This window comes from Salvia miltiorrhiza, chromosome 7 (assembly GCF_028751815.1).
Source record: "Salvia miltiorrhiza cultivar Shanhuang (shh) chromosome 7, IMPLAD_Smil_shh, whole genome shotgun sequence".
Classification (NCBI taxonomy): domain Eukaryota; kingdom Viridiplantae; phylum Streptophyta; class Magnoliopsida; order Lamiales; family Lamiaceae; genus Salvia; species Salvia miltiorrhiza.
In genome coordinates, this window is record NC_080393.1 from 13,181,009 (window position 1) to 13,325,187 (window position 144,179).

Consider the following 144,179-nt stretch of genomic DNA (forward strand, 5'->3'; position numbering starts at 1 on the left):
CGAAATAAGAAGGCTAGAGGTCGCTCTGATATTTGGCGTCAGGTTCCCAAAACCGTTGAGGTGATGGATCCTATCGGCACTAGGGGCCAAAGTCCTCGTGTCCCGACACCGGCGACCGACGACTCGACGTCCAAGCGCTCTTCTTCACCCAGTGGGGGTCCAAGAATTCCTCCAGAATTATCTGGTCCAACTGCCATTGCCCAGATTCCTAAGCCGAAATCTAGTTCCACGGAAGTGGGTATAGTTACTCACAATTCTTTATCTGCCTTGGTTACTCTCGATCAAATTGATGTTGGTGAGGAAATGAGTTTTGGTGATGGAGAGGATATGGAGATTATACATGATTCTCGTGATTTGGTGGTCTCCTCTGGCAAGGCCATGGCTTCTATGGCAGCCCGACCAGCCCAACCTCTGTTCTTGCCGTCTCTGACAAGCCTGAGGTTGACCGGGGCACCTCCTATTTCGGAGATTGATCAGGCTCGCCCAGCTTTGGACTCGGTTGTCACCCAAATGCACTGTAGCAATCCAGATCTGGCTTTGATAACTCGTGGCTGAGGGCGTCCGAATGGGGCTTCCAAGAATGGGAAGGTTCCTGATTCCTCTATCAAGCACCGACTCCGGCGTATAATCAAGAATTGTATGTCTTCGGATTTCCAAAAAGTAGCAGGCCGTGCTGCTGGTGTCGTTTTGCAGGGCACCGTTCTTGACACTCCGTCGCCGATGGAATTCTTGAATAAAGTGCAGCATGCTCAGTCTGGAGGAGCGATTCTGTAAAACTTTGTAATTCACTCATCTTCCGACACAGCCCGAACTATGTCGGCAGTGGTCTCTACAAAAAAGAAAAAATGGGGAGATATGTTGGACGACGAAGATGCTGGGGACGAGGATGCCTTTCTAAATTTTTTCTCATAGTCTTCGTTTTCTTTGTTTTCGACTACCCGTCGTCGTTTGTGGGTGTTTTTACGTGGTTTTCTGTTTTGCTTTTAGACGGATTTTTTGAGACTCGGCCCTTTGTTAGCGTCTGTGCTCTCAAAAGTTTTTAGATCCTTTTTCTCTCTTTTTTTAATAAAATTTCTATTTTAACATATGGTATTTTGGTCAATTTACTGGGGATGCGTTTTCATATCAATACCGGGACGTCGGAATACAAGTCTGATATTTTTTACAATTTGTTAAACTAATGAGAGAGAGAGAGTGATCATTATCACGGCTTTTCACGTGAAACAAATATGCATATATTTATGAGTTTTGAGTCAAGAGTGTTCTATAATATAACTCCCTTCGTCCGCCAAGATTATGTAAAATTGCTTGGGCACAAGATTTAATAAAATTAGTGATGATTTTGATTTAGTGGAGAAATGGTCCCAACACTTTATAAGATGTGAGGTTGAGATTGAATTTGGGGTAAGTTTTTTTGTAAATAAAGATTATTAGTAAGGATAAAATATTAAAAAGGATGGTGGGACCATTGCCTTAAAAGGAAAGTGACATAATCTTGACAGACGCCCAATATAATAATTTTTACATAATCTTGACGGATGGAGGGAGTATGTCATAGCGAGCACCAGGAGTATGTAAAAATAATGAAACATTAGGAATTCATAAACTAAAACAAACAATCCATTGCACGGGTATTTAAAAAAATTCAACATAAAACATAAATTATAAGTCTGATTGTGAAGAATTTTTTGAAATTGAAGTTTTAATTTTATGAGTCAACTACAAAGTATTTTAAATTCAAACTCACAATTTATAATATATTAAAAATCCAGCTTTCAATTTGAAATCAAATTTAAAATTGAGTGGTGCATTTGTGATTATACTAAAATTGAAGGTTTATTTATAAATTATATTTTTCTTTTATTTCTTTGTTAAAATTGTGAAATTCGACTAATTATAAACTATTTGATATACATATCAAATTAAATATCACTATAAGAGCTTTAATTTTTACGTAAATATTGGATTCAAAATGCAAAAACTATTTATTTAAAGGTTAAAACTTAAGAAAATTAGATCTCCCCTCTCATCTCTTTTTTTTTTAATAATTTATTTGTCAATTTCTTTTTGTTTTTATTTTCATGTTTTTTAACTTATTTTATTTTCTGATTACACGAGTTTAAAAAAAATATTGAAAATATATATAAAGTAGAGAAAGGATCCCATTAAAATTGATTTATAAGGTAATTAATAAACGGTTTATGAGATGAGTTTTTTGTAAGTATTATGTATTAAAAGAACCGATCACCTATCCACTGTGGGCAGACATAATGTGCTCACCACTGATGTGATAATTTTAATTTGGAAAGAGAATCAACATGTCTTACTCTAAAGTATAAATGTATATTCCTAAAATAAAAATACCACATTTATTACGAACAGATGAAAATAATAAAAAGACCACACTTATTAATTGAGAAGGTAGGGGTATATAATTTCAAGGGCCCAATGCCCTGTTTAGGTCCACTTCCATTCATCACTAGTGTGAGTGCTTTTTTGAAGCAAAATACTAGTATACTATTGTAAATTTTGCTAATATTTAGTTTAAATACATGTAATAGATTCAAGGTTCCAACAATATATAGCAAGAATTTGGGTAGTTTGTTTTAGAATACATAAAAAAGATTAAAGAATGTAAAGTTGACTTGTTAGGTCGTTCTCAATCAATGAGTAGTTTGGTGCATGGTTTTGTTTTATACATGTGAATAGATTACTTGACATGTTACCAAACTCTCCTATCTATTTTCTCTTTAATTTTACTCACTATATTCGTATGTTAATAGTCTTTTATGTTACCCTTTATAAATCACATCAGTCATCAGGTACGCATTTACTCCCGTGCACGGAAAATATATATATACCGGATCTAGCTAAGTTAGATCAATTTTGTTTTAACACATAATTTAAGAAGTTAGTGTTTTAAATTTATTTGATAATAAATTAAATAAATGATTAAATGTTTTCATGCTTATATTCATTTCATATAAGAAAATTGATCAAATTAATTACGATGACCCAAAAGAAAATATTAATCAAATTGGTTGGGACAAATGAAGTATTTTTATTGACCCTATTATTTACTATATGTTTAATCTATATACATGTTTACAAAACTATTTTTAATTTAATCAGTTATACACAATTAAAAAAAACAACTAACGTCATGAAGATAAGTTGAGCATCTCAAACTTACAGTATTTTTCACATTTATAAATTGCAACAAAATAATTTGTAAATTAATGAAAAAAATAAAGCTAAAAAATTATTTATAAAAAATAATACTTCTTTCGTCCCATTTGAAACTTCTCATTTCTTATGGGTATGAGTATTAAAGTGTAAAATGAGTTGTTTATAATAAAATTAGAAATATTAAATAGCTTTTTGAGGGCATTTTTTTATCAAATTAATCAAGTAAGAGAAAGAGTAATTTTTTATTTTTATTTTTGTATGTGACGTATTATGTAATTAATAAGTTATGATAGAAATTTCTTTTGTATTGAGTGTCTTAAAATGAAATGAGTCTGCATCTTGTGCTTTCAAGCTTTTTGCCCTTAGTCTGCATCTTGTGCTTTCAAGTGATGTTTTTTCCTTTTCACTTTATAATAAACCTCAATTTAATGAAATGAGACATTTCAAGTGGAGTAATTCAAATTCAAAAGTATGGCGCTTCAAATGGAATGAATATAGGCGCATTCGTTTTCAAAAAGTTTGCCCCAATTTACTTATTTTTATTTTTTTTGTATATAATCCTACCATTAACTTTATAATTAAAATCCTTTAAACATTAATTTTTGTACATGACCCTACCATCAAATACTTCCTCCGTTCTGCTGAATGTGAGGCGTTTCTTTTGAGCACGAGATTATGAAGCTACTAGTATTTAGTTGTTTAAGTATATTTGTAGATTTATGATTAAATGGATATGTAAATAATATATTAGTAATTTTGAATTAAATTTAGATTAATTAACCCTTAAATTTAAGTCCAAAATTTAAATTAATTAATCAATTTTTTTTAATTTAGATTTATTAATTATAATAATTATTTTTTACATTATTAATTTTGCCTATCTTAAACAATTCTTGATTTTGAGTTTCTTTGATGTGTTAATATGCAAAAATGCCTGATCCTTGAGTTATATGCGAAAAATATTTTACTTTAACTTGCTTTAACCTACTTCTTTTCTCCAATTAACAAACCATTTGCTTTAACCATTATATATTTAAGCGAATTACTTAATTTGGCGTCTCAAGCTTTAATTAGCAATTTTTTATACCGTTCCCGTGGCCAGAAAATCAACCGTGACTCAGAGATCCAAGAAGTGAGCTTTTGAATGAGATCAATAGAGCTGTTCTTGTGAACCCATGATTCATCATTATTCCTAGGGCTGGCAAATCGTGCGGATCGGATCGCTATCGGGTCGACCTGATATCAACCCGACCTGATAAGGTCAAACCCGAATTCGACCTGATAAGGGAATGCTCGAACCCAACCCGAATCCAACCTGATACACCTAAACCCGAACCCAACCCGAACCCGACAGGAACCCGATAACAACCCGATTTGAATCGGGTTGACACGACCCGATAGCGACATGATCTGATTACGACCTGATAACAACCTGATTTGAATCGGGTTGACACAACACGATAGCGACACGATCTGATTATGATCTGATAACAATGCGAATTTGATTTGATTCATTCACATGAATAATAATATAAAAAAAATACAAAATTCATCACATATGCTCAACAATCAACATATCCAATAAATCAACAATTCAACATATATATGCCAAACTAAAATTAAACCCTAAGGCCTAAACTAAGAAATCGAAAATTTAAAAATTAAAATAAATATTTAATAAAAATAATAATATCACTATCGGGTTACCTGAATCCGACCCGAACTCAACCCGAACCCGACCCAAAATTATCAGGTCCTTATCAGGTCGACCCGATAAGGACCCGAACCTTATCGTGCGTGTTACTAACTCATTAATTTCGTGCGGTTTCGTGTCGTGTCGAAAATTGTCAGCCCTATTATTCCTTTTGAGTTCATTTAAAGAAGAAACATATTTAATCCTAAATTAATCTTATTCCTTTTAAAATCAATTAAAAGAATAATCTTCTAAATTTTTTCGAAGTATTAATGTAAATGAAATATTGCAAACAATAGGAAAAAAAAAACAAAAGAGTTCATTTTTGCTTTTGTTATTTGAGCGCTTAAAAGAGTTGACATAGAACACTACAAAAAAAGCGCTGATTACCGACGGCTAAATGCCGTCGGTAAAAAAAGACGGCCGCCGGTAAATAGTGTTACCGGCGGCGATAACGGCGGCAATCTCCCGCCGCTAAACGGTTCGTCGGCAACGACAATAACGGCGGCGCACATCCGCCGTCGGCAGTTAACGGCGGCGCTGCCGCCGGAATTGTCGCCGTTAAACGGCGGAGCCTAGCCGGAGAAATAGCGGCGGCAGACACCGCCGCTAGTTACCGAGGGCTATCTTGCCGTCGGTAGAGAGCCACCGGAGTCCGGCTGACCTTGCCGGAAAACTACCGACGGCGATTACCGCCGCTAAATAGCGGCGGCGAAACGCCGTCGGTAACAAGCTACCGCCGGCCGGTGGATCACGCCGGAGGCTTGCCGGGTATTTACCGAGGGTAAATTGCCGTCGGTAACTACCGACGGCGTTTTGCCCACGGTAATATTTTTTATTTTATTTTTTATTTTATTTTATTTTATTTATTTATTTATTTATTTATTTATTTTATTGTATATTGTATATCCACAATTTATTTCCGTATTTATACGGTATTGCATACTTTAGACGAACTTCCCAGTCGGCGACCCGACTTCCCAGTGGGTCACCCATCTTGCTTGTGCTATGTGTCAAGCACGCTTAACTTTGAAATTCTTTTCGAGTGATCACCAGTACAGAACACTCGTATTATTGATATATCTACATCTATTAATTCATTTAAATGCTATATACTCACTCATATAATTATAATTTTTGAATATGTGGAGATAATACCTTAAATATGTTGTTAATTAGTGAGCGAGTTCGTTTCGGTCCTTATTTTTATCGTCGGTAAAATATTTAATTAATATTTAATAATTAATTAATTAATTAATTAATTAATTTTTTTTTTTTTTTTTTTTAACATTAATACACCAAAAGTGTTTTAATTTGGTTATTATAATGTGATTTGAATTTATTTGTTTATGTTAAATGCAATCATCATCATCATTGCCATAAAATTAATTAATTAATTAATTAATTTTTTTTTTTTTTTTAACATTAATACACCAAAAGTGTTTTAATTTGGTTATTATAATGTGATTTGAATTTATTTGTTTATGTTAAATGCAATCATCATCATCATTGCCATAAATATATAAAACATTTATAGTTTTAATAATTAAAGCACTTGAAATATATAGTTCAATAAAACATAAATTTGAAAAGAAAGTGCAAATGTAATTTTGTTTGAAAACATAAACATAAGTCTAAGCATCATCATCATCATCATCATCGGCATCAGGGTGTGGAGGTGGCGGAGCATTATACATCCTCATAAACGCCTCCAATTGAGCCACGCGGTCCTGCATCTGTTGGCGTTCTGCTTGCTCTGCCGCCATGCGCTCCTCTATCTGTTGGCGTTGTGCTTGCTCTGCCGCCAATCGCTCCTCCAGCGTGGAGATCCGTGTCTCATAAAGCTGCTGAGACACCGCAGAAGTGCCCGTGCTGCGGATAGACCCCCTACTAGCCTGACTCTGCCCGGCACTCCCGACGCCGTAGATCCGTGACCTATCAATTTGCACCACCTCCAAATACACCTCGTCTAGCCGCTCCTGTCGTCCTGTGGCAGCGGCCAGTCGATGAACCTCGGCCTAATACATACATAACAATGCATAATTGTTAGAAAATAAATACATTCACTAAATATTTGAATAAACTTAAACACTTACGTCAATTCTAGCATCTCTCTCCGACGTATAACTTCCGTCGGCGTACGTGTGGAGGCGGAGGAAGGTGGCATAGTTCGGTGCATCCTGGGGAGTACCAGGATCCAAGCTCTGTATATGCATTTATATAAGATAAATAAGTTATATTAGTCAATATATTAATTTAATTTATATACTTAATTATTTGTTAATTACATACCATATACTGCTGCAGGATACGAGTCGACTGGGACCCGCCCACGTGCCTACTGATCCCTGTACCCTCCCCATCGGGCTCGGACATCCGGTTGGCACGAGCTCGAGTTGAAACAGCCTCAACCTCGGGCTGATGCCAGTAATCCCGGAGTCCAGTCCAGAAATCGGGAGTCATCCAGGCGGGCCTAGACATCTCTCTCCCTTGGCTGATACACTGCTTGAGAGTTGTCTTGTAGTCGCTCATCATGTCGGAGTACCTTTTGCGGGCTTTTGTCTCCCACATGATCCTCACGTCATGCTCATCATCGGGCTGCCACGTAAACTCTTTCTGTTGAAAGAAAGAGAATTAATTTAATATCAAACATTTTAACAATTTAATATGATATATTTATATGTATTATAAATTTAATTGTACCTGTAATTCATCAAAAAATTTATCCTTCATCGCCGGGGGCGTCAACTTCCATGTGTACCCGCCTGGGTTTTCAAACATCTTAAATGTGCACGTGCAAGCTTTGGACAGGCCAGTGGGCTCCAACAAAACACTGTGTACAAGTAATTGATTAACTTAATCATGGTGTACGAGAAACAATAATTTTAACTAATGTACTTACCCAGTCTCAGGATGCCTCTGAAATACCGTCCTCCCATCAGGTGCCTTAACCTCTCTCTCTCTGATAGCGGCAGCTGTAGGGCCCCTAGGCCTTCTAGCCCGTGAACTACTAGAAGCCTGGGGAGTCTCGGGAGTCCCAGAAATATGCGTCCCAGACCCATCAGATGTATCTGCTGTAGCTTCTGGCGCATTAACGCCATATCGCCTCCCAAATCCCAACAAACCTCGAGAGGTAGACATGATGCCTGTTGCATACAATTAAATTAACAAATATATAGCGACACATAACATTAACAGTAACAAACAAACATAACAAATTTGCAATCAAATTCAACCAAAATGTGCATTTACATTTATTCATAAGCATCACTACTATCATCATCACTATCGTTAGATGTCAACGGGGAATCATCGTCTTCTGCTTCATCGTCATCTTCAATCTCAACGACTCCACCGAGGGGATGAAGGAGAAGTGGTTGTTCAATGCCTACACTTGTGTGAGTAGGCATAATAGTAACCACTTCTTCTTGAAATGGTTGATCTAATGTTGATGTAGATGCTGCAGTAGACACTTCAACCTTAGATCTTGCGTTGACTTTGCATGCTGACCACCAATTTTTCTTTGATTGGTTCGTACTGAGATAGGGACAGTAAAACACTTGAACTACTTGACTCGCCAAAACAAAGGGATCATACTTCTTATATCTTCGTGTGTGGTTCAGTGAAACTAACTTGAAGTCTGTATCAATAGAAGTTCCCTGAGCCGACAAGTCAAACCATTCACAGTTGAACAAGACTGTCTGCTTAATTGGATACCCCGGATACTCCAGCACGCAAACCTCTTGCAGACGCCCATAAAAGTCTAGCACATCTCTATCACTACCATAGACCGAACCTTTTATGCAAACGCCACTGTTCACAGTCGCACTCTCTCTATCATGATCAGTTGTGTGAAACCTGTAGCCATTCACGAAATAGCCGGAGTATGTTTCAATCTCCCTTAATGGTCCAGCTGCAAGCGATCTAATATAAGGGTTCAACTCGTCGTTACAAGGACGACAAACCTGTTTCACACAAATATCATTTAAGTTTGCTAGCCAATTTTAGAGTAAGTAAATGTATATTTAACATAAATTTATCGTCTCTTACGTAATGGTTAAACCACAGAATAAACTCGTTGTGAAACGCGACTTCAAACTCTGCATCAGTCATGTAAGGATTTGCATATCGTTTTTCCTCCTTGAAGATCCTTGGATACAAAGAATCAAATAAATATGTTAACACCTATATATGATGAACACTTCTTATACGTAAATTGAACGAGAATACTCACTTGCTATATGTCTCTGCAACCTCTGCACAATTGCTCAAAATATACATGTGTGCAGCATGCCATTCGCGCTCATCCATGTATCTCTTCGTCCCTCGGCCAAGTGAACGCCCAATAGGTTTGAATATGGCGAGACAAAGAGGATCATCATTTTCAGCAACGGGCATCTCAATATTGCGAGGCAAAGTTGTCCACTTTGTAGATATTTGATCTTCAAAGTAAAACGAAGAGAAGGTTGACATTTCTGCATGTAAGTATGCATTGGCGATGGACGCCTCAACCTTGGCTTTGTTCTTTATATGATTTTTTAATGTCCTCAAATATCTTTCAAAAGGATACATCCACCGATATTGCACTGGACCAGCCAATCGTGCCTCATCTGCCAAATGAACTGGTAGGTGCTCCATTGAATCAAATAAACTAGGCGGGAAGATACGCTCAAGTTTGCAAAGAGTAACAGCTATCTTCTCACTCAGTATTCTCATGTCATATATGGCCACGTTGCGGGATGTTAATTCTCTGAAGAAGAAACTTAACTCTGTAATTGCCTCCCAAACATTCTTAGGAAGAAGTTCTTTAAATGCAACAGGCAGAAGGATTTGCATGAACACGTGACAGTCGTGACTTTTCATGTTGTGCATCTTCAGGGCGTTCATGTCAACGCATCTACTAATATTTGACACGTACCCATCGGGAAACTTCAGACTCTTGATCCATTGGAGTAAGATCTTCTTCTCTTCCCTGTCAAGCGTATAACATGCTTTCGGATACCCTCGAGTTCCAGCCACTTTCTTCAACTCTTTCCGCTTGCAGAAGGTGTTCAATTCTTCTCTAGATTTTTCTGTATCTTTTGTCTTCCCCTTCACATTCAGGACAGTATTAAACACGTTATCAAACACATTTTTCTCAATGTGCATAACATCCAGATTATGTCGAATCAAAAGATATCTCCAATAGGGTAGATCCCAAAATATGCTTTTCTTTTTCCACCCTACATCTTGATATTTGGCGAGTTGAGCGTTCCTGCCATCGAAGTCTTCGGTAACCTTCACGAAGCCTAACCCCTCGATTTGATTCAAGATTTGTATTCCTGATCTTTGTTCTGGTGGACCAACATTGCATGTCTTATTCCTCAAGAATGAAGTTTTGTTTCTCCTAAACACATGGTTAGGAGGTAAGAACTTCCGATGATTATCAAACCACGATTGTTTTCCACTCATCGGCAAAGTGAATGCTTCTGTATTCTCCATGCAATGTGGACATGCCAATTTCCCAGCTGTACCCCACCCAGACAACATAGCGTACGCTGGAAAATCACTGATAGTCCATATCAGAGCTGCTCGCATCTGGAAATTTTGCTTCAACGATATGTCGTAAGTGTTCACACCAACCTCCCACAGAGATTTTAACTCGTGTATCAATGGCTGTAAGAATACGTCCAACTTCATCTTTGGGTTTGATGGGCCAGGCACGAGGACTGTGAGGAACATGAATTGTTCTTTCATGCACAACCACGGAGGCAGGTTATACGGCGTGACAATAACTGGCCAAGAAGAATATTGACGCCCTGATTGTGCAAATGGGGCAAAACCATCTGTAGAGAGGCCCAATCTCACATTTCTGATCTCATCGGCGAATCCAGGAAAGACTGAATTCAAATGTTTCCATGCCGGAGAGTCGGCCGGGTGGCGCATTATCCCATCGTCTGTGGAGGTCGCATGCCACCGCATATGTTCAGCAGTTGCAGGAGATGCAAACAATCTCTGCAATCGGGGCGTCAAGGGAAAATAGTGCATCTGTTTAGCGGGCACTTGTTTCTTTCTGCGACTCCCAGATGCACGCAAGCTGTCCTTATATCGTGATTGGTCACAGAACATACAACTATGTAGCTCACTAGTTTCCCCCCAATACAACATGCAGTTATTAACACAGCAATCGATCTTCTCTACTGGCAAACCCAAACCACGTAGATTTCTTTTCGTACTATAGAAGTCTTCTGGACAGTTGTTACCCTCTGGTAAAGCAGCTTTCATCATCGAAGACATCTGATTGTAAGTCCTCTCTGACATGTGGCTTTCAGTCTTTATGCTCATGAATTGAGTCATCCAACTTAATTGTGAGTACGTGTCACATCCTGCGTACAATGGAGTATCCGCTGCATCCAACATGTTATAAATCTGTTGAGCGTCATTATTGGGCGGCTGCTCCAGATTTGGAGGATCTTGATAATTACTAGGTCCAGCATGGTCATGCACCATCCTTTCGTAGTTATTGTATAATCCATCATCCTCATTCATTATAGCATGTTCTCTCGGCAAAGACAGCGGTGCTTCCCCGTGACAAACCCAAACTTTGTAATTCAGGACAAATCCACGCCTACTAACATGTTCTCTGACCGTAGGTACATCTAAATACGCTTGATTCTTGCACTTCTTACACGGGCACCTAATGTTACCTTGTCCATCTGTGTACGCCGTTTGATTGAACGCCCACTCAAGGAAAAACTCAAGCCCCGTTTCAAATGCGGTACGATCATTGTATCTCGCGTACATCCACGTACGATTATCACTCATTCTTGCAAATTCTAATTGAAAAAAACAAATAAAACATAATAAATTACTTGAAATCTAACAAAATTTCGACAGCATAACCCCACTATCCTAACTACCAAGTGCTCGACTCTACCAGCAACTATAGTGACCATAGTGGTCCTAATTTACTAAGCCTATACTAGGTCTACCCGACCCCCCAATGTCGAAGCAATAATACAATACAAATAAAAGCAATAAAAATCATGGTAATTAAATTAAAAACAATCATTTGTAGGGAGAAGATCCTTAAGATTATATCAATTTCTATCCCAAAGGGAGAAGATCCTTAAGAAATTGATTAAATCTATCCCACAATATATATATATATATAATAATATAACATTTCATAAACACATAGCACATAACATTTAATTTAACAAAATTATCCAACATATATAAATTATTCTAACAAATTAACAACTTAAAATATAATTTAAAATTAATCATGCTTCATAATTTAAAATTAAACTAACAACATATACAAATTGATTAATATATATAATTTAAAATTAATCATGCTTGATATAATTTAAAATTATTCATGCTTCATATAATTTATTTATAAACAAAGCTAATTATAAATTAATTATTAACTATATATAACAAATAAATCTATTTAATTAACATATAAATACATAAAAAAATTCATAAATAAATAATTAAACAAGAGAAGCGTACGTACGGTGGTGGTTTCCGGCGGGTGTCGTGAAGAAAGCGGCGAAACGAAATCGTCGAACTAAAATAAAGAATATAAGTCAAATTAAATTTAAAAATTATATATATATATATATATATATATATATATATAATTAAAATAAAATGATATCTAGAGAGAGAGAGAGAGAAAGAGAGTTACCGGGCGGCTGGGCACGGCGGCGGTCGGCGGCGGGGTTCGGCGGCGGCGGTCGGCTGGTGGCAGCAGCAGGCAGCAGCAGAAGCGGCGGGGGGTGGGGGGGATCTGTTTTGCGCAGAACTGAAAAAAGGAGGTTACGCGTGCCCTAATATTAGACATTACCGAGGGCAAGTGCCGCCGCTATCTAGCGACGGCAACAACGCCGTCGGTAATTGTGTTAAAATAATGTTTTATTGAATATTCAAAACTTAACGGCGGCGTCGCCGTCGCTAGTTAACGTCGGCGGGTTTGCCGTCGGTAACTGGCCGGTAATTTCGAAGGTTCGGGTCGCCTGAAATGCCGCCGCCGTGCCGCCGTTGTGTACCGACGGCAATAGCGCCGCCGGTAGTTTACGCCGGTAAACACGCGTTTTTTTGTAGTGGAAATAGTACGTACATGCAATTCAAAAGGAAATTGTAATTCCCTGATGAATATTTTTTGTTTCAACAGTTCATAAGGAAATTGCAATTTATAATTAATCTTTTTATATATATAAATTAACAATTAAATTTGAAGATCGTGTCACGATGAATTCAAATTCGAAAACTTTGATATCAAATACGTATTAACCATTATGGCCAACACATGCACACAAAATAATCTACTATTTATTACTCTCGGCTAGGGACGGAGCCAGTACCCGGGCTAGACTCGGCGGTCAGCTAAACAATTTTTTCAATTATTATATTTAAGTCATACTCCATCCGTCCTACCTATTTTGAGACATTTTTCTTTTTGAGTGTTCCACCAATTTTGAGACATTTTTTTTATTTGGCAAAAGTTTTACCATTTATTCACATTTTTAATTTTTCACCTACATACAAAACACTACTTTCTTAATTTCCGTGCAAAAAAAAATGTTTCAAAATAGTCGGGATGGAGGGAGTATTATGTATTTTTTCAACTTTTTATGAATAAAATTATGATTTCATCCGTCTAAATTTATTCCTAAAAACAAAAATATATTGTTGCCATCCCATTTTTAAAACACAAAAACTTGGATGCATCTCGGTTGCACCCGCACGGCTACACCCAAACCCTGATCCACATGATCCGAACTCGCACTCAAATTCAAATCGTGTAAATGACATTATTCAGTTATATAATTGGCACTGCCTATAATTGACATTATTCGATTATACAAATGATACTGCCTATAATTGACACTATTCGATTATACAAATGATATTATAACATTTTAAAATTCGAATTCGATTATAAAAATAACACTGTCTTTATGATTCAATGAAATAAAATTCCGTTTTTAACATTAATAATTGTAAATCGAAAGTCCATAGTACTAAAAATGATTTCTAATATTTGGAGACATCCAAACAGTATATGTCTCCAAGTCTAATAAAAAAGACATGGCCGCTAATTTCGGCAACTTAAATAAAAATTCTATAAAATGGTTTCGATATTTGTTTAAATTCCCATGAGAGAGAGAGTGGGGTTGGGGGGGTGGGGGTCCAGTAGAGGTGAATACGCCCGGAAATTTCGCGCTACAAAAGAGTGGGGTTGGGTGCACTGCAGCCGAGTCAGTGAATGCATGTAGACAGCAGCGACGAGACGAAAAGACATTGCCTATCTGTTCATAACCCTTTCCTCACTTTTTCTGCACTGCACCCACAGATTAATTGGACATTTCCAATGCTCACTCACCCCAACTGTTCCCGCCCCCCAAAACAAAAAAATTGTAGGGGTTGTTGTTGCATTTATAAGAGATTAGTCCAATGATATCCTGTTTGATTGACTGAATATAACTCCATAATTAATTAATCTCGAAATAGTATGAAAAATTAGTCATGACTTAATTTTAAGGGTTAATTGCATGTAATATCATGAACTTAACGCGAAATCCAAATTTAGCACGAATTTAAAAAGTTCCAATTAATATCACTACCTATGCCCCGTGTCCAATTTTAGCACCGTTTTGTTTTCCGACAGAACCACGTGGCAATGACGTGTCTTCCGGTAGACACGTCATTGCCACGTACTCCGAAGAGAGAGAGAGAGAGAGGGGGCTAAAATCGGCGGGTTTGCAGAGGGCGGCGCGACGACCCCGACCCCCCCTCCCCCCACCTCAGCCTACCAGAATGATGAGGGTGGCGGCGTCGCGAGGAGGGGAGTCGCCGAGAAGGGGAATCGCGCAGAGGGCGGCGGCGGCGCGACTGAAAATTCTGGAATTGGGGGTAGGGTTTGAAAATTCTGAAAATTCTGGAATTGGCGGCACACGTCGCCGGAATCGCGAGGAGGAGGTGAGAGGTGGAGGCGGCGGCACTCGTCGCCGGAATCGCGAGGAGGAGGTGAGAGGCATGGGCGGTGGAAGAGGAGGAGGTGAGGGTGGAGGCGGCGGCACTCGTTGCCGGAATCGCAAGGAGGAGGTGAGAGGCATGGGCGGTGGAAGAGGAGGAGGTGAGGGTGGAGGCGGCGGCACTCGTCGCCGGAATCGCGAGGAGGAGGTGAGAGGCGTGGGCTGTGGAAGAGGAGGAGGTGAGGGTGAAGGCGACGGAAGAGAGAGAGAGAGAGAGAAAGAGAGAGAGAGAGAGAGCTTGGCTCGCCGGTCGGAAGCTTGTACCGGCAAGCCACATAGGATCGAAGCATGTGCCGACAAGCCACATCAAAAAACGGTGCTAAAATTGAACACGGGGCATAGGTAGTGATATTAATTGAAACTTTTTAAATTCGTGCTAAATTTGGATTTCGCGTTAAATTCATGATATTACATGCAATTAACCCTAATTTTAATTGATTCGTTGTCAGTTTTGGGTTGAACTCTTCTCCAGATTGATTCCTTGTATATGCTCTTCTATTGGATCTTCAAGTGTCTCCTTCAATCTTTAGATGCGCCTAAACTTAGTTGCAATCGATCATATTGAACTATTCACTCGAACTGATTAGCTTAAAACAGTCAATTCGATAATATACTATTTGATAGGTCGACATTGGCTTCTTATTGTTGTTTCCTTCGAGCTTAGCTTATAGGTCATATTGCTCGTCCTCCTTAGCTTTCTAATCCGACTCATCTTATAAAACTTTTTGATCATCATCTTAGCTAAGAAATTTGGATATTTTGAGTGATTTTTTTTCCACCAAATTTCCTGTATACCCGGATTGAATCGTACCCAGATTCTAACCCGCATGCTAATCCAAACCCGCATTCTGATCTAAATCGTGTAAATGATAATATTATTCAGTTATACAAAGGACACTGCTTATAATTGATACTATTCAATTATATAAATGACATTGTAACATTTTAAGATGTTATAATGTCATTCTCAATCTTACAGTGTTATTTAAAATATTATAGTGTCATTTACAATCTTATAGTGTCAATTATAAGAAGCGTCATTTATATTTCTGAGTAGTGTCAATTATACACAGTGTCATTTACAATATTATAGTGTCATTTATACGCAGTATCATTTGTATAACGAAATAGTATCAATTACAGGCGGTGTCATTTGTATAACCGAATAGTGTCATTTACACGATTTGAATCAGGATGTGGGTTTGGATCAGAATGCTGGTCAAGATCTGGGTACGCTTCAACCCAGGTATACGGTACACCCGGGTGTACCCAAAACCACCTCATTATTTTTTGTTTGGCTTTTTAATTACATCGCCAACTCTGCAAAATTTAAATACCTTGTGATTATTCACTTTATTACGAGTTTATCCATCATTTTCCTTTTACTTCATCGCAATGAAAAAAATGAAGTGGTCTAAGTTGATGCCTCAATCCTCTCCCCAGAAAAGAGGATTGACGGAAGGCCAATATGTACAAGTTATTTCATGTTGCAAACCAAATTTAGGCCTAAGTTGATGCCTCAATATATATATATATAAAAAAAAGCAAACATTAAATTTGAGTTACTGATGCCTCAACTAGTGGAAATTAGTTATTTTTACTAATATAATGTTTAGTTTGTATATGCTATATCTTCTTAAATTAATGTAACGTAATTTAAATAATATTTTCTATTACTATGAAAGTAATTTGATATCATTTTATTAAAGTCAAATTTTACAAAAGTAAATTAAATATACAAATTAATATTATACATAAAAATAATATATGAAATATATAAGTATATGATAACAATATTGCGTATATATATATTAATGAAAACCACTTGAGTTCATCGATATAGAGATATGTTCATAGAATTTGATAAGCGGTAATTTTTTATAGAGGTGGTCTCCTGTACACTCGAGTGTACATCCGGGTTGTACTCAACTCGGATCCCAATCCAATTGGACTATCTTGACCCTTTTTTTTTGAAATAACATTAACACTAACACGAAATGACACTAACACTAACACGATCTTCGAAGACATAAACACTATTTTGTTTTACAAATGATACTATTTCGAGAATAACAATAACACTAACACTATTTTATTTTACAAATGACACTATTTCGAAAATGACACTAACACTATATCGAAATGACACTACACTTGACATTCGGATAGGATAGTCCAATTAAATTAGATTCGAATCAAGATTTGAGTCGTGTATGATCCGAGCGTACCGTATACCCGGGTATATAGAAGATTTTGTGTTTGTGATATAGCAGCGAAATTGATTTTTAGGACGCCACACGAAAATCACCCATAATGAAAAGTTATTTTTTTTTAAATCAAAAAGCAAACTTTTTCTCTTGTTCTTCTTTTGTTTTTTATTGAAATTGATTATTCTCCACAACTTGACTTTCTGAACTTGCAAAATTTAACGTTACGCTGGCGAAGTAAATTATTAGTTATCTGACGTCAACGAGCCATCCATCTGTTGACAAAACTCACAGTTTCTTTAGTTAGCTAAACATTATCATAAAACCTTCAATTAAAACTTAGTTTAGTTAAGTGAACTAAAAGAAAAAAATATGGAGTATATTGTAGGTGAGTAAATGTAGTACCTATTTTATTAAGAAATAATAAAGTTGATAAATCTAAAGCAAAGACCTAATCAGAGATCATATACCCTTGATACATGTATAATGATGACATAAGTAAAAAAGGTTTAACCAAACAAATCTTCACTAAATAATGGAACTGACCAAGACAGACACTACAAAAAAGCGCGTATTTACCGGCGAAAACTACCGGCGGCGATTTTGCCGTCGGTAGATAACGGCGGCAAGGCGGCGGCATTGCAGGCGACCCGAAATTTCGAAATTACCGGCCAGTTACCGACGGCAAACTCGCCGCCGGTATGTAACGGCGGCGTCGCCGCCGTTAATGTTAAAATACGCATTATTTAATTAAATTTATAGACTTAGCGGCGGCAAAATCCCCGCCGCTAGATAGCGGCGGCATTTGCCGTCGGTAACCTTTAAAATATAGGGCAGCGGGTTTGCCCATTTTTTCAGTATCTGCGCCGCAACCAACCCCCCCACGCGAACAGAAACTACCCCCCCAGCCCCTCCCCTGCTGCTGCTGCTCTTCCTTCGCCGCCGCCGACCGCCGCCGACCGGCCAGCAGGTATCTCTCTCTCTCTCTCTCTCTCTCTCTCTCTCTAGATCTATATATATATATATATATATATATATATCTAATTAATTTTAATTATATATATATAATTATATAATTTCACTTATATTATTTATTGTAGTTCGACGACCTCGTTTCACCGCCTTCTTCACGACACCCACCGGAAACCACCACCGTACGCTCTCTAATTTATTTATTTAATTATTTAATTATGAATTTATTTATGTATTTAATTATATATTAATTAAATAGATTTAATTATTTGTTATATATAGTTAATTAATTTATAATAGATTTTGTTTATAATTAAATTATATGAAGCATGATTAATTTTAAATTATATTAATCCATTTAATATATGATGTTGTTAGTTTAATTTTAAATTATGAAGCATGATTAATTTTAAATTATATTAATTTTAATCAATTAGTTTAAGTTGTTTGTTAGAATAATTTATATATGTTGGATAATTTTGTTAAATTCAATGTTATGTGCTATGTGTTTATGAAATGTTATATTATTATATATATATATATATATTGTGGGATAGATTTAATCAATTTCTTAAGGATCTTCTCCCTTTGGGATAGAAATTGATTATTTCTTAAGGATCTTCTCCCTACAAATGATTGTTTTTAATTTAATTACCATGATTTTTATTGCTTTTATTTGTATTGTATTATTGCTTCGACATTGGGGGGTCGGGTAGACCTAGTATAGGCTTAGTAAATTAGGACCACTATGGTCACTATAGTTGCTGGTAGAGTCGAGCACTTGGTAGTTAGGATAGTGGGGTTATGCTGTCGAAATTTTGTTAGATTTCAAGTAATTTATTATGTTTTATTTGTTTTTTTCAATTAGAATTTGCAAGAATGAGTGATAATCGTACGTGGATGTACGCGAGATACAATGATCGTACCGCATTTGAAACGGGGCTTGAGTTTTTCCTTGAGTGGGCGTTCAATCAAACGGCGTACACAGATGGACAAGGTAACATTAGGTGCCCGTGTAAGAAGTGCAAGAATCAAGCGTATTTAGATGTACCTACGGTCAGAGAACATGTTAGTAGGCGTGGATTTGTCCTGAATTACAAAGTTTGGGTTTGTCACGGGGAAGCACCGCTGTCTATGCCGAGAGAACATGCTATAATGAATGAGGATGATGGATTATACAATAACTACGAAAGGATGGTGCATGACCATGCTGGACCTAGTAATTATCAAGATCCTCCAAATCTGGAGCAGCCGCCCAATAATGACGCTCAACAGATTTATAACATGTTGGATGCAGCGGATACTCCATTGTACGCAGGATGTGACACGTACTCACAATTAAGTTGGATGACTCAATTCATGAGCATAAAGACTGAAAGCCACATGTCAGAGAGGACTTACAATCAGATGTCTTTGATGATGAAAGCTGCTTTACCAGAGGGTAACAACTGTCCAGAAGACTTCTATAGTACGAAAAGAAATCTACGTGGTTTGGGTTTGCCAGTAGAGAAGATCGATTGCTGTGTTAATAACTGCATGTTGTATTGGGGGGAAACTAGTGAGCTACATAGTTGTATGTTCTGTGACCAATCACGATATAAGGACAGCTTGCGTGCATCTGGGAGTCGCAGAAAGAAACAAGTGCCCGCTAAACAGATGCACTATTTTCCCTTGACGCCCCGATTGCAGAGATTGTTTGCATCTCCTGCAACTGCTGAACATATGCGGTGGCATGCGACCTCCACAGACGATGGGATAATGCGCCACCCGGCCGACTCTCCGGCATGGAAACATTTGAATTCAGTCTTTCCTGGATTCGCCGATGAGATCAGAAATGTGAGATTGGGCCTCTCTACAGATGGTTTTGCCCCATTTGCACAATCAGGGCGTCAATATTCTTCTTGGCCAGTTATTGTCACGCCGTATAACCTGCCTCCGTGGTTGTGCATGAAAGAACAATTCATGTTCCTCACAGTCCTCGTGCCTGGCCCATCAAACCCAAAGATGAAGTTAATCAATTACTTGTACACAGTGTTTTGTTGGAGCCCACTGGCCTGTCCAAAGCTTGCACGTGCACATTTAAGATGTTTGAAAACCCAGGCGGGTACACATGGAAGTTGACGCCCCCGGCGATGAAGGATAAATTTTTTGATGAATTACAGGTACAATTAAATTTATAATACATATAAATATATCATATTAAATTGTTAAAATGTTTGATATTAAATTAATTCTCTTTCTTTCAACAGAAAGAGTTTACGTGGCAGCCCGATGATGAGCATGACGTGAGGATCATGTGGGAGACAAAAGCCCGCAAAAGGTACTCCGACATGATGAGCGACTACAAGACAACTCTCAAGCAGTGTATCAGCCAAGGGAGAGAGATGTCTAGGCCCGCCTGGATGACTCCCGATTTCTGGACTGGACTCCGGGATTACTGGCATCAGCCCGAGGTTGAGGCTGTTTCAACTCGAGCTCGTGCCAACCGGATGTCCGAGCCCGATGGGGAGGGTACAGGGATCAGTAGGCACGTGGGCGGGTCCCAGTCGACTCGTATCCTGCAGCAGTATATGTTATGTAATTAACAAATAATTAAGTATATAAATTAAATTAATATATTGACTAATATAACTTATTTATCTTATATAAATGCATATACAGAGCTTGGATCCTGGTACTCCCCAGGATGCACCGAACTATGCCACCTTCCTCCGCCTCCACACGTACGCCGACGGAAGTTATACGTCGGAGAGAGATGCTAGAATTGACGTAAGTGTTTAAGTTTATTCAAATATTTAGTGAATGTATTTATTTTCTAACAATTATGCATTGTTATGTATGTATTAGGCCGAGGTTCATCGACTGGCCGCTGCCACAGGACGACAGGAGCGGCTAGACGAGGTGTATTTGGAGGTGGTGCAAATTGATAGGTCACGGATCTACGGCGTCGGGAGTGCCGGGCAGAGTCAGGCTAGTAGGGGGTCTATCCGCAGCACGGGCACTTCTGCGGTGTCTCAGCAGCTTTATGAGACACGGATCTCCACGCTGGAGGAGCGATTGGCGGCAGAGCAAGCACAACGCCAACAGATAGAGGAGCGCATGGCGGCAGAGCAAGCAGAACGCCAACAGATGCAGGACCGCGTGGCTCAATTGGAGGCGTTTATGAGGATGTATAATGCTCCGCCACCTCCACACCCTGATGCCGATGATGATGATGATGATGATGATGATGCTTAGACTTATGTTTATGTTTTCAAACAAAATTACATTTGCACTTTCTTTTCAAATTTATGTTTTATTGAACTATATATTTCAAGTGCTTTAATTATTAAAACTATAAATGTTTTATATATTTATGGCAATGATGATGATGATTGCATTTAACATAAACAAATAAATTCAAATCACATTATAATAACCAAATTAAAACACTTTTGGTGTATTAATGTTAAAAAAAAAAAAAATTAATTAATTAATTAATTAATTAATTATTAAATATTAATTAAATATTTTACCGACGATAAAAATAAGGACCGAAACGAACTCGCTCACTAATTAACAACATATTTAAGGTATTATCTCCACATATTCAAAGATTATAATTATATGAGTGAGTATATAGCATTTAAATGAATTAATAGATGTAGATATATCAATAATACGAGTGTTCTGTACTGGTGATCACTCGAAAAGAATTTCAAAGTTAAGCGTGCTTGACACATAGCACAAGCAAGATGGGTGACCCACTGGGAAGTCGGGTCGCCGACTGGGAAGTTCGTCTAAAGTATGCAATACCGTATAAATACGGAAATAAATTGTGGATATACAATATACAATAAAATAAATAAATAAATAAATAAATAAATAAATAAATAAAATAAAAAAATAAAATAAAAAATATTACCGTGGGCAAAACGCCGTCGGTAGTTACCGACGGCAATTTCCCCTCGGTAAATACCCGGCCATCCTCCGGCGTGAACCACCGGCCGGCGGTAGATTTTTACCGACGGCGATTCGCCGCCGCTAGTTAGCGGCGGTAATCGCCGTCGGTAGTTTTCCGGCAAGGTCAGCCGGACTCCGGTGGCTCTCTACCGACGGCAAGATAGCCCTCGGTAACTAGCGGCGGTGTCTGCCGCCGCTATTTCTCCGGCTAGGCTCCGCCGTTTAACGGCGACAATTCCGGCGGCAGCGCCGCCGTTAACTGCCGACGGCGGATGTTCGCCGCCGTTATTGTCGTTGCCGACGAACCGTTTAGCGGCGGGAGATTGCCGCCGTTATCGCCGCCGGTAACACTATTTACCGGCGGCCGTCTTTTTTTACCGACGGCATTTAGCCGTCGGTAATCAGCGCTTTTTTTGTAGTGAGAGTCCTATTAGGGTCTGACCAAAATCAAAGACCTAATGGAACAAAGCATACCTGAAGAGAACAGAACAGAGCATATCCAAACAAGACATAACTTGCCCACAAATATCGTGTAACTTAGGTTGATTTTGAAATTAGGATAATAACTTGCGGACTTGTAAAAATAGGATACTAATTAATAAATATTGCACTCGCAGGACATTTCTCGGTCAATTATCAAATTTTCGGACTTTCCCGCATGGACCAAGCACATGACATTCTATCTAGAGCTGTAAAAAAGACATGTTTGCCACACAATCAACCCCTCCGTGCGGGTTGCCATGTGCTTGGTCCGTGCAAAAAAGTCTTAAAATTCAATAATTGGCTCATAAATGTCCTGCTGGTGTAACGCTTATTAATTAATGTCCTATTTTTACAAGTCTGAAAGTTATTGTCCTAATTTCCAAATCAGCCTAAATTATTGTCCTAAAAAATCCTCTGACTCCACAAATATCCATTAAATTACTAATAAACTCCTAATTAATTTCACTCAACTTTCTTAATATTACTCAAGGACTAATTATAATTAAAAATGGGGGCCAAAAACACGTGACATTTTTAATAACATTGTAACACTTATAAGACCTATGTAAAGGAGAAGACAAAATGAATTAAAGGAGATTTTTTACATAATTAGGAAAACACACATGCACAAGGGCTGCAGAAAGCACAATGGCTAAGAAAAGGCACATGACTGTCAAAAGCATATCATCTTCTTCGTTTATCCGGCGCTCCTTTGCCGGAACTATTTCTCACGAGATTTATTGTAGGGGTTTGACCCACCCCAATATATATATAGGGAAGAACATTTCTTAAGATATAAAATAAGAATCATTTTCAACCCTTATATCATCAAGATCTACGATTGATTCGTAGGATTTATGGTCCTGAGTTCGAATCCCTAAGGTAGCAGAAATTTATTTTTTACAATTCATACCTTTATACAACTAATTCATACTTATTCTACATAAAATTCATACATTAAAAATTATTTTTTCGATATTCATACCTTTATACAGTTTATTCATGCGTGTTATACATAAAATTCATGCATTTTTGCTGGTTCGTAATTCTTAAAATAAGGGTGGTTTATTGAATAACCGCCCCCTATATATATATATATATATATATATATATATATATATATAGGGGCGGATTAAAATAAATATAAAATATGAACCATTTTTAAGCCTTTAAATTATCAAGATCTACGGTTGATTCATCAGCTTGTTGGAAGCCATTAAATTATCAAGATCTACGGTTGATTTATCACCTTGTTGGATTAATTCATGGTCATGCATTCGATCTCATAGGTAGCGAAAATTTTATTTTTCACAATTCATATATTTACACAATTAATGAATTCATACCTGTTTTACATAAAATTCATACATTTTAGCGGATTGTATTTATATTTTAAAAGCTATTTTTATACTAGTCTCTCCTTATATATATACATATATATATATATAGGGGATCTCATTAAACACTCCCCTATATATATTATCTTTGGATAACATTATTCGTCAGTAGTCGTCTCTATGTCTATTTAAATAACATAAAGATAATGCATACTACTCCATTAATATAAGTGTTAATAGGGAAAAATGCCCCATTCTTATAAAAACTTGTAAAATTGCCCACTTTTGTTTATGAAAGTGGGCAATTTTACAAGTTTTTATAAGGATGTGGGCATTTTTGCAAATGTCCCTTAATATAATATAGCTAGCATCAGTTATGATGATATTAGAAACGAAAAAAAACATATATAACTTCATTTTTCCGAAAACAAAATATGCAAATTCCTATAAGCCAAAACAATAGAAAGTAAAGTCTATGTGTTACTATAAAAATGCAAACACTTATGCGAATTGCACATCTGATCATTTTCCCCTTAAAGTTGTCAATTTATAAAGCCTAATCAACATAGGCAATTTGCGAATTTGGTTATAATATGCGACTTATCAACTTTTAAATATACAGATAACATGTCTTAATTGACTAGAATTTCTCAAATTAACTAAACTTCAAATGTGACCTTACAAAATAAACCTTATCATATATTATCATGATAACTTTTTTAAGACAATAACTAAAAGCTAGAGCAAATTTCTAAAGAAATTAAGAGATTCCAATGATCACATAAAACAACTAATTAGCAACATATTTCTCACAAGCCACAAAGATCACCATCAGTCAAGAAAAAAATGAGACCAAATAATTATGTGAGGGTAGTAGGGCATAGTATATATGCATACACATATTAGTGCCTGCATTTCAAATAATCACAAAGCCGGTTTTAAGGGATATGCTCTAAATGGACCCGGTTGTGTTATTAAGGATTGGACAATTTATCTGTTTGGGATGATAAGTGGTGGAACTAGTATTCTTGAAGTCAAATTTCTCAAATTCGAATCTCATTAGTGTCTTTTAAGTCGAACTTGTCACATAATGTTTCGAATATAATTTATCTCTCATGTATAATTTACTGTACAAGTTATTATGCATAAACGAAAGTTTACTCGAACTTTGAATTACCTACGTCATAAAAAAAAGGAGAAAGATAGGATAGCGCGAGGCAAAGTTTAGTGAACATATTTCAATTCAGTAGAACGTTCTCTTTCGGTAGTTCCAGATTGGTTATGGACACATATGCATGGGTGGTAACAAATTATAACAAATACCAATATCGAAACATGGCATTAAGTAAGAACATAAATTTGTACCCCCTTCGTCCCACGAATCTTGACATGTTTTCCTTTTTGGGCCGTCCCACGAATCTTGACACGTTTCATTTTTTGATAATAATTATTACATTCTCTCTCCTACTTTATCACCTTTATTATATTCTCTCTCCTACTTTATCACTTTTATTATCTTCTCTCTCCTACTTTATCAATTTTATACTTTATTAATTACACACTTAAAACACTAATCTACAATTCCTTAATTCCCGTGTCGAACCCAAACGTGTCAAGACTCGCGGGACGGAGGGAGTACTATTATAAGTTTTGAAACACTTCTTTTATATACTAGATTGATTGAGGAATCCATTGCTTATCAGCATAATTATAAATTAAACACTTCTTTTACATACAACATAAGATGCATCAACTTTGTCATACATAGTAACATTTTTGGTAGCACGAATTTTAATAATTATTAGGTGAGTGTGTTGTGAGTGAAGAGATAGTCTCACTTTGTTGTGAGTTGAGTGGTGGGCCATGAGTGATTTAATTTTTCGTGAACAAGTTGAGAATTAAAATAGAAACAAAAAAAATAAGTGATTTATGATGGGGTAGTATCCAAAGTGAAAAGTAAATGGTTTTATAAGAGGTACCAAAATAACAAATAATTGGCTATGATATAAAACAAATATTTTTATATACAGTCAGCTGGGCATAACTACAAAATCTATTATTATGAGAAGCGGCTTTCTAATTTCATTTTTATGAAAAGGTAATTTGCAAAATGAACCTTATATAGGCTAGTAAACTCTTATGGGACAAGCTAGATCTATAACATTATGGTAGGATTCATATTTAAGTTTTTCAGGAAATGAACTTATGTCACCCTGTGAATTATTATCACTTTTTTCCTTTACCGTCGTCGAAGGAAATTGTGATGGGCAATTAGTCAAATGCTTTCTTGTACATACATTTCTTCAACTATGAAACTCTTCTATCATTATATATACTTTTTTAGGGGGGGATATTTTATCAGCTATTGGGCCTAAGAGAATTAATAAAGCAAACAAGAACATAGAAATTAAATTAAATTAAATTAAATTAAATTAAATAGCCTCGTGAAAGTTAGTGGGGGAAGAAAATAAAAGGAAAAGAATAACATAAAACACTACAACAAAAAACATATATTGAGACACTTATTTAGAAGCATTTTTTATTAAGTGTCTCTAAATTATTTTTTGAGGCAATTGTTAAATAGTAATTATATATAGGGACATATAATATTTCAATTTCCCTAATTAATTAAAATCTTTTTGGAGGACGTGCCTATTTTGATGGATTTTCTTCCTCCCTTAACCCAATTTTACTCAAACACTTCCAATTTTCCTATCATTCATTCTTCTCTTTCGTGAATTCACTCAAACTCTTCTCAATTTCGATACTCCCAGTTCCGGCAAGGGATCGTTTCCCCGTCCTTCTCCCTGTATCAGCCGTCTCACTCTCTCTCTCTCTCTCTCGTTCTCACTTTATCTTCCAAATTTTCCTTTTAATTTTCTGATTTGGGTTGAATGCTCACGCACAAGGTCGAGACCTAGCTCTTACTCTCAGAGAGTCGCGCCGCCGCTGCCGAGACAAGTTCCGGTGAACGGTTGCTACTCCCTTCTCCTCCGGCGACTTTGGGCCCACGCTCTTGCCTCTCTGTTTTCTCTCGTTTCAGTATGTGCCGCCTACTGGTAGTCCCCTCTCTGATTCACTTTTCTCCAACAACTAATTCAAGCCCTAGCTTTTTTTTCATCAGAAAATTCCACCGCCTTCACTGGGGATTCCGACGAGCCCTAGTCTCTCCCAAAAGAAAGATGCTGGCTGCATATCTCTTCGCCTGGATTCGCGATTTCCATCCCTAGCCTCCACCCGCCGTCGACTTCTCCCACTGCTGGACGGAGCGGAGCAGCCCGCTATTGCCAGCGCCGTCTCCTGAAGTTGCGTCGCTATTTGCCACACACCGGCTCCGACATCGCAGTCGCTCCACCGCCTCACTTCCAAGGGAGTCACCACCGTTGCCATGGGCGACATCCTCCGGTTAAACGCCGTTCCTCTTCCTCCGGTCATCTGTGGCTGGACGTTGGAGCAGGACAGCGTCACCCATTTGCGGTTCTCACAAGCTCAAGGGGAGTCTCTCACAAACAGGTAAGCTCTCTAAGTAGAATGTTAATCTACAGCCCTTAGCTAAACTCTTCTCGCCCTAATCGAAGAATCCTAGATTTTTATTGAAGTAGGTGAACAAGGGAATCAAAATTCTAAACAAGATTCATCTCATTGCTATGCAATTCTAGGTATATATCCATATAAATTATTTCTTAATTTTCGATTTTCAGTAGCTTATTATGTTTTTGGTATTTTAAATTACTTATGGCAGTGTTTTCTTGTTTGTATTATTGTTTAGCAGCTCCTTGATTTGATATCTTTATTTGTTGAATACTTTTCAGGGGAGATCGGGTCAATTTGGTTAGAGCTGGTAAACACCAGGTTAATGTCTCCCTTAGAAGAGGACTTCATGAAGTTGCATTGATTTATTTATTGTGTCTTCCAAGAAACATTTTAGAAACGCAGTTTGATAGCTTATCTGAACTAGAGGAATAAGCTGGTAATGTAGATTGAATCTCTTCTTTCATAAATTCATATCAACTGATGGGAGATTTTATATATCAGGTTGTTTTTCTTGTGAAATGACCAAATTTACTTGGTCTGCATAAGTTGCACAGAAGAACCTTATGAATCATTGAAGGGTCAGCTGGAGTTACTGTATGGTCAGGTACCTTGCCCCATATACACAGAAACTCTTGATGTTTCTTGAACGAAATGAATTTCCAATGTTAGTCAATTACTTCTATGAGGGTCCCTTTCTCATATATTAATTTGTGCATGCAGATGATACTAATTCTGCCACTTTTCATGCCTACTCGTGTCTTTCCCTTGCTTATGCTACTTGTCAAGCTGTGGCTTCCATCTTACAAAATGTTGTTGGCTCAGGAGTCTTATTTGCACTATTGAATCATTGATGTGCAAACACAAGGTAACTGTTATATCTTTGCCTTTCTTTAGGGTGGTCTTGTTGCACAAAATAGGGCAACTGCATATGGGATATTTTAGATGATGGTGTTGATGATTTGTTTCCCTGAACCTCACTTGCATATTACCTAACAGATATCAGGCTTCAGTATGTTGTCTCTATTTGTTCAATTACTTGTCCTAAGACAAGACCTGTGGCATAACTTCGTAGTCTTTTATAAGTAGTGTTTTTTTTCCCTAGGCAGTGAAGACGTGCAATATAAGTTGTGTATTCTTTTGGCTGTAACGTTACAGAAATACTGCCATCATAGATTGAAATGCAATGCAGGTCATTAGTCTTGTTAACGCCCAAAAAGCATCTCTTCATCCTGATGATATACTGTTGCTCTCAACTTTATCATGTCCTCTGAATCTTTCAGGTATGTTTGCTTCTGTAATCCATGAATCTAGATGTAGAAATGTGATTGATTAGGTTTATTTAATTATATCACAAGTACACACATGTGCACTTGGGAAACTGTTTATTGAGTCTACATGAAAGGCATGGGCTTTAATGGTTGAAAGTCTGCTTGTGTTTACAGACTCAACGTGATGAGTTGGAGGCAAAAAAATTTGAGGAGAGAGCAGCACTTGAAGACAAATACCAGAAGGCAAATTTTTTTGAGGAGAAAGCAGCACTTGAAGCCAAATACCAGAAATTGTATCAGCCTCTCGTAGAGTGACATTATTTCTCTTATGTACACGTTGGTTGGTTGATTTATTCACTTGTTGGAATAGAGGAGTGGTTTTGTATGCGACATATTCTTCGTTTCTGGATGCTTTGTTTTCTCGTTACATCAACTGTGTACTTGTTTCAGTATTTTCATTGTAACCTTTAATTTATTTTGAATGTTAGAATAAGTGTTCCATATGTTCATTTTAAGACACACATAAGTGTCCCATAATATTAATCTCGAGACATAAAATGAATTTTGAGCGTACATGTTTTATGTCCCGATATTTAAGCAAAAGACACAAATAAGTGCCCCATAATATTAATTTGGGGACATAAAATAAATTTTGAAGGCACAAATAAGTGCCCCATAACATTAATTTGGGGACATAAAACGAACTTTAAGATACATATTTTTTGTCCCAATATTTAAGTAAAGGACACAAATAAGTGCCCCAATATACAAATAAGTGCCCCAATATTTCTTTTGAAGGCACAAATAAATATCCCTATAAACTTAACAATAGGATTCGAAATATTTTATAGGGCACTTTTATGTGCCTCTAGATATCAATTTCGGGGCATAAAAAATTGTCTTGTAATCTATTGATATCGAGGCACATAAAAAGTGTCCCCAACCCTATTGGGACACGATACCTGGAGGCACATGTACTAAGTGCCCCGAAAATAAAAAGTGCCCCAATAAAGCATATATTGGGGCACTTTTTGGTGTCTGGAAATCCATTTTTTGTTGTAGTGAAAGGATAGAGGTGAAAAAAAGCAGCAAAAACTAGTAACTGGTTTACTTGTCAACTAGTGGTCTACTTTGCTTTCCAACAATATTTTTCGAGTTTTATATATAATTCTATATTTATTCTTTAAGAAAGAACGTCTCGTCACCCACCCAACCAGCCACACACCGCCGTTGCTGATAATCCCGCCGCCGCTGCGACGTCGTCATAACCCGCCTTTTATCCCTATTCCGACTTCTTTTCTTATCATCACTTGTTTAAACATGCTCATAATCCACACTTCCAGCTTCGATCTAACTTAAACCCAAAAAAAAAAAAAACCCAATAATACCTCCGATTAATCTTGATTTTTCGAAGTGAAAAAAAGAGAGATCGTCGCTTGTTTTGGGGGTACGGAATTTTCCTACAGCTGTAGATAACCTTATTTCTTGCTAACTCTCTAGGGTTTCATTTTCCTGCGGCGGTGTCTTGAATAATTCCCAAGAAGAAGAAGAAGAAGAAGAAGAAGAAAAGAGGGTTTTGAATTTGGCTTAATTTAGTAATCAAGATATGGAAGAATACAATCTCCAGCTGAGCGAGGATGCGAATTCGAGAGGCGGCGCGTTCGTGTACCGCGGCGGTCCGGTTCTGGCGGGCAGCTCCTCCATATACGCACGCGGCGGCAGCTTCCATCTCCAGTCGGGCGATTGCTACGAGCACGGCGCGGTGGTGAAGACCGAGGCCGGAACTTCGCAGAACCACGCTCCCAGGTTTCAGTATCCCTCCCATGAAAATCTCCATGATCACCACCACCATCAAACTCAGACTAATCCCATCCAAGTCGACGCAATCAAAGCTAAGATTATTGCCCACCCGCAATACTCCATCCTTTTGGAAGCTTACATGGATTGTCAAAAGGTTGCCCCCCTTTTTTTCATTTGAACAATATATATATATATATATATCATTCAATTTTCATTGTATACAATAGAATACGTGACGAACGGCACTACTACAATTCTTGTCTCTAAAAGGTAGGGGCGCCGGCGGAGGTGGTGGCGCGGCTGACGGCGGTGCGGGAGGAGTTTGAGGCACGGCAGGTAGCGACGGGGGCCAGCAGAGATGAGTATTCCAAGGATCCAGAACTCGACCAGTTCATGGTAGTATTAATTTGTGTGGTGTGATTTGGATGTGAAGTTTATGATGATGTGAAAAAAATGCAGGAAGCTTACTACGATATGTTGGTCAAGTATCGAGAAGAGCTAACACGCCCCTTACAAGAAGCCATGGATTTCATGCGACGGATCGAATCGCAACTCAACCTCCTTACCAACGCTCCCCTCCGGATCTTCAACTCCGGTATATATATGCTACCTCTCTCTTTCTCTTACACAGATATATAGATCTTTCCATTAATGGACATTGGCGATGGTGAGCTAGAAGAATAGTTGTTGATTTGAGTCTAAATTCGTAGTGGGATTTGGGTGTGCAGTGCAAACTGGTAGTTGAAACTGTCGACCCCCATTTTGGGTGGTTTGACTGTTTAAGCAGTAGCTAGGCTTGTTGAATTCTTGATTGCCTGCAACTTCTTCTTCTTCTTCTTCTTCTTCTTGGATGAAGTTGAATAGTGGTGGTGCTATTTCCGAGTGAACAGAAGTTTGACTGATACTAACATTTTCCAACTCTCTGTCATGACCACCCCCATTAAAATAAACCCTAATCACGAGAGAATAGTAAAAGATATGATTTGGTTCCATTATAGATATACTTAATATAATATCAACTCAACAAATTAAATCTCCCTTAAACAATCATCAAATCACACGTTTCTCGCTCTAATCACACTATTTTATTACCTTTTTCCTTTTTTATGGCTTCTTGCTCACCCATATCATAAGTACTTAATTCTCCAACACATTCCCTTCTCCATAAGCTCTCTCTCTCTCTCTCTCTAGAATATTTATGTATATATAACAGTACGTTCATGGGGGTGGGGGGCATGGATGACACCCAACCATTAAATTTGTCATATCTTTAGTTTTGCGTGGAGAGAACAGTTTGCAATTTAGCTTTTAGGCTTTGGAAAAATGAGAAACATAGGATGCTGTTCAAATCTGTGAGCTGCCCCATGTAGCCTGTACCTGCACCATATTTTCAGGTTTCCGCTTATAATCATTTTTTATTTCTTTCTTTAATTCTACTACCATGCTGCCTTTTTTTTTCCTTTTCTTTTCTCGGAAATATATTTTTCCTGTGTGGTAATTTTCTTCGTTGATTTGGAGATTATTAGGTATGTTTTATTTTCGTATTTGAGCTCGGTGCATGAATGTATTTTCTATACTTTTCCTTGACCTATTATGGGGCTTTCATATATTTGGTGGTATTGTTATTTTCTAATATTTCCGAGCTGAAATAATATATGCCATTTCTATCTTATTGTTTTGAGTGGTGTCATCATTTTCTTGTCTTTTCTGAATCTCTTTCATCAGATGCATTAATATATAGAAAGACTGGCCACAACTGTAGATTGAACTAACACTTCGATATTCTATAACTAGAGTTACCTCTTTCTTTGGTACTAACCCACATTGTTTTATGACATACCAGTCACATTAATTTCTATCTTTCTATCTCAAAATATCATACTTTCTTTTACGAGTCACCTTTCTCCCTTTCTATCTCATACCTATGATACGTTATTTCCTTTTTATGTGTGCACTAGTAAATCCCCATATATGTTATATATAAAGACATTGGTGAAATTCAAACCTGAAATATTTTATCAAAAAAATAAAAATAAAAAAAATACACGACACTCCACCACTAGCCTATTCCCATGAAAACTGTGATACTTAAAATCTATAATTTTATAAGTTTCGATGTGGGAGTGTAATGTTATATAAAAAATAAGGAGTAATGTTGGAAATTTTTGTAGTTTAAAAACCATGTTCTTGGATGCAATTAATTATTTACATTGAGTTTAAATTTTGATTCGATGTTCTTCATTCTAGGCTTTGTTACAGTACTCCAGTGAAGATTCTTGCTTAGATATTTTAGATAGCAATGGAGTTGCTATAGAATTGCATGTTAAGGTGTACGTGCAATTCTTACTAGGTACGTGGATGAATATCATGGATATTCATCCACCTAGTAAGAATTGCACGTACACCTTAACATGCAATTCTATAGCAACTCCATTGCTATATATCAAACTAATTCGAAATATATTTGGACGTCTAGATTAGGATTTCAATCTTAAAATATATTTTTATGTTGTATATGATATATGGCTCCGGGTCCTTGAATGTGAAATTTTTGATAAATCTAAAATTATTTGGATGATTGATAATTAAATACTACATAAAGGGTTTATGCATGTTTAAATTTACATGTGGATGGATATTCTGTGTTGGAAGTTGCGGCTAGCCACCATGCTGCAGAAGTTCTCCTTGACAAATATGAAGTGTTGCTTAGGGTCTACAAATTCATAGCCCTCATATATTTCTATTAATGAAGAGCAAATTAAAAGGATAGAATTAGAGAATTGAATGATTTAATTACACATCATAGCCTTTGTAGCTTCCATCATTTTCTCATTTGTGCCATCAACTATTCTTCTTTGACCTTTCTTATCAGTTTCTTTTTTCTTCTTAGGGCTCTTTTGTCTTTTCTTAATAGTTGGTACTTGGCTTTGTAAAATTCCTTGAATTTATCGCCTATTTTATGCAATACAAACTTTTAGATACAAATATTGTATTATCATCAAGTTATTTGTTAAACACATTGTTCGATTTAGTCTTCATTTACCAAAGTAAAAATAGTCGAATATTCAAAATAATTAAGTAAACTAATCTATTCTTCTGTTTTTGATAACCGAATCAACAAGTTTGTTTTTCATTGCATTTGACATGTAATAAAATATCATCATTTTTTTGTGTGGAAGGGAAACTGAAGTGTAAGGGGAGGGAGCTAGGGATTCGAACTCTTTAACTATATATATATATATATGCTAGGATCTCCACGTAGTACACCACAAATGGGTCTTTCATCTAGTGATTTAGAATAGATATGCATATGAACTTGCAACTTTTTCTCCAAATATACTACTTTGTTGCAATTTTCTCCTGATTTAATCATCCTGTCAAATTAAAACTTATGTGGCATTGACGTGGCTATTTAGAACGTCCGTGTGTAGTCTAAGACTATGTAATTTAGAAATTAAGAGTTAAATGATGTCGTTCTTATCTTTAAACGTAACCATCGATCAGTCAGTAAGTTAGCACGTAATTTGCTTTGAGTTCTAAAGATAAGAAAGATATCGTTTATCACTTAGTTCTTAAATTGCACGTCATTCGGGACTATACATTTGTACTCTATGTGGTGTCAACTCTGATTTAACAGGATGATTAAATTGCAAGAGATGTAAATTTGGAAAAGAAATAATTGAAAGTTTGTGCATTAGTTGAACTTAAAATTGAGTTACTCTGTTTGAAAGAGGAGAAGAGCGAGGGCATTGGTTCGTCGGAAGAGGAGCAAGATAACAGCGGGGGAGAGACGGGAGTGGCGGAGATCGATCCACGAGCAGAAGACCGAGAGCTGAAAAACCACCTACTGAAAAAGTATAGCGGATACCTGAGTAGTCTGAAGCAAGAACTCTCCAAGAAAAAGAAGAAAGGGAAACTACCTAAAGAGGCCCGCCAAAAACTACTCAGCTGGTGGGAGCTACATTACAAGTGGCCATATCCATCGGTACGTCACGTCGTCTATATATGCAATCAAATTAAGGCTAGCTATATATTATACATCAAATATTCCATGTTTGTTGCAGGAATCGGAGAAGGTGGCGTTGGCAGATTCCACCGGTTTGGACCAAAAACAGATAAACAATTGGTTCATAAACCAACGAAAACGGCATTGGAAGCCTTCGGAAGATATGCAGTTTATGGTGATGGATGGGCTTCATCCACAAAACGCAGCCCTCTACATGGACGGCCATTATATGCCCGACGCTCCCTACAGGCTCGGCCCCTGATGCATATACGACCTCGTTTTGGGTTAGCTTCATACCCTCCCGGCCCTCGCTAATACTTTCGTAGCTCAAGCTTATATATATATATATATAGCATGACTTATATGTGTTGATTCCGTAAGCTATTGATTGTGAGCAACAACGCACTTGGTTTTGCTCCTGCATATGATTAAGTTAATTTGCTTTTCATCTTCAAAAATGTATTGTTACTTGTCTGTCTTCATTTCGAATTTTTAGTAATACTATTATATATATATATATATATATATATATATATATATGATGTTGTAAGCGATCATGAATCAGTGCATGGAATATGAATTGAAGTTCAAAATTTTTGTAGTCTACTAACTTAGAGCGCTTTGCAAAATTAGGCCATATTTTTTCGGGCTTGTAAATTTGGGCAATTTATTATTAATTTTGGCGTAAATGAGCCACACTTGGGCTCGATCGAGCTATTTTGCACGTGAGACGTGAGTGACTTCACAGTTGGAGTCCGAACGTTGATGTGGAATTTTATTTCATTCTTTTATTTGGTATATTTATACACATGTAAAAATAAATCATAAAATAATCATAATTAAAAAATCACAAATAAAAAATGAATTAAAAAACATTTTAAAAATGCATTAAAATATACAAATAATTGCCTTTGCTCGACGACACATGGGAGGGTCGAAATTAAATTGTAGAAATATATATGTTCCTCAAGATAACAATAATTATTTATATATATATTTATAAAAAGACATCTTATACTATAATAGTAAAATATTAATTTTCTCTTCTACATGACAATCTAAAATCTCACTATTTGAATTTTTTTCAATTTTTTTTTATTTACACTTATTCTCATTATATACATTCTCAAATGTGTTAATGGTGCGAAATATATGAAATTGATAGTGAAAATCAAATGTTAGCCACTAATTTAATTGAGTTCAAATTTTTTTGTAGGCCCTAAGTTAGGGCACTTTGCAAAATTAGGCCATATTTTTTCGGGCTTTCAAATTTAGCCATTTATTATTAATTTCGGCATAAATGAGTCACATTTGGGCTTGAAATTTGCAAGCCCGAAAAAAATATGTTACCTAATTTTGCAAAACGCCCTAAATTAGTGGCCTACAAAAATTTTGAACTCATATGAATTGTTGAATTGAAATTGTTATTGTCAATTGTAGAGCAGACAACTGATTTTGTTCTGATTTCTCGTTATTCAACTGGAAACAATTAATTCATATTCCTTAGCAAAGTTATGGCCTTGTAGTATTTAATTAATTTGATTCAGTCATCATCACCGGACGTCTCAACTGTCTCTTTGGGTCTCGTTTACTTTTTGTGATGAAGATATAAAGGACAGATATAAAACATAACATCTTCAGATATGAAATATAAATCATGCAAATAATATCGAATGTTATAACGAGGCCTTGGAATATTTTTTATACCAGAATAATTTAAGATTTCATATAACAATAGTACTAGCATAAAAAGTATTAATGATAAATATATACATATGTAAAAATAGATAAATTTAATCACAAATTTGAAGAATTTTAATTAGATACAAAATTATTAAATAATCTCACTTCTTTTGCAATTTAAGAAATGATAAATGTTATTAATAGCGGAATTCTGAAACTCTAACAATGATAAAACTCTCTACCTATCTCTCTTTCCCCCCCTCTTTTGAGGCCCATATATATAATACAACTTGAAAAGCTAAGTACACGAAAAGTGTTGCATATGATAATAACAACATTATTATCAATGGATTCTATTTAGTTGCAAATTTATCATAAGAAAACGTGAGATAAACAAAGATAAAAAAAATTATCATATTTTAATGGTACTCACTTTTTTTCTTTTCTTTTCATGCATGTTCTTTAAGATGAAAAGGCATAAAAAAGTATTATCACATTAATATGTCATGATAATATATATTATTTTGAATTAGAGTGAAATTAAGGAGAAATAAACTGCCCCAAAAGTAATTTCATCATGCTTGAAAAAATAATCCACTTTACATAACATATGAAAAGAGTGAAAAAAATGATAAAGAGTATATGTTTTATGCAATTCTACCATTTTTCATCAAAGAGAAGAGCCCCTTAAAAAAATGGTTCATCAAACGGAAGCATTGATCCGAACATAATTCCAAGAGTAAACTAGCTAGGACATTTTCTTTTAATTTGTTTCCAAAATAGTGCAACATTTAAAAACAATTAAAGATTTGAAAGCATGCATTCTAAGTGGAGTGGGGCCTTCGAGCATACGTTAGGGTCAAGACAAAGTCTCGTGCGGAGGAACCAAGGAATGCCGTTTTCTTTTGTAATGGCGGTGTTGTGTTTGTGTGCAACCACAAATCTATCAATTTCCTCATTTCCAATGTCGGAAGCAAAAGCCGTCCTTGCAAACTAATCTCTACCTGAAAATTCTTGCTGTTACTAATTTTGGGATAATTTAAGTTAAGAACTAATTAAAAAGTATATGTTTAAGATTGGAAATGGGATGTTAAACCTCATTTTCACTACGTAAGTTAAGCTTCTGCATGAGGTACTTCTTGATACACGAAACTGTAATGTTTCCATCCCTGTAAGATAGTGAAATATATCGATCAGATTATGGTATTATGTCCACAATTATATGAAAAATGTCGTTACGTTATAATTAAATTAAATTCATTAATTATTCTAGCAATTTTTTTAAGAAACTTATTTTAACTATAATAACAAAACAACTATTTTATATATATAGCAAGTCCCAATAAGAGCTTACATATAAATGAGAAGATATCAGAAGATGTATATGTATTAAAAAAGAAAGAAAGAAAGAAAAAGAGAGTAATTTTCTTGATCAACTTACTTCACCCTTAAGTACCTACATGGTATTTGCTTCAACGGCGCCTTGCATTTCCTAGAACAATAAAACAATGAATTAGCTAAAAGATTATAACTTTCCCCCCCAAAATAAATGTGATATATATAGCTAGAAATATAGTATGTATATCTCACTGGTTATGAGAAGCAATAAGAGAAAACCAAAATGTTTTCACATTTTCATCAATTACAAATTTGGTTGGATTTGTTGATCTTTTAGGGGCAGCAATGATTGAATTTTGTTCTCCTCGTCTTGCCCTTAACTCTCTACATTGATTTAATGTTGAGCTGATATTTGGAACATGATTATTCGCCTCTTTTCCTTCATCATGCTCTGATATAGGCCTCCATCTACTCCATGTCAATGCATCCATACAATATTTCTGCAATGAAGTGAAAATCAACTTAATTAATTAATAGCAAAACACACATGAGTTGAATTAATGCTAGATGAACTACTCAAAATATGGATCCTACTCACAAACACACACATTGGATAGAAATAGGTACCTGCTTTTCGTTCCTCAATGAAGCACGAGTTCGCAAAGATGCTTCAGTTGCTATGTTTGCTTTCACATCATGCTTTCTTCCAAATTCACATTCCCTATTTTCTCTCTTTCTTTCATTCGACTTGTCCAATATCCTTTGCCAATGATGATCCACCCTATTGAATGCATGAGTTACAGGTTTATAATTTTTACATAAGTTGATAAACATTTCCAAAATCTTCTTCAACTGCATTTACATTCTTAATACTCCCCCCGTCTCCAAAATATGGCTCTTTTTTGTCATTTTTGTACGTTCATAAAAATAGTTTTCTTTGTTTATTTATAGACACAAAACCACACTATATTACTCCCGATTCGTTCCTTTTAAGATTATTTTTTTAGAGATGAAGAGATTGTTTTTATACTTAAATTAAAATAAGTACCTTGTAGAGAGATGTACTAGTAGACTATTTGTATTTATAAATAATGCACTACATTAGTATAGTATAAATGAAGCGTGATATATATATATATATATAGGGAGAGGTTCAAATAAGAACCACTAAATAAAATTAGAACGGAGAACCATTTTAAGCCATTCGATCATCAAGATCTACGGTGGATGCATCATCTTGGTGGATGAATGCAGATCCTGGGTTCGAATCCTGAAGGGAGCAAAATTTTTATTATTTTCGGATGCATTAAATTTAATAGCGAATGCATTAATTTATATAGCAGATGCATTGATTTTAATGGTTCTTATGTTCTCACGATAAGTGTGGTTCTCATTATAACCACACCCTATATATATATATCGCGGGTACACCCGGTCGCATAGTATGCGATCGGTTTGAAAGTTTACATTTCTTCACAATAATGTTTACTTTTATTCATAAGAACTTTTACCTTTAGTTATTTTCACTCATTAATACTTATATTCTTAACTATTTGGTCAAATAATCATTGTCGTACAAAAAGTAATTATTGTTACGAAATGTAATATTTATAAAATATTACATTTATTCACGACAAGTGTTACTTTTATTCATGAGAACTTGTAATATTACATAATTAAGTATATATTTATGCGAACAAATGTACATATCTTATGCTTATTAAAAGTAACCGACCGTCGCGTATTATGCGACCAGGTGCATGCAAGACTAACCCTATATATATAAGCAATCACTTGAAAAATCTTCTCTAGAAAAAAATCACTTAAAAAATAATTTTAGAAAAAGAAGTGAAATTGGAGTTCGTACCTAAGTCTTTGAAGTGGCGCATCAACTTTACATATTGGACAATTGTGCGACCCCTCTGCATTCTCTTTCCTTATGCACTCATGACAAACTATTTTTTCAAATTGACCATTTCAGTGCCATGTGGTATTAATTATAACAAAATACATATTCTCGATAATTGTAGACTTTGTAGTGCCAAAAATTAAAGACTGTAATATTCCTCTTTCCGCTTTCAAAACATATTTATTTATTTTATTTTCATTTGGAATATTTTTCTTTATTTCACTTTTCCTCTATCCCTAAAACATCTTCTTAATTTATTTTTGAAAATTAATTCATTAACCACGGACCCTTACAATTAATTTTTATATATTTATACATATTATCATTAATAAATCCACCTCTTTCTATTTTAATTGGTCCATTATTCAGTATTATCACCTTTTCTATCATCATTTTTTCTAATTTATATTCTCTACTCATAAAATACACAACTAAAGTACAATTACTCTAGGGCTCACAGAAAATTACTAAAGTATTATTCTTGTATATAAGTACAATTCTATAGGGCCCGTTTGGTAGATATATTAGGATACAACAAGATAATTTAAGTTAAAATATGTATGGTATGTTCAATATTTTATTATATAAAAAAAAGTGTGCCGAAATTTCAAATATATATATATATATATATATATATATATTAAATAAAAATTGTCGTTATTCAATTAACTAGAAATTAACATAGTACATAATTCGATCGATGAGTGGTCACAATTAATTTTCAAATAAAGTATATACATACTTTTTAACTAGAACCTAAATAAAATGGATTTTTAACTAGAACCTACCTCTCCCTATTTTGATATTGTATGTAATTGACAAAATGATTGGCTGGATCACATTTGTACGTACATACAAGACCAACAAATGTTTGATATTGGCTAATACACTGTATTAGCTAATTTAGTACAGATCAGTCTAGTGTTTGGTATTATTTAGTAATAATGCGGATGACCCGGTTTAATCCCAAGATCCAGTATTATTAATCTAGATTTCTTAGGATTAATAATACCACCTCCCCCTAGGATTAACTTAAACCAGAATATTCTGTATTTAGCCATGATAGCAAACACCAACTCAGTATTAATAATCTGTCATTATTCACGCTAAATATTTTGGTTATAAATTATCCTACATAATCCTTTACTGAAAACCAAACGAGCCTTAGTATATAAAGCAGAGGCTAACGAAATTAGTATATCAACAAAACTGGGATTAGGAAACAAATGACGATCGAATTCTCAAGAAAAAGAGGGTAAACAAAAACTCACATAGAGGAGAACATTCTTCAAGAGTTGTTAGTTGTCTGAAAAGTTTTTGGCAGATCGAGCAAGTCAAAGATCTCCTCATATTGCTTTGCCTCAATGCCAAATCCATCTCACAGAATGTGTTTGAGAGACAGAGACATAAAATTGATTGTATGGTGACAATTTTCTGTGGAAATAAATAAATCTGAAAAGTATTATGGGGGCTAGGTAAAATCAAAGATTAATATATACACATTTGTATGATCATAGCTGTCAATTGTCATCATGAATTATCTTGGTAATAAATCGCCAACACTTATTACATACTCATTTTAAGTAGGTGTGGTATAAAGCCAAGTTTTTGGTTGCATTGGCTTGATTTTGAACAATAAATGCAGTTTTTGTAAATAGGTAATTTTATGTGACAATAGACACTTGTAGCCAAAAGCATATAGTTTATGACTTTGGTAGCCACCACTTTTAAAGAATGACTTTGGGGGTCAAAATTGAATGAAAAGACAATCTCACCCTTACTAATTGCTAAATAAAAATAAAGAAAAATTGAATTTACTCCTCACCCACCTCCAACTGCCAACTCAGCAAAAGTTACTCCTCACCCACCCCTCTTCATCTTCTCTCTCTCTCTTTACATGGCTTCCATTACTCTTTCCATGGCTTCCATTAATGAAACTGCCGATCTTATTCTTCATCGTATCTTTGATTTTCGTAGGTTAAGATGGTTCGTACAACTAAATTAATGTGATAATAAATGCTAATATAAGGTAGGTTGGTGAAGAAATGGATGAAAAGTGGATTTGTGTTCTTCTTACTCATTCTTTTCTTTTTTGGTGGAAACCCACGAAAATTTTCCCCAAAAAAATAGCGATTTTGTTATTTGAAAACACTTGGGTCGGACGAAATTCTTTGGGCATTCTGATTGTATTTAGGTATGTATGTTAAATTCATGGCAAATGTATCAATTGTATGTCTTATTTTTCGATTTTAGTGAGCGGTGAACAGTAATTTTGCAGAACACAGTTGTATTTGTAAATGACACAGTTTAAAATATATTGATATCAAATTCATGATTTGTTGTTTTGTAATGAAAAAATTTAGTTTATTCACGTCTAAGACCACATTGAGTGTGAAAAATATAAAATAAATGGTTGATTTTGAGGACACAGTTTGGGAGCTATAAATGTGTTCTTAGCTACACAGTTGGGAGCTCAACTGTTCTTAACTACACAGTTAGAAACACAGTTGCATCCACAATAAAAAAATGTTGTGCATTGTTATTAATTATTTGAATTTGTTATTAATTATTTGAATTTGTTAATTAATTATTATTAGATTTTGTTAATATATTCATTAACAAATTATTTGAATTACAAGCTCGTAAAAATCTTAATAATTTATTATTAAAAATTAATAAATATTTAATTTTGTTAAATTAGCTAGTTAATTAAGTGACTAATCAAGTATATTATTTATTTTTTTATTAATTAAGTTAAATTGTATAATTTAAGTGATTAATTAAGCTCATTTTTATTGAATATAATACCTATTAATTAAAATTGCATACTTAATTTCACTTAATTGCATAGGAATTACTAAAACATGCCCCGTTTGTGGCCGACTGTGTACGTAGTTGTGCACTGTCATCGTGCACCGTAGAACTCTTGCTATTTTCCCGATTTGAAGGACATGGGGCATCGGAAATTTGGATTTTTAATCTCCTATGTCAAATTCAAGGGTTAACACATCAAATGAAATACTTGTTTTTTATCAAACACGTATCAATTACTACGATGCTATCATATGTACTCTAACACGTATTCTTAGTATACTTAACTCTCATGCGATATATGTCCAATATGTTTGAGGGGGTAATGGAATTGAACACTATTGACTCATTTTTATTGAATATAATGCCTATTAATTGAAATTGCATACTTAATTTCACTTAATTGCATAGGAATTACTAAAACATGCCCCGTTTGTGGCCGACTGAGTACGTAGTTGTTAAACTGTGTACGTAGTTGTGCACTGTCATCGTGCACCGTAGAACTCTTGCTATTTTCCCGATTTGAAGGACATGGGGCATCGAAAATTTGGATTTTTAATCTCCTATGTCAAATTCAAGGGTTAACACATCAAATGGAATACTTGTTTTTTATCAAACACGTATCAATTACTACGATGCTATCATATGTACTCTAACACGTAGTCTTAGTATACTTAACTCTCATGCGATATATGTCCAATATGTTTGAGGGGGTAATGGAATTGAACACTATTGACTCATTTTTATTGAATATAATGCCTATTAATTGAAATTGCATACTTAATTTCACTTAATTGCATAGGAATTACTAAAACATGCCCCGTTTGTGGCCGACTGTGTACGTAGTTGTTAAACTGTGTACGTAGTTGTGCACTGTCATCGTGCACCGTAGAACTCTTGCTATTTTCCCGATTTGAAGGACATGGGGCATCGAAAATTTGGATTTTTAATCTCCTATGTCAAATTCAAGGGTTAACACATCAAATGGAATACTTGTTTTTTATCAAACACGTATCAATTACTACGATGTTATTATATGCACTCTAACACGTACTCTTAGTATACTTAACTCTCATGCGATATATGTCCAATATGTTTGAGGGGGTAATGGAATTGAACATTATTGACTCATTTTTATTGAATGTAATGCCTATTAATTGAAATTGCATACTTAATTTCACTTAATTGCATATGAATTACTAAAACATGCCCCGTTTGTGGCCGACTGTGTACGTAGTTGTTAAACTGTGTACGTAGTTGTGCACTGTCATCGTGCACCGTAGAACTCCTATTATTTTCCCGATTTGAAGGACTTCGGGCATCAGAAATTTAGATTTTTAATCTCCTATGTTAAATTCAAGGGTTAACACATCAAATCGAATATTTATTTTTAATCAAACACGTCTCAATTACTACGATGCTATTATATGCACTCTAACACGTACTCTTAGTATACTTAACTCTCATGCGATATATGTCCAATGTGTTTGAGGGGGTAATAGAATTGAACACTATTGACTCATTTTTATTGAATATAATGTCTATTAATTGAAATTGCATACTTAATTTCACTTAATTGCATATGAATTACTAAAACATGCCCCGTTTGTGGTTGACTGTGTATTCCCCGATTCACTGTGTACGTAGTTGTGCACTATCATTGTGCACCGTAGAACTCTTACTATTTTCCCGATTTGAATGACTTCGGGCATCAGAAATTTGGATTTTTAATCTCATATGTTAAATTCTAGGGTTAGCACATCAAATTGAATACTTGTTTTTAATCAAACACGTCTCAATTACTACGATGCTATTATATGTACTCTAACACGTACTCTTAGTATATTTAACTCTCATGCGATATATGCCCAATATGTGTAACCATTAACCAATAAAGTTGGCCTGAATCTACGCCCTCTCCTCTCTCTCCATCTCATCTTCCCCCATCCATTCTTGCTTTCTCCGCCACTATACATACACAAATGCATGTATAAATGTGCCTCTCTCTCTCTCTCTCTCTCTCTAGAATGCATGAGCTGAATGTGTTTATGCGTGCACAAGAGAGAAACAAATGCTGGTTGAAGGCCTTTTTGACATGAGAAGCAACATGCATTAATTATGTGAGCTGATGCCCTTCATTATTTATCTCTCCACCACTCTTCTAGAGAGAGAGAGTAGAGAGAGAATGGGGGGGCAGCATGAAGGGTGCTCATGGGAACATGCACAGCAGCAACAACAGAAGGAAATGGAGCAACTCCTACGCAGTGGTGGAGGCGAAGAGGAAGGCGGAGGAGATGAAGACGAAGATAGCGAGCCTCGGGTCTCGGAAGGCGGAGCTCAGCGCCAAGATGTCGGAGATGCAGTCGACGATCTCTTCTCTCCGAGAAGAGCAGAGGGCGGTCGAGTCCGCCTTCCAAGAGAAGCAGAGCGAGGCGAATTTGATGCGAGAGAAGTATGCTGCGGATCTCCGACAGAGGGAAGACGAGATCGAGGGTTTGAAGCTTCGTCTGCAGCTGCGCAGCGCTGAGGTTGGACCAAACGCAACAATGGCGGAGGCGAAAGCAACAAAAGTCACAACTTGGTTGGTGGGACTAAGCGCCGCCGCCGCTGAAGCTCTATCGCCGTCGCCGCTGGAGCTCTGTCTCGGCCCTAAGCGCCGCCCGCTGGAGTCGTCGTGGAAAAGAGGCGCTGGAGGTTGCGCCGTGAAGAATCGCCGAGAACGGAAGTCGACGGTCGCCGTGAAGAATCGTGGAGCAGAGATGGCGAGAGTGGAAGGTGACGGACGACAATTTTGAAGAAAATGGGGAAGAAGTTGGATGGTTTTGAAATGGGGAAGAAGAAAGGTTTTGGAAGAACAACCGTCAGTTTTTTTCTTAAAATTGTAAGTCAAACTTTCATTTTTTATTTTGTTTTATTACAATTATTTTAAGACAAATGTTATTTCAATTTTCCTTTATTTTTATTAACTAATTAGTAAGGGTAGCTTTGTCTTTTAATAGCATTTTGACCCCTAAAGTCATAGTTTAAAAGTGGTGGCTATCAAAGTCTCAAACTATATGCTTTTGGTTAGTTGTGTCTTTCTCCCTAATTTTATTATATTAAGGAGAAACAGGAAAAACAATAAACTTTTGCACATATACATTTCAATTTACAAATTGTACATGCGCCGGCCATATACTTTTTACTAAATACTATTTTTATTAAGTTGGCGTGTGACCGAATAAAATCCGTAATGGAGGAGACGGTAATAAATTAAAATATACACCTATTAATCAATGTTGTATGATGTTGTTAGACCAACAAGTCATGATATATTCTTTTCTTTCGAAAAACAATCTTCTTTAATTCCTCTTTGATTTCAAGGTAGATCATATAATTGCAAATATAGTGAAATAGTTAACTGTTAACTAATGAAAATCCCACTGCTCTCCCTCTCCTAAAAGTTGCAGCAATGTCAATAATTTTTTTATTTATTGCAAAATTAGTTCCCTTATTTTTTTTCCATTCAAAAGTTGATTTGTGGCTTGCCTCCGCGAGGCATCGCCAAAATGCGATTGCACAATTTCGATGTTTTCCGATATTTTTCAATTTCTAATGGCTCAAAAAATTGAAAAATGTTAATTTGTAACAAATTAATTTAAATATTTGTTAGATTATTATAGTATTTTAAAAATTGTGTTAAAATTTACACAATAATATTGCTACAAAATGAGTGACAATTAACCCTGTAATATTTATTTGACGTCAGTGCATCACACGTACCATAATCACATGTGTCAAATAATGAATGTTAAACCTATCCAAAGAAAAAGTGAATTAAATATTACCGTGCTCCAACTACTACAAGAAATTTTGTTTAACAAAAAAATACTACAAGAAATTTGCGTTAAACGTTATACTACATTTTAACGAGCTATTGGTCTATATATAAGTTTGAGTTGATCGAGTTTGTTACATTTAATCTTTTAAATAGGATTAGTATTTGTATCCGTGTGTAATGTACGAGAAATATTTTTGTATTCCTTTATATATATAAAATTGATAGTTAATTATCATATAAATAATCATAAATATAATAAAAAATATAATTTTAACTGAATATATAAAATAAAAAAATAAAGAATACTTTACAATAATAAAAAACGATAGTATGAAAAAGCTAAAAAAATAAGAACATAAAATAAGTTTTTTTTTTTTTTTTGATAACAAGCGAGGATAATTTTATTGATCACAAGTACATGGTACATGGAGATGACCCACCACAGATAACGGAGGTTCATTCCAACTTTAGCTAAACAATGAGCTAATCCGATCCCTCTTAATATGACGGAGCTTGACACCCGGCAACTCAACCAAAATCCGACGACAACAACCCGCAATAATGCACATCTCCAAAATGTTATTATCGCCAGAGTTGACCAAGTCGCAAGCTCTCCTGCAATCGGACTCTACAAACCCACAATCAAAACCCAAATTCTTAATCCAAGACAAGGCTTCCTTGATCCCTATCAACTCACCCTCTTCAACACGACAACTTCCCGGTAACTTAATGGAAAGACCAATAATGAAATTCCAAACATGATCACGAACTGCCATACCAATGCCCCAAGCGTGAATATCATTGAAAAAAGCAGCGTCCACACAGCAAACAATCGACCCATATGGAACATCATGCCATCCCAAACATTCAGCAGCAGCAGCTACATTAGACGCACTGAACTGCAGTGGACGTTCCCTAACATCCATCCACTCTTTCCTGCTATCCACAGCTCTAACCACCGTGAGCGACGGCATCGGGGAAGAGTTTTTCCAGACCACCACGTTCCTCTCTTTCCAAAGTTGCCATAATAACATGCAAATATTTGTAGCAATCTCCCCATTCGGCAAGTCTACTATCGAGAAAAAAGCTTGTTGAAGAGAATCGCTATTAGCGATAATAGGTTCAAGAACCACCCTCAAACGACTCACTCGCCAGCAATCCTCCGGAAAACGACATTGAAAAAAATTATGCCAGAGAGTTTCATAGCCTTCATTACATATAGGACATTCACCACCGACCGAGATACCCCGAGAGAGAAGATTAGCCTTCGTAGAGAGGTTATTTCGAACAGCTCGCCAAAGGAAATGACGCACTTTGGGAGGAACATTCACTTTCCATAACTTACTCCAGTGACTTTCCATGCCATGGGTCGAATCAAGAGTTAGTGAGCTCGCCAGTTTGTACGCAGATTTAACAGAATATTTGCCGTTTTCTGAAAAATGCCATATGAGCGTATCATCACCTCCATGAAGCAGAATAGGGATGCTACGGATCTCACGAATGTCATCTTCACCAAGAATAGTCTCCATAAAAGCAAGATCCCATTGCCGAGAAACAAACGAATATAGTTCAGCCACTTTAAGCCCAGCAAACCCCGGCGGACAAGGTGAAACAATATGAAAGGAGTCATCTATTCTCAACCAAGGATCAGCAAAAACCCGGATTTGAGAACCATCACCAACCTGCCATCGAACACCACGTCTAACCAAATCTTGGGCCGAGATAATACTCCTCCAAGAAAAGCTCGGACTATGCCCAATTTTAGCATGAAGAAAATCAGAATTTGGGAAATACTTAGCTTTTAACACCTTGCAAACAAGAGCATCTGGTTCATGTAGCAATCTCCAACCTGTTTTCCCCAACAACGCAATGTTTAGCAGCTGCATGCTACGAAACCCCATACCTCCAAGCTTCTTATCGACGCACAAATGCTCCCATATCATCCAATTAATTCCACGACCAGCACCGCCTTTATTCCCCCACCAAAACGTGTTCATTAGACGCTCAATCTCATTAGTGAGACTAGTGGGGAGGGAAAACACACCCATGCAAAAAGTAGGGATAGATTGAGCGACACCCTTGATAAGGATCTCCTTACTAGCTTTAGAAAGTTTTTTCCCGTTCCAACCTTGGATCCGATTCAAGATTCTATCCCGGAGATATTTGAAAATCTCCCTCTTATTTCGGCCAATAAGTGAAGGAAGGCCTAGATAACGGCCTGTGTTGAGGGGGGAGGAAACGCCCAGCACAGAAACAATATCCTCTCGGTCCCGTACAGTAACATTGGAACTGAAAAATATCCCAGATTTTTGGTAATTGATCGCTTGTCCAGAAGCGAACTCATAATTCGCCAAAACACCCTTAACCTTAAGAATAGCACATTCCGTAGTCGTGGCCCTGCAAAAGAAAATGCAATCATCTGCAAACATAAGATGCAAAATAGCAGGACCACCCCTACCAATTTGAATACCATGAAGAGATCCATGGTCCATCTCATGCCGAATCATCGCTGAAAGACCCTCAGCACACAAGATAAAAAGATAGGGAGAAAGATGATCCCCCTGTCTAAGACCACGACCAGGAATGATCGGGCCAAAACCACTACCATTGATGAGAACATCATAAGAAACTGATTGGACACAAAGCTTCATCCAAGCTCGCCATTTATCACAAAAGCCAAGCCGGCGGAGAACCGCATCCAAATAATGTCAATCCACTCTATCATAAGCCTTACTGATATCAATCTTAAGAGCACAAACGCCATACTTTCCTTTGGTTTTCTTCTTCATGGAGTGAATGGCTTCAAACGCAATATGGATATTATCATGAATCAAACGTCCTTCAACAAACGCGGATTGAGCCCTATCCACAAGAGTAGGAAGAACTGTCTTCAATCTATTGCAAAGAACTTTGGAGATGATTTTGTAGATGACATTACAGAGGGCTATCGGGCGTAACTCCTTCATGGTGGCAGGAGAAGAGATCTTCGAGATAAGGGAGATCAACGTATGATTGAGCTTAGGAGGGAAAGCCACACGATCCAACCATTGAGAGTAGCTGCTGAAAACTTCATCGCCTATAATTCCCCAAAATTTTTGAAAAAACTTGGGATTGAAACCATCGGGGCCCGGCGACTTGTCAGGATGCATTTGAGATATTGCAACTTCAAACTCATTCTTATCAAAAGGCCTAGTTAAATCATCATTCATAGCATCACTAATGCAAGGTTGAAGCTTATCCAGCGCTTGATGGAAGTTCACCGTGCTATTACAATCCTCAAACAACTGAGTGAAATAGGAGACTGCCACCTCACGAACCTCACCAATATTAGAAGTCCAACTTCCATCATCACGTTTCAACTTAGCAATAGAGTTAATTTTTCGGCGAGCCGAAGCCATCGCGTGAAAAAATTTAGTATTGCAGTCTCCATCCTTAAGCCAATGTTGCTTAGCACGTTGACGCCAATGCGCATCCTCTCGAAGAATGGCAGCAACAAGATCCTTTCTAGCTTGGTTCAAAAAATAAGTTTAAAAAAATGAAAAATGAAAAATGAAAAATGAAAAATGAAAAATGAAAAATGAAAAATGAAAAATGAAAAGTAGATTTATTAAAAAAAAGAGAAGAGAGATGCGAGAGAATTTTCTTAAGTTTTAAGTATAACTTTTATATATTAAATTTAATATTTACATAGTATCAAATTAAAGTTATTATCGCGATTTTTGATTTAATATGCATATAAAATATTTTACAATTAACCGAATTTCACAATAATTTTAGAAAAAAAATAAAATAGAAAAATAAGAAGAAGAAAAAACATCAAAAGAAAAAATACAGTTCGCTAATAAACCTCTCAAATTTCCTAAAAAAAAATAAAAAATAAACCTCTCAAATTGAATTTGATATGTATAAGTTATTGTTGAACGTGGAATTAATCTCAACAGAAAAATAAAAAATTGATTTGTCTATTACTGAATATTTATAGTAGAATTCGATGTTCGCTGGCTTCTGCACCCATAGTTGATGCTTTAACCCCTTTCAAAAATAAGGTCAATGAAATAACTAATGTACTTTTTCAGGGAAACCTTTTTCTCTATATATATATTTTCGGTTATCGAATATTTGATAAAAAAAATTATAATTAATCCATTATAGAAATATTAAAGTTTAATTGAATTAACCAAATTAATCAAACAAAATTTAGAAATTTGATTTGATTTGATTCAATTTAATTTTTCAGTTTTGGAGAATTATAGTCGGTACTCACCCCTAAATCGAGGTCCGGGTATTCGATTATGAAATCTTTTCATTCGAATGCAAACGGGTCAGGAGGTTTGGACCTACCAAACGGGTCCGGGTATTGTCATTTTCCACAAATTCGAAGCACCAAATTCAATTTCCCATCGTACCCTCACCGCCGCAACCACCTTCCACGATAGCAAACTATGGTGTCAACGGCAGTATCCGCACTCACTCCTTTGTATCCAGCTGTAAGTTCCTACATAATTTTTTTTCTTACATATTTTCTTCAGTGTGTGTATCAGTCGCATTACAATTCGTACAAGGGAAAATAAATGTCTTGGTTGTAAACTCAATTGTGATGGGAAGTATGTAAAGAAATGAAAAAAAAATCGATGGTTTTACGCCTTGGTTTTAAGGTGCTTATTAGTGGCGTTGCTTGGTGGTTATTTGTGAAAATTGGACATAATGTCGTTACATGATTTCTATTCAAGCATAGAGAAATTTGGCATTTTAGATTAGATGGTAATTGCACGCGTGCATGTGTGTGTCTATGTGAGAATTTTGAAATAGAGGGAGATGTATTGTTGATTTATAACGAGAAACTAACTGGAAATGTTGTTTGATGTGGTAAATTATAACTTCAACGATACTGTATGTTGGGTCCCGGAGGGTTGCTGAACAGGTGTATGAGGGGGGAGGGAGGAATACACATGTAGACTATTTTTCGAAAACTTTTGATGTTAACTGAAATAGTATCAACTGATACTGAAAGAGTTTGAAGAGAAGAGCAGTTAAACAACAGAACCTTGACTGATAACCAAAAGGGGACTTCAGTCAGAATTTGAAACAGATGAGTGTTATGAATCTTACTGATTATCCGAAGATTTATCAGTTAGACTAATAACACTGGCATCGGAAAACTTAACTTTTGAAATAGCCTTTGATTAACACATTGTCAGGTTATAGTTTCACTTTGCATGCAATTAATCAGTTTCAGTTATAAACAAGTTTGTGCACAGATAAGAAAGTAAAACTGAAAGCGACAAACAACAAAGGATTTTTACGTGGTTCGGAACAAGTTCCTACGTCCACGATCAGTTAAACACACTGACAATCACTCTGGCTTGTGCTTACGGATGCACAGCAAACCTTAGACTGAAAATACAATTTCCAGTACCAACACTCTGGGTTGGATTTCTCGCTCACTCTTAGCACGCTAAGACACAAGTGCCTTTTCCAGCGGGTGGCTAAGATCTCTTGAAGTCAGAACACTGGTCTGAACTCCTCTCTACTCAAACACTCTTTTCTCTCGAGTGAAAAAGGGTTTGAAGTACCAACTAGATTATAGAGAACGTGCTCTCTGTAATTGGAAACTTAGACTTTGGATAAAGCAAAGAATTTGCCTAAGGAACTAGGAGAATGTATGAAATCAGAGAACTGATTTTGGCTTTGGGAATTCTCTTCATCGATTCAAAACTTTGAAGGCGGCGAATGGCTGAGTTGCGATTTTGGCAGAGTTTCAGCTTGTGCGTTTGAATCGATGAAGATTGTAGTGTTCCTCGAGCTCTATTTATAGGAGAAGTCTTGAATAGATCCGTTGGCTGAGATGGTCTTCAAGAATTTATCCGTTGTGAGAGTAATTTGAACTTGGCTGAGACTTCAATCTTCGAGGTTCCTTAATTTGGTGAAGAACGATGTCTCAGGTACAAGAGGTAAGGCGCCTCTGAAAAGTTATCACCAAAAATGAATACTTTGCAAAGAAATGACGATCTTCAATATCTCTGCATTTAATGCGGCTAAACTTGAAGGTGCGTGGCTTCCTTTATACTCAGGAGTTTCAGTCCGAGGAAGAAAGTCAACTAATACTTGACTTGAGTATCAGTCTGCTAAATCCACGTGGCCTGCATTGTTACTTAAGCCATAACTGATTCTTGAGTAAGCAACTCTTTCAGTCAAAACGTCAGTATTTGACTTGGCCTTTTCATAGCTAACTTCAGTTGAGGTCTTCAGTCTTCAGTCTTCAGTCTTCAGAACACTAGATAAACTAGAAAGTGAACTTCAACACTTGAGTTCGAAAAGTTCTAGTCTATTACAAAGAAAACCTAAGGATTTTGGTATCATCAAAACTAGGGCTAAGATATTTCATTAAGTTCCCAACAATTTTCCTCTTTTTGATGATGCCAAAATCATACAATCAGTTCTAAAACAAGAAGAGACTGAAAATAAAAGAGCAAGATACTAAACAGGGTGAATACAATTCCCCCTTAACAAGATAACCTAAAATCTTGCAAACAGAAACAGAACAGGACGAAAACATAACTAAAATAAGTAATCAGAGCCTGGACAAAAAGATATTATCTTCAGGTTGAGATCAAAAGGAGTAACATTCTCATTTTAAAATAACTGATGAGATATATCAGTTTTTGGTACAGATCAAAACAAAGCCAGAGAAGAAAAGAAAAGAAAAGTACAAGGAAAGAACATTCTAGCAATTGCTGATACAAACCAAAAACGGTCCTCCTGATGTGTTTGAAATCTTGAGGGTGACTGCTCTCAGTAACACCCCAGATCATGCACAGAGCATTTGCTTCCCTCTTGATAACCTCTCGGTTGTCATTATTCTTGACCTTTGGAGTGCTCACGAAATTCTTCAGAGGGTAGGGAATCATTTGCGTCCTTGCTTTTTGTTGTGCTTCTCGCAGCCTCTGGATCAATCCCTTCTCATACCAGTTGGAGAGGAAATATCTCCAAGCATGTCTTTGAAATTCAAGATCATGCTTTAGATCAACAAAGACTATCCATTTGGTATAGATTTCTTTTATTCTTTCCCACCAAGCATTCATGTCTTTAGTACCCACTTATCAATCCAATCACATTTCTCCACATGGGATGCAAGAAGACCTTCTTGAATGTAGTGCTTCATCATTTGTTTTTCTTTCAGCCTGAAATTGGGAGGAGGGGGAGGAGCTGGATCACCAAGATTCAGTGCATAAGTTTATCCCATATAACAATTAAAATACAACATAATCTTCTCCATTAAAATCAACTCCTAGCTCCCATCTTCCCGGTCATGTGTTAGCCTGATTTTCAGCTACAATCACAGTTGGAATAAACCAAAATTTTAATTGCTATATTGTAAGCTACTATCAGTGCATAACTCTGTTGACATTTCTTGATACGAACATCCATCTTCAGCAAGAGAGCAACAACACATCTGAGCCTCAGTTTCTTCCGTCCACGTTCGCATCAACTGTTGTTGCCCGATGGCTCGGTTTTTGCTCCATGCGAGCTCTATTGTTTTGGCGGTTCTCGATCTGAATAGCCATGATGACTAGGTTGGAGCTCGATTTGATGGAGATCCCGGTCTCTGTGATCAATCATGTGGCTACAGCTGTCGGTGAGGAGAACGATGGTGATGAACCAGAAATCAGTTTTGTCGAGGGTGATGGCGAAGTCGCCGGAAACAACCACGGTGACCCAACTAAAGCTCAGTTGCTTTTCCGGCGCCTAAACTGAGGGGTGGGAGACAGTGCTGCCGGCTTGGGATTCGAAGCTGGTTGGAGTGGCGGTCAAGCTGCTTGCGTCGCCTTTGCGCCGTTGAGCTCGAAATCTGGAGATGAACGCTGCCTTCGCTCTCTCTCTATGTAACTCGAAAGCCTATTTTATTGGAAGATTATATGGTATTTTAATTGTTTTATGGAATAAAATTATTATATAAATGTAGTTATATAAAATTTTAAATGATACAAAATATAAGTTTAGTAATCATTTTGAAACAAATTAAAGTTTAGTATCCAATTTGATACAAGTACCATAGTCTAGTAATATTTCATGAAATTAACCCAAAATTAAGTGCTAGAAAAAAGATTGAGAAGATGTGCGCATGCTAGCAAGAACGAGAAGTGCACATTATATCATCCTTGAATCGCCATATATAAATGCCACTTTGATGCTCAATTAAACAAACACACAACTTATAGATATTTATGATAGAAGTGAGCTAATTAGTCAACAATTATTAATAGAGAGTTGTACTCTCTATTAATATATCTAGGTGTATTGTCAGGTCCTTCAATATTGGTTCAAGCTATTTTCCAGTCAGAATAGATTTTGTATAATAGAGAGTTGTACTCTAATCGGGCCACATTGTGTTTTAAAGACTCTATTTTCAGTTGTAAACTCAAAAATAAGCTTTTGTATTGTGATAACAGGGCGTAATTCAATTGATAAGACGATTCTCCTCTAGTTATTTGATTGACGGTACAAGGTATCACGGAGGAAAATCAGAGAATTATTATTGATGATCTCTTTTTTTTATTTTTATTTCTCTTTTTGTGTTGTGAATTCTCTTCTATATAATGGATAATTCGAGACCACGAAGCATAGATCAATTGCTAAGATGTTTTCTTCTAACTAGGAGGTCGGTTGGATACTTTGCCTTGTACTAACCACCACACATGATTTACACCAGTGGTTAATTTTTTTCGTGCGATTACTTTCATTTCAGTATATAACAATTAATTTATCAATAATTATTAAGTTGTTACTTTAAGGGCGCGCGTGTGACATAGAACTATTTGTTTAATGACGATGATAAAGTTTTGGATGATACTTTGTTTGAATTCTTGTTTTTGTTGTATGACTAGCAAATCACGTATAGATAGGTAACATAATATATGCACCAAATAAGTCCTCAAGTGACGTATACATTTGAAGTGATTATGTTGAATTTAGTTTACGTCACTTACAATTGATTTTTTTCAAATCAAGCCGAAGGATGCACATTGATTGTCATGGAGCCTTATCTTCATTTATGCACCACTTTCACTAAAAAGGTTAATCGAGATGTACCATGTCTCAAAAATGCAATCAATAGTTATGTGCCTAAACAAGTAATATAATATATAGTAGTATTTCAATATTTTGTTGCGTACTTATAATCCCATCTAAAAATAATGCAGCGACAAAGGTACCGAGCAATTGATTCCTAATTTCCTTTTTCTTTTTTGGAGAATAATTGATTCCTAATTAAGAACATATATTGGCTTCTTTTTAAAATACTAACAGAAAAAGCTTACGTTGTACACATATTCATTGTTAGTATTTTATTTGATAAAATTAAAAATATAGATATAATATCTATATATTTAATTTCTCAATTGATAATCCGGTCTATTTGATTCTACAACTACAATAAACTCGTTTTAAAATAATACTCAATAAATTAATAAACTCTATAAATTAATAAATTTCTTATGTCCCAAATTGGGTCAATTCAAAAACTTATAAATTTGAATAAAATAATATTTTTTTAGCTAGAGCCTTTATAAATATATAGGTTCAGTTAATATTATAAATTAATACTAATTATTAAAGTATTACGATTATGGATACTATGATAACTTGCTAAAATATGAACCCATTGTTGAATCATCTTTAACTTGATCATCAGTAGGATCTCCAGTAGTATATCAATGCATTTATTTAATTTAAACATTATCTCTCATTTGTCTTTACACATTATAAATTAATAAATTAAAAAGTTATTAATTTATCCAAAAAAAAATTTAGGTCCCAAAGTTATTAAATTTATAATTTTCAAATACATGCATTTCAATGTATGCTATTGCTAACATTTATATACAATTTAGTTAATATATGATATGTACTGCACTATTTATTCATATAATAGTGAGTTATATTGTTATTTTCATTAATCTAGTTAAGTTTTTTTTTATAAGGAAAAATTTATTGAAAGATCGAAAGGTACCAGAGGTACTAGAAGAAGAACAACAGAACGAGGGGAAAGAAGAGCAATCGTCACAAGACGAAGGAGAAAAACAACAAAAGAAAAGGAACGAGGTCAGTCCACTAAGCTAACTGCTTCAAACCAAGATCTGAAATCAGAAGGAAGTGGACCCATTTGGAAAGTCTTCTGCCATCCCCACAGGCGAGATTTAATTTCTGCAACAATTTTTTCTTTGATCCAACACCCCTGGTCAAAAGTGCATCTATTCCTTTGTTTCCAAATACACCAAACCACACAGATCCAAACATTAATCTAGTTAAGTACATAGATCTTATAGGATATTTATGTTTCTCAAGATTCTAAAAAGACATCTAGATATAGATCAAAAAGATTTTGGATAAGGTTATGTAATTAATAAATTTTTTTGTAGTATTTTAATATTTAATAAATTAGTATGTTCTACTAAATATATAATATATAATTTACACAATTACCCTTAAAATTAAATATATAATAGGAATATAATAAGCAATCTATATTTTGTGTCCAAGATACTTTTTATATTAGTATAGATTTTGTGAGAAATTACAAATAAAATTAATTTACAAATAATATAATGATAGTTAAATTGAAATTGCTAAATAAGTTGGACAAAGCTAGCTCTTACATGAAATGGGACTCCCACCCATATCACTTTACGGGGAAAAAAAGAAGAAGCTACTTTTACACACTTGGCGGAAATGAAAACTAATAATTACAAATTACTTCTTTGTATCGCACGATGAATCATTAATTTTTTGAACTTTTTAGAATTGAAGCATAACTTCTCAAAGTCAAGAATATTAGCAGATAGTCAGTTGAGTTTGTGGGTGTTTATTTTGTATGATTGGGTGGAACTGATTGGATAATGAATGACGAGAAATATTTCAAAGCTTGGTAATATTGTTCTATAAATTTCAGACTTTTGGTTGATACGAATGTGACTAACAATATTTATGGACCATTGCATAGAATCGAAGTTTACTTGCACCCTCGTCATCAAATTGTTGTCTTCTTAAATTAGTATATATCTAGAAAAGTAAATAAGCTTAATTTAAAGTAATTCACTAGTTTTGGAGGGTGAGAAGAAGACATGCAATGCAAGATTGTTAGATGGTGAAAAGCATGCATGCAATATTTGGTTAAATGCGATGAATATTTTACATAGGAATTGGAGAATTAATGGGCGACGAGGGCCCTGAGGCGCTGCAAGGCGACACGCAGCGTGTGGTGAGGCAGATTCGCGAAGCAGACGCGGAACCAGCCGGGCTCGGTGCAATGGCAGGAGGAGCCCGGAGACACGTTGATGCCGAAATGCAGCAGCATCTTCTTCCATAGCTCCTCCTCCGCCTCGAAGCTCTGGGACCCCAGAAGGGCCCGCATGTCCACCCAGCAGTAGAGCCCCGCGTTGCTCCTGAGGCACGGGATGCCCGACTTCTTCAGCCCCGCCACCACCATCCTCTGCCTGCGCCTCAGCCGCTTCTTGTTCTCCTCCGTGTATCTGCGTATGAAGCTCTTGTCGGCCAGGATCTTGGAGAGCAGGAACTGGGACTGCGACGAGATGAGGCCGAAGCTCGGACATCTTGGTGGCGGCGGCGATGAGGGCGTCGTTGTAGGAGTAGATGGCGCCGATGCGGAAGCCCGGCAGGCCGAAGTCCTTGGAGAGGCTGGAGACGAGGTGGACGCGGGTCCAGACGGGGTGGCGGGGGTCGGGGACGCGGTTGGCTGAGGGCTTGGATGATGCTGATGAAGGGCGGGGAGGAGGTAGAAGACGGTGCCGGAGTAGATCTCGTCGCTGACGATGTGGGTGTTGGTGGAGATGGAGAAGGCGATGAGGAGGTTGAGCTCGTGGTTGGAGAGGGAAGTGCCGAGGGGATTGGAGGGGTTGGTGAGGAAGAGGCCCTTCACTTTGAGGTGCTGTTGGCGTGCGGCTGCATAGGCGGCTTCAAGGGCGTCTTGAGTGATTGCGAAATTGTTTTTGCTGGAGCAGTGGATTGGCACGATTTCCACTCCGGTTCTCCACTTGAGGTCCCTATCAAACCCAGGATAATACGGAGTCGGGATCAGAAATGCTTCTCCCGGTTCGGCCAGGCAGAACATCAGAGTTTCATTTGCCGATGTTGAACCGGCCGTCAGCACAAGCTTCTTCGTATCGAATTTCACCTTATTTCCTCTGATTTCAGACATGTAATCTGCTAGCTCCTGAGATATATTGCCATGCCATGCAATGCATGTTAATTATATAATTCATGTATGTACTTAAACATAAACATAAACATAAACATAACATACTTTCTTGAATTCGGGCAGGCCGTGATAGTCTTGGAAAAGAGCCAACTCCCTAAACACGGATCCACCCCGTTTTCTGAACCAGTTGGTCTCTTGATTCTGCGCTATCCACGACTCCAGAAGATCGAAAGAAAGCTAGCACGTACAAAATGAAAATGTTAATTAATTTGTAATTTGTGCATGCCTATTATTATGATTATGATTATGATTATGATTATACCTGATTCTCGGCTAGGCCCATCTGGATAATTCCGGATGGGTTATGAATAGGGTGGAAAGGGTTTTTATCGTATTCTTGCCATCCTAAGAAGTAGGAGGAGTCTTGCCCATCTGACTTGCATGTAACTTTCCTAGACAACATTTTCTTGCTATCCTTAAACACAACACTACACAAAAGTTGTTGTCACAATGTATTTCCGAATTCAACCCTCTATTTATACAACAACTCCACTCACACCACAATTAATACTAGCTAGTATTGTTTGTTCAACGCTACCTGATTTGCTCATTTAATTTTTTGAATCAGACGCAGTTGCCTTCTTGGACTTTTGCCAAACTATGGTCTTGTCTTGTGGAATTAATTAAAGCCCCATTTCTTGAAAAATTAATGGATATTATTGTATATGACATGTGATATTTTGGCTATATGAAAATGCTGCCCCATTTGGAAACCATAAATTATACTTTGAAATTTGGTTGTGTCTTAGGAAGGTAATTTATCAGCAAACAAGATAATATATATTGGCTGATCTAATCATATATAGAAACACCAACACGCCAAGATAAGATTATGCTCATTTATCAACAAACTCAATTACGATTTATTAAGTTAATCAAGGACTTGAAAGCTTTGACGTAATTATTATATATTAATATTTTATTTTGGGCAAACAATTGGCGAGTTGATGAAAATAGGGTATGCACTTATGTGTGAGTTTGGGAAATTAAAGGGAGGAAAATGGCAACTTCTTGTGCACTAATTATTCATTTATGTACAATATATGGTGTTCGTTCTTAATTTTCACTTAAAGGGCTAGATCTCATATATAACTATATATAGTAGGGTTGGGATAGAATGATAGTATTATTTTTCGTGTGAAATGAGAATAAAGAATAAGTAATGTGGTGAATTTTTCGTTTTAGTTTTCATTTTTTTCAAGAAGTTTCCTGTACCAGACAGATTTTAATTAGTATAGTTAGGAAATTTAATTAACTTAACTTAAATTATGCATCCCTTATTTTTTTTGCCTAATTTTTACTATAAATAGAAATGACTCAAGATTCGTGGGATGAAGGGAATATCAATTATAGAATTTGAATATCTCACTATTCAAAATTCATTCTTATTTTTTACTACATTTGGCTATTCTCATTGAATCTTTTCTCTATCTATATAACTGCAATATTATGATCACAAAATCAGTTTCCTAGAAAATTAAAAGCTCAATTTCCTAGCTTGATAATGGGATTGTGATTGATTCACGAGTCTTAAAACAAAGAGGATACATTAATGTTGTCGTGTCTCAAAGTCATGTCGTAATGGAGACATCAAAACTGGTATAAGTCAAGCTGATTGACTTGTTCTTCTTCCCTACTTTATTTAACTGAATAATATCTCTACTTAATTTGTTTTACATCATTATCTTCAATCTATGTGACTACTATCACAATCATTAATTCTTCTGATCTTGAGGCCATATCTCATCTCAGTTTCCAAAATGCATTATTTTCCACTAATCTCTCAAATCGCGTGGGCTTGATAGAGGCGAGACGCTTGGATCCTTAGCTAGCTACATCATATTAACTCGAACTCGTTGATGCATTTAGGATAAATAATTGTTATTTCATTATATATGAATTCGAAAATTTTAATTTAATTCCACTACTGTGTATTCTTGGCCGATCCTAACCAGATGGGATCCTCTGTCCTAGAATATAGTGTGTACCACGTGTACCATTCTTCATTTTTTTATTTTTTATAAAAATAAAAATTATTATTATATTATAAACTCTAATTAATATTTATCATTGAAAAATTAAAATTTAAAAAATTATATAACTTAACTTTGAATTAATGAACCCAAATAATATATTATTAATTCAAATAAATATAAAAAAATAATTATAAACCCTAAAATGGATGAGTGAACCCTTGTTAATTATCTTTATATTATATAAAAGCATAATAAATTAAAATTGAATAAAAAATAATTAAAAATTATAACATAATAAGAGTGGTACACGGTGGTACACAGTATATTTTGGGACGGAGGATCTCATTTGGATCCTAACAGTACATAGATTGTATGCACAATCTAATATATTATGGGGTTAATCATATATATTTTATTTTCCAAACTTTTAATATTTTTTAAAAGTATCCTCAACTTACGTTTTCATTTCAAAATTTCTCTAACAATATAAAAAGTTTATTGTCCCACATTACAGAATCTTGTGACGGAATAATGAATCGTCTAGCCAGAATCTGTATTATTCGATATAAAATTGCATAAAAAAGAAGAAGTTAAACCTTAATAATTCACATGTGTCTCATCATTCTACTGTCAGATTATATAAGGCTGGACATAAATCAAACTTTTTTTAAAGTTAAGAGCTTTCGAAGGGAAAATGCAAGTTGAAGATGTTTTCTAAATGTTGGAAATACAAATTATGATTAACCCTATATTATAGATATGGACTCAAGACAAAACCATGAGTAGCTCCATTGGAAGCTAATCTAAAAAAGTCATTCGTACGCCTACGCAACACCTTATCCTCCAGAAAGAAGAACACGATAGAGAGTAGACAACTTCATCAACTTTGCATAATGAGATTTTAGTGAAATATAAGCATGCATAAACATAAGCCAATAATGCACCACTTTCCTCTAATGGAAAAACTGAGAGTCGGTCCAGCAAGCCCCCCCCCATTCCGATCCCAAACTACTATATATCGTGCCATTAATTTGTTTCCATACCATCTCAAAAAAGGTAGTCAAATAAATTGATGATTGCACATTCTAATAATTGTAAGACCAAACTGCAGTAAGTAACTACACCCCAATTATATATGAAATTAATTATATGTGTTTTGTACATGTAGCAAAATTTAAAGATAAGTGGGTCTTACTCTGCATTTTTAGACTTTGGAATTTGGAAAGAATTGAAATTATGATGTTTATTTGCAATGCCCTTCAGCGTCAGCTACAGTTAACTATACTGCCTTTTTTTAACTTATGATCATAAAATACCAACTGATATATATTTAGGTTATTGTACGTCTCTTTCATGCCGACTAAATTTCTAAGTGTCGGTTTTATCTGTGATGATACTTCATCATTTGTACTCGTTGAAAACCATTACTTGTTTGCATCATCATATTAGAATAGATACTATAATTAAGAGAAATAAAAGCATGAGTTTATATCATACTTAAATAAGGGAGTCGTACATATATCCAAGTACAGGACAATTATTATCAATTAATTATACACCTAGTATATTCTAAATATGGATAATCTTATGTGAGACGCATGAGAGATAATCTATTCGTGAATTTTAGGAGTTAGGTGTTATAAATATATAAATTGTTTGAATAAAAATAGTAATATAGTAACTATATACTATGACCAACCATGCATGTGTGAAATGTGATTGAAATTGAGTTGAATTGTATCGCGAGGCATCTTATCCAACTAAGTTTGTGTTTTTTTAGTGCATGGTGTTTATGATGGATTCCACTCAATAGTTGTACGTACTCACTCAAGTAATATATAATTTTCGAAAACAATAATTTTAAACATTTAGAGATGGACAAGTTCTAAAATAAGCAATTATGAGACATGACTACATATATGCATATCTCACTTTTATGGAACAAGGGAACAGTACTATATTTCGGTCGTGATTGACAGTCTGCCTTTTCTGCTATTATTTTCTCTTCCAAAACAAAATTAACTTGAGATAAACATTAGGAAGTAGGAATAACAGTCGGGACCAAAATAATCCCGCTCCCTTCAAAATTGTTTAATTAGGATTCAGGATTAATTTAACTATATCAAATTAATATATGCTAATTTATTGTAAATTAAAATGGATCACAACTTTTGAGATATATCTTATGCATGCCCTAAATAATTTCTACAATTTGAAAGAATTTTTTTTTGATTCAAATCCAATTAAAAATGTAAGATATGTTGGAGATTTATAAGTCTCTAAGTGCTCGATTAAATGTGTTGATTTTGTTATTTGAACGTATATATTCATTGGGCTAATATTAACCCATAATAATCATTATCAAACTTTTGTGGTAGAATACCACTAAGTTTGATAACGATTATTTACCTCAAAAAAAAAAAAAAACTTTTAAATATGTTTCGTCCCTTACTTTAAAATATCTAAGACCACAGTCAATTTTTTTAGCATTCACTTTCTGCTGAAATAAAAATTTATTGACAAAAAAAGAACCTAAAAACCCATCGAAATAGTCAAAATATTGTATTCACTTTCGCTTAACTGATGTATGGTATTGTATTTTTTTCTCTCACGTATGTTATTATTAAAATCTATTCTATTCATATATGTATTGATGTGATTGAGCTTTGATGACATAGAATCTAACCATAATAACATGACTTGAAAATTTATTAAACGGTAAAGAAACGAGTAATTTATCGGGATATTTGAACATGAAGTTAAATGATAGTACTCGCTCTCTTCCATTTCAATAGGCCTCAAGGTCTGAGCACAAAATGTTAAGAAGCAAGTAAATAATAAAACAAGATATATATAGTAAATACTACTTTTTAAGGGTATATTTATCAAAATAAGTGGGAGAGATGAAGATTAATTCAACTAATACAATAAGAGAGAGAAATTGGGGGGCTCGTGTGTGATAGTTGGACTATAATTAATGAATTAATGGTAGGTGCCGAGGATGCATAGCCCAAATGATAAAGCTGATGCACCAAAGACGCTCTCCACCTTACCTTATTGGATATTTGTGGATACCTGATTTATTTCGTATCTTCCACGCGGATTTATTTCTATTTCTTTGTGGAGAGAAAGTGAATTTTGTGTTCACCTTCGAATTATAACAAATATTGTGAAAGGATATAGTATTATAATTTATACTTAGCCGAGTAGATGAAATTGGTAATGAGCAAGGCAAAAAATTCTTTTGATGACGCGCGACCATCCATTTAAATTGGAGTGGAAGGAATGAGAAGAGGTGATTTGATGTAGATGAAGTAGTTTGGGTGGCAGTCAAGTCTTGGAGTTGCACAGACCATCAAATTGTATAAACGTATAGAAGGTAAAAGCTTTTAATATTTTACCCCAATTGGATTCATAGAAAGTTGTTGTTGAGTTGAATTAAACAAGTGTTGGGCTATATCAGGATGTAAAACAAAGAAGTTTAATCGTAGAAAATGAAATGATGCAAAAATGGAGTAAGTGGCAACTACAAATTTCAAAGTTCGATAGTTGTGCAATGTGCACTAGAGTCACTTCCTTGTAAGCTTTACAGTAATGAGTAGAAAATGAAGTTGCAAGTGAAGTCGGTGGTTGTGGATTCAGCAGCTGGCCTGCCAGGGGGCCTCTTTTTCAAGTTATGTAAGTGTGTTCACCGAATGCCAAGTGTAAAGCAACACACCATATTCCATTTTATATTCTTTTAATACACTTTAATTCACCTCGAAACTCGTGGACAATTTGAAATGATTAAGATTGAAAAATTTTAACCCGATAAAATTAAAATCTAAATAACCCGTAATTGACACCCGATAGAGTTAATCAAAAATAGCCCGAACCCTATATGATTGACCCGAAATAATGAATTCGTCTTATTATATGAATTTTTTCTTATTACATGATTTTTAATGTCATTAATTTGCTTTCGAAAATTAGTATAATAAATAAGATTTTTTTTTTCAAAATTTCGTGAAATGTATTTTGATTTAATATTATATAAAGTTATACTCATCATTTCACTTCTATGTATTCTTAATCCAATACTTAACATAAAAAGTTTAGATGTAAATATTAGAAAATGATAATCATTTAACAAAAATGTGTGCATCTTTATATCTCTAAGAGTTGCATATTAATTACTATATATATCCATGTTGAAATGTCACTTATTTAATTATTCGTGTATTTGTTTGTTACAAATATAATATTATCAAGAGAAATTTATTAGTTAAACTTTTTTAAATAAATTTTCGAGGTTGGAAATTTTTAATTCAAAAAGTTTTCATTTCGATTAGCCCACACTCACCCGAATAACCCTACAATCCAATAAGATTAACTCAAAATTGGATGAATTGACTCGATTGACATCCCTACACTACAACAAAATATTTCAGTAGTGACATGATTTTTGACAAATAGTGATACTTATAAATGCCACTAAATAAAATTATGACATGATTGTTGCTAAATTTAATGACATTTGAAGGTGTAACTAATTTTGTGACATATGAAAGTGTAATTGTTTTTTATGACTATATAATTAGTTCTTTGAAAAATATAATTTTATTAATAATATAGTAATATAATTATGTTTATATGTGTGTGTATTAATTTGTGTGACACACCCTTTCTCTCTAGAGAGAGAGAGCAAAAATATATCGTGACATATACATATAACAAAAATATTTTATGATATCTTTAGATGTCACAAAATTTGTTACATGGATAGAGAGCTAATTGTTAAAATAGGACCGTAACTTTCAGTACTTTCAGAAAGAAGACTATATGTTACTACGAAATTTGAAAATGATCGAGGACTATATATATCTTTCATTTATTACATTTACACTCTTATTTTGGACCGCGAAGGAAGCTAGCTATTGTCCTCATTTTGATGTGTTAAATAGGAGTGTAAATGTAAAAATGAAAACTATAGTTCTCAATTTCAAATTTCGTATCATATAATCTTTTTTTAAAAAAATACTGAAAGTTACGATCCTATTTTAACAATTAGCTCCATGAATGGATATCACAAAATTTTGTTACACTTTTATAATGTAACATAATTTACTTATATTTTAATTTATAACTTTAGTGAAGATAGAATTAACACAATAAATAAAACGATAAGGAACACAAATATTTACGTGGTTCAATCATAAGATCTACATCCACGAAAGATTTTTTGGGGTTTTTCACTATGTTTTGTGCGGGAGATTACAATTTACATGGTGAGAAGTGAAAGAAGAATCCCCTAATTTATTAATGAAAGTTCTATTTATAAACATCAAAATAAATCTAGCACTTGAGCCCCTTAACCCTTGTTACACTGATTCGCGTCTTGGAGCAGAATTGTCCGAGCTGACGCTTGGCACAGCCAGAATGTTGGTGCCCAGGCAGAGCTGAGATGTCAAGGCGGGAGCAGGATTGACCTGCCAAGACTTGGGCAAAGTTGTCGAGATAATCCATTTTTCGTCTTCTAAGAAATGTCATCAACCCTGTCAAGTCAGCGCCGCACAAAGTATCGAGAACAACAACAACAACAACAACAACAACAACAATAATAATAATAATAATAATAATAATAATAATAATAATATAAAGAGATATTTCAGCCCTATTAATTGCACCGGCGCGGTTGAGGAGTACAATATGCACCAACGCTGTGCAATTAACAGGGCGAAAAATACCATGCATATATTGTATCAATGAACCATACATATTGCAAAAATGATAAATGCATATTATAAAACTAAACCATACATCTGGTGTCAATGAAGCATGCAAAAAAATAATTTTTTGACAAAAAAAATTAAAAAAAAAATTGGAGGGGGGTGGGGATGGGGTGGAGGTGGCGAAAAATACCATGCATATTATATCAATGAACCCTGCATATTACAAAACAATGCATATTATAAAACTGAACCATGCATCTCATGTCAATTAAGCCTGCAAAAAAATAAATTTTCGACAAAAATAAAATAAAATAAAAAATAAAAAATAAAAAATAAATGGAGGGGTCGGGGTGGGGGTGAGGTGGATGGTGGGCAAAAAAAATCAAATTTAATGCATTTTTGTGTGTAAAGTTATGCATGTTTTTGTGTAATATTATGCATGAAAAAAAATATGTCAATTCTGAAATCTTAAAAAAGAAAATAAAAATAAAAAATATATTTTTTTTAATTCTTAAAAATTATATTCCTATTTTATCCCTAGGCAGATTTTGCCTTGAAAGCTCCTTGCCACACAGAGACGAACGCACGTTGTCAGCTGTGGGGACACGTGCCCCCATAATTTATTTTTTTATTTTTTTACCAATTATACATATATATATATATATATATATATATGTATGTATATATATTTATTAAAATATATAATAAATAGGAAAACCTTTAACCCCCAATTTTCAATAGACTTGGATTATTATATGTAACAATTTTTTTAGTAATAGATTTGGATTAATAATAACATATTTTATATTTATAATTTTTTTGTGTCCCCGTAATATAAAAAATTATGGATTCGTCCTTGTTGCCACGTGTCACTCTCCTAGCCCACCACATGAAAAAAATGTATAATCTAGATTTGGATCTATATACTATCTAAGGGGAGGATTCTACATGATCTCAACCCTATATATATAAGGGAGAGCTAAAATAAAAATACTTTTTAAAATATAAGATAGAAATCATTTTTAGCCCTTAGATCATCAAGATTTACGGTTGATTCATCATCTTGTTGGATGAATTCATGGTCATGAGTTCGAATCTCATAGATAGCGAAAAATTTATTTTTCACAATTCACACATTTACACAGAGAATTCATTGGTGTTCTCACTACAAGAAAAAGGCTAATAGATGACAGGCGAAACGTTTCATCTATTTAAAAATCGTTTGTCATAAATGTGCGTGTAGTCTATTAGGGGGCGCTAATAGACAACAGACGCATGCGCGTCGTCTATTAGCTAATAGACAACGGACGCATGCGCGTCGTCTATTAGCTAATAGACGACGCGCTTGCGTCCGTCGTCTATCATCAACTATCGCTGAATTGTTCAATTTTTTATTTTAATTTTGTAATTATATTTAAATTTTCTATTTTTTCAAATAAATATATTATTAAATCTGAAAATTCATAATAAATAATTTAAAATATATACATGAATAATAATTATAAAAAAAGTCATTCATTAAATTCAAACATTTTTTTATCATCCTACATTACATTCAAATATCGTTCATTCTACATTACATACAAACATCATTCATCGAACACAATAACCTTTCATTTTTTTTTCTCGGAGTATCCTCCTCTATGTCGCAGCGCTGCCTCTCTTCTGAGAATATCAAGAAGCTAAGCAACTTCAAAATTCAGAACCAACCTCCAGTTCTTCCAACTTCTTATGGGCTCCATGATCAAGTTTTTTCCTAAAATAGAATTAAAAAAAAAATCAAGAAACAAAAAATAGGAAGTATTCTCAAATCTGGAGGTAAGCCTTGGATTGAAGTTCAATATGTGTTACTCTACCTCTCCTAGTGTGATAAGCCCTTTTTCTTTCTCCTTTTTTATGAAAATAGGAAGCATTCTCAAATCTGGAGGTAAGCCTTAGATTGAAGTTCTTTATCTCCTTTCTAGTTTATATGTTAAGAAGTATTTTTACCGTAGCCTATTGGGGCTTACCCCCTGCACCCTCTCCCCACCCAAAAAAATTCATAGATCAGCTTTTTATTGCGCATTGAATAAATTTATGTTCTTGTGTAATAACTTGCAAACTACGCATACATGGAGAAAATAAGGAGTGAGAGGCTCACACACTTATGTAAGATTTAGTTGAATGTGAACATGTGACATTTGGCCTCAATAAACACACTCAACTACTAGATCGGTCATTCCAATGGACTCGTTGCTCTTGTTTTATTCTAATTCACATTTCATTTTGTTGACATATATATACTACTGATAACATATTTTATATACGATGCGTGCCTATTTTCAGATGGAACTATAATAATTCAACATAAAGACTTTGGTCGCCTCGTGCCCTAAACAGTGAAACATATATGAGGGGAAAATTAATGTTGTTCCTGTGGTCTTAAGAGAATGCCAATGTTTCAAACGATACAGACATGGTAAAACAATTCCATCTCAACTTAATTCAAAATTGACTATTATATAGTGGGAATTAGAAGTAGATATATGCTAATGCTAGTAGTGGTGACAATGTAACATGTTTGTCATGATTTGGTTTTCAACGTGGGCAAGACAACGATAGGGGAAAGCTAAATCTCCAACGAATTTTGGATGTGCCTATTGCCAAAACTTAAAATGTGGAATCCTAAATAAAATGAATTTCTTATTATTTTATGATCTAATTAAATTTAATTTATACTAATGAGTTCATAATCGTAACTACCTAATATTACACATTATCATAATATATATATATATATATATATATATATATATATATATAACCAATATACTTGCGTGATCATTTTGAAAAAGGAAACATAAAATTTGGCTATTTTTTATGTTTTAGAATTATTTTGCCCTTAATTAAGGCGGACCGGATTTGGATTTGTGCGCGGGTTAGGCACACATGACATTATTAGTGCCAAAAGTACCAACAGAAAAAATAAAATAAAAATAAAATCAAGTAAATTGGTACACTTGACACTATTAGTGTCAATAGTGTCATGCACGAATGATACAAGTGACCATATTAGTGTTAATAGTGTCATATACTTATGCTGATACATTATCTTGTCTTATATAGATGTATACAATTATATGATCATTTTGAACACTTCCCCGTGGGATTTAGATTATCCATTTAGGGTGTGTTTGCTTTGAGGTATATAAGGGAGGGATAATCTACATGCATTTACCACCTTATACTTCGTTTGTTTTGATGTATAAAAAAATTCGGGCAGGTTGTATAATTTTCGGGCAGCCCCTTATCCCTTGGGAAATGGATAATTTTATACCTAATAGAGGGCGGTATAATTTTATATCATCTTATAAGGAGTGGATAAATGGTCCCCACTTTAAGTGAATTTTATACCTCATTATGTTATCCTTCCATTTAGTGGGATGAAAAACAAACACACACTTAGGGTTTAGATTATCATTTAGGGTTTAGATTCCCCATTTAGGGTTTAAATTATTTATTTAGGGTTTAAATTCTCCATTTAGGGTGCTGCACGAATGGTACTTATGACCATATTAATGTCATTAGTGTCATATACTTTGTCTTATGGTCACTAGTACCATTTGTGCATGGCACTATTAGCACTAATAGTGCTAAAAGTACCAATTTACTTAGATTTTTTTTTTCGGTTGGTACTTTTGGCACTAATAGTGTCATATGTGCCTAAACCGAGAGCAAACCCGAATCTAGTCTGCCTTAATTAAGGGCAAAACAGTTTTATAACGTAAAAAATGGCCAAATTTTGTATTTTTTCAATTAGTGGCCAAATATTGTGTTTCCTTCTTCAAAATGGCTATTTCAAAAGCACTAAGGAAGGGCTAAGATAAGAACGTTTCTTAAGATATAAAATAAGAATCATTTTTAACCCTTAGATCATTAAGATCTACAGTTGATTCATCATCCTGTTGGATGAATTCATGGTCATGAGTTCGAATCCCCAAGATAACAAAAATTTATTTTTCACAATTACGGTGAATTTATATGTGTTCTACATAAAATTTATACATTGAAAATTGTTCTTATTTCTTATTTTAAGATGTGCTCTCACGGTATCCATTCCATATATGTGTGATACATAAAATTTAGACATTGAAAATTAATCTTATTTCTTATTTTAATAGGTGAATTTATATATGTGTGTGTGTGTGTGTGTGTGTAAAGGTGGGATCCTGTAGTATACACTCCTCTCATAGTATATAGGTCCAAATTTGGACCACACAATGGGGGCACGTGGTGCACTAGGAGCGCGCCACATTATAGCAGCCTTCCAAGGCAAAAAACACGGAGGGGTAAAATAGTTATTTTGAAAATAAAAAACAAAATTAAAATTATTTATTTATTTATTTTTATTTTTTTTACAGAAAATTCATTTTTTTCCTGTGGCCGTCGTCAAAATTATGCATATAATTGAACACCAATATGCATAAAAGTAAACACAAATATGCATGACGCTGGATAGAAAGTATCAATATGCAAACCATCTAGTGTCTCTCGCTGTCGAATAATGATATGCATATTTGTGTATAACGTTATGCATATTTATGTTTTTTCTTTATGCATATTCATGTTGAACTATATGCATAGTACTATCCGACACCGTCAGGTAGCTCTCTCCGCTGGTCACTTGACGGGTCACATACTGATACTTTCTCGTGCATATCTCTATCCAGCATCATGCATATTTATGTTTACCTTTATGCATATTGGTGTTTAATTATATGCATAATTTTGACAACGGACGCTGGAAGAAAATAGATTTTCGATAAAAAATTAAAAAAATAAAATAAAAATAAAATTATAATTTTCAAAATGACTATTTTACCCCTCCGTGTTTTTGGCCTTTGAAGGCTCTGGAAGACATTGAGAGGCTGCTGCCATGTGGTGTGCTTCTAATGCGCTACGTGACCCTCATTTGTGGAAAATCGCTAAATACTACTCCCTCCGTCCACCAAAGATATGCCACAATTTCCTTTTTCGTCCGTCCACAAAAAATATGTCACATCCGTTTTTAGTAGTAGGGTCCACACCATTCCACTCACATTTAAAGTGGGATCCTTACTCCACTACCAACTTCACTCACATTTTATTAAAACCCGTGCCGAAAGTAAAGTGACATATCTTTGATGGATGGAGGGAGTATATACTATTATAAGGGAGTGAATCTACATGATCCACTCCCTGTGTGTGTGTGAAGTGGAACACTTAAAAAATTTTCAGAATTAAGAATTTATCTTAATTATTGATTCTTGCATGATTTAAAATTGCCATAAAAATAAGCATCATTGTAATATGCACATAAACATTATCATAAAAAAGCATAGTATTACTTTAAATATAGGATTAATAGTGTTTTATGTATCGAACTTTCAGCGTTTTTCATAAAATGTTCCGAATTTTCATTTTCTCCTAAAAAATTCTAAACTTTCAGTTTTTTCCATAAAATGTCTCGCTATACAAAATTTGATGACGAAAAAATAATAAAAAAAATCTCGAACTTTCAGCGTTTTCCAACAATAGTGATTTTTAATATGGTTTTCCAACAATGGCAGTCCCCAAAATATTTCTTTCGGCGAGATAAATCATCTTTTTGTTACCGAATTTTGTATAGTGGGACATTTTATAGAAAAAACTGAAAGTTTAGGGTTTTTTAGGAGAAAATGAAAGTTCGGAACATTTAGTGGAAAACGCTGAAAGCTCGGGACATAAAACTAAATTAACCCTTAAATATATATAAAAAAATGTTGTTGTAAATATAAAAAGATACTCCCTCCGTCCCTGAAATAAATTCCTCTTTTTCCTTTTTGGGACGTCCCCCAAATAAGTTTCTCTTTCTTTCTTTTCATTTTTGGACTGCTGAAATAGAAATTTTATTAAAATGAAGAAAAAAGAAAACCTACACCCAAGAGAGCACAGACGTCTTTTCATTTTTGGACAACTACCCCACAACTAATAATAGGTTATATATTCTTACTTTTCACTTTTTCACAACTCTCAATACTAATTATACTCCCTCCGTCCGCCAAGATTATGACAATTTGCTTGGGCACGAGATTTAATAAAATTGGTGATGATTTTGATGTAGTGGAGAATGGGTCCCACCACTTTATGAGATGAGTGGTTGAGATTGAATTTTGAGTGGTTTTTTTGTAAATAAAGAGTGTTAGTAAGGATAAAATATTAAAGAGGATGGTGGGACCATTGTCATAAAAGGAAAGTGACATAATCTTGGCGGACGCCCGATATAGTAATTGTGACATAATCTTGGCGGGCGGAGGGAGTAACACTTTTTCACATTTTCACCACTCCCAATACTAATTATAACATATTTTTCTCCACTATCAATACACTTTACCACTTTTCCTTAAAACCCGTGCCGTCCCCAAAGAGGAACTTATTTTGGGGACGGAGGGAGTATATTTCTACGTTTTCACACAAGGGATGGATCCTACTAGGTGTCAAACATATGTAATTATTGGGATAAGTATAGTTTTTATCCCGAATTTTAGCATTTTTTTATAAATATATTGGAATAAGTATAGTTTTTATCCCGAATTTTAGCATTTTTTTTTATTTAAGAAAAATGCCATCAGTTTACATTTATTTTTTGAAATCTAAAATTTTGGAAAAATGTTGTAATTGTAGGTCGAGATTGAGAATTCAACAACGAAAAGACGAATTACCTCACAAGATTCTCACATGAATTTTATGTGAATTATTTTTTGAGTTATTATCGTGTAAATACACGAACTTTCAACATTTTATAATTTTTTGCACGAATTTTATTTTTTGAATCTAAATACACGAACTTAGTGTTTTTTTTCCCATGACAAACAATTCCGATCAAATTAAAACTAATTTGCGTCTATGTGGCCTATTATTATTTAAGTGTCATATACATATCAATATTTTAATTTCTATAAATTTTTTTGACAAAAGATGAAATAAAATTAAAAGTAGTACCCTTCCCCACCCACTGCGTAAAACAACAAAAACCCTTAAAAAAAATAAAGCCATGAAATTCATCCCATTCTCTGCGTAACACAAATTCTTCACAAAAAAAGGGTAAACTCATTATTCTATCAATTCTCGCTGACATTCTTTGCTAATCTCTGTCAATTCTCTCCACTCTCTAATTTATGTCTCTAATTGGGGGTAGGAATAGTCTTCAATAAATTCAGCCCGACAATGTTGTTCGTGGTCCGAGGACGTTAAAGTTGGCTGGAGTAATGGCAAACAGGTAGGTCATTAATCACCAGTTATAACTATGACGGTCATTCCACGTCAGTAGCTTCGATGACCACGCTAGCATCAATTTGAGGAAAAATAAAAATCATGCAAAAAAAAAAATACTAAATTCGTATATTTAGATTAAAAAATTAAAATTTATGGAAAAAATTGGAAAATGGTGAGAGTTCGTGTATTTAATTACACGCAAATAACCCTTATTCTTTTTCTACCTCAGCAATCAGCATATCAAAGAAAGTCTCTTGTCCAGTTGTCCGAAACTTTCTTTTCTCTAAAATTAAAATGTCCTTAATTTTAGGTGAAAAAAAGTCCACGTAAAACATACGAGAATTCAGTAAGATGGTTCATCTTTTCGTTGTCGAATTCTCTCGATGAAATATTAAATACAAAAAGTTTTCAAGTACATAATGTGATGGAATTTCGAAAGAAATATAAAATGTAATGGATAATTTTGAAGAAGCGTGGGCACTCTTATTCTTATATTCGTTAAAAAAGGCAAAGCAGAAACCACAAAAGTGAAATATCAGGATTCCATATCTGTATATTCATCATCCATATTTCAATCTGCATTTAAAAATGGAACCAATAATTGATTTTGCAGCTCCATATATATCCACTTATGCGTTCACCATTTTCCATTCACGTGGTGGTGAAATTAGAACACGCACCGCCCAATTCAATAAGTAATTGGGGTTGTAAGCTGAATTAATTTGCTGAAATAATGTGGTTGTGTTTGCCCCAAAAAAAATACAAATCGTACTTTTATATACACAAAGAACGTACGTTGTACATGTAATTAATGTTATTTTATTTGATAATCTATTATTTTTGAAAATTTATTAATTCATTACTTTTATTAAATAATTTATTGAATGAAGATACTATTTATCCATAAGCCTTATCAATAGCTATAGATATATATCACATACATTAAGTGTAATATCTAATGAATTAATATATTTTTATAAATATATAATATGTAAAATAACCTTCAAATAAAATATGTAATAGGGGTAAAATAGACAATCCACAAGTTGTGCCTTAGGATGCCTTAGACTCTTTTTTCTATTAGTATAGGTGTATAGAAGGGTATTTCAAACTTTACAAACTAACTATAAAACTCATATACTTTTATCCTTGTATGTTGTATCTATCAAACTCTCATGTTATCAAATTAAAAGTTGGCCAGTTTATTTATTAATTTATTTTGATATAATGGGAACCCGCAGCTACTACTATGCCTTCCGTGATGTTATTCTGCTTGTACAAAAAACAAGTCGATTCACTTTGAATTGGAATCAATCAGCTGCAAGAAATAATAATTCTCCCAATCGTACCTTCATATTCCATAATGAACTTATGATTTAATATAGCAAGTGTAGAACTCACCAATGAATCAATATGAAGGAAGAACTGTTTGGGAATACATCAACTCTTTCGAAATGTAAACTGCACTCCAATAAAAGCCAAAGAAATTAATGGAGTTTCAGTGGTGCAGAATGGAATAGGGACAGTAATTTTATCGGTTTAGCTATCAAAGTTATATATACAAAAGTAGAGCACCTCTAATGTTCAATGTTCTACTTTCCCATATATTTGCAATAAAAGAATATGACCCTATTTTGGGATGAAAAAGATAAAGATAAAAAAAAATAAAAATTGAGGATTCCTTTCTCTTGCCAGTTTTCATGAGGATCTGAACAAATTCAACATTTACTTGATATATGCAGACATTCTACGGCTAAAAGGACATCATTGGTAAGACTTGAGATGAAATATTTGACAGTTTGAGGTGAACGATCTCTTTGCTGCAGCTTGCTCAAACTTCTTCGAGACGGCCTCGTTCTCCTCTAAGCTCATCTGAAGAAAAAATCTTATCCACCACGTTGAACTCCTCAACTTAGCCTATCAGCGAAAAATAAGGAAAGGCCTTAATATTTATCTACTGATTGCATGCAAAATAATGTGAACTTTATGAGCAACAGCAGAGAAAAGCTGCTGCTGCTGCTGCTACTGTTGCATATGGCATCTTAGGAAATATATTTGCCAGAATAATAAGTTTGAAGACAACAAGATGTTTGCTAAGCACTTCAAACAATTTGCGCTATGGGAGCTAATATTTGAAAAGGCGAGCATCCAATTATGGAGCAGGATAAATCTTTCTTAATTAATCCGGTTGGCCATATTTAAAACTTATTATATTGTTCTCAGCTGCCCACTTCTGCAGCATCCTTGAACAAAAAAGGGCAAAGTTTAACGTAAGAAAAGAAGCGTGAGATAAAGATAACTTACGGCACGTCCATATTTGGCTTTATCAACAGATTTAGCTCTTTGGTTGCGCGGATACCCTGCAAATTTACAGTAAGGCAGTTAATATACAAGTCATGAAGCAGTACCAACCAAAAAGAATTTTAAGATTGCTAAGTATATCACTTTGGAATTGAATTTAAATTAAGGGCCCTTTTGATAGTTTGAATTTAAACATTAGAGAAGGCACGTTGTTCCTGGGATCCAGTCAAAGGAAGATAAAAAGGATGGCTAAATAGACGCTTGGCCAAGGAGCACCATGAAGAAAATATACAAGTATAGTGAAGTGCAAAAATGCAAGTCGAACAGTATATGTCAATACACCTTAGCCAAGGTGATTGAGGGCATGTCTCCTCTGCTACCTTTAGTGATTCATTTAAAATGTTAATATCAAGATAGCCAAATATGTTTTTGTCATATATCCTGTGCTCAACGAGGATTTTTGGCTTTATATTTTGAGTTAAAATGAAATAGACCTAAATCCGATAAATTCAGCTAAGAAAAAAATTCCAATAATACTACAATGTTGTAAAGAAGCGTGGCTTTAAATATTTACCTGTGAAAATGACCAGACCCTCAGATGATAACCTTGTTAGTGCAGGCAGGCTCCTGTTGAGATATCTCGGAGACAAGTAATCCAAAGCATCCGACACAATCACAAGGGGAAATGATTTCGCCCTGTAGGGAAGAGGAAATTTGATATCAGCCACACGAACAAGACCTTTGTGCACCAGTCTCTTGCATGCCTCATCAGCATCTTCGACATCATATGGTTCCACACCAAAAGCTTCAGTACCGTCCTCCTTTATCAGTCTTGAAACAACCGAACAAGTCTCCGGACCAACATGCAACACCTTGAGCATACTGTCACCATATGCTTTTTTTAGAATTGGAATGGCACGTTCAACTTCTACAGTGCATGAAACATCACCTGCATGTGAACATGTGAATGAACCTCTAGATAAATGTCAGCATGCCTGCCAACCTTCTATTCTCGTTGTTGGGCATGTAAGTGAAAGCTGTCAACCAAACCCCTGAATATATGCATCCATGCTCTGAGGGAAGCTACGGTGTTCCAAAGGTTCTACCTCTTGTTTTATTTACGACCCTCAAAGTAGAGCCCATAGATGTGTTATTTCAGGAAAGAAATATATGCAGATGAGTCAAAAGGCAATGAGACTACTTTAGATCAGATAGGGAAGACTCAAAGAAAGTTTAACAAAAGCTGAATAGCCATTGTCTGTTCTGGAAATGCTTCTAGGAGCTCTATATGATGCAATATATTCACCTAAAGCAGCAGGTCAATCTCATGAGGAAACTAACAAGCATAGCATGCCAATCAAATATAACGAGTAAAAACAATAACTGAACATTGTCAGACGAGATTTAGCAAGATGCATCTGAATATTCAATTAACCTTGAAAAATTTTCAACTAGCTTAAGGTACTTAGTTGAATGTGTTAAATCATGTAAACTGCTAAATAGAAGTCTCTATTCATATATAAGCACATATGAACACTGACATATAAAAATCAGTTTCCTTTCTCAACAAGAAACAGAACAAAGCAACCTTGACCATATTCCATTTTTTTCCCAAATACTTCTCCATCAAAGTGAACTATGGATCCACCATCATGAAACAGGCCATGGATCAGTTGTACACCACAACTACAAAAGAATAACAACTTATGCCCCATTTATATGGACAAAATTTCAAGATTCTAGAAAATAAAGAGCTCGCAATATGATTACCTTCCACACGATTCAGAGCTTTAGGATTTCCAAAAGCACCTATCAGGAAAATCATTTCCTTTCAGTCAAAGCATAATAAGTAAAACACACATTGGTCAACATCATAAAATTTATAGCCTAACAACCCAACATAATAGCACAAAAAGCTCAATACCAAAGTATCTCAAATTGTACAGATATAACACAGTAAACCTATAGGTCAGACAGCCAAAAGTGAGAGAATTCCTGTGATGTTTGTCATTTAATATGTGAAAATCTTGGTTCTCTTACATTCAACGATATCAGATAGAAGCCTAAATGCCAATACAAGCACTTCACGTCCTCACATCAGATCCAATATATAAGAGCAAACTGAGACACACTGCTACTCAAGATTGCACACAATTTAAGGCAATTAAAAGATCAGAGAAATTTCAAAGCATATCATAGAAAATCTTCTACATTTTTGCAGCACTATGCATTGGTTATGAACTATATATGTCGGTTGTAAGAGAACTTGGGCAAACATCACGTAACCTACACGGAATTAATTTCATTTAAAAGCATTCTAATCAGTAATCTAATGCCAAACAACTTCTAGCTAAATACAGGCAATCAATTTATTAAGAAAACAATTCGAACCTTGGCCGCGATAGAGATAACCAATCACAAAGAGTGCCCCCTGCAAAAATGAGATCAAGTCGAACATGTCAAGAAAGAAGCCTTAATTCAGATTTATTTTTCACGAATCAGAATCCGTTTCATTTAAAAAATAATGAATCGCAACACACACACACAAAGACATACCACAATGAGCGCAATAGACAAATAAGAGGGGGAGCGGGATCTTGACTGCAACGAAGACGAAGACAAAACTGCACCAGTTTCTGATATGCGCCTAGAAGGATTTATTGGCCTTCTTGATGCCATTTATTTGCCAAGTTAGAGCTGATGGTATGTGTAGATTTATAGAAAATGTATTGAGAGATGGGAATTGAATCGCGGCACAGTGAGAAGTAGAGGGGGAAATGAGGAAAAGGAAAGGGATGAAAATGCAGGTGCAGAATCTTGAGTAACTGTTTGTTGGTTAAAATGGATAAAGGAGAAAACACAGTTTGTCGTTGTGGTTTGGATGTTGAATTTAGCAGTGATGTTTGAAATTGGGAATCTTATGCGTAAAAGCGTGCATGTCTTCACTCAGCTGGATCAACATACACTTTTTACAAGTTTAATTTTCAAAATTACAACATGTGAGCTAATTTGATTTCATTCATATTTTATTGAAATACTGAAATTGAAGAAATCTTTAGTAAAAAATATTAAAATACTTAATGTATATTTTATCAATAATAAAAAATAAACATCCTAATGTTTACTCTATAGATCAAGTAGTCCCATAGTATTTGTATGTATAAATAAGCCATTATAATTTGGTTACATTACATGCATCCTCCTCCTTGCTATACCACTTCTAATTTGGTATAGTGTCAAATTTTCCTCTATCTGTTTTATATTAAGAATGCTCTTATTTTTCTTTTGTGAAAATCAATACATGATGTTTTGGAATGGTTGTCCTCAATCATTTAATACAGATGGTAAGGAAATTTCCAAAAGAAAAAGGAAACTCTAATTCGAAATGAAGAAAATAAAAGGAAACTTAAATTATTTCAAACAAATCGGTTAACACAAATTGGTAAAGAAAAATTCAAAACCAACTTCAATGTATAAAACTATAAATGATAATAACTCTCATTTAATTAAAGTTATTGTCATCACCTTCAATTTGATTGACATATTAAATATTTTATTTATTCAATTATTGGGCAATTTGAAAGAAAAAAAAATAAATTTCAGCACTCTTGTTTTGAAAATTGGAGAGCCAATTTCTTTTGTTGCGGATCTAGAATTTTACTCAAATTTCAAAATTACCACTAAAATTAATTTGTAATTGATTGTAAATTGAGAACTCCCTGTTTTAGTTCATGAGAACTCACATCAATCCACACACAAACTTTTTTAGTTCACGAGAATTCATAGCAAGCTACTTGAAAACCAAATGTACAACTTAGATTTGACACTTAGACATTAGTAAGATTCAAACTTGGGACCTTTTAACTAAAAAGTGTCAAATTTGCCACCAGGGGACTCCCTTTTCAATAGTGTGAAAATTTAGCTCCCTTTGTCCCAATTTTTACTCCCTTCATCCCGCGAAGCTTGAGCAGTATTCTTTTTAGAGTTGTTTCGCGAAGCTTGAACATTTTCCTTATATAGCAAAAAAAATTCTCTTTATTCATCTTTTCACCTACCCCACTTTAACACATAAAATATTAACTCGTTAAAACTCATGCCGAAAAGAAATTGCTCAAGCTTCGCGAGACAAAGGGAGTAGTATCCAATTTTTCTTTTTTGGTCATCCCATATTTTAACATTCATTTCTATTTTTAACAAAAGTATATGAACCCGTGCTCCACTTTATTTATTTTAAAACTCTCATAAAGACCCTAATTCCATTCATAACAATACCAACTACTTTATTAAAACTTGTGTCACTCAATGGAAGTGAGAAAGTAATAGATTATTTGTGGGCTTTGAACCCAATAGAAATTTGATGTAGTAAGAATAGAATGTATGTGAAGTAGAGAGGGCTTGCAGTGAAAGAGAATTTGAGTCCCTCTGAATTACGAAAAATGAGCAACAGACAAAATAACGTATAGCTTCCACCACCACTACAACTCATACTACTCATATGTGAACAAATTCATTCTGTGCTCGGTGCCTTCAACACCGATCCTTCTTACAAAAAGAATATACCCAAAAAACAAAAGAATCGAAACCCAAGAAATTAACAGCTTACAAAACCAAAAAAATAGGCCGTCTCTTTACAAGTGACGCAATACGAAGTGCCGGCCCGCGTCTTTCTTTACAACGGCCGCTTCATCCTCCTCCATGAGCAAGGACGTATTGCGCGCGCCATCCTCTGTCGAGTCGAGCTTCTTACATTTAACTCACTTCACCAGCATATGTTCACAATCTACACATTTTTAGTACGAGCAACGAGCCGTTACTGCACCTGCTCGCCAATCAAGTCGAGGCCCACGAGCAAGAAGGACATTCCCTGAAAGAGCAGGAAGTAGAAGTGGATTCCCTGAGCAGACAAGAGGCTTCTTGCTGCAGCTGTCAACAGAAGGAAAGCTAGAGCCAGCTCTTTCGTGTATATCCTATTGTGTTTCTTTTTCTGAGAATCCTTCATCTGTCGATTGATTTCCTCCCGCAGTTCCTCTAAGTTAGGCTCTGAGCTACCTCTTTGGTGTGTCGGGGGTTTCTCAATCAACGACAGTAGATCACCCTCAGAGGAGCGCCCGGATTTCTTGGTGACGACCCACTCGTAGGCACTTCCGAGTTGGAAGAGACCAGATATCATGGCATTGAACTTGGTGACTGACATAGTGTTCTCAAACAGCAAGTAAGGAACGATAAATGGGAATGACTTCGGAGCAGGCATTATATTGAGAAACGACATTGTGGCCGGGATGTAACAGACGACCCACGCAGGGAGTGTAGCCTCGGGAACAAACATTGTCATCGGTAGAATGATGCAGAAAAGGGTGAATGAGTAGAATGGAAGAATAAGTTTCCTCAGCAGGAAGAAGAGAAAAATCATGTTGGCTTTCTTCCACACACTTATCTGCAATTGACCAAATATTGATAGCAATCAGCATTACAATTTTCAAATTTTATACATGTATAACTCATGGATTCGTTAGGTGTTACTTTGAGTGATGGACTAAACTAACCAAGCTAGAAACTATTCAATCATTAAACTATGATGCAGATTAGCCCTATATTACTTTTATCTATCTAAACTATCACCTAAAATAAACATCATTAAATACCTTACCTTGGATTTTATAATAGCTGGCAAACAGAGACGGAACAACTGCATCGGGCCAGAATGCCATCTATGCTGTTGCTTGCGGTAAGCTTCATAAGACTCTGGCAATTCACATTGGCACTGAAAGTTACACAAATACAATCTAATTAGTCAGCAACCAAATTAACAGATGATCACCAGTAATCAGCAAGATGACCGTGGAATAGCATTAGTACCTCGACATCATTCAGAAAGACGAACTTCCATCCATGAAGATGAGCGCGGACTGCAATGTCCATGTCCTCAACAGTGGTCCTCTCCATCCAACCACCAGATTCCTCCAACGCCTTAATCCTCCAAACTCCGGCAGTCCCATTAAACCCGAAGAAATTGAGGAAATGTCCATTAACCTGCTGCTCCACTTCAAAATGAAATGCCAAATTGATGAGCTGCAACCTTGTTAGTAGATTCTCATCCTTGTTCACAAATGACCACCTTGCCTGGACCAACCCTACTTCATCATTATCCTACAATCCAAACCCAAAACAAGATATTCATTAGATATGGCCCCACGCCACGCATAAATAATACGAGCCACATTCTGGTGCATCCCCCCTAAATTTGACTACTCAACTCTAATTGGGGATTGGTGATTAGTGGTGGTACAAACAATTTTTTGCCATTAAATACCAAGTTAAAAACTTCCAAACTAACAAGAGAATCATAATCAAGATTGTAAACCTCAAAAAATGCAGATACCTAATCACACTTGGGATGCAAAGATATACCTGAAAGTGAGGAACAGTCCTCTTCAGGAAATCCGGATTAGGCTGGAAGTCAGCGTCGAAAATAGCAACAAATTCATAATCTTTAACATAGCTGCAACTCATGGCGGATTTAAGATTGCCAGCTTTGTAACCCTCTCTAATCACTCTGTGTCTGTACACAATGTTGGCACCATTCTGCTGCCATTTTCGGACCTCTTCCTTGATCAGCAACTGCGCTGTGGGATCATCTGAATCATCCAGAACTTGGATCAACATTCTCCCCTTAGGCCACTCCATCTCACACACAGCCGCAATCGACTGTTGGTAAACCTATTGCAATCAATAGCAAAAAAACGCCACTCAAAACGGATTGTTTTTACAATCTCAAAGATGAAGTAGATCGTGGATAGTATTTGGGGAGTGTAACTCTAATAATACCTCTTTCTCGTTGCACATAGGGATCTGAACCAAAACCATAGGGAAATAGCCATCTCCATCTCCAGATTCGGCATCAACAAGGTCTTGTTTGGCCACGGGTTTAATGTTTTTCAGTTTAATCCAGAAGCAGCCCAAACACAGGATTAGCCTATCCACGCTCTGGATTATGAACAGCACGATGCAAGCACTGGTCAAGAACTGGAGCGGCGGGGCGATATACCCGACCCGGATCCGGACCCATGAGGAATACAGCAAACCAAACACATCCCTCGCCGTAAAACCGGCGTAAAACCGACCCAGCTGAAGATCCGGAGCTCCGAAATGCCAGCCTTTCAAATACGCGGCCAGCTCGAAGGCAAGCAGCAGCAGGGAAAACCCGAGCACGGCCTTGATGGTGGTGTAGAATCTCGACTTGATCTTGGGGTTCTCGGCCGGCGCGGCGTCGGCGGAGTCGGTGCGGCCGGAGGCGATGCGGCGGCGGACGATGGCGGCGAGGGAGACGTATGCGGCGGCGATGGAGGCGAGGCAGCCGGCGGCCTTGTGGGCCCTGAGCAGGATGACCCACGTGAGCTGCTTGGCGTTCTTGTTGCGCCCGCCCTTCGACACGGCGCCGTTTAAAAAGTCTTCTTCGGACGGCGACTCTATCTCCACCATTGACCAGTTGTTAGGGTTCTCCATTTTCACCACCACCGGCGTGCCTCTGTGAGATTCCTTCCCCCACCACGGTGCCATTGTTGCCAGATTAGGTTTTCGTGTGGAGCAATGTAGCCCAAAATCGAATCTTGGGAGTGGGTTCCGAATTACAATGCAATTCAGTTAGAGAGAGAGAGAACTAGAAGAGAAGAAACTCCATTTTTGGATGAGAGTGAAGAGGAGAGAGGGGGAGATGAAGAAACTAGTGTCAATTCATGGAGAAATTTGAATGGGGTTATAAGGATAACAGAAATGCTGCTCAACATCAACAATTATTTACTTTGTTTATTCAAATGGAAAGAATAGGAGAAGGCTGTTACAGAGAGGAACAGTACAAAAAAAGGTCCTATACATTCATACGCTACATGCATTTACAGCTTGCACCTATACATATTTTTTCAAATTTAGTGAGAAAGAGAGAGAGAACAGCTCAACACGTCTTTGATTTTGAGATTCCACAGTATAAAGAGAAATTGGAAATTCTCTTGAATCATTTACACTAAAATATTTTTAACACTCTGCTTCTGCTATCAGCCAAGAATCACCACCCTTTTATTTTCAAAGAAAATAAATAAATTTACTGACTTTTAGCAGCCCATTTATTTATAGCGCATGGGAAATAAATTAAATGTTTGGGGTCAAGGTGCTTGGAAAAGCAAACAAAAAATAAATACGGACAAAGACCAATCAAATGGGTGTGGAATACATAAAGGAGTGGTGGGAAATAAAATAAAGTTGAAAACAAAATGGAGATCATAAAAGAATAAAACTAAGATGAACTGACAATAAGTTGTGGGTTATTTTTTATTTCTATTTTATTTATGGGATAATATTTAAATTTCCAGCTGTTCCTGCCTTTCAGATAATTTTGTATTAACTCTAATTTTTTTTTTTTTTTGAAGAGAATTTTGTATTAACACTATTAGTTTCTCGCATCTATTTCCGTTAAAAATATTTAACGAAAAATGATCAAATCCCTAAACCCGAAATTAAGGGAAACGGGTATCTAGAAAGATAAAAAAGAAGAAAAAGAGAATTTTAAGAGAATAGTTAGTAGTAATTGACTGTAATGGTAAACAATGGAGTGTTAATAAGAAACTTCGATCCTCCTTCTTGGAATTCAATTTCCTCTTAGCGTGTTGATTAAATCTTGTGGAGAATAATTATACGTATTAAGGCATGCACAGAATTGACAGCTGCTTTAATTTGTGCATGCACGGCAGGAATCGAGATGTAAAGCTTTGATTATTAGACTCAAAGAAATTTCAAATTAAATGTTCAATTTTTCATATGTTTACAATTCCACCATTTCGAGTCAGTAATTCGAGAAATTAAAAATTGGCTCTGATGCATTTGATAAGAGAAATACTTGCTGGTGACAATAAATTTCACTGGAAATTTTTTATAGTAGTAATAGTTATGAGGCGATAAATCGTCGTTAGTAAGAAATTTTCACCTACCCATACAAAATAATGTTCCCATCTTCGAATCCGTCCATGTCCGATATTTAATTTCTTTAATCAAAGGCTTGAACAATTGAATTAAAAGTTTGAATCGCTAAATTTTTGGATATGTTTTAATTACAAAAAATTGAAATGTTTGTTTGCAAAATCATGTTGAAATCGTAAATTAGTTCGAAGTTCATTGTTTAAATAATACCCCATCCTCATTTTTTATTTCAATAATTTGAGATTTTCTATTTATATATATACTCTCTTCGCTCTCATAAAATGTATCCAATATTTTCATTCGTTCTCATAAAATGTATTCAGTCTATTTTTAATAAGTTTTTGTTTATAATAAAGTGAAACTCTTATTTCACTTATAATACATTCAATCGTTTTATTAAAATTCATATCATTTAAAAATAAATATATATTTTATGAGATCAGAGAGAATATTACGTTTTTATGGGAAGGGAGGGGAGAAAAAGGAAAATAATAGAGTGATGGCCGTTGTTGAATGACCTAGTCCTAGTCTTCCTTCGTAAAAGACTAAGGTATTAGCCATTACTTCCAAATAGACTTTTGTAAAATATAGGAAATATTTCCACATTCGGCTAGGTGTGTGTACGTGTTTACTAGGATGTAGTTTATGCATTAATTTATGATTCCATCAATATATATAGACCAAACACAACATGCGAACCAAAACTTGCCGATTCGAATAAAAAATCAACTTTGTCGGCTTGTTTATTGCTTATCAGTGTTAACGTAGTTGGGAATTATGAACTAATGAAGTATAAGAATAATAAAACAATTTGACCCCCTCAAAAAAAAGAATAAAACAATTTGTCTTTCGTAATAGAACTTGATTTCTACGTGGAGAGCATGTATTATTACTTAAACAAACCATTTAAAACCCTTGCCTAAATACTTAAGTTTGAGTAAATTTTCACTTAAAATGCTCCGACTCTATCCGAAATTGGATAAGTGTTACTCCATATTCATTTACCCAATTTTGGGTATGGGTGAGACCCATGTACTTTTCTATTTTATTATACTATCATCTAATTTTTTTAGGATAATTATATCATCTAAACTAATTAATAAATAATATATTTAACTTTATCCTAATTATATATATTATGTATTTACCTTCAAGTATTTAATTGTTAAGGCGTTATATATTTAATCATTTACCATTAAATATATATTTTTGCATTTTTGGTTCAAATAACTATTGATTTTATGTTTTGGTTTTAACCATAGTAACGCAAAGATTGGTTTATGATTTCATAATTATAAAATTAGGATTTATTATTATTGATAAACATTATAAGAATATTTATGTTGGGTTTTCGCTTGGACGATAAACTTCATATTCCGCCATATATGCACCTGTTTTATAAGCATAAAGTTTATGATTTCTTTTTCGATGATGAGTGGCATTTTACTGAAGATTTTTTGGAGGCCTTCTCGAAAGTAGAGTTTAGCATCATTGCTCTTCCTATCGCGGACCTTCCGAGTGACAGATTGTGGACTCATTCTCGGTTCGGAGAGATTTATGCTGCTCTTGCTTTCGATTTCCTTAGACCCAGTTTCCCACATGTCGATTGGGATACCTAGCTTTGGGCAAAGTTTATTCCCAATAGACATTCGATTACATGTTGGCGCATGATTATGGGTAGATTGCCAACCTTTGATAATCTGCAACGCAATGATCTTTCGGATCCCAGTCGTTGCGCCCTCTGCCGTAAGGCGAATGAAACCATTGACCACCTTTTTTGGTATTGTGATTTCTCTAAAGTTGTTTGGGGTCACCTGTTAAACTGCTTCAATATGGAACGGTACCAACTGTAGGACGTGAGCAGCCTTGTCCTCTTCGCCACGAAATTCATCGCGGGTTCTCAAGTTAGAAATCTTTGGAAAGTTGGTTTTATGGCTCTTATCTGGGGCATCTGGTCTTTGCGTAATCGGGTCATATTTGAGGATGTTGAGCCTTCTACAAGGTCCCTTATTCTGCTCATTCAGCTTTCTTTTAAGGAAGCTTCCCTTAATTTTCGCCTTGGGCATGTGGCGAATACGGTGCATGATTTGTTGATTCTCCGGCAGCTCGACGTCGCCGGGTGCCCGCAGTCGGTGCCGTCTGTTACTTTCGTTTCCTGGCAGCCTCCTGATCCTTCATGGATTAAATTTAATATTCACGGCTGATAACACTCATGTTTCCATGATTTTTAGTGTTTATATGATGTCAGTTTTATAGAAAATTGAGTGTTGGATGATTGTTTTGTGCTTATATTGCTCTATCTTGTGAAACATGATACTTGCTCGAACTTTGAAGGAATTTACAGGAATATTGAGTTCGAATTTGAAAAATGGTCTAAAATAGAAGTTTTAGTTCGTCTCGAGTGGAGTTTGTGAGCGCAAACGGATTGCAAATCGGAGTTCAAACAAGGGAGATATGACTGAAATAAGAAAGTCGCGCGCAGTAGTGGCGACCCGACGCGGCGAGCTCCGGGTGAAGAAGGAATTTTGCACGGTGGGCGGCGAATGGCGCCGTACCGGCCACGCGTCTGGAAAACCTCATTTTTATGCGTATTTTTAGAATTTTTCGAGCTCTGGACTGTATTTTTCTCATGTGCGTATATATAGATCTTTTATTTGACCTATTTAGGGTTCTCAACTTTAGTTTTCAGTTATATAGCTTTTAGTTTTCATTGTTTTCTAGTTTTTAGAGCTTGGATTGAATTTCTGCAAGGATTGAAGATTCAAGATCGTTCTTTCGATTTTATATCATTCAGTTATTTCAATTGCTGTCTTTTTAATTTTGTTTATATTTTCTTTTGCTATGTCTGGCTAGTTTCTTTATTTGATTCTAGGGTTTGTAAATAGTTAACTGAATTCATGTGATTAATTTGTTAATACCTTTTTGTCTTCCAGTTTATGATTCATAATTCCTAGTGCTTGAATTCTTATGAATTATCTGATCAATAGTTTGCATGTATAGCTATTCGGTTTGAGACCTGCCGGAGATGACTATTTAGCGGATTCAGGAATGTATGATATGATTTTAACCTTGAGACCTGATGGAGATAGGTGGATCATAGGGAGCTATTCTTAGGACCTATTGGGAGTTAATAGATTATCTTGAGACCTGACGAAGATAGATAATTTATTAATTTACGATCTTTGCTGCTCTGACGAGAGTATTTGATTAAATGTGTGATCTCTCATCATAACTGGATTAAACTGGTAAATATGATTAATAGATTGATTGTGTGAATTTGGCTAATGACTTTACTTCCTTAGGATCAGTTATTTTATCATTTGATTTTTATTCTCTGAATTTATATTCAATTTTCGTTCGCTCTGTTTTTATCTTAATTCATTACTTCCTATTTTGTTTGCCTGTCTACTTTGATAGTTTAAATTGGTAGTACTTAGAGTTATTACTACAATAACACTGTTTAGTTGTAGTTTTTGTCGCTAATAAAATAGTGATCAACTTTTTGCCGCCGTTGCCGGGGACTGTGTAGAAATTACTTTAATATTTTTATAAGACTTAACAGTAATTCAGGCGTTTACTATTTTATTTATTTTCTGTTCTTTCTTTTATTTCATGTGGTTCTGATTCTTGCATCTGGATTTTTGTAGGTAGTGCATGAACAAACGATCTCGGAATCTACCTCTTGAAGATTTTGATCTTGAGATTGAAGCTTAATGCCGCCGCAATAACAGTCAGATAAAATGAGAGAAGTTGTTTGCGGTGGCTACTACTGAAGAAGTTCGGGCTCTGAAAGAGAAGCTGCAACATTTACTGGAAGCTCAGAAAAATTTGGAGGAGCAGAAAAAGTCTCCAATCGATGAGGCATTCGTTCCTCAATATGAGTATCAAGAGCCCCTTAGAGTTAATGCGAATAATTTTGAGTTGAAAACTGGCCTGATCACTATGGTGCAGCAGAATCAGTACGAGGGCAATGCTATGGAGGATCCTAATGCACATCTGGCGCAGTTTCTAGAGCTGTGTAGCGCAGTAAAGATGAACGGAGTCTCAGATGATATTCTCCGACTTCGTCTTTTTCCTTTCTCACTGCGGGATAAAGCGAAGTTGTGGTACCATACACTATAGCTGGGAGCAAATCCTAGATGGAAGGATATAGCACATTTGTTCCTACGCAAGTTTCATCCTCCTGGCCTCACCTTGAATATGAAGATGGACATTGTGCAGTTTCAGCAGTTCGAGGGAGAAACGCTGGCAGAAACATGGGAGAGGTATCAAGAGAAGCTAAGAAAGTGTCCATCCCATGGTTTTGGTGAAGACACACTAGTAGTTATGTTCTACAATGCTTGTGGAGAACGCACGAGGATGCATATGGACACAGCTGCGAGTGGTTCTCTCCTAAGGAAAGGAAGCTCTGAAGCGATGGACATCATTGAGAGTATGGTTGCCACGAGTTATCAATGGCCATCCAAAAGAGTTCAGTTGAAGAAAGTGGCAGTTGCTTCCAGTTCTGATCCTATAGCATTGCTTTCTACTCAGGTGGTAGAGCTAAATGCGAAGATCGCTGCTTTGACCGTTGGCAATCCTGAGCCAGCTGTGAGAGACCCTACAGGCGTAGAAGACGCCAATTACATCAATGGAAGGAGTTATAGGAATTTCCAGCATGGACAGTATGGGGAGAATCCACCTTACCATCCCAGCAATAAGAATCACCCACATTTTTCCTATTCCAATCCCAACAATGCGTTGCAGCCTCCACCTGGGTTCTCTGTTTCTAGTGGAGGAGTCATTAATGAGCCAAAGAAGAAATCGCTTGATTAGATGATGTAACAGATGTTGGGAAAGATGAATGGTTTGGAAACGAATGTGAGTGTGTGGAAGACCAATATGGAGACTCAAGTGGGTCAGATAGGGAATAATTTTTCAGCACTGTCCAAGCAGGTGAAGATGCTGGAGATTCAAGTTGGTCAAATGGCTAACCATGCAACTGCGCAGAATAGGCCTGGACATACCGAAGGCAAGCAGAATGGCCAACGCAATGCAATTTTTGATGGCGCTCTGTCCCTAGAAGATGAGGAAATGAGCAAGGAGCATGAATCTCCGAATGAGAAACCATACAAGGTTCTTGTTCCACTTAGGGAATACATCCCAAAGGTTTCATTCCCCCGTAGGCTGATGAAGAGGAAGGCTCTTGAAGAACAATGTGTTGTAAAGACGGACAAAAAGATGGATACCGAGGAAATCAAGTTGGAGATTTCTCATAGCAAAAATGAGAAGGAAGCTGCTAATCCTGATAAGCCAGAGCATAAGCGTATAGTGGAAGATCTGGAAAGATTACTTGAAGAATCGGACCGACGTGCACAACCTTATACTCATTCAAAGTTGCAGGATACCAAGGAGAAAGATGAGGAGGAGAAAATTGAGCCAGAAAAATATTTGTGCACTGAACTGCCAATGAAGCTACTTTCGAAGAAGAAAGATCCGGGTAACTTCACCATTGAGTGCGAGATTGGCGGAGAGCTCTTTCCCGAGGCTCTTTGTGACTTAGGGGCTAGTGTCAATGTGATGCCCATTACTATCTTCGACCGTAATTTTGACTTATAAAAAAGTGCTTTGTTTATGAAGTAAGTCGCTAGATTTTGATAAGTATAAATTAGGCATTCTAATTTTTATATCAAGTCAATAAAATTTTGCTCTTATTTAAGTTTGTTTTAAGTATTCTTTGAATCAACGAAGGTATCTGTCTAATTGTTTCACGTTGTTGCTGCATTAGATTGCAACTCGAATACCAATTTTTTTTATTATTTAGTTTGTTTGATTAGTATTCAAATACAAATACAAAATTATGATATTCAATTCAATATTCAAAGAATTTAATACCCCAAATTATCGCAAGTAATATTGTTTAATTTTTAAGAGTCATGTTAACACGAATGTTGATAAACAAAATTATAATAACATTTAAGTTAACATTTAGCGAAAATAAATAACATACAAGATACTTTTTCACGGGTTATATAAATACATCGCGTGAATATCTCATGGCCAAATTCACTATGTTAAACAACATTACAAGGTACAATACAAAATCTCTTGGTGATCAACATTTACAGATTAGTTGTCTAAGATTATAACATCTATCTACAACAACATCTATCAATGTTGATTCAACACAAAAAGTAACAATCGATTAACCTAAGGTTAAACGAACAAATTAACAACCTGCTACGCTTCAATAACCTTTGATCTTTTGAGTCTTGCTCTTGTCCTCCCGACAATACATAGATAGCCTTTACAGTGGTTGCCTAAGTTTCCTTTATCAAAGCAAGACTCGAAGAACTGGTTTAACGTTTGTAGCAGGAAAATGACGAAATGGTTGAGGTGAATGTTAGGTCGGTGAAATCACACTTTCTAGGTGCATGAGAGGACCATCTTGCAGTTCTTATATAGTATTATGCCATGGTCAATATGCACCATTTTTCACATTTGGATTCCTCCTATAACTGTTGCAAAACCTCCCCCGAAACCGCAAGACAACATGTTGAATGTTGGTTGAAGATCATGTTCCTGAAAAATAGGAACAATTGTCCTACTATCTTGGACCAGGATTTAACCATCCTTACACTTATTTAAAATATGGCTATCTGCATAAAACAAATTATTCCACAACTAAAAGAATAGTAAAACATAAAAGGAAGGGAAATATTAATAATATACAATTATTTATGGAGAGTCAAAGTTCAACTTCAAGTGAGACTCCTAAATGTTGGCTAAAACCCATAAATATTAACGACATAATATTTTTATTTTTTTAGATCGACAACACATTGTTAACATTATATATATATACAATATTGTTGGAGTCAACATTGACTCTAACAAATATACATAAATATTTCATTATATTTTTAAAAAATAAAATTGAAAGGCACATAAAAAGTAATATATAGAAAAAAAAATACTTAATCATAATAAAAGGGAGTTTTTTTTTTTTTTTTTGAAAGGGAAGGGGGACCATATTATTACTCATAATTAGAATCCACAATCATACAAAGCCACGAAGAATAGTCCTCCATCCAAATAACTAGTTGTGCCAAGTCTTTAGCACCCTGAGCAAACGCATGAGCGGCTCGATTGGCAGTCCGAGCCAACCCTCTGTAGTACTTTGCCTTGAAAACCCTTGCCACAAGAAATAAATAAAGGAAGTTTCTTTATTTATATATGCATTTGATCATTATTATTTCACTTTTGAATTTTTGACTTTTATTATGAATTGTAACCGTAAAATCGCTATTTTTTAGGATTTATTATTGGTGTTTATTAATTAGTCACGTGTTGGATATGAGGTGGTCTCTTGTACATCCGGTTGTACTCGATCCGGATCCTGACCCAGTTGGACTATCCTGACTCATTTTTTCTTAAAATGATACTAACATTAACACTAACACGATCTTGGAATGACATTAACATTATTTTGTTTTACAAATGACACTATTTCGAAAATAACACTAACACTATTTTCTTTTACAAATGACACTATTTCTAAAATGACACTAACACTATATTGAAATGACACTAACACTTCATTTAAATGGCACTAACACTATATCGAAATAACACTAACACTTGATATTCGGGTAGGATAGTCCAATTGGGGGATCCGAATCAGGATTCGGGTCGAGTGCGACCCGGGGTGCACCCTGGTGTACGCAAGTTTTTGTGGTTGGATATAGCTTCATATTATTGAAAATATTATGTTTATTTTTTGAAATTGTGAACTAGTAGTCTGAAAAAGGAATCAGTTTTGAATAAAATATTCAAATAGTGATGTTTATAGTACAATCCCAAAAGATTGAATCACACATTCGAATAGTTTTAAATAATTCAAATATCACTTCTAATCGAGATGAACCAAAATTAATATTAAAAAAATAATTGAATATTGAATTTAATATTTAAATAATTTTACGAATATGAGTCAAATATAATAGTATTTGCATCATTTCGATTCAATTATATCCCTGCTTAAGAAAGTAAACATATATGAAAGAAATAAAAGAAAAATTACGGGAGCAGTTTTCATGTTCTCTTGCTCACTCGTTTCGTTGTTATCATACTTTTTCATCTTCAAAGAAAAAAAAAATACAGTAGATAAAATGAAAATATGTTTTTCTCAAAAAAAGGAAAGAAAAGAAAATGGAAGAGAAATAAAAGAATGAAAAATAAAAAAATTCCACACTCGCAGGAATCACTATTTATGTACCGCTAACATAACCAATAAAAACAAAGCAAAAGGATAAAAATAAAATTTTATAATCACCGAAACGGCTGACTATTTTGAGTTGTAAGCATAAATTCACACACACACTTTCACTAGCGTTTAACTTATTCGGTGTCCAAATCTATATACAACACCAACAAATATTTGAAACCTTATTTTCAGATTGTTAATGAATCTTCCACGAATATGCTTTAGATCCGCCAATCATCACATTCGCAACTACAAAACTTTTTATTTTTATTTTTTGGTAAATAACTAAATATCATGAAAACCCCCTAAAAAAATGCAAAGAAATAAAATAGAATACAAATTTCAGCCAAAAAAAAATGTATAAGCGGCCGCCGGCTCGCTTATCCGAAAGATGCAACGAGAACTGCACTCGAAGACCATCATGATTACAACATAAATATGCATGTACTTAAATATAAATATGCATATTATTACATGTAAATATGTAGTATGATATTGCAAACATGAATAATTCTTATTCTATTAACCCACGAGTGGCGTGGTGCAACTCTTGTTGAGTCTAGGAAATCGACGGGTCATCCAGATTAATAATTATCAATGCATATTTAGGTTTATATATATGCATATTAGAAATTGTTCCAATGAAAATTCTTCATGTATGTATGGTGAGATCTTAAATTGATTTATAGATGTTGATTTAATGAATTATATGACTGATATTTATCTGGATGGAAATATTTTTTACCTAAATTCGAATTCTGAAATTTTATTAATTTTTTAAATATTACTCCCTCCGTCCCACTAATGAAGACACACTTTTCTTTTTGGGCTGTCCCAATAATAAAGACACATTTCCAAAAAAGGAAAGAATTAGAGCTTAATTACAACTAATTAATTGAACCTTAATTATAGTATAAATAAGTAGAAAATCCTAATCTACTCATTTCAGTCCCACCGCCTCCCTCATTTCTCTTCACTCCCGCCGCCCATCTCCTCCCCCTTCTCAGCGGAGTCGCCGCCGGCGAACCATGGCCACCGCCGAGCACCCCTCGCCCCTCTGGTGAGCCTTCGATCGCTCGCGCAAACACTGACGGGGGCAGAGGGCCAAGCCCTAGCCCTGCCAAACAGCACGTCGCCCTTCCCACGCCACCCAGATCCGCCAAACCACCACCGCCCTAAGCTGCCGAACCACCACCACGCGGCTCTGGTCTCCTTTCAAAAACTCAGATCCGCCAAACCACCACCCTCAATTTCTAAGTTCGATTTGAGAGAGGAAAAGAGTGGCGGATCTGGTTCTGAGGCGGCGGAGGTGTCGCTCGAGATGCGTGCGCGTCTGAAACCGCCGCCTATCCCCCCCTCTTCTCCTTCTCCGGCCGCCGTAGCGGTGAGGCCACCACTCTCCTTCTGAAACCCTCCATCTCCGCCGCCATTCTCATGGTTCAAATTTGGGAATCGAAGAGAACAAAATTTGATTTTTGTTTGTGTTGTTTCATGAACCCTCCATCTCCGCCGCCATTCTCATGGTTCAAATTTGGGAATCGAAGAGAACAAAATTTGATTTTTGTTTGTGTTGTTTCATTAACCCTCCATCTCCGCCGCCATTCTGCCAATTTTTGTTTTGAAATGGTTCTTCCTCTTTCTGCCAATTTTTGTTTTGGAATGAGAATAGTTTTCGTTTGCAATTTGATGCTAATTTTGAATCAGTTTTTTGTGCTAATTTTTTTGGAAAATTTGCGATTTCTAGTTTGATTTTCTGGGCTCCATTTTCGGCAACATAGCATAGGGAATCGGTGGTGGTGGGGGTGGTCGGCGGCGGTGGCGGTGGCGGCGGCGGTGATGGTGGTCGGTGGTGGTGGTGGTGGTGGGCAGTGGTAGTCCGAGAAATGAGATAGAGAGTTCAGAGTTAAGTCCCTAATCAAATACACACCACAACACTTTATTCCTTAAACTACCTCGTCTTAATCTCCGTGCCCAAAAGACCTATGCCTTTATTAATGGGACGGAGGGAGTATTATTCAACATTATATATTGCCTAATTCATCACTATATACTGACTTATTCATTAGTTTCACATTTCACGAAAAATAGCAATCTCAGTAGAATCCAACATATTTGTATTCAAATACATGCATAATTAAGGTGACAAACGGTGATCAGCAGCGAAAGGCATACTCGTGCGAGTGTTGGGTCTATTTTACCCCTCTGTGTTTTTTTTGTCCTGGAAGGCCCTTATTACGCGTTACGTTTTTTTTTTTTTGACTTGGGGGAGTTGAGGAGGGGGAGCAGTGGGGTTTGGAAACCTCACTGTTCACACACACAGGAGGTCTACGCATCACCTTTTTAGTGTGTCAAATAAATACAATGTGTATACCAAATTTGAAAAAAAAATGCAGATATCTGAATTAAAAGTGTATCCATATCTGAAATATGAGAAAAACTTTTAATTTTCGTGAATCATGAGAAATGGACGTGATTTCTGGTGGAGTTAACAAGCTTTGAACGTGATTTTTTTCAAGTCTTTACTGGGTTGAGAGAAAAAGATACCCACTTAAATGTAATCCCCACAATTAAGGAAAAGATAGTTATTAAAATAATCAAATTACTTGTTTACCCAAAGATGATATCTGCAGAAAATTGCCTATAGTAATTAGTCACTAAATCCAGCCGTTGATATATTAAGATCTGATGGCCTATAATAGTTCCTATTTTAAAGTCTAATTTTGGTTTTTATTTTAGCCTTCCCCTATATATATATATATATATATATATATATATATATATATATATATATATATATAGGGATGTCAATGCAGCCCGAAACCCGTGGGCCGACCCGAATAACTCGACAAAATTAGAGGGTTAGGGTTGAAAAATCGCAACCCAAAAAAACCTCCAGCCCGATTAGCCCGCACCCGACTAACCCGGAACTCGATAGGGCTAGCCCGAAAACCCGGTGGGCTGACGAAATTGTGACTGATGCATCCAGTTACAACTTCTGCTATGTTTAGATCTATGGTATTTGCTTAAATATATATATATATATATATATATATATATATATATATGTAGCCTCATTAAAAAAAAAAGTGAAATTAATTAGTTAGAATATATATGTGTGTGTGTGTGCAATCTCATTAAAAAAAGTGAAATTAATTACGGATTTTTTGTAGAAATTGATTATTAGTATCTCATTAGTTAGAAATTAATTATTAGTATCTCATTTTAAAGTGATACCAATTTTTTTTTTTCTGTCAATGAGACGTGCATGGCAAATCCACTAATTATTCAGTAATAATCCAGATTGATTCTAGTGCATTGATACATGTTAAATTTTACTATCTCATTTTAATATAATTTTGTTTATGTAATCTTGAATATCTTATATTTTTGCATTTCATGCTTTGCTATATAATTTACTCCATATCTTTAATATCTATGTATATTTTATACATTATACATTATATCATTAGGAATAATAAAATACAAATGATAATTTTATTTTTACGCCTTTAACCTGATTAGCCCGATGGGCTAGCCCGAAAGCCGAAAGTTTAGGGTTAGGGTTGAAGATTTACAATCCGAAAAAATCTCCAACCCGATTAGCCCGCACACGACTAACCCGGAACCCGATAGGGCTAGCCCGAAAACCCGGTGGGCTGGCCCGATTGACATCCCTAGCCCCAGTAGAATTTCTAATTTCGCAAATTTAAGCTCGAGGTTGGAATTTGGAGTAGACTGTAGAAGCGGATAGTAGTAAAAAATAAAATAAAATAAAGGAAAAAGAGAATGCAAATGACGTCATTTCATCGACTTTTTTCCTTTTGGTATCAGAATCATCAATGAAGGAAGCAAAAGTTCACTTTTATTTTTCTCATATTAAAAGGATAATTAGAAGAATGGTGTCACATGAAAGTCATCACATAAATTATGTCATAGGATTGTCAGATGAGATTTAATTTGCACATAATTTCAAATTGTGGTAACTTTGAAATATTTTTTATATCATATATTTTCATATATACCAATTTTAAAAGCAGATTATTAGAATGGTGTCACATGAAAGTCATCGCATAAATTATGTCATAGGATTATCAGATCAGATTTAATTTGCACATAATTCCAAAATGTGGTAACTTTGAAATATTTTTTTATCATATATTTTGATATATACCAATTTTAAAATCTGTATGCAAAATCAAAAAAATGCCTCAATTAGTGTAGTTTAAGTTTTAACATTAATAGCTTTATATAAATTTTAAACCCTAAAAATCGACCAATACCTCGTTGAGTTACCAATACGAAACTTAGAAAATCATATGTTTGGCTCTATATTCCTGCGATTTAGTTATCTCTTTAAAATGTCAATCTAGCTCATTATATCTAGCTAGTTATCAGAATCTCTCGAAGACTTTCGAGCTTCAATTGTTTTCTATACATTTTCCTTGGACTGAGTAATAATATGATAAATTGATAGCTTCCTAACATGTTATTACAACAATTTTGTGGGACACCAACGAATAAAGTTGATCGGTAAAATGAATCATCGACGGTCGACGACCTCCGTAGTGAGTGGCGTCAGTAGAATTCATGGGCATCTGATAGAAAATACAAGACCTTGAACCATCATCAAATTTGGTGTTTTGTCATCAAATCGGAACTTTAAACTTCATTAATTCATATACCAATACATAAATATGAATATAACTTAATTCTTAATGAATTATTATATTTATTACAAAATATATTAGTTTATATATGTAATTATTGCCCTTTATATACTATAAGAATTTAATAGGCAAATCACTAATGATAAATACAAATTAAAATTAAAATTTAAAGAAGTATTATAAATATAAATACTATATTAGACTATTATCCTTATATTTAAATTTAAAATGTGAATTTAATTAATAGGTACACGTAATATCTCTATAAATATATGATAAAGAAATAAAAAAACGCCATTTAACTTTCGCAGTGTTGGAATAAGAGAAAGTCTAATAATGTGAATTCACATACATTTCCCAGTCTTACGCAAGGTATTGAAACAGGTGATAAAATTCTTACTCGGATAAATAATTAAGGGAATTATTTCGTTTATTGGATAGTCAACCAAATAATATCTATATTCCTTCCTTGCCCTAAAAGCCTAAATGTTCGGGAAACCACCTGAGTTTCCCGAGAAAATATACCGGCGGTAGGGCCGCCGTCAATCTCCGGCGGCTGAGCTTCGTCGCCAACAATCACTACAAAAAAGCGCGTATTTACCGGCGAAAACTACCGGCGGCGATTTTGCCGTCGGTAGATAACGGCGGCAAGGCGGCGGCATTGCAGGCGACCCGAAATTTCGAAATTACCGGCCAGTTACCGACGGCAAACTCGCCGCCGGTATGTAACGGCGGCGTCGCCGCCGTTAATGTTAAAATACGCATTATTTAATTAAATTTATAGACTTAGCGGCGGCAAAATCCCCGCCGCTAGATAGCGGCGGCATTTGCCGTCGGTAACCTTTAAAATATAGGGCAGCGGGTTTGCCCATTTTTTCAGTATCTGCGCCGCAACCAACCCCCCCACGCAGCACAGAAACTACCCCCCCAGCCCCTCCCCTGCTGCTGCTGCTCTTCCTTCGCCGCCGCCGACCGCCGCCGACCCAGCAGGTATCTCTCTCTCTCTCTCTCTCTCTCTCTAGATCTATATATATATATATATATATATCTAATTAATTTTAATTATATATATATAATTATATAATTTCACTTATATTATTTATTGTAGTTCGACGACCTCGTTTCACCGCCTTCTTCACGACACCCACCGGAAACCACCACCGTACGCTCTCTAATTTATTTATTTAATTATTTAATTATGAATTTATTTATGTATTTAATTATATATTAATTAAATAGATTTAATTATTTGTTATATATAGTTAATTAATTTATAATAGATTTTGTTTATAATTAAATTATATGAAGCATGATTAATTTTAAATTATATTAATCCATTTAATATATGATGTTGTTAGTTTAATTTTAAATTATGAAGCATGATTAATTTTAAATTATATTAATTTTAATCAATTAGTTTAAGTTGTTTGTTAGAATAATTTATATATGTTGGATAATTTTGTTAAATTCAATGTTATGTGCTATGTGTTTATGAAATGTTATATTATTATATATATATATATATATTGTGGGATAGATTTAATCAATTTCTTAAGGATCTTCTCCCTTTGGGATAGAAATTGATTATTTCTTAAGGATCTTCTCCCTACAAATGATTGTTTTTAATTTAATTACCATGATTTTTATTGCTTTTATTTGTATTGTATTATTGCTTCGACATTGGGGGGTCGGGTAGACCTAGTATAGGCTTAGTAAATTAGGACCACTATGGTCACTATAGTTGCTGGTAGAGTCGAGCACTTGGTAGTTAGGATAGTGGGGTTATGCTGTCGAAATTTTGTTAGATTTCAAGTAATTTATTATGTTTTATTTGTTTTTTTCAATTAGAATTTGCAAGAATGAGTGATAATCGTACGTGGATGTACGCGAGATACAATGATCGTACCGCATTTGAAACGGGGCTTGAGTTTTTCCTTGAGTGGGCGTTCAATCAAACGGCGTACACAGATGGACAAGGTAACATTAGGTGCCCGTGTAAGAAGTGCAAGAATCAAGCGTATTTAGATGTACCTACGGTCAGAGAACATGTTAGTAGGCGTGGATTTGTCCTGAATTACAAAGTTTGGGTTTGTCACGGGGAAGCACCGCTGTCTATGCCGAGAGAACATGCTATAATGAATGAGGATGATGGATTATACAATAACTACGAAAGGATGGTGCATGACCATGCTGGACCTAGTAATTATCAAGATCCTCCAAATCTGGAGCAGCCGCCCAATAATGACGCTCAACAGATTTATAACATGTTGGATGCAGCGGATACTCCATTGTACGCAGGATGTGACACGTACTCACAATTAAGTTGGATGACTCAATTCATGAGCATAAAGACTGAAAGCCACATGTCAGAGAGGACTTACAATCAGATGTCTTCGATGATGAAAGCTGCTTTACCAGAGGGTAACAACTGTCCAGAAGACTTCTATAGTACGAAAAGAAATCTACGTGGTTTGGGTTTGCCAGTAGAGAAGATCGATTGCTGTGTTAATAACTGCATGTTGTATTGGGGGGAAACTAGTGAGCTACATAGTTGTATGTTCTGTGACCAATCACGATATAAGGACAGCTTGCGTGCATCTGGGAGTCGCAGAAAGAAACAAGTGCCCGCTAAACAGATGCACTATTTTCCCTTGACGCCCCGATTGCAGAGATTGTTTGCATCTCCTGCAACTGCTGAACATATGCGGTGGCATGCGACCTCCACAGACGATGGGATAATGCGCCACCCGGCCGACTCTCCGGCATGGAAACATTTGAATTCAGTCTTTCCTGGATTCGCCGATGAGATCAGAAATGTGAGATTGGGCCTCTCTACAGATGGTTTTGCCCCATTTGCACAATCAGGGCGTCAATATTCTTCTTGGCCAGTTATTGTCACGCCGTATAACCTGCCTCCGTGGTTGTGCATGAAAGAACAATTCATGTTCCTCACAGTCCTCGTGCCTGGCCCATCAAACCCAAAGATGAAGTTGGACGTATTCTTACAGCCATTGATACACGAGTTAAAATCTCTGTGGGAGGTTGGTGTGAACACTTACGACATATCGTTGAAGCAAAATTTCCAGATGCGAGCAGCTCTGATATGGACTATCAGTGATTTTCCAGCGTACGCTATGTTGTCTGGGTGGGGTACAGCTGGGAAATTGGCATGTCCACATTGCATGGAGAAAGAGTTGAACACCTTCTGCAAGCGGAAAGAGTTGAAGAAAGTGGATGGAACTCGAGGGTATCCGAAAGCATGTTATACGCTTGACAGGGAAGAGAAGAAGATCTTACTCCAATGGATCAAGAGTCTTAAGTTTCCCGATGGGTACGTGTCAAATATTAGTAGATGCGTTGACATGAACGCCCTGAAGATGCACAACATGAAAAGTCACGACTGTCACGTGTTCATGCAAATCCTTCTGCCTGTTGCATTTAAAGAACTTCTTCCTAAGAATGTTTGGGAGGCAATTACAGAGTTAAGTTTCTTCTTCAGAGAATTAACATCCCGCAACGTGGCCATATATGACATGAGAATACTGAGTGAGAAGATAGCTGTTACTCTTTGCAAACTTGAGCGTATCTTCCCGCCTAGTTTATTTGATTCAATGGAGCACCTACTAGTTCATTTGGCAGATGAGGCACGATTGGCTGGTCCAGTGCAATATCGGTGGATGTATCCTTTTGAAAGATATTTGAGGACATTAAAAAATCATATAAAAAACAAAGCCAAGGTTGAGGCGTCCATCGCCAATGCATACTTACTTGCAGAAATGTCAACCTTCTCTTCGTTTTACTTTGAAGATCAAATATCTACAAAGTGGACAACTTTGCCTCGCAATATTGAGATGCCCGTTGCTGAAAATGATGATCCTCTTTGTCTCGCCATATTCAAACCTATTGGGCGTTCACTTGGCCGAGGGACGAAGAGATACATGGATGAGCGCGAATGGCATGCTGCACACATGTATATTTTGAGCAATTGTGCAGAGGTTGCAGAGACATATAGCAAGTGAGTATTCTCGTTCAATTTACGTATAAGAAGTGTTCATCATATATAGGTGTTAACATATTTATTTGATTCTTTGTATCCAAGGATCTTCAAGGAGGAAAAACGATATGCAAATCCTTACATGACTGATGCAGAGTTTGAAGTCGCGTTTCACAACGAGTTTATTCTGTGGTTTAACCATTACGTAAGAGACGATAAATTTATGTTAAATATACATTTACTTACTCTAAAATTGGCTAGCAAACTTAAATGATATTTGTGTGAAACAGGTTTGTCGTCCTTGTAACGACGAGTTGAACCCTTATATTAGATCGCTTGCAGCTGGACCATTAAGGGAGATTGAAACATACTCCGGCTATTTCGTGAATGGCTACAGGTTTCACACAACTGATCATGATAGAGAGAGTGCGACTGTGAACAGTGGCGTTTGCATAAAAGGTTCGGTCTATGGTAGTGATAGAGATGTGCTAGACTTTTATGGGCGTCTGCAAGAGGTTTGCGTGCTGGAGTATCCGGGGTATCCAATTAAGCAGACAGTCTTGTTCAACTGTGAATGGTTTGACTTGTCGGCTCAGGGAACTTCTATTGATACAGACTTCAAGTTAGTTTCACTGAACCACACACGAAGATATAAGAAGTATGATCCCTTTGTTTTGGCGAGTCAAGTAGTTCAAGTGTTTTACTGTCCCTATCCCAGTACGAACCAATCAAAGAAAAATTGGTGGTCAGCATGCAAAGTCAACGCAAGATCTAAGGTTGAAGTGTCTACTGCAGCATCTACATCAACATTAGATCAACCATTTCAAGAAGAAGTGGTTACTATTATGCCTACTCACACAAGTGTAGGCATTGAACAACCACTTCTCTTTCATCCCCTCGGTGGAGTCGTTGAGATTGAAGATGACGATGAAGCAGAAGACGATGATTCCCCGTTGACATCTAACGATAGTGATGATGATAGTAGTGATGCTTATGAATAAATGTAAATGCACATTTTGGTTGAATTTGATTGCAAATTTGTTATGTTTGTTTGTTACTGTTAATGTTATGTGTCGCTATATATTTGTTAATTTAATTGTATGCAACAGGCATCATGTCTACCTCTCGAGGTTTGTTGGGATTTGGGAGGCGATCTGGCGTTAATGCGCCAGAAGCTACAGCAGATACATCTGATGGGTCTGGGACGCATATTTCTGGGACTCCCGAGACTCCCCAGGCTTCTAGTAGTTCACGGGCTAGAAGGCCTAGGGGCCCTACAGCTGCCGCTATCAGAGAGAGAGAGGTTAAGGCACCTGATGGGAGGACGGTATTTCAGAGGCATCCTGAGACTGGGTAAGTACATTAGTTAAAATTATTGTTTCTCGTACACCATGATTAAGTTAATCAATTACTTGTACACAGTGTTTTGTTGGAGCCCACTGGCCTGTCCAAAGCTTGCACGTGCACATTTAAGATGTTTGAAAACCCAGGCGGGTACACATGGAAGTTGACGCCCCCGGCGATGAAGGATAAATTTTTTGATGAATTACAGGTACAATTAAATTTATAATACATATAAATATATCATATTAAATTGTTAAAATGTTTGATATTAAATTAATTCTCTTTCTTTCAACAGAAAGAGTTTACGTGGCAGCCCGATGATGAGCATGACGTGAGGATCATGTGGGAGACAAAAGCCCGCAAAAGGTACTCCGACATGATGAGCGACTACAAGACAACTCTCAAGCAGTGTATCAGCCAAGGGAGAGAGATGTCTAGGCCCGCCTGGATGACTCCCGATTTCTGGACTGGACTCCGGGATTACTGGCATCAGCCCGAGGTTGAGGCTGTTTCAACTCGAGCTCGTGCCAACCGGATGTCCGAGCCCGATGGGGAGGGTACAGGGATCAGTAGGCACGTGGGCGGGTCCCAGTCGACTCGTATCCTGCAGCAGTATATGGTATGTAATTAACAAATAATTAAGTTTATAAATTAAATTAATATATTGACTAATATAACTTATTTATCTTATATAAATGCATATACAGAGCTTGGATCCTGGTACTCCCCAGGATGCACCGAACTATGCCACCTTCCTCCGCCTCCACACGTACGCCGACGGAAGTTATACGTCGGAGAGAGATGCTAGAATTGACGTAAGTGTTTAAGTTTATTCAAATATTTAGTGAATGTATTTATTTTCTAACAATTATGCATTGTTATGTATGTATTAGGCCGAGGTTCATCGACTGGCCGCTGCCACAGGACGACAGGAGCGGCTAGACGAGGTGTATTTGGAGGTGGTGCAAATTGATAGGTCACGGATCTACGGCGTCGGGAGTGCCGGGCAGAGTCAGGCTAGTAGGGGGTCTATCCGCAGCACGGGCACTTCTGCGGTGTCTCAGCAGCTTTATGAGACACGGATCTCCACGCTGGAGGAGCGATTGGCGGCAGAGCAAGCACAACGCCAACAGATAGAGGAGCGCATGGCGGCAGAGCAAGCAGAACGCCAACAGATGCAGGATCGCGTGGCTCAATTGGAGGCGTTTATGAGGATGTATAATGCTCCGCCACCTCCACACCCTGATGCCGATGATGATGATGATGATGCTTAGACTTATGTTTATGTTTTCAAACAAAATTACATTTGCACTTTCTTTTCAAATTTATGTTTTATTGAACTATATATTTCAAGTGCTTTAATTATTAAAACTATAAATGTTTTATATATTTATGGCAATGATGATGATGATTGCATTTAACATAAACAAATAAATTCAAATCACATTATAATAACCAAATTAAAACACTTTTGGTGTATTAATGTTAAAAAAAAAAAATTAATTAATTAATTAATTAATTATTAAATATTAATTAAATATTTTACCGACGATAAAAATAAGGACCGAAACGAACTCGCTCACTAATTAACAACATATTTAAGGTATTATCTCCACATATTCAAAGATTATAATTATATGAGTGAGTATATAGCATTTAAATGAATTAATAGATGTAGATATATCAATAATACGAGTGTTCTGTACTGGTGATCACTCGAAAAGAATTTCAAAGTTAAGCGTGCTTGACACATAGCACAAGCAAGATGGGTGACCCACTGGGAAGTCGGGTCGCCGACTGGGAAGTTCGTCTAAAGTATGCAATACCGTATAAATACGGAAATAAATTGTGGATATACAATATACAATAAAATAAATAAATAAATAAATAAATAAAATAAAATAAAATAAAATAAAATAATAAAATAAAAAATATTACCGTGGGCAAAACGCCGTCGGTAGTTACCGACGGCAATTTCCCCTCGGTAAATACCCGGCCATCCTCCGGCGTGAACCTCCGGCCGGCGGTAGATTTTTACCGACGGCGATTCGCCGCCGCTAGTTAGCGGCGGTAATCGCCGTCGGTAGTTTTCCGGCAAGGTCAGCCGGACTCCGGTGGCTCTCTACCGACGGCAAGATAGCCCTCGGTAACTAGCGGCGGTGTCTGCCGCCGCTATTTCTCCGGCTAGGCTCCGCCGTTTAACGGCGACAATTCCGGCGGCAGCGCCGCCGTTAACTGCCGACGGCGGATGTTCGCCGCCGTTATTGTCGTTGCCGACGAACCGTTTAGCGGCGGGAGATTGCCGCCGTTATCGCCGCCGGTAACACTATTTACCGGCGGCCGTCTTTTTTTACCGACGGCATTTAGCCGTCGGTAATCAGCGCTTTTTTTGTAGTGAATCACATCTCCGACGAGATTATTACCGGCGGTAGAGGGCCGCCGATAATGGAATCGCCGGCGGCCGCCCCTTTTTTATCAGCGGTAATCGCCGCCGGTAATCCCTTATTTTTTTGTAGTGTACTATTCAAACTTTTTAAAAATGAAAAAAAAAAAAAAAAAAAAGAAATTGGGCGAAGTCATGAAGCTCCCTCCGCATATAAACATTGTTTAAGGATAGACGTTTGATTTGGTGAAAGTAATAGTTAAATTGGGTTAGTTAAATATGGACTAATTAATTATTTTTAATTAAGTTTGGGCGAATTAAGAAGGGAACGAAGCGTGGGATAAGTAGAAAAAATGACTAATTATTTTATTAAAATATTAATCAATTATATTAAAGTGTTGATTATAAAAATATTATTATGTCTAGGGATAAGTTGTTCTGAAATTTTCTTTTATTTAATAAACAATGAATTTAGTAATTTTTATTAATTTATTAATACTCCCATTATAATTTAACAACACTTTATTTTGTAAAAAAATATTAATTATAAAGTTATTATGGTTTAATGTGTAATTTTGAAAAATATATGTGATTGTACAAATATAAAAGCTAATATGTGAAGGAATATTCTTTTAAATTTGAGTTTAAGTTTGTGAGTTGGAGTAAATTACTGTTTAATGTGACAAATACTAAAAAAAATGAATTTGAATTTGAGTTTGTGGGTTGGAGATGACCTTAAATAATCTACCAACATTTAGGGTGATAAAAATTATTCTTTTGGATGATTAATTAGATACGAATCGAATTATTAATTACGGATTTAATCATACAAATCAAAATACTTAATTAAGGTGAATTATTTATTAATTATACCTTACCACTCAAATCAAACGCCTCTTAAAATTATTAGGGATTGATCAGACTAATTGAAAACATATATAAGAGCATGCTATCTAACTAAATTTTTTTTATAGATATAAAAATCCTCAAAAGTTTTGAAATATCGATTCTAATTAAAGTTTCAATCGGTTTAAGTAATTAAAAGATTTGTTTTACTATTTTTGTCTAAGATTAATATTAAAAAATAAACACTCTTAAAATATTAAATAATTAAAACCGAAGAAAGTTCAAGAAGAAGGTAAAATATATTGAAATAAATAAAAGTTGTTGTGGCGGTGGGTTGCTCTGGAGAAAGGTATATTGCTGAAGACTTGTAAAAGTAGAATGGATGGCAGCTTAGCTTAATTATGATTAGCTGTTAATTCAAAGAAAAATTGCAAAAGCTTCTCAATTGCAATACACATGTACAACTGATTAAAGAACGCAATGAAAAGGAAATGTTGAAAATATTTCACCAAATACATATGGCCCTATTTAAAGTCTCATACTTTACTAATGATAATAATGTATTACTACTAGGTCTGAACAAAGGACATTATGCCCTTAATTGATGATTAAATTTAAAAGTTCCATAATGACTTCACAATTGTAGGGTCAAGTACCGACGACTCACTTTAAGATATCATGATTCATGCACACCGATTGTATTATAATTTAAATATAAATTCTATAGGGTAAATATTTGATTTTCTTCCATTGTATTAACGATTTAATAAAAATACCTCAATTTAAGAGCATATAAATATCCATCGTTTCAAAGTTTAATTATTTGTGTCCCGAAAAAAAAATTCGCATTTAAAAATTGATGTGAAATATCATAATTCCACATTCACAATTTACATTATATATTTTATTAGTGTGATGAATGTGTTCAATAAATTACAAATGTAGCAAAAATAACAATCTCACAAAAACCTACTCCTATGTATATATATAATACTAGTGTATTACCCGTCGAAATTCGACGGGTACATATTTTTTATAATTTATATATTTTATGTTATTCTTATGATAATTATATAAAATAATTTTCTATGTAAATTATTTATATAATTAATTAAATTAAATTAAATTAGTAATACATTTTAAATTATATTAATCTCAACAACTTTTAGCAATTAAATTATTAATTTTGTTGAGATCATAAAAATACCCATTAGTTTTCATATGAAATTTTATAAAAAGTTAACGCGTAAGAAAAAAAAAGAGTAGAAATACATATAAATTTGACATAGGTATGATGGCGGATTGATTTGTTGCATTTGTTGTTACAAGATTTATTAATTTTGATCAATTTTTTTTATTTTTTATTTTTTTATTTTTTTTGCCTTTTGACCATAATTTTATATGGAGTTTGAAAAATCATAATTGAATTGTGAGTATCATATAATTCCGAACTTCTAAAAGCATAACTAATTATGAAAATAATCTCGCCTGATATTTAAAAGACCATAACTGATTTATCGAACATCGTATCATTTGGAGTTTTAAGACCAACGAAGTTGTGGGCATCATCTCGTCGCAAACTTGACAGATCATCTATAACTTCTGAGCATTATCTTGTCTGAAACTTGAAAGAGCATCATCTCGTCTAAAACTTGAAAGAGCATCATCTCATCTGGAGTTTTGAGCATCATCTCATCTAGAGTTTGAGAGAGCATCATCAAATATGAAATTATATTCAACCATGACTCCAATTGTCAACTATCTAACAAACATAACTCTAACAATTAAGATATTTTATTTATATATGTAATTTTATTAGTTCAAACTCTAGAGAGAAAGGAAAGAGAAGAGATCTTAAAGCAGTAAAAGAGAGAGCGTGTGTAATTAAGGCTATTATTAGATTATAACTTGTCAAGTCGTTGTCCCCTAATTACAGAGCTGGATTATGTCCTCATCATCCCGCTCTGTCTAGTAGCTCTGGATTTCCTTCCTTGGGGCAGACTTTTACTCTTTGGCTCCGCTCTGCTAAATAGCTCCGCCTTCTGGCGAATTGTCTCTGGTGTGTGGCTCCGCGCTCTGGCTCCAATAGCTTAGCTCTGACTCTGGATCTGGCGATTTGGCTCTGGCTCTGACTCTAACGACTTAGCTCTGACTCTGGATCTGGCGACTTGGCTCTGGCTCTGATTTTAATGACTTAGCTCTGGCAACTTGGCTCTGGCCCTCTGGAAGCTCTGCTCTGGTTAGCTCTGGCTCTGGCAGCTCTGCTCTGGCAACTCTGCTCTGGAAGCTTTGCTCTGGCATCTCTGCTCTGGTTAGCTATGGCTCTGGCATCTCTGCTCTGGCTAGCTCTGGTTCTGGCATCTCTGCTCTGGCAGCTCAATTCAGCGGTGACTCGGCAGCGGACGAACCGCAAGTTCAGCGGCGACTATTTCGCCGGAGTTTAGAAGAAGGAACGACAACGGGTTATAGGAAAAAGAAATCTTAGGGCTCTTGTATTAATTGCTTCGAATGGAGAATTCTCATGGGTTTAAGAAGTGGAAACAGAATCGAACTAATTAAGGAATGGAAGAGGGAGTCAGAGATGAGGCGGAGCAACGCCGCCCTTAGGACGGCGGCGACGCCTGAATTTAGAGGGAGAGAGAGGCGGACAGTTTAAGGGGTGAATTAGGGCTCAATTTGAGTGTGCAATCGACTTTAGAGAGATAAAAGGATTGAGAGAAGAGAGAGACAGTGAAGGGGGAGACGACGCCGACCTGATTCAGGGACGGCGGCAATGGGGTGAGGAAAATGGAGGCGTGAGGAAGAGGGAGGCCTGACTTTTGTTTTAAAAGTGAGAATGAGAATATATAAATTGGATTCTCAAATGCCACGTTGCAGATTGAGATTGAAAAGAAAGAATTTGAGACCTGCCACGTAGGCTAAGGCCTAATCGTATTATAGAATAGATATTATTATTATTATTATTATTATTATTATTATTATTATTATTATTATTATTATTATTATTATTATTATTATTATTGTTGTTGTTGTTGTTGTTGTTGTTGTTGTTGTTGTAGTAATGGACGAACAGAAGCAAATAAAGTTTGCAGAAATGAAAAATATATTTTTCTTCCCTATATAAATAAAATGTATAGATTTATTTTATAAAAAATAAAAATAAATTTTAATTATTTTGATAGACATATAATAAGATTTTGTTTTAAAGTAATCAGTTTATAGAATTTGTGCCTTATTATGCAAACATGTAAATCAATGACCGGACCCATTTATAATTTACATATACGTGCATGTCTCAATTCAAAATTAGTTTTATTGAAAATTAGGAATATAAATATTATATGTATATATATACACACACACAATATAATATATTGCAACATATACATATAATATGTACACTATTGAGAAATATAAAATTAATAACAAATATACATCTAATCACTAACATTCAATTAAAATAATTTATCGTAATTAGATTATAATTTTTTTCTTATCAGACATGTAAATCTAATTTTTATCTAGAAAAAATAAATAATAAAATTTATTAATTTAGATTATATGTAATGTTAATATTATATATATATATATATATTATTAATTATATTTATTATGATTAATGAATCTTTATATAGAATGTAGTAATAGTTAATTAATTAATAAATGATGAAGATTATATATGGTAAATTTTGAAATGGTGAGATTTTAGATATGACACATAGGTTAAGGCTTAATCCTATTATATAATAGATGGTCGTGATTGCGATGCTGTCGCGGCCAAACTTTGAATTATACTAGTATACTAGTATATATATTATTGTCGGTTGATGGATTGACGCAGTTACGAAGGTTCATTCTAATTTGAATGCTTTTATGTTATACAATGAGCACTTTTATTACAAGGCACTATAAAAGCTACACATGCCGACAATTATTAATGAATAATCTAAAATATACTCCCTCCGTCCCCACGAAGCATGACACAGTTTCCTTTTTGGTCTGTCCCACGAAGCATGACACGTTTCTAAAAATGACAAAAAATTTGCCCTTTATTCACATTTTCACTTTTTCACCTACCACACTTTACACACAAAATACCAATTTCTTAATTCCAGTGCCGAAAAGAAGTGTGTCATGCTTCATGGGACGGAGGGAGTATTTCATTAATAAAGATTGTTGTACTTACAAAATAAGAAGCACTTTTGAAAAGACTACCTCCAACTCAAAGACTATCTCCCTTTACGAAAAAATATTTTACCGCTTCTTCTTGTTATTTTGTGCTTTTGTCATATAATAATTTTACTACTTTAAATCTGCTTGTTATTTTTGGTGCGTTATCTTTGATGGATAAATTTATCATAAAAAAAAAGAATAATAAAAATTTATGTATTTAAATAATGCCTTTCTTTTTTACATTATTTTCTATAAAAAAGAAGTTCATTATTTCTCATTCTTTCTTTTCACTTCAAGGAGAAATAATATTATCCCTCCATTATCCCTCCTTGAAGTGAAAAGAAGGAATGAAAAATGATAAATTTCTCTTTTGTAGAGAATGAAGGAAAATAAATGAGGCATTTAAAGATTTAAATTTTTATTATTCTTTATTTTTTTCTTGATAAATTTATCTATCAAAAGAACACATCCTAAAGATTAATGATAGTTTTTATTCATTTTCAGAAATAAAAATAAAGAAATAGGTCGAAGTGGATGTGATCTATGTGAAAATTTGTTTCCTAATTATACACATGAATGAGGTATCTTGCAGCTTTTACAAAAGTACAGCAATCCACTTCCGACAAAACTATCAATCAATTAACATGCATAATGTTGGTTAAAATGGTGCAGTGTTTCTATTCAACTATATTTGAACCATGATAAAACTGCATTCCGCATGTGCTACGTGTGCTTTGACGAGGCATGATATTTTTCGAGCGCCGAAAATAATTTATACTACTAGAATTTAAATGTGATTTTTTTGAAATATCAGATATATTTTTTATATAATTATGCTACGGTGAGACATTTTAGTTAATTTATGCAAATATTAAATAATAATTGATATTTTAAAAAATATACGAAAGTCATCATTATTGCATTACCTGGGCGGATGGCATCACCTGAAGTCACAATTTCAAGACAATGTCCTTGTGAAATTTGACAACTTGTAATTAATTGGATGATAGGGTTTTTATTAAGTATAATTCAAATACATTATACTATAAAAAAATTAAAAATTATGCCAAATTCGTATTGATTACTTCTCCATACTTTCGACAAATTAAGTGATCTTCGATTACATAGCATGTTAATGGCTCGAATATGGCTAGGCATGAAAAGTCTGACATTATAGTTCAATAAATAATTAAGTACGTTGAAATTAATTTTACAGTTGAAAGTATTTTTTTTACCTTCGGGAAGACTGAGAATTTGAACCCTCGACTTTGTTCCTTACGGAAATTGCATTGTTTGGATGTTTCTTTGAAGATAATGAGGATTGATATTGTTGAAGTATGAAATTTCAAGGTACTGAAGAGCTCAATTTTGTCGATCAAACTCGTTGTTGAGTTGGCTACCTATACAATCCGTTTTGGGCTCAGGTGGATTTCTTATGAGCTTAGGTTTTAGGACTTAGATTAATGCTTATAAGTAGTTGTTCTCCCATTGTATTTGGTGTTCGAAAAAGTATAGCAAAAAAACTCTATATACAACAATTGTAGTACTAAAATAGGCAAAACTTAAATTTCATTTCGAGCAGTCTAGCTGCTCTATTATACAAAAATGAATATTCTAAAAATTAAGTTTTTAGTTAGTCTATTCTTAATAATAATAATAATAGAAAAGAAAAGACAAGAAAAGGTAACACATGTAAACAAGTTTCGGCACGGATCTTGCACTTCATGATTTTCACATTCAAGTCAATAGGAATACTAACCTTGATAAGCCATAACAATTGATGAAGAAGAAATTAGTTTCACTCATCTGACTCCTTAGCACAGAACCGTACGTGAAGCGATAGAGAATATAATTCTGTATTTTCTTTTTATCGATGGTGAGAGGACCAGTTTTTGATGTGGATGTATTTATACATGTTCTATTAACGTGGTGGTTATCAGAAATCTAATTGACCAAACTTATCCGACAAATAATATTTATTTAAATCCTATAATTAAGATATTAGTAATATAATATCTTATTCTTGTAATTTATATATGGCACGAGGCCACATATTAATTCTTACAACACAAACTACAATGTTGTGCCAAAAATAACTTAACAGTGTAGGAATAGAGCACGAAAATAGCGTACTGCTAAAACCATTTTAGCGTTGTGCGCTATAATGGAGTGCTGCTACATATGGTTTATGTGAAAGCATCAAATTAAAGATATCCAATATAACTCAGTTGCTACAATTATTAAACTGGAATTTTATTAAAGGTGTAAAAAAAGAGAAAAGAAGAAAAGACGAGAAAACCTAGGAAGAACCCTTGAAAGCATACGAGAGCAGACTAAGGGCCGAGCCTCATTAAAACCTGTTTAAGTAAAACCCAACACGGGAAACCTTAAACAGGAAAAAGAGTGCTCGTCTAGAGGACCTCGCGTTCATAAGCGGAGTTAGGATTATTTCAGAGGTTCCGGCCTCACCATCACCCCTAAATAATCCCGGCTCACAAACGCAGACAAGACAAAACGTCAAAGAGAAGACCAACAAAAAACGAAACAAAAACGCAGAAAACGAGACCAAAAAAGAAACCAAAATTCAAAGACCAGCCACCCCGAAAGGCCACCAAAAACTCAAACAAAAGCTTCACCAAAAAGTAAGCAAAAGCCCCCACAAGCTCGAGCGCCACAAACACCAGCAAGGTGCAATCCAGCGCGACGCCAACCACATGTTCGAAGAAAGCACCAGCTCGGCAAAGTATCGCTTAAAGCCAACATTCTCACCTCCAGCCTTACCACCGAGCTTGAGCCAAACACCTGAAACTCACGCCCCACAAACTTCCTCCGCACACCACCTGTTCGAAGAAAGCACTTAAACAGACAACCCCCCCAAACGAAGGCCCGAGACGAGGACACCACCAACTCAGTTGCTACAATAAGTGTATAGTTTCTTGCTCCTTCTAAAAATTTCTTACTTTCTCTCATTTTCGCTTAAACGTGTTTCTCAAAGCTTATTCTATTAAATTGAAATATTTGAGAGATTATTTTATTTTCACTCATACATATTACATACTCGAAGATTCACAAGTGACATTGACTAAAACCTTTTTCGTGGGCACCCATTAAATAAAGGGTTAATTGCCTGTAAATCCATAACGTTTACACGGAATTAGTTTTTGCTCCTAATTTGAAAAATCCGCTTTTAAATACATAACTTTTTTTTTTGTCTCGATTTTATCCGCTGATCGGTTTTCCCCAATTTTAAAGTGACGTGGCATCGAAAATGGACACTGTGGCACCGGATTTTGCATTGCTAGACGCTGGAATTTTAAATAGAAACGACGCCGTTTCTCCTTCATTTAACAATTAATTTCCCTAATCACATTTCAATTTCGTAAGTTTAGGGTTCTTCAGAGATCACGAACCGGCGCGGGCAATTAAGGCTAAGAGCTGCTAATTACGTGAGACGATCGAACGGCGACCACTGGCACCATGGCCGACGACGAAGTAGTGAACCCGTAAGTATCCTGTGCTTTGTAGTTGTAGAACTTTAAATGGTTAGGGTTTAGAACTAATTTTGATTAAATTCGCATGGCTATTTTTGAATGCAGTGATACTTTTGCACTATTTATACACCATGGAGGTTACTTTGATGACTATGGGGGGTTTTCGGTTTATGCGAAGGGTTTTTATTTGGGGCTTTTCGACTTGGTACCTAGTACTTTTGATTATGCAAAGCTTGCCCGTGCTGTATATGGTCTAAACTGTTTTTTAGGTATCTTAGAACAAATATGTTTGTTTTAATTGAAGGTGATAGTCAAGTTAAGCAAATGTTGAATCTTTTGAATGAGGGGATATTTGTGGTTAGTGTATATGTGGGGGAGGGGAAATTGATGATGGGTTTGGTAGATTGCAAAAGAACATAGAGAACGTTAATGTAACACATAATGCAGTGTTTACAGATCCAAGAGAAAAAAATGAGCAAGTGAACAATGACTTTATTGAGGGTAGTTTGATAGATTCAGTCATGATAGAGACTGAAATAGTAGAAACTCAGGCTGGAGATGGGAACTTAACACAATTAGAAAATGCTAGAGTTGGAATGGAAGAAACTCAGTCTGGGGATGTTGACTTAACACAAGTACAAAGTCCTAGGGCTGATGCAGGGGTGGTTAGTGAGGCAGATAGCTCAGATTTGGATGAAATCTTGGATGAGGTAGAACGTGAGTTTATTACTCAAGAAAGAGTAGAATATGGGCAGAGTGAAGAAGAGGGAAGAGGGCAGGTGGGTGAAGAGATAATGAGAAAGTAAACACATGATGAGGAAATGCATAGGTTGATGCAACAGTTAAATGAACCAGAGATATATGATCAGGCTGAAAGTGAGTATGAAGCTAGTGAAAATGACCCTAATAGTGATGAAACTGATCCTGAGGGTGAGATGGAGAGCTCTAGGATAAATACTAATAGGATTGTATATGATCCTAATTATGATCACAAATCAATGGAGATTGTTCTTGGAATGAGGTTCCAAGATGGTTGGCAGTGTAGGGATGCACTGACTACTTGGAACATAGAGCATTGGAAATTTGTGCAGTTTAGGAAAGTGAGTAAAATTTAATATTTTGCTAAATATTTTCCACCATGCACTTGGAAAGTATATGGCAGTGTGAACAAGAAAGATATGTCTTTTTCACTAAAGACATATCATGGTGATCACTCTTGTCCTAGAAATATGAGTAATAAGCTACTCACAAGTAAGTGGATAGCCAAGAAATACTTGGATGTGTTTAGAACTAGACCTCACTTCTCAGTGACTGATCTAAGGCAGGATATTGTTGACTGGTTTCAGTATAATATTCCTAGGGACATGTTGTATAAGGCTAAAACAACGACTAAGGAATTATTGAGGGGAAGTGTTGATCATCATTATGGATTGATTAGGAGGTACTGTGCTGAACTTAGGATAAGTGACAATGAGAGAAAATTTGAATTGTTATTGGGAGATGACCATGTATTTAAGGGTTTGTATATTGGCTTCAGTTATTTGGTTAAGGGATTCAAGGCTAGTTGTAGGCCTATCATTGGCCTTGATGGGTGTCATCTCAAGACCTTTCTTGGAGGAGTATATACTACTGTGTGCCATTGCCAAAAATGGCAGTGAGCAGATGTTCCCTATTGCATGGGTTGCTTGTGAGGTGGAAAATGAGGAGTATTGGACCTGGTTCATAAAGTGCTTGCTACATGATTTGGATGTTGGAGATGGATCATATTATGCCTTTATTTCTGACCAACAGAAAGTAAGTGAACAAGTTATTTTTTACATTCATTTGTCCTTCATCCTATTCTGTCTTAATGTTTGTAGTAACATCTATACAATGGCAAATTTGTGCAGGGGCTTGAGAAGGCTGTGAAAGACTTGGCTCCTAATGCAGAGCATAGGAATTGCTCTAGGCACATCTACATGAACTGGAAGAAATTCCACAAAGGTACAACCTTGAAGAATATCTTCCTCAAGGCTTGCAGAAGCACATATGTGGAGAAATACAACAGCCACCTGCTCGAGATGAAAAAGGAGAGTATTGAAGCTTATGAAGATTTTGTGTCTAGAGACACCAACAGGTTCTGCAAGGCTTTTATTTACACCACAGTGAAATCAGATATGATTGACAACAACATATTGGAGACGTTCAACGAATACATTCTGAATGCAAGAGGTAAGCATGTAATCCACATGCTCCTCGAGGAAATCAGAAGCAATCTCATGGTGAGGAAAATGAAGAAAATGGATGACATACTGAAGGTAACAGATACTATATGCCCCAATATAAGGAAGAAGATTGAGAAGACTAGGAAGAAGGTATCAGATTGCATTGTTAAGCCTTCGCTTGACAACAAATTTGAAGTGTCACACTACCAAGAGAGGTAATACAATTGACATTTTAAGTGAGCATTACCTAATAGCAAATATTAACTGTTAGATTTTACTTGTGTAGGTTTGTTGTTGATGTAAACAGGACCACCTGCACATGTAGAGAGTGGGACCTCACTGGTATACCTTGCATCCATGCTATCAGTGCACTGCACTTCATGGGAAGGGATCCAGTAGAACTTGTTCATGAATACTATAGTGTTGCGACATATTCAAAGGCATATGACAAGGGATTAGAGTCGTTGAGAGGTGAAAGCATGTGGCCAGTGGTGGAAGGCTTCAAGGTCAAACCTCCTGAGGCAAGAAGAATGCCTGGTAGGCCCCAAAAAATAAGGATCAAGTCTGAAAATGAAAGGGAATGTAGGAATGCAACTCAGATGTCTCGAGGAGGGATGATCATGATAAAAAAGTGTGGAGATGCTGGCCACAATAAGAGAAATTGCCAAAATCTCTTTCTTGAAAAGCCACCTGCTCCTAAGGTAAGAAGCTTGACAATATGTGCATTTTATTCATAATTGAATTAGAAATTGCCACAATTGATGATAGGTTTGTGATATTGTAGAACAAGATTGGAAGACATTCTAAAGTAAGAACAGAGGACATGCCAAGTACATCAAGTGGCAGGGGAGGGTCCAGGGGAAGAGGAAGCAGAGGTACTGGAAAAGGGGGTGGAAGAGCTGGCAGAGGCAGTGCAAGGGGTGGAAGAAGTGATGCATTTTTCAGAGAAATGAACTTTGCAATGTCAGGAGCTGGTATCTACATTAGTAAAGCAACCAGAAACCAGTACATCAGTGCCCCAGGTTCAAGAGATGTGCGGGTGGTGAAATCCAGGAGCAGATCTTCATTACCATCAACTGAACAAGAAAAATGAATTTGTGCAATTTCTTTTATGTTATGAATAGCAAACTTCTTTTGTCTTATGAATGACAAACTTATTTTGAATTAAATTTCAGTTACTTGTAACCATTAACAATGAACACATGTACTCAGTGTTTGTTAATCAAAGTTGCAATGCCTTTTTGGGTATATGCTTTTGTTTATTGATCAATATTGTTTGGCTGCATATTGTTTATTACAGCTTAATGGTTTATTTCATTCAGTACAAGCATTTCAGGAAAATAGAAGCATTTCATTCAATAGAAGCATTTCATTACATCTGCATGTCTTACATTCCATGAAACACCATAGAAGCTAAACATCTTCAAGAACAAATGGTGATTGCCAAAAAGCCAAAAACTAAGACTAACATGAAGTAGGCAATCCTAAGTTTCCATTCCAGTTTTCTACTTTGAAGCTCATGATTTTGACTAATTCCACTGATTTCGTGTAAGAACCTTAGATGCTGAAAGCCCTAATCGAATAAAGGGTTGGGAAATTAGATATTAATTGTTAAAGGGTTAAGTATCAGATTGCCCCCTATCGATGGCGTCCCTATAGCTTTTAGCCCCTTAATGTCAGGGGGGAGAGCTGCCCACTATCTTAACGTGGCTTTTTGGCACCAATTCCCCCCCAGAAAGCCACGTTGAGGTAGTGGGCAGCTCTCCCCCTGACTTTAGAGGGCTAAAAACCATAGGGACGTCATCGATAGGGGGCAATTTGATACTTAACCCATTGTTAAATGAAGGAGAAACGACGTCGTTTCTTTTGATTAGAAACGACGTCATTTCTATTTAAAATTTCGGCGTCCAGCAATGCAAAATTCGGTGCCACAGTTTCTATTTCTGATGCCACGTCACTTTAAATTGGGGAAAATCGATCACCAGATAAAATCGAGACAAAAAAGAAAGGTTATGTATTTAAAAGTGGATTTTTCAAATTAGGAGCAAAAACTAATTCCGTGTAAACGTTATGGATTTACAGGCAATTAACCCTTAAATAAAACACCCAATCTCAACTACTATCATTCACATGCACCTTCCAAAATTCATTGTTTCCTGCCACATTTTCCACTCACAAATAGCATATTACATATATTTGTAAAATTAAATCACCGATCTTCTTCTTCTTATTATTCTTTTCTTTTATTTTTTTATTCAAGAAAATGGCAAACGTTTCATTATATTAAATAAATAAACTAACTTGTGTATCGTCTTCTCACCAGAATCTGGTCGTCACGGTCTAAATACGAAGAACCAAAATAAAATAGCAGTTGCAACCGAGATGAGTTAGATGAGACAATTTTTATTTTGCTCTTGATTATTTTCTATTTGACTTATTAAAACAATTGCACTATATTTTGAAAGTCCTTAATAAAATGATGAAATGCAACTCAGTTGATAAGATGATTCCAGTCCAATTAATAAGTTGGAGGTTAAATCACCACAAAAACTTGAGTACAATCAGGTTCACTCGCACCCAAAATAGTGTTATTTATAAGGTTCAGATCATGAAACGAGTTTGAATCAGGATGCGGGTTAGGGTCTAAGTGAGGGTGCAATCCGATTGTATCAAAGACCACCTTTTAAATCACTTAGAAAATTATGTAATGAGCCACTTTATATTTCTATTAATAATAAGTTTTTTATAAAAATATTTTGATTATAGCTTTTTCTGGAATTTGAATTTGAACTTTGTAATAATAAGATCCGATTATAAATTTCTTAAAAATATTATTTTACGGTACTTTTAATTAATTTCATGATGTATATGATTAAGGTATTTCAGATATACACAGAGGCCCATGATTAGGGCTGTAAACAAACCAAGCCGCTCGCGAATTATTCGGAGCTCGGCTCGAAAAAAGCTCGTTCAAGGTCGTTTAGAGAAGCTCGTAAAATAAACAAACCAAACTCGAGCTTAGTAGTATTCGGCTCGTTAGCTCGTGAACATGTTCGTCAAGTGATTCAGTTTGAAAAATATAAATTATTAGTAGACATAACTTATATTTATCCACTAAAATTAATAATAATTGTATCAAATCTCTAATTAATTTTGTTTGTTATAAGAAAATAAATAATATATTTACTATTTTAAATAAAATAATTTATTTTTAAAATAAAATAATTAATATTTTGAATATAAATATAAATTTAGAAAGTTCGTATAGGCTCGATTAGGCTAGTGAGCCTCAAAGTATTCGGTAAGTAAAGTTCGGGATTCGATTCGATACTTAACAAACCAAACTTGAGCACACCACTATTCAATTCGGCTCGGTTCGATTACACCCTACCCGTAATGGTCAAAAACACGAAACAAAAAGGCACCGATAAAATGTTTCGGTGGACCGTGGAAAGTTAAATTGGGAAATAATGACTGAAAGGGAATTGTTTTTTAATTTTTTATTTGTTTATTTTATTTTTTTTAGGGAAAGGGAATTGTTTTTGAGGAGTTTTGAAAAAAAGATTTATATTATTACTATTATTTTCGATATAATTATAATATCTTTACACATTTTTAAAATAATTTAATACTTATATGTCATATTTATTTATTATATAAATAAAATAATATATATAACCTGTCCTTACAGAATTGTGAAATGCAGTTTCTGTTTCCCATTAACGATTGATCAAGTTAATAACGACTGCTTTAATTGCGGACTCACATTCACGAACTACTTTTCTAATATTTACATACATAGATTTGTATATAAAAAAGAATATATTAATTATCGCGATCTTATTTATTTATCAATAAAGCTAACTAGACAACAGTTGTCTAGACTACATTCAGTTTAGGAGATTAAAATCAATTGAACCAATTCATTGAGTTAATCCATTTTTTTTTTACAATTATGTTCCTAATCTAATTCTCTCCATAATCTTATTTAAATTTTGAATTTCAAAATTAAAATTTGAAGATTACTTAATTTTTGGATTTATTTCTTTCTAAAATCAAAATAATTGATTTGTTTCTATTCTTATACCTAATTTCCACCAATTTGGAGATTCTTATTAAAATTTTGAATTTTAAAATTCAATTTGGAAAATTAGTTATTTTCGAATTGATTTCTTTTTAAAATTGAAATGATTTATTTGTTTTCATATTTATACATAATTTCCACCAATTTAGGGATTCTATATTCAGATTTTAAATTTCAAAATTTAGTTATTTTTGGATTTATTTTCTTTCCAAATTGAAATTAATTTCTTTTATTTATAGTTAAGAAAAAATAGTATTTGAGAAAATATATTTTCCATCAAAATAATATATTTTTTTTGAAACAAACATAATTTAATTATAATTGAGTTAACTATATTAATTGAGAAATATTATATATGAAAATAATAATGATTGTATGAAAATTAATTTTTATTGTCATGTGAAAAAAAATTTGCCACCTAATTACCTAAATCTATAAGCAAATGGAGGGAATTAGACTAGGGACGTAATTGTAACTTAAAAAAAAAAAAAAAAACCCCGGCCCAAATTGAAGATATGGTTCGACCGATTTTAGTCTCCAAAATCGGATGTAGTCTCCACAATTATTGTCCAATTATCATTCTCTTTTATTTATTTGTTATTGAAGAAAAGTGAATGACGGAGTTTAAACTTTGAAACTCACTGTTTTTTTTTCGATATAATTTTGAAACTCACTGTTAACACAAGTGATTATCATCAAAGGCACATCGTGTTCTTATTTTAAAGCGTACAAAATAGTTAGAATGAGAAAAGTCAAGAATTAAAATAAGAGGGATCGTCAAACCCCAACATATGCCAGTGGTCTATATATTGAAAATTTAAGGTCAATAAGGACTACTATATAATTTTAACAAGAAATTTAATTCGTGATGACACACTACAAGAAGGGGCGACTTGTATAATATAGGTGCATTAAATTACTAGTTTAGCTTTTGAATTTGAATTATCCATAGTGTCAGTAGTGTATGTGTATCCCATTTTAATCGGCCTGACATTGACCACAATTTTTGGCCAAACCAAAACTGAAATCTTTTGTTTGGAGAGTGGTGAAGAATAACCTCCCTTGTCTAGGGGTTTGCCGGTTGGAGGCGAGTGTGGTGTGGTGTTGGCGACTCAGGGGCTTCTCTAATCTGGTGGACTAGTTGATGAATAATTGTGAGTCTTTCCAGGAGGCTCTCTCTCTTATTCTTGCAAACAATGATGGGGCGAGAGCTTGTATGCTTCTATGGCATATATGGAAGGACAGAAATAAGGCGGTGCGCTGCCTAGTCCGTCTCGGACTGTTGCCATGGCTGGGAGCTGCAGGGAAGACCGTCGTCAATTGTAGTGCTCCCACGGCCCCAAGCCCTTGCGTAGGTTGCCATGTTATTCCGGAGGGCTTCGTCCGGTGTGGTGTTGACGCTGCTTTCTTCAACGAGGAGAATGCTATGGTGGTGCGCAACCACTTGGGTGTCTATGAAGTTGCAAGGCAGGAGGGAGGTGGTTGAAGGGGAAGGAGCTTGGTTTTATGCAAGGGTGGGTGGATTCTGATAGTAAGTTAGCTTGTGACGCCATTAACAAGAATGAGGGAGGTATCAATGAAAAGGGTGTCATTGCGGCCTATTGTCGTCGGGATCTTCTGCTTATGCCGGGTATTACAGTTTCTCATGTTAGGAGAACTCAGAACGCGATAGCTCATTGCTTCGCTAAAGCTGCGAGAGATGTCGATACACTTCATGTTTGGAATGAACCTCCATCGTTTCTGGAGGGTCATCTCCATGCTCCATGTTTGTGTGATTAATAAAATCTCTCTTTTCCTCAAAAGAAAGAAAAAAAAAACAATCGGACCAAATTGTTGGTTTAATCGATGCAGGATACGCTTACATAGGGCTCAACATGGTAGCCTAACATAGAGAGGGTCGACATTTTGAATCATCGGTTTTGAACGGTTAATTGACGATTTTGTATGTATTTATATATTTAAATCAAATTCAAATTTTATTTTTTTCAATTTTATCTATAAATACCTCATTATTTCTATCCACAAAACACACCTCACTTATATTGATAAATTCTCTCCTGTCCTACAACTTTTCTACTCCAATTTCTTTACGTGGGAATTGCAATTTTGATTCTTGAATATTTGAATTACTTGTTCGTACTAAATTTCTATATCCATATTCATTTTAAAATTGAATTGTCTTCCTCTTATTCTCATGTGAATTTGAGCAAGTCTATTGTCGTCGACTCTGATCCGAAATGCTTCCAACTTATCCTCCACCATCACCTCCTAGATCATCAAAGAGGAGGCTCGCATGTCGTGTGATTAGTCATATTTTATGCGCACATTTTAAGTGTTTTTCGGTGATTTCAATGTTTAATTTATGCCAAAAACCATCTTTTGGATGTAATTGCTGATCTAATTGAATTGTTGATGTTCTTTTAGTAAATTATGGAAAAAGAGATCGAAATTTGAAGAATTTGTAGTCGATGATGTCAGCCAGTATACTCATATCATATGAGAATGTCTGAACCGAAAAGTGGCGTAAAGGTATTTGTGGGCTAAAGTTGTTTTAAGTTTATTACTCCCTCGGTCCCATTAGTAGTCTCCATCGATGATGTCAGCCAGTATACTCATATCATATGAGAATGTATGAACCGAAAAGTGGCGTAAAGATATTTGTGGGCTAAAGTTGTTTTAAGTTTATTACTCCCTCGGTCCCATTAGTAGTCTCCATTTCTTTTGGGCACGAAGATTAAAGAGTGTGTAGAAAGTAGATAAAGTAAGTTGGTGGAAATTATTTAAATATTAGGTATAGAGAGAGAGAATATTGCCATAAAGGGAATGAGACACTATTAATGGGACAACCCAAAAAGAAAAGTGGGACACTATTAATGAGACGGTGGGAGTACTTATTAGTAGGCTAAGACTTGGCCATTTGTTTTGGGCCTGATTTTGTTGCTTAAGGCTAGTTTGACTTTTCCCATTTAGTATTAATTGGATGCTGAAACTCTTTATTAATTTTATTAATTGTTGAATTTTTCTATTCATTCTTTAGGATTAGAACAATTGTAAGTTTTTTGAATTTTATTTTGGGTGGTTTTAATATTTTCTCAATTTGAATCTCAAATTTCATGGGTTACACTGCAAGCTTTAATTGAATCTCAAAAAGATTCACAGCATATTGTAATATCAAGACTTGCCCTAGAAACCACCGGTTTCAAAATCCAGCAAGCCACGACTTGTGGGCAACACTACACACAACCATAGAACTGAATTTTTAAGCAGGTTTAATATGATTTAGAGTTATTTTATCCACGCAACTTGTTTACTTTTACTATGAAAATTTATAATCCTAATGAACATATGATTGAATGTAATGAAACTGATTAATCATGTCCTATGTATACCTTACATAATTGAAGGGACATACATACAATTGAATATGAAGAAATTAATTAATCATGTTCCATGCATACTTTGATACATGAAGAAAAAAGTGTACATAAATCATATTGCACGCTAATAGGTGGGATAGGTACATCTTAATTACTTCAAATCAGAATTTTCAAGAGTATCGGCTTAATTTATCCACCATCTTTCTCACTCTTTCTTTCTTATTCTTTTTTTTTTTGGGGTGGGCTGGGGAGGGGGGGTTAATCAAGAATCTTGGGTTATCCACACTCTAATATCCACCAAAGTTAACAAAGGCTTTGATTTTTTTTTTGACACGGGCTCAAATAGTCTCTCTCTCTCTCTTGTGGGAGAGGAGGTTAAAATATTCTTGAATGCACCATCTTAGAACGATAGAAAGAATCGGGCTCTCAACTAAGTAATGTGCGGCCCATTAGAGAAGTAGTAAGCAAGCTGCTATATTTTTCAAAATTTTACAATTCACTTGAAATTGCCTAGCAGATTGTCTTACACACCCTGAACTAGAACTATGACCTAGTTTCATCAACAGACGCTGATTAGAGACGCTAAGAACTGGACTTTTTGAGCAGCTCTATTCATGATTGAAGCTGTCAGATAGAGAGGATAGTAGATAGTGCATGTTGAGTCTCACCAAGCGACGGATGTTACTGTTTCCTCCTTCTTTTGGACTTGCGCTCTGACTCGACGTCGTCTGCCTTTGTCCTCACCTTTGCAGCAGCACTACAACTCCAGAGTGCCCTTTCAACATCTGATGGTGTGAATATATCATCCGGACTAGACAGCTCCTGAAAATAATGCAGCAGCTCATCACTTTGTGAGAATTTTAAGGACATATGGTACTAGATAACTACACACAAAATGAGACAATAAGTCGTAATGGTCCCAAATGCTAGCCTTGCTACGAAATCCAACTTGCTCAACACGAATCACAAAATACTATTCTATACTATATCATTCATATAATCACTGAAAAAAAATATGTCTATATGTCAAGATTTATGTCTAATGAATCTTCTAAATATCACATGTCTTCTTCTGAAGATTTATTTCATCACCAAAACCAAATTCACATATAAACAACAATCTGAAATGAAACTATTAGCAACTTGATAACACTATTAATAATCAAACATTAAATAACCCAGAGTCACATTTATAGCACATCCATTTTCAATAAGCTCAAAAGCATAAGATTTTGAAAATGAGTATCATGGTAACCAGTAACCACCTTTGCCTTATCTTGCATCTTTTCCACAAATGCCACATATCTCTTCAATGAATAATCCTTCGAGTTCCCGATAACCGCTGTCATCGCCTAATTTGAATCAAGAAACAATGATGTAAATCACATCGGCCTAATTTGAATCAAGAAGTGAATCACACATATATTCTCATAATCCTAAACGAAAACCCCAACTGCAGTCCGCTAAGGTATAATTTTTCCATTTTGTGTGACCCAAAAATGAAATTAATAAAAATTAACACCTCCAACTTCAAAACCTAAATCCTAGAATGTTTTAGAACTAAAAAAACCTCGTCGGACATGAAGGGCGCGACATGAGGCGCATAGGCGGCGAGGACGGCGGAGGCGGTGGCGGGTCCGACGCCCTTCAAGACCGTCAACCCCGAGACAGCCTTAGAGACGTCAGGCAAGGCAGCAAAGGCCTTCCGGGAGGCGTCCCTGACGAGTGCGTCGTCGAGGGAGGAGACGAAGGACAGCAAGCGCGGGCGCCACTTGCCGCGGGAGAGCTTCCACTCCATCAGCCTGGAGAGTTCGGCGGTGGTGAGGTAGGGATCGGGGTCGCGCTGGTGGAGCAGAGCTGGGAGCTCTTTGCGGTAAAAATCGTCGTGGGAAATGAGGTCGGGCTTCCCTAGGTTTTTAATTACCGATTCGTAGGAGAGGAGGGTTTCTCTCCAGAGAGCGGCGTCCGGTGATTTGAAGTCCATTGTAGAGGCGGTGGTGCTGTCGATAAAATATTTCAAATTTCCCTTCCGCAAATTTCTCCAACGCAATTGCTCCGACAGTTTTTACTTCACTAACTTTTTGTTTAGTTTTAAGGAGTAATAGGTTAATTTATTACTCTTTATTAAAATAGATAAAAATTTTGAAATGTATAAAAAAATTATAATTTTTATATTATTTAAATTAATGTTATTAGTTTATACTTTTTCGGTTGGTCAAAAGTATATCACTTTTGTAATTTTTTGAGTCAGTTTTCTTTTTAAAGCATTCACATTGGTTGAGTCAGTTACTAATTCATCTATGTTTCGGGATCACTTATGAGACAAGCTCTGTATTTGTCTGACTCATTCTATTGACTCATATGAATTAGTTTCGATGACATAAATTTAAATAACACAATAACTTGAATTAAAAATGCATTAATTTAATTTAAATGATACTAATTTAAATAAATTACTTTCTTAACTTAAAATTATATTAATATAAATTATTAAAATTAAAGTAATTAAGAAAATTAAAAATTAAAATAATTAAAAAATTAAATGAATCATTTTAAAGTTTAGCAAAAGTCCAAACACATTTTTAACCTTTTTTTTGTTGTTGAGAAAGCCCAAACTGAAATTAAAACAACAAAAATCTTACATGTCTCTCTTAGAGCATCAACAACGGCGGATGCAATGGCGGGATTGAGCCCGGCCTATCGCACCCGCTAGCGTTGCCGAACCCGGGAGCGATGGAGAGGGAGCAAGCGGGCGCACCGGGTGCGAAGGAGGGGCGGTGGCAACACGCGCCCCTTTTCAAGCAAAAAAAAAAAAAAATTAAATTCATTGCACCCAAGTGGGTGCAATACCATTGCTGGAATGGGTGCAATAGAATTGTGGACCACTTCTATTGCACCCAACAAAGCTCACGGTTGTTGATGCTCTTAACGACGTTCCTCTTCTCTCTTTCTTTCTCTGCGTGCGGCTGCTTTTCAGTTAAGATATGTATATATATATTTTTCTAATTCAGCGCGTGTATGCACGCGCGCGTGCCTTGAAAATGTAACAAGCTAGACTCATCTAGATGAGTCGCGACTCAAGCTCCCCCTATCTGCATCGGGTGGTTTATCGCCAAAATCTGCTCGAGTCAGTGATGAAGCCACCACCGATGTGGATGCTCTTATAATATTATCCAACATCTTTACATTATCATTTATTTTTACAAATACTCCTTATTTAAAAAAAAAAATCACTTCCTATTCAATCTCAACTATCCATTTCATATAATGTTGACACTTTTTTTCTATTCCCTCCGTCCCATTGTATGTGAGACCTTTTTCTTGGACACGAAAATTAAGAAAAATGTATTTTGTTTGTAGGTGAAAAAGTGAAAATATGTTTAAAGAATAAAATTTTTACCAAAAAAAGGAAAGAATCTCACTTACAGTGGGACGCCTTAAATAGAAAGAGTCTCAAATACAGTGAGACAGATGAAGTATTACATAAAAATCATGAACCATTGTGCCCAATCATTTTACTTTTGACCGATGAAGGTAGTATTAGTATTAAAAATAAAAGTAACAAAATCCTAACAATGTAAATAAAATATTGAATTATATTTCTTGTTAATATTAAAAGTAAACGCTCATTTCGAACACAGAATCTCATTATTTCCAACAAATTTGGTAGGTATGCAGTAAAATTTGGTATCATCTTTTTGTTTATCCATCCCTAACCACAAAAGTAAACAAAGCAAGGCATAAGAAAGTTGAATCGAAATGAATCACCTTGGGTGATTCTATCATAACCTAAGTACAGAGCTAAACTACAAATAAATCTCCATTTCCATCAGCACAAATCTCCACTTGCTTGAAACAATACTACAGCTCCATTTCCGACAACCCTAGAAACACATGATCATCAAAACTTTAGAAATGAAATCCATACACTACATAGCTTATCAATCATCACTTTAAAATTAAGTAGACAAATCAATCACCATTTCCCAGCAAACCGCTCATAGAGATAGAGGAGGAACAGGGATAGAATCTAGTTTGAAGGACGCTTTGGAGTTCATTGTTCCATAAGTCCTAAAACAAACATGTATCAATTCACATCACATCACCCTTCGTTAAACAGAGTTCGCATCACTTGAGTGTCCCGAAGTGTTACCTGAGGTAGCGAAGGAACGTTCCCTTGGGAACAAGTCGAACTCGTACCACCAACTCCATTGCTACCTCGAAGCTAATAAGATGCAAAAAGAGAATGGAGTGTAAGTTGGTTGACAACGCTGAATTAAGAGGAGTCGATCAGTCTTATCATACATGTGTAGACAAAGTGGGTTGAATATCAAGGTTGAGCTCTGGATCCACGGTTGCAAGCTTCATTGAAAGAAACTGCATCCACATATTGAATTGAAGTGATATGAACTCTTGATAGATGACCAGATTCAGACAAGTTGAATGTCATCTAACTTCACACTCTTGGGAAAATATCATATCCCAAAATAGGCAAAATGCTCAGATATGCACAATACCTCAACTTGCTGTTGTAGTGATTGCACGTAGTTGATAATCTCATCAAGCACCACTGCTTTACCAGTAATCTTCAAATTCAAAATACTGAGTCAGAATATATATTGAGAATTGAAAGGCAAATGACTTCGATTACCTTATCACAACCAGGAACCAATTCTTGCAGCAATCTCATGCGCTCACTAATCCTCTCTCTCCTCACCTATAAGCCAGCATTCTCGATATTAAGGGAATTGAGATTATTTGCTTCTGCATATGAAATTGGGCTTTGGAATTGAGAGATTAATTAACTATTTTTTTTTTGATCAGTAAAGTAAAACTTTTATTGAAAGAAAATGTATCAAGGCATCAGGAATGCCAATCAAAACAAGAAAACAAGTTTGAAGTCTTTGGAACACCAAGAAGTAAAAGGAATTCCTAACTCCACGATTTTGTAGGCCTCGTTCCAACTCCAAAGTCTCCCCTTAATCTGTAATACAAGTCTATCAATATCCCAAGCCTTGTCCTGAAAACGACTACCATTCCTGCTTTCCCAGAGCAACCACACTGTTCCAGCCCACAAAGCTTTAAGCAATCTTCTTTCTCTCTTCTTTTTTCCAGCCGCAATGAACGAAATGAAGTGTTGGAATATACCTCTCGGATTTGTTGTTTTAATGTCAAGCCATTGAAAGATCTGTTCCCACACCGCCGCTGCTTTCGGGCAATGTAGGAACAGGTGTTCCGTCGTTTCCTCATTAGAAACACATGCATTGCACCATCTCTCCGCCACGCTGATCTGAACATTTCTTCTACTCAGATTATCGCATGTTGCCAATCTGTTTCTAAGACATCTCCATGCCGTCACCTTGGCTTTATTTGGTATTGGGGCCTTCCAAACCTTTGCCATCTCTAAAGGTAAAACTTGTTGCTCCTGTCTTGTTTTTGCCACAATTTCATATGCCGACTTGATTGTGAAGCATCCATCTGATGTCGCCTTCCAATTCCATCCGTCTGTTACATCTACACAAGGAGCAAAATCAGCAATCACCAACCGGAGATCCTCCGCAAACCCTTTCTCCCTTTCCCTTAACTCCCTCCTCCACTCCACCCTCCACACCCACGACCCTCCCTCCCAACACCCACTTTCACCAACCAGCCTTTTCTTGTTCAGACTCAAATTATACAATCTCGGAAACACAAACCTAAGGGGTTTGTCAACCGCCCACACATCCTCCCAGAAGCTTGTCTCCATCCCATCCCCAATTCTTCGCCTCAAATTATTGATGAACCACCGATCTCTCCTTCCTCCTTCCTTATCCACAATTTTCTGCCACCACCCTTTCTGTCCACCTCTTCCCGCCACCGAACATTCACCCCCTTCCCCCCACACTAGCTCCCCATAAATCGATTTAATCACCCTTACCCACAGAGCTTTCCCCTCCTCTAAAAACCTCCAGAGCCACTTACTTAACAGCACCTGATTAAACCAATCTATATTCCGAAACCCCAGACCTCCTGAATCCTTATTAAGGCACAAGGTATTCCACTTAAACCAGGTGATACCCCCCGTCTGTGTACCTCCTCCCCAAAGAAATTTGGAGAACAGTGAATTAAGTTCCTTAATCAGCGCTTTAGGAATGAAAGCGAGGGATAATTGATAGACCGGAATGGATTGCAACACCGATTTGACAAGAGTAATTCGCCCTGCCAGCGAAAGATGTCTTTTCTTCCAACTTGCCACTTTGTTTGAGACTTTATCAACCAAAAACTTCCAATCTCCAACACCATTGCTGCGCCCCCCCCACTTTAGTACCCAAGTATTTGCACGGAAAGGATCCGATCTTGCACATGAGTAGCGATGCCCATCTCCTCTCAACTGCCTCATCCACTCCCACTGTCAGAAGACAGCTTTTGTCGAAATTTACAGCTAAACCAGAGACGAACTGGAAGAGAATCAGTAGTTTCTTTACGCTCTCCATATTCTTGTCATCTGCCTCCAACAAGAAGATAGTATCGTCCGCGTACTGCAGATGTGAAATTGGCACTTTATCCTTGCCAATCTTCGCCGGAACTAGGAACTGCCTCTCAGCTGCTCTTTCAATGAACTCATTGAGGCCGTCCGCCACAATAAGGAAAAGGAAAGGTGACAACGGGTCACCCTGTCTCAAACCTCTCTCCATTTTGAAGTCTCCCGTCGATGACCCGTTCACCAATACACTTGCCGTTCCAGATTCCAGACACCCTTTAATCCACTTCCTCCAAACTCCGTCAAAGTTAAGTCGATCGAGAAGCATATCCAAGAAATCCCATTGCACAGAGTCGTATGCTTTTGCGAAGTCAATCTTGAAGAAAATACGACTCAATCTCTTCTTTTTTGCCTCAAAAATAGCTTCATTCAGGATAACCACCCCATCTAGGATGAAGCGGCCCTTGACAAACGCACTTTGATTATCGGAAATGATCGACCCCATAACCCTTTTCAATCTCTCTGCCAAGATTTTAGCCACAATTTTGAACAAGCTGGTGATAAGAGAAATTGGTCGAAAATCATCGAGCGACCCAGCCCCTTCTTTCTTCGGAATCAGAACAATAAAAGAGGCGTTACCTCCTTTCGGAATTTTCCCGTTTTCGTGAAATTCCTTCAAAACCTGGAGTAAATTCTCTTTAACCACGTGCCACGCCGCTCTCCAGAATGTGAAGTTAAATCCATCGGGTCCCGGACTCTTGTCTCCACCACAGCTCCAAACTGCTTCTTTAATCTCGTCCAAATCAAAATCCCTGCTCAGCCACTGCCTCTCGTCATTTGAAATTTTCCTCCTCATGAAGTCCAGGGGGAAATCAGGCATCAGTCTGTGGTTGCTTGTTGCCTGACCCTTTTTGCTAGGCTGTGGTTGCTTGTTGCCTGACCCTTTTTGGCTCTTATATGAACAAATTTCTCTTCAGCATCAACTGTTTGCTTTTCATCCACTTGGGAATTCTACAATCAATACAAATAAAGCTACACAATTCATACACATAAAAAAATGCATATATCAAGCTATGGATTGGAATGAGTAGTTTACCTTAGATGAAGATACATTTCTTTTCCTCTTTGCATTAGATGGACTTTGACAACGATCTTGAAAAAAATCTGGGTGACTGCAAGATTCATCGACTTCTCCAACTGAAGTAATCATTGGCATGCTTTCAGCTAAACCAGAATCAGAAGAGTTTAACTTTGTCTGATTTTCAAGAAAAGTTGCTGTTTCATTCCCCAAAACCATGGCATCCCAACCACAACTGTAAAAATGGTCTACTTTTGAGAAAATTGACATTTCTGCAACATTATCTGCAGCCATGATTGAAGAACAACACTTGAATCTGCCTCTGTTCTGCCGTTTCTCTTGCAAGAATTCTGACACCCCAATTTATTCAGAGCCCATATACAAGATAACAGAATTAGAAAAACCCCACAATTCCAAACACCTAATTCTAATATTCTCTTACATGACTCAACAACAACTTATGGCACTGTAAATAACAAGTTAAAATTATCAAACTAATGAAAGCAGAGAGATGCTCTCTATGTCTTTAGCCGGCAGATAATTTGATTAACTCTTTAATCAAAAGGTAAATAAGTCTTAAAGCTTTCTTCTACATTCTTCATAGACATTACTTGTTTGCTAGATTACACGTTTTGATCTACACGAAAAGAAAAAATAAAAAATATTTATGGGACCCTGCCCTTTTTGTAATCCTGGCAATATGGGCACTGAAGTTGGAGCAGAAAGCACCAAATTCTGCTGGCTATACTGAGAATCACTGTTGGGAAATATACACAAATAATTCCACCCATTATCAAATCGAAAGCAATATCAAAGATATAAATTATCTAAGACGGGAAAAATAATGACACCGATATTTAACGTGGTTCGGCCAAACTGCCTACGTCCACGGACCCACCCCAATATATTAGAGAATCTCACAAAATGAGGAGTACAACAATACCACACTGTATTTTGTATCTTGCCTACACAGAGGCTATCTCTCGACTCACTTTTATCACTCGTGTTTAACTTCCACACTGAAGTTTTCTCTCACAATATTTTCTCACTCTCTAGCACTTCTTTCACAAGACTTCTTTTGTGAATTTTGGGATGCTCTTCAAGTTGCTGCGATGCACATATTTATAGCCTCCATTTGTTGATTCCACCTCACATCCCAACTTTCTCAAAGTTGATTCCACCTCACATCCCAACTTTCTCAAAGTTAATGAGGCTGCACTTTCCTCTTTGGTGGTGGCAAAGTTGTGGTGGTGGCAAACAACTTTCTCAAAGTTGTGGTGGTGGAGCCTCCATGTTTTGGCTAACAATCTCCCACTTGAAGACTGATTTTAATCTGTCTTCACACCTTGATCATCGCAGCAGCCTTACTGTCTTCACTGTAGAAGACCAACTGAAGTTGAGCACAACTCCAGTTTTTCTTTGCCAACTGTCTTGGTTAACATATCGGCTGAGTTCTTGCTTCCCTGGATCTTCTCAAGTTGTAAGATCTTCATCTCCAGCAGGTGACGGATGTAGTGATACTTCAACTCAATGTGCTTTGTCCTTGAGTGAAACGCTGGATTCTTAGCCAAGAAAATAGCACTTTGACTGTCACTAAAGAGTGTACTATTCTCATGCTTCTTCCCAAGTTCTCCCAAGAAATTCTGCAACCATACCATCTCCTTGCTTGCTTCCGTCACGGCTACATACTCAGCTTCCGTAGTAGACAACGTGACAATCTTCTGCAACTTAGAAGACCAAGAAATAGCAGTACCACCAAAAGTAAATACATACCCGGTTGTACTCTTCCGACCTTCCAGGTCATTTGATGCCAAATCTGCATCAACATAGCCAACCAACTTGGCACTCTTGCCATCAAAACATAAAGCCTTGTCCGTGGTACCTCTTAAGTAACGAAAAATCCACTTGACTGCTTCCCAATGTTGCTTGCCCGGATCACCCATGAATCGGCTTACTACTCCCACTGCATGTGCAATATCTGGCCTTGTACACACCATGGCGTACATAATGCTGCCTATTGCCGATGCATAAGGAACTTTTATCATCTCGGCACGTTCCTCCTTTGTACATGGCGACTCTTTCTTCGACAGCTTGAAGTGACAACCCAACGGGATGTTCACCGGCTTCGAATTCTGCATGTTAAATCTTTTCAATACCTTCTCAATGTAGTTGGCTTGTGAAAGATACAACTTTCCTGCCGCCTTGTCTCTTTTGATCCTCATGCCAAGAATCTGATTGGCCTCTCCAAGATCTTTCATGGAGAATCGTTCAGACAATTGCTTCTTCAACTTATCCATTTCCTTTGCATCAGCTCCTGCGATCAACATATCGTCAACGTATAGCAAAAGGATAAGATAACTTTTGTCGAACCTCTTGTAGTAGCAACAATGATCAGCGTGACATCTCGCGTAGCCAATCTCCAACATAAAACTGTCAAACTTCTTATACCACTGCTTCGGAGCTTGCTTCAGGCCATACAAGCTCTTTTTCAACTTGCACACAAGATTTTCTTTTCCTTTCACCACGAATCCCTCGGGTTGTGTCATGTACAAGTTTTCCTCCAAATCACCATGAAGGAACGCTGTCTTTACATCCATCTGATGTAACAACAAGTTTTCTGCAACTACCATGCTCAACACTAAACGAATAGTGGTCAGTTTCACAACAGGAGTAAAAATATCGGTATAATCAATACCGTATCGTTGCTCAAACCCTTTGACAACCAGCCTTGCCTTGTAGCGTTTGCTACCATCAGCTTCAATCTTGATTCGATAGATCCACTTGCAATGCAATGCCTTCTTCCCCTTCGGGAGCTCTACAAGTTCCCAAGTGCCGTTTAGGATAAGAGATGCAATCTCATCATCCATAGCAACTCTCCACATCCGCTTATTACTACCAGTATCTGCCTCTGCATAGCATTCAGGCTCACCACCATCAGTAAGTAGTAAATAAAAGTTAGAGGGCGAGTACCTATCAGGTGCACGTCGCTCTCTAACCGGTCTTGGCAGCGGATTGTTTGGTGGTGGGGTTCTTGGCTCCTCATCTGGAACCTCTTCAAAATTTTGGCTCTCCTTGCTCCCACTCGAGTTTGAGATGTCTAACTCGACTACTTGGGAATCAGAATTGCCAGGGCTAGATGCTTTCACTCTTTCCTTGTACAACACCTGTTCATTGAAAACCACATCTCTACTTCGAATAACCTTTCGGTTCTGCTCATCCCAGAGCCTATAACCGAACTCGTCTCCACCATAACCAATGAACGTACACTTAAGAGATTTAGCATCTAACTTGCTTCTATTAACATGATCAATATGAGCATAAGCAACACATCCAAAGATGCGTAGAAAAGATAGGTTTACCTCTTTTCCTGTCCATTCTTCCTCAGGTATCCGAAACTCCAATGGAACTGATGGACCTCTATTGATTAGGTATGCAGCTGTGTTAACTGTATCTGCCCAAAACATCTTAGGCAACCCACTTTTCAGCCTCATGCATCTTGCTCGCTCATTTAGTGTTCTGTTCATCCGTTCTGCTACACCATTCTGCTGGGGAGTTCCTCTCACGGTTTCCTCCATGCGAATCCCATTCTCAGCACAGTAGTCTTTGAACTCCTTAAGTTCATATTCTCCTCCATTGTCGGATCGTAGACACTTTACTTTCAGCCCTGTTTCAGTTTCTACAAGGGCTTTCCACTTCCTGAAAGTATCAAATGCATCGGATTTATTTTTAAGAAAATAAACCCATACTTTTCGAGTGGAATCATCAATGAAGGTTATGTAGTATTCCGAGCCACCAAGGGATTTTACAGGCGCCGGTCCCCATAGATCACTATGGACCAGCTCCAGCTTCTGCGTCTTCAAGGTTCTGCCGCCTCTCGAGAAGCTTGCCCTTTTTTGCTTTCCGAACACGCAATCCTCGCACAGGCCAACTTCAACAGTTTCCAGGCCAGGCAGCCTACCCTTCGAACACATTATCTTCATCCCCTTTTCGCTCATGTGGCCAAGCCGACAATGCCACAAATCTGCATTGTTCACTCCTCCTGCAAGATCAATGCAATCTTTGGAGTTAGTTGTCATATACAACGTGCCCTCCTTCTTTCCACGAGCTATAATCATAGTTCCCTTGATTATCTTCCAATTACTGCAGCCAAATGTCACTGTGTAGCCCTCTGCATCAAGCTGCCCAATTGAAAGTAAGTTCATTTTCAGTCCAGGAATATGTCTGACTTGATTCAGCTTCAACTCGGATCCGTTGGATGTCACAACTCGTACGTCTCCCTTTCCCACGATTTTCAGGGGCTCATCATCAGCAAGATACACCTGTCCAAAATCGCCAGAGACATAATTTTCAATTATATCTTCATTACTGCATGAATGGAAAGACGCTCCAGAATCCAGCACCCACGACTCCATCGGACTGGTCACGCTCAGGACCAACGCCTCGCCTACATCTTCTGTTGTGGCTGCGTTCGCTGTCTTTTTGTGATCCTTTTTCTTCGGTGGCACTTTACACTGATTCTTAAAGTGCCCGAACTCTTCACAGTTCCAGCACTGGATTGAACCCTTATCCGTCCTGGATTGGCTCTTTCCTCTGGACTTTGACCTTCCCCTGTTCTGCCTTCCTTTCGATCTTCCTCGATATTCCGTGTTCAGTGCAGTCCCTGACCCTGAAGTAGATGGAGATTCTTTCCTGCGAATCTCCTCGCTGATCATCAGATCTCTTACTTCGTCAAAGCGCAACTTTGCCTTTGCCGATGAAGCGCTAACTGCTGTCACTGTTCCGGCCCAACTTTCTGGCAAAGAAGATAGCAATATTAGGGCACGAACTTCATCATCAAACTCGATCTCCACTGAGCTCAGCTGTGTGGTGATCATATTGAACTCGTTCAAATGATTCTGCACTGGTGTGCTCTCGGACATTTTTAGATTGAACAATCGTCTCATCAAATGTACTTTGTTTGCAGTTGATGGTTTCTGGTACATCTCCGCCAGAATCGCCAACATCTCCTTTGTTGACTTTGCTCCAGTCGTGTGGTAGGCAACGTTCCTGGACAGCGATAAACGTATTGCACTCATCGCCTTTCTGTCCAGCAGCTCCCACTCGTCCGGATCCATCTTATCTGGTTTTTCTTTGAGGGGCTGATGTAGATCTTTTCCATAAAGGTAATCCTCGATCTGCATCTTCCAGAAACCGAAATCCGTACCATCGAACTTCTCAATCGTAATCTTTCCGTCGCCCATCGTAACTGCTCCCAATTGATAAACAAGATAATTTTCTCAAAGTAATTCTTTTCTGATGTGGAGGTTCAGTAATTACTGCAACCACAGAGCATACTAAGAATTACAAAAGAACAATCACTGTTCACAACGAAATCACTATTCACGATGAATAGTAACAGCACAAGATAATTATCAGACCGCCACAAACGTGGCTTTGATACCAGTTGTTGGGAAATATACACAAATAATTCCACCCATTATCAAATCGAAAGCAATATCAAAGATATAAATTATCTAAGACGGGAAAAATAATGACACCGATATTTAACGTGGTTCGGCCAAACTGCCTACGTCCACGGACCCACCCCAATATATTAGAGAATCTCACAAAATGAGGAGTACAACAATACCACACTGTATTTTGTATCTTGCCTACACAGAGGCTATCTCTCGACTCACTTTTATCACTCGTGTTTAACTTCCACACTGAAGTTTTCTCTCACAATATTTTCTCACTCTCTAGCACTTCTTTCACAAGACTTCTTTTGTGAATTTTGGGATGCTCTTCAAGTTGCTGCGATGCACATATTTATAGCCTCCATTTGTTGATTCCACCTCACATCCCAACTTTCTCAAAGTTGATTCCACCTCACATCCCAACTTTCTCAAAGTTAATGGGGCTGCACTTTTCTCTTTGGTGGTGGCAAAGTTGTGGTGGTGGAGCCTCCATGTTTTGGCTAACAATCACATGAAAGGAAAGCAAAATCCAACAGCTGGAAACTTGCAGAGATCATAAAAAATTCCCACTTCACACACATACAATGTGCATCAAGATGCATGAATAAGAAAACACCATGTACTATCCAGAGAGAGAGAGAGAGAGAGGTTTAAAGAAAATAAAGGCTATACATTTTATGTACTAGTATATTATTTTAGAAAACACCATATACTAACTACTGCCAACTGCTCTTGCGGGTTTTATCATTATAGAACCTAATCTTTTATCTTGTTTTCCACAATTCTCACCATTCAAGAAATATTTTAATATCATGCAGCATTTAGACTTCATCCAATTAAACTATAATAAAAACAATCAATTCTTAGATGACCAATCGAGTAACTCGCAGGAGGATATGATTTTTCAAAAAAGATTTTAGAGCATCGTTATAAGAAGAAGCTTAGTACTAGTATTTTAGAAGAAACCTTAGTTTGATATGGGTTTAAAAGTAGGATAAGTTAAATTAATATGGATTTATGTAGTGTTTGATATTATGTGTTACTAATATGGTCAACTCCAGGTTTATCCCAAGACCCTAGCTTATTTTGTGGGATTAACCCACACTAATTATCCCACCTCCCCCATGGGATTAACCCACACTAATTATTCCACCCCCTCCATAGGCTACTAATTTAGGTATTTGATATGTTAATCCAACCTATTTCAATGGATACCAAACACTTTTTGGGATTAATTACCAATGATATCAAACACCCATTTGAGATTAGAAATCATGACTAATCCACACTAAATTATCAGGATAATTTATATCCTGATTAATCCAATACTGAAAATCAAACGGCCCTTAGTTTTGAAAATTATTGAGGACTTGTTTTATTACTGTCCTTTGCTTCTTTTCCTTCTTTTATTGTCTCCTTTTTTTTGTGATGACATCATGGATTGTGTTGTCGGAAAGGATCTTCTCTTGAGCCCCTAAGTTTTCTTTACATTATACTAAATACTTTATTATTTTTTTATTCTTATTTTATGTTCTTTTCTTGGTGTCAAGTGTCAACTAAATACCTTAATTGCAATTAAAAACGGCCTTGCAATAACTCAAACTTGTATATTTATTTATTTTGTAATGTTCAAGTGGTTAACCAATTAATATAACAAATTATATTCATAAATGTAAATAAGTGTGAGTACTTAATGTGCATTATTGTATATTTTTATAGCGATAACGAATAGTAAAATTATTTTTTATGTATCAAATTCAGATAATCGCTTTAATATAAAATTATTTCATTTACTACAACTAGTAACATAATAAAGTTATTATACATTGAGTTTCGACGAGTAACACGTTAATTTTATATCATTGTTATAATAGTGTAAGTCTCCAGTTTCCTTCCACTTCTTTTGCCACGCATTTGTTAATAATACTGAGATAATTAGATTTGGAATCTCATTCTCATTCTCCTTGTACAGTTTCCAGGCTGTTATTGGTCAAAACACAATGTTATGGTCATCTGTCACGACCGAACCTAATTAAGGATAATTAAATCGGGGAAACCGTGACTAAGGGAGGGAGATTAGAAGCGGGGATAGAAAGGGGGTGAATAAATAATGAAGACTCGAAATCAAATCATTGTTAAGGAGGGACAATCATAAGATAACTGTTGTTTAGTCACAAGGACTCGATTAACTCGTGAGTTCGGATGAACCCGACTTAGCTTAAAGACATATTACTTGAGAGTATGCAGCGGAATAACATAATCTGATTACATGTATGAAGACATGTATCCAAGAGTCCATTTTAAACTCATGACAAAAGCTCCGCTCATCACTTCATCTTCATCAGCCATTGCTCAACCTGCACATTTAGAAATATATGCAGGGCTGAGTACAAAAGTACTCAGTGGGCACGTATGCCTAAATATACACATCATTGCGTAAAAACTATAAATTGTCATGCCATCATAAACAGTACAGCAAGGGAGTTTTAGCTAAAAGGTCCAAGCTTACTAAATTCATTTGTGATTCTTAAAGTTCGTCTGCAGACTAAGTTCTCTTGTAATCTATCATATCTGGAACTTTGTGCCGGAGAGGTGGCCACCTCTCACGGACACTTGACCGTCCAACCCGCTAGATGACTCACGGTCACTGGTGTACACTAGTCCTGGCAGGATAGCTATCAACTGCTCAGGACCCGAATTCGATTGCATCATTGGCAAAACCAAAGCAGATAGATATCATACTAAAATTTAAACATTTTATGGCAAGACAATACTTGAAATAACTTTAACTCAAAGATTTTATCATGAAATAACTTGCTTGAACGTAACATTTAAACTCATTTGATATATATGAAAGTAATGCCCACCTGATAGCAAAGCTTTGCTACAGTTCAGTAACCCCTTGACTAGTTCTTACTCTTGCGCTTAACCTTTAATGCGAGAACATAAGGTCAAACCTTAACTCGATGAAAATTCTCAAATAAATGAGAATGCGTAAAATAAATATGCATGACTCATATTCCTTTAATTATTAATCTAACTATTGGATTAAAGCTCGTCTTATGATATCGGATTATTAATCTTAATTAATCCACCCTTCTTAGGATATTCTAGCCCGCTTACTAATTAATAACATCGTCTCAATTTATCAGTAATTAAAAATAATTGAGTTTAATTCATCGATTAACAAATCTATAATTAATCTCTACTTGGGCTCAATAGTTAAAGCAGTCCAAATTATTAAAAGAAGTCTAGCATTTTCAGCCCATCAGTCTGGGCCCAAATAATTAAATAATGCTAGCCCATTGCTAATCCATATAAGAATTCCTTAGCCCAAAAACAAAGAAGCCCAAATTACCATAATTTCGGCCCACTCCTCAAATAACTCTTAGGTCCAATCTAACAACCCATCTCCCATCTCTCTTCTCACATTCACGGCTGCACACGCAGCCTTCTCCTCTCACCTGAAAACTACCGCCGCGGGTGACCTTCTCCGGCGAGTCGTCGCCTGCCTTCGTCGGCTCTGCTTTCGCCCCTGACTCCACCCCTCTCTCTCTGTTCCTCCTCTGCGATTTCCCCTTCACATTTTACAAATTGAGCCCTAGCTCTTTTCTGGAGTCGCCGCCGTCACCTCGGCTCTGAAAATCCGGCGACATCGCCGCCTTCTGAAGTCCGACCCATCGTCTGTCCTCTTCTCTCGCCGTCTTCACCTTCCTCAGTCTCGACGAAGCAACCCAATCGAGCCCTAGGTTCCTTCGGCTCAGGCGACATCGCCGCCACTTCCCGGGCTCGATCACGCTTCAGATATTCCGGCGGAGTCGACGCCGTTCTTCGGCTTGTGCCGTCTCCTGAAAACTGGCGTCTCTCCTCTCACTTCACAGATGCGAGGTAGAAAGAAGGTGAGCCCTAATTTCCCAAATCAGAAATCGCCTCCACCGCCGTCACCGAGTAACCGGCGAGCGGGGCCGCTTCTGACGCCGTTCTGAGGTCCGACGAGGTCGGCTCCTTCCATCGCTGTCAGTGCTGGGTGAAGGCACCACGAATCACCGCTGTTGCTCTTCCGAGCTATGGTGAGGCCGACGCACCATCGTTTCTCCTCTCAATTCCGCAATTTCAGAAATACACAAACTCAAAAGAATTGAGCCCTAGCTTCTCTTTCCACAAGGCGTCGCCGCTCTGTGATTCGGTGAGAGTCATCGTCGACCTGTTATCGCGAAAGGCCGCTGCCTTACTCGACTTCGGGCGAGACAGTAAAAGCTTCACCATCGTTGCTTCCCCTCGGTTTGACGGAACAGGAAGTCACCCCTCTCCCGGTTTACAGAAACAGGTACAGCAAAGTACCTCTCCCCTTTCCCCAAAAATGCTAAGTCAATTCAAACGCTATGGTTATTATGCAATATGAATCATCTTCACACCTTAGGGATTTCATGATTCTCGTGGAAGGGAAAGAGATTTCTAAAGCTATTGTTCATGAGTCTAGTGAGCTCTTGTTTTTCTATAATCTTGTGTTAGTGAAGTCTGTTGTTTCTATATGGGAAAAATGATTATGTTATTTATGCTTATTCTGAATTCTTTAGAAAATAACATACTTGTTGGATGATATGCAAACTGGATTCGAAATAAAGGAGCTTAGTATAGATACCTTGCAATTGTTTTGTGTTGGTAGCTGATGTTGTTGATTGGATTCAATGAGATGAAAGCTGAAACAGCAAATATTGTTTCTTGACAATTTCAGGAGGTACTAAAGAGGAATGGAGGAAATTCGAATCAAGACTTACCTCTCAAGGTTTGGCAGCAGAAATCATCTTACTCTCTCTCAAATCTGGTGTCTAAAATCTGGTGTCTAAGGGAATGAATGAAGAGTGTTGTTGGCTGATATGTTTATTTGAAGGAGTGCATTAATGGCTATACTTGAGTAGTCTACTAAAATGGCTGATTTTGTTCCCACACGCATGCCTTCCCTTTTCTTTTCTTGATGTAGTAGGTAGGAAGTTTGGTTTGTTTTCTTGATGTAGTAGGTAGGAAATAGGGATGTAGTGAATAATAAGTTGTAAAGTTGTGATGTGATGAATAAAATAAATCATTCTCTGTTGGTAAATCTATATATGTTATTAATCTCGGGTCTTGCTAAAATACAAAATACTCTAAAAATTCTCATATTTTGATTGTTGACTTCTCATCCATTAACATCGTGACTTGTAGAATAAATCTAAATTAAATCTGTAGATTTAATTCACTTCACAAGCTGAAATAAATCCACGACTCGAGTGATAAAGGTAAATACATAGAAATGATATTTCTATTGCAAGTAAAAAAAATAACTTGACTTTACTAAGTCAGTTATAAATCTAAAATTATAAATTATTGACTGGCTCAATAATTCGATTGCGATCATAACATGCAATTGCATTAAATTCAAATATCTAGGCTAACTTAACAGGAAATTAATCACTGGATTAAAAATAACTGAGGATGCAATAATTTAAATATCGCATTTACTAATCTTAATCATAAAATAAAATAGCGGGCTACTACATCATCAATGGCTGGAAAATTCTTAACTAGCTGTCCTTTAACTCCTAAAAGATTTCTCAAGTTTAGTACTATGAATCTAGTTGCGGTGATTATCATATGTGGCCAATCTTTATAAACTGTATAATTTATTATTTGGCCTTACTTCATAAAATATAAATTACTTAAAATTAAAAGCCATGAACACCCTTGATGTTGATTATCTCTTTTAGATATATATATGAATATATTTCACTCTCTCTCAAGCACACACCATTATTAATACTGTGAATAGGCGAAAGTACCCACTTTTATAACTTGTCTTATAAAAGTACCCACCCAAGCCAAAGTCCAAAAAGTCAAAGCCGACATGCTTGGTTTTTTGGAAAATCAGACCTGACATGCTTCGGTTTTTGTAAAATGTCTAACTCACGTCAATTTCACAAGTTTAAAATGTGATGAAGAGACAATAATTGCCCAACTCACGTCACTTTCACATTCTAATGTATACTGTATGTTTGAAAATTTATAAAAAAATTAGCTTACGTTTGCATTATAAAAACATTAGTAAGAGGACTAAAAATTTCACTATTATGTGTATTATGCAACAAAAAAATATTTAGAAACCAATGAAACAATTAGCCGCCGGAAATTCATAGCCGTGAACAGTAGCCGGCGGTCCAAATTATACACGGCTACTGGTCAGCGGCTATGAACTTCCGGCGGCTAATTACTCCATTTGTTTCATAATATTTTTTTGTTGCATAATATACATAATAGTGAATTTTTGAGCCCTCTTAGTAATATTATATTATAACACGAATACCTTAATTTAGAGTTTTTATTTTAATTTTTAATTTTATTTTTTTTATATTACAAGAAGTATACATTGATGTCAAATATGAGAGATACTGAATCTGCCAAAAATTGGATTATAGTGGGGTAAAAATACTCACTTTATGCATGATTTGATTGAACACAAAATAATACAGTAAACACATAAAATAATAGGCTATTTTTAAAGAAAACACTTGAAACTCCTGAAATGTAAACACAAAAATATTTTAGCTCTAAAAAAACAATTAGCCGCCGGAAATTCATAGCCGTGAACAGTAGCCGGTGTTCCAAAATATACACGGCTACTGGTCAGCGGCTATGAACTTCCGGCGGCTAATTAATCCATTTGTTTCATAATATTTTGTTGTTGCATAATATACATAATAGTGAATTTTTGAGCCCTCTTAGTAATATTATATTATAACACGAATACCTTAATTTAGAGTTTTTATTTTAATTTTTAATTTTATTTTTTTATATTACAAGAAGTATACATTGATGTCAAATATGAGAGATACTGAATCTGCAAAAAATTGGAAGACGGCTAAGGAAGACGGCTACGATTTTTCTGGCGGGTACTTGGTGGCATGGTGTATTATGTTTCAGTGATTCATAATATATGATTTTTTAATTTTTTTATCCATCATTTGCTATTATTTTATGTGTTACAATATTAATTCATATTCCAATCAAATAAACTAAATAAATTTAGACTTATTGAGTTGATTTTGTCAATCTCCTTCTCGTGAATTTACTGCAAAGAAGAAATAGACCCTATAAAGCTGCATTGTAGCCGTATGAATTGTCCAATCACCCTTTAAGCTTATAATTAAAAAAAATTAGGTTTTCGTGTATAAATAGAAGAAATAATAGTAAAGTAAGGGTAAAAAATACGAATATTATATAAAATGATATGAAAAATTATTTTAAAGACATTTAACAACTTACCCGCCAGTACTTAGTAGCCGTCCTCTGTAGCCGTGAGTAGTTTCTTACCCACGGCTACGTCAGCCGGATACATATTTCTGGCGGGTACTGGGTTGTAAGGTGTATAATGATTCATTGATTCATAATATGTGATTTTGTAGTTTTGTTATCGACTAGTTGCTATTATTTTATGTGTTACAATATTAATTCATATTCAATCAAATAAACTATATAAATTTAGACTTATTGAGTTTATTTTGTGAATCTCCTTCTCGTGAATTTACTGCAAAGAGATTGTCACCCTATAAAGCTGCATTATGCCCGTGAATTGTCCAATCACCCTTTAAGTTTATAATAATTATACAAATTATGGCTGTTTAAAAATTTAAAATCAACAATATTATGAAACTAGAATTTTTTTAAAGCTAATTAAGTATTTACCCGCCTGTTAATACTAGCCGGTCCAAGTAGCCGCTGGGATCCATTTCCAGCCGGCTACTTCTAACGGCTACGATTAACTGCCGGGTAATTATTGTATTAGCTTCAAAAAAAACTTGTTTCATAATACGTTTCATTTAATT

At 36.0% G+C, this 144,179-nt stretch overlaps 7 protein-coding genes, 2 long non-coding RNA genes and 1 pseudogene across 18 annotated transcripts; 3 read left to right on the forward strand and 7 right to left on the reverse strand.

The window, feature by feature from the left end:
• The first annotated feature begins 20,723 nt into the window (after positions 1-20,723).
• LOC130995300 (uncharacterized) lies at positions 20,724-21,439 on the forward strand. Its single transcript, XM_057920539.1, has 2 exons — positions 20,724-20,858; positions 20,937-21,439. The coding sequence occupies exons 1-2, from the start codon at positions 20,739-20,741 to the stop codon at positions 21,324-21,326; spliced, it is 510 nt and encodes a 169-aa protein (XP_057776522.1). The 5' UTR covers positions 20,724-20,738; the 3' UTR covers positions 21,327-21,439.
• Positions 21,440-26,428: 4,989 nt separating this feature from the next.
• On the forward strand, positions 26,429-29,156 carry LOC130995302 (uncharacterized). 9 transcript variants are annotated; one of them, XR_009092117.1, is made up of 7 exons: positions 26,449-27,364; positions 27,438-27,510; positions 27,664-27,703; positions 27,887-27,989; positions 28,106-28,250; positions 28,575-28,665; positions 28,828-29,156. It is a non-coding gene; the product is annotated as an uncharacterized LOC130995302 (long non-coding RNA). The 9 variants fall into 9 exon arrangements; XR_009092115.1 differs by having other exon boundaries at positions 26,429-26,893; positions 26,961-27,510; positions 27,664-27,989; XR_009092111.1 differs by having other exon boundaries at positions 26,431-26,893; positions 26,976-27,510; positions 27,664-27,989.
• Positions 29,157-29,737: 581 nt separating this feature from the next.
• LOC130995301 (homeotic protein knotted-1-like) lies at positions 29,738-34,941 on the forward strand. Its single transcript, XM_057920540.1, has 5 exons — positions 29,738-30,607; positions 30,724-30,849; positions 30,913-31,048; positions 34,185-34,438; positions 34,518-34,941. Exons 1-5 carry the CDS (start codon positions 30,260-30,262, stop codon positions 34,719-34,721), a joined length of 1,068 nt encoding a protein of 355 aa, XP_057776523.1. The 5' UTR covers positions 29,738-30,259; the 3' UTR covers positions 34,722-34,941.
• Positions 34,942-36,966: 2,025 nt separating this feature from the next.
• LOC130993833 (E3 ubiquitin protein ligase DRIP2-like) lies at positions 36,967-39,466 on the reverse strand. Its single transcript, XM_057918870.1, has 6 exons — positions 39,348-39,466; positions 38,108-38,261; positions 37,733-37,980; positions 37,584-37,634; positions 37,239-37,311; positions 36,967-37,146 (listed from the first exon to the last, which is right to left on the reverse strand). Exons 3-6 carry the CDS (start codon positions 37,969-37,971, stop codon positions 36,967-36,969), a joined length of 543 nt encoding a protein of 180 aa, XP_057774853.1. The 5' UTR covers positions 37,972-37,980; positions 38,108-38,261; positions 39,348-39,466.
• Positions 39,467-57,164: 17,698 nt separating this feature from the next.
• On the reverse strand, positions 57,165-65,775 carry LOC130993834 (1-aminocyclopropane-1-carboxylate synthase CMA101-like; annotated as a pseudogene).
• Positions 65,776-74,755: 8,980 nt separating this feature from the next.
• LOC130995304 (probable pectin methylesterase CGR3) lies at positions 74,756-78,536 on the reverse strand. Its single transcript, XM_057920541.1, has 6 exons — positions 78,111-78,536; positions 77,946-77,985; positions 77,325-77,363; positions 76,129-76,503; positions 75,558-75,613; positions 74,756-75,170 (listed from the first exon to the last, which is right to left on the reverse strand). Exons 1-6 carry the CDS (start codon positions 78,231-78,233, stop codon positions 75,018-75,020), a joined length of 786 nt encoding a protein of 261 aa, XP_057776524.1. The 5' UTR covers positions 78,234-78,536; the 3' UTR covers positions 74,756-75,017.
• A 1,419-nt stretch (positions 78,537-79,955) lies between these two features.
• Positions 79,956-83,664, reverse strand: LOC130995305 (probable xyloglucan glycosyltransferase 9). The gene is made up of 5 exons (XM_057920542.1): positions 82,380-83,664; positions 81,963-82,271; positions 81,411-81,701; positions 81,202-81,315; positions 79,956-80,988 (listed from the first exon to the last, which is right to left on the reverse strand). Exons 1-5 carry the CDS (start codon positions 83,109-83,111, stop codon positions 80,365-80,367), a joined length of 2,070 nt encoding a protein of 689 aa, XP_057776525.1. The 5' UTR covers positions 83,112-83,664; the 3' UTR covers positions 79,956-80,364.
• A 40,072-nt stretch (positions 83,665-123,736) lies between these two features.
• On the reverse strand, positions 123,737-125,392 carry LOC130995306 (uncharacterized). The gene is made up of 3 exons (XM_057920544.1): positions 124,900-125,392; positions 124,595-124,681; positions 123,737-124,151 (listed from the first exon to the last, which is right to left on the reverse strand). The coding sequence occupies exons 1-3, from the start codon at positions 125,311-125,313 to the stop codon at positions 124,011-124,013; spliced, it is 642 nt and encodes a 213-aa protein (XP_057776527.1). The 5' UTR covers positions 125,314-125,392; the 3' UTR covers positions 123,737-124,010.
• A 1,566-nt stretch (positions 125,393-126,958) lies between these two features.
• Positions 126,959-131,625, reverse strand: LOC130995307 (transcription factor bHLH74-like). Of its 2 annotated transcripts, XM_057920545.1 has the most exons (8): positions 130,886-131,625; positions 130,696-130,800; positions 127,981-128,046; positions 127,847-127,915; positions 127,635-127,706; positions 127,483-127,554; positions 127,310-127,400; positions 126,959-127,213 (listed from the first exon to the last, which is right to left on the reverse strand). In XM_057920545.1, the coding sequence occupies exons 1-8, from the start codon at positions 131,159-131,161 to the stop codon at positions 127,191-127,193; spliced, it is 774 nt and encodes a 257-aa protein (XP_057776528.1). In that variant the 5' UTR covers positions 131,162-131,625; the 3' UTR covers positions 126,959-127,190. The 2 variants fall into 2 exon arrangements, with proteins under 2 accessions (XP_057776528.1, XP_057776529.1); XM_057920546.1 differs by lacking the exon at positions 127,310-127,400 and having other exon boundaries at positions 130,886-131,619.
• Positions 131,626-138,452: 6,827 nt separating this feature from the next.
• Positions 138,453-141,419, reverse strand: LOC130995308 (uncharacterized). Its single transcript, XR_009092119.1, has 3 exons — positions 140,966-141,419; positions 139,191-139,253; positions 138,453-138,680 (listed from the first exon to the last, which is right to left on the reverse strand). It is a non-coding gene; the product is annotated as an uncharacterized LOC130995308 (long non-coding RNA).
• Between the last annotated feature and the right edge of the window lie 2,760 nt (positions 141,420-144,179).

Coding starts and splice junctions, on each gene's coding strand:
- LOC130995307 (XM_057920545.1), bottom strand. CDS start 131,161: ATGGCTGCAGATAATGTTGCAGAAATGTCAATTTTCTCAAAAGTAGAC. Junction 130,801..130,885: donor GAAATGTATCTTCATCTAAG/GTAAACTACTCA, acceptor TATTGATTGTAG/AATTCCCAAGTGGATGAAAA. Junction 128,047..130,695: donor ACCACAGCCTAGCAAAAAGG/GTCAGGCAACAA, acceptor GCTGGCTTATAG/GTGAGGAGAGAGAGGATTAG.
- LOC130995306 (XM_057920544.1), bottom strand. CDS start 125,313: ATGGACTTCAAATCACCGGACGCCGCTCTCTGGAGAGAAACCCTCCTC. Junction 124,682..124,899: donor CGCCCTTCATGTCCGACGAG/GTTTTTTTAGTT, acceptor GATTCAAATTAG/GCGATGACAGCGGTTATCGG. Junction 124,152..124,594: donor AGATGCAAGATAAGGCAAAG/GTGGTTACTGGT, acceptor CATTATTTTCAG/GAGCTGTCTAGTCCGGATGA.
- LOC130995300 (XM_057920539.1), top strand. CDS start 20,739: ATGCATATACAGAGCTTGGATCCTGGTACTCCCCAGGATGCACCGAAC. Junction 20,859..20,936: donor AGAGAGATGCTAGAATTGAC/GTAAGTGTTTAA, acceptor TGTATGTATTAG/GCCGAGGTTCATCGACTGGC.
- LOC130995301 (XM_057920540.1), top strand. CDS start 30,260: ATGGAAGAATACAATCTCCAGCTGAGCGAGGATGCGAATTCGAGAGGC. Junction 30,608..30,723: donor CTTACATGGATTGTCAAAAG/GTTGCCCCCCTT, acceptor TGTCTCTAAAAG/GTAGGGGCGCCGGCGGAGGT. Junction 30,850..30,912: donor CAGAACTCGACCAGTTCATG/GTAGTATTAATT, acceptor AAAAAAATGCAG/GAAGCTTACTACGATATGTT.
- LOC130995305 (XM_057920542.1), bottom strand. CDS start 83,111: ATGGCACCGTGGTGGGGGAAGGAATCTCACAGAGGCACGCCGGTGGTG. Junction 81,702..81,962: donor GGACTGTTCCTCACTTTCAG/GTATATCTTTGC, acceptor TTTGGATTGTAG/GATAATGATGAAGTAGGGTT. Junction 80,989..81,201: donor CAGCTATTATAAAATCCAAG/GTAAGGTATTTA, acceptor GGTCAATTGCAG/ATAAGTGTGTGGAAGAAAGC.
- LOC130993833 (XM_057918870.1), bottom strand. CDS start 37,971: ATGGATGCATTGACATGGAGTAGATGGAGGCCTATATCAGAGCATGAT. Junction 37,312..37,583: donor TGTAGGTACTTAAGGGTGAA/GTAAGTTGATCA, acceptor ACTATCTTACAG/GGATGGAAACATTACAGTTT. Junction 37,147..37,238: donor ACTTACGTAGTGAAAATGAG/GTTTAACATCCC, acceptor AAGAATTTTCAG/GTAGAGATTAGTTTGCAAGG.
- LOC130995304 (XM_057920541.1), bottom strand. CDS start 78,233: ATGGCATCAAGAAGGCCAATAAATCCTTCTAGGCGCATATCAGAAACT. Junction 77,986..78,110: donor TGTCTATTGCGCTCATTGTG/GTATGTCTTTGT, acceptor TCATTTTTGCAG/GGGGCACTCTTTGTGATTGG. Junction 76,504..77,324: donor AGCTCTGAATCGTGTGGAAG/GTAATCATATTG, acceptor GTTCACATGCAG/GTGATGTTTCATGCACTGTA.